Source organism: Oncorhynchus tshawytscha, linkage group LG11 (assembly GCF_018296145.1).
Source record: "Oncorhynchus tshawytscha isolate Ot180627B linkage group LG11, Otsh_v2.0, whole genome shotgun sequence".
Lineage (NCBI taxonomy): Eukaryota > Metazoa > Chordata > Actinopteri > Salmoniformes > Salmonidae > Oncorhynchus > Oncorhynchus tshawytscha.
This window is the reverse complement of record NC_056439.1, coordinates 39,032,290-39,176,468: the sequence shown is the minus strand read 5'-3', so window position 1 is coordinate 39,176,468 and position 144,179 is coordinate 39,032,290. Positions and strand designations below refer to the sequence as shown.

The 144,179-nt window shown below is 42.8% G+C and overlaps 4 protein-coding genes across 5 annotated transcripts; all 4 read right to left on the bottom strand.

Moving 5' to 3' along the window:
- Positions 1–30,462: 30,462 nt before the first annotated feature.
- Positions 30,463–50,910, bottom strand: LOC112234810 (CD109 antigen). 2 transcript variants are annotated; one of them, XM_024403110.2, is made up of 32 exons: positions 50,837–50,910; positions 46,144–46,439; positions 45,722–45,958; positions 45,473–45,598; positions 45,299–45,338; positions 45,052–45,133; positions 44,835–44,943; positions 44,515–44,653; positions 43,504–43,613; positions 43,128–43,376; positions 42,433–42,537; positions 41,786–41,848; positions 41,500–41,682; positions 41,166–41,315; positions 40,573–40,668; positions 40,142–40,211; positions 39,800–39,902; positions 39,542–39,659; positions 39,126–39,239; positions 38,614–38,832; positions 37,756–37,897; positions 36,969–37,145; positions 35,893–35,974; positions 35,562–35,790; positions 34,193–34,364; positions 33,757–33,947; positions 33,435–33,590; positions 33,227–33,292; positions 32,129–32,271; positions 31,773–31,929; positions 31,442–31,544; positions 30,463–31,332 (listed from the first exon to the last, which is right to left on the bottom strand). In XM_024403110.2, exons 2-32 carry the CDS (start codon positions 46,231–46,233, stop codon positions 31,142–31,144), a joined length of 4,212 nt encoding a protein of 1,403 aa, XP_024258878.1. In that variant the 5' UTR covers positions 46,234–46,439; positions 50,837–50,910; the 3' UTR covers positions 30,463–31,141. The 2 variants fall into 2 exon arrangements, with proteins under 2 accessions (XP_024258878.1, XP_042186036.1); XM_042330102.1 differs by lacking the exons at positions 46,144–46,439; positions 50,837–50,910 and having other exon boundaries at positions 45,722–46,114.
- Positions 50,911–50,930: 20 nt separating this feature from the next.
- On the bottom strand, positions 50,931–69,949 carry si:ch211-195o20.7 (cytospin-A). The gene is made up of 9 exons (XM_024403109.2): positions 69,412–69,949; positions 69,141–69,214; positions 60,525–61,087; positions 59,990–60,086; positions 59,725–59,791; positions 59,442–59,614; positions 55,499–55,615; positions 51,686–51,745; positions 50,931–51,571 (listed from the first exon to the last, which is right to left on the bottom strand). The coding sequence occupies exons 1-9, from the start codon at positions 69,707–69,709 to the stop codon at positions 51,482–51,484; spliced, it is 1,539 nt and encodes a 512-aa protein (XP_024258877.1). The 5' UTR covers positions 69,710–69,949; the 3' UTR covers positions 50,931–51,481.
- Positions 69,950–69,960: 11 nt separating this feature from the next.
- On the bottom strand, positions 69,961–73,277 carry LOC112234809 (proteoglycan 4-like). The gene is made up of 3 exons (XM_042330429.1): positions 72,865–73,277; positions 71,536–71,636; positions 69,961–70,625 (listed from the first exon to the last, which is right to left on the bottom strand). Exons 2-3 carry the CDS (start codon positions 71,573–71,575, stop codon positions 69,961–69,963), a joined length of 705 nt encoding a protein of 234 aa, XP_042186363.1. The 5' UTR covers positions 71,576–71,636; positions 72,865–73,277.
- A 23,070-nt stretch (positions 73,278–96,347) lies between these two features.
- On the bottom strand, positions 96,348–118,042 carry LOC112261990 (glutamate-rich protein 1). Its single transcript, XM_024437652.2, has 6 exons — positions 117,677–118,042; positions 117,076–117,216; positions 116,704–116,850; positions 104,860–105,240; positions 103,942–104,136; positions 96,348–96,720 (listed from the first exon to the last, which is right to left on the bottom strand). Exons 1-6 carry the CDS (start codon positions 117,693–117,695, stop codon positions 96,593–96,595), a joined length of 1,011 nt encoding a protein of 336 aa, XP_024293420.1. The 5' UTR covers positions 117,696–118,042; the 3' UTR covers positions 96,348–96,592.
- Between the last annotated feature and the right edge of the window lie 26,137 nt (positions 118,043–144,179).

Genomic DNA, 144,179 nt, shown 5'->3' with positions numbered 1-144,179 from the left:
AATTTTCTAGCATTTAGTAACCAAGTGTTCAGAAAATCTAAATCTATTTTATTTTCTTCAAAGTAGCCACCCTTTGCCTTGATGACAGCTTTGCACACTCTTGGAATTCTTTCAACCAGTTTCATGAGGTAGTTACCTGGAATTATTTTCCAACAGTCTTGAAGGAGTTCCCACATATGTACTTGTTGGCTGCTTTTCCTTCACTCTGCGGTCCAGCTCATTCCAAACCATCTCAATTGGTTTGAGGTTGGATGATTGTGGAGACGCAGCACTCAATCACTCTCCTTGGTCAAATAGCCCGTACACAGTCTGGAGGTGTGTTTTTGGGTCATCGCCCTGTTGGAAAACAAATGATAGTCCCAATAAGCGCAAACCAGATGGGATGGAGTTTCGCTGCTGAATGCTGTGGTAGCCATGCTGGTTAAGTGTACCTTGAATTCTAAATAATTCACCTACTCTGCGTCTCACAAAGACTCATCAGACCAAAGGACAGATTTTCTAAAAAACAGTTATTGCTTTGTCATTATGGGGTGTTGTGTGTAGATTGATGAGTGGAAAAAATATTTAAACCATTTTAGAAAAAGGGTGTAACATAACAAAATGTGGTCTGAATACTTTCTGAATCCACCGTATGTTGTCTAGTAAATTATAGGCAGAATAGACTAAACAATGGGAACTCCATACCACCCATTTTATAAAATCCAATTATAATCTAACTCATATAAATCCCAAGTCCTCAGGCTGTATACTCCAATAATAAATATGAGTTAACAGGCAGATTTACTAGATAGGAGGTTCAACAAACAACAGTAACTTATGCTCTAGGTTATTTACTTACTTATTTGCTACTGCAACATCATTGTTGGTTTGGTCATTACACATTTTCCCAGTGAAGTCTTAGCACTGGCATGCATCAATTACATGTAATTCACTTTATTGAAATTATCTCAGCGTTTGAAATCCACTAAAACACCTAGAGCTTGTCAGCTGCCATCCCAAATGTTCTATTTATTTACCTCATCTGAGCATCATTTCATTTCATTGTAATTTTTACGAGAGAGTTATTCAGAGTTGAACCTCTTAACTGTAATGTCAAAAATGTAGATTTCCGCCTAAATAGACACACCCAAAAGAAACTGCTTTTAAAGTGTTTGGCATTTGTGCACAGTAGATGGGGGAGTCCTAAGTGCAGTCAAGCTAAATGTAAATTAAACTGACATGCTGCTTTACAAATGTTGGGAAGGCACACGTTGGTTAATTCAAAAGTGGCAAATTCATAAAAAATGCTAAATGTGATGCAAAATCCAATGAGCAGTACAGTACATTGATTAGTGAAAATGTATTTGTCTAGAAATGAATGCAACACATGCAGGCACGCACATATTATAGACCTACAGTACAGGAGCGTTAGAAAATATGTTTGAAACTGGGGGGGATCTCATATTATGGCAAATTCCTTTCACATGTTTGAAAATAAGAGTGGATAACACGAATATGGAGTTGAACGCTTACCCAAATCACTGCTCTAATAATGTCACTGCACAAGAGGAGGGAGCTAGATGAAAGGCAACAAGAGAAAAATGTTAGAGAAATGTACATTGAGTACAGAGTGAGTTTATTTTCATAGGAGTATGAAAATAACAGCTGCTGTCTGTCATAATAAGGGGCAGAGGTGTATAGCCCATTATAGTCAGTCACACAGGAGGTGTTCTTCCTAGCACAACATGAACATCATTTTCCATTCAGTGGTCCATGCTGCAGCATATCAAACAACTCATATAGAGAAGGCAGACTGGCTCAGTCATCGTTGGAGCCCTTGTTCAGACAGATTATCTCTGGAGGTCCAGGGTTTAAATGGGGGTTACCAGAAGGTGAAGTGTGTGGTAGTGGAAAAACTAACGGCCTCTCTCTGGGGCGCCAGGCGGAATGTTTTGCAGTGTGGATTCTCTCACCAGACAGACAGAAAGACACACAGACGGGGGTCTGGGAAGTGGGGGCGAAAGAGAGAAGCCTTGAAATAAAATCAGGGGTGATTCCGTGTGAAAGCTGCACTTAGCATCCCTGTATCTCACTGGCTGAGGGGACTGGTGAGACAGCAGAGGAACAGGGACACCTAGTGCCGAGAAACAGAGGCACCTGAGCAGCTCTTCACTGGGCTTTATGGGCCCTGATATCACTAGCACACTAACGTTGATCGAGAAATCGAAACCCATACTGTCCAAGCTGCTCTTGCCAAGATTAAGCTTAACTGCACTTTTAAGACCATTATTTGATGGTGATATTTTACTTGTGCGCCAACAATGATCAGGGAGTGATTCTCTCACTAACTAACATTTGGGTTCTCTCCCACTGTTTCAAACCAGACCTGACTTCCTCTATGGCCTGTCCTTTGGGTCCCTGTCTGTGTGTGTTCAGTTGATAATGGTTACTGTGTTACTTTGTTTTCTTTAGCGACTGGCTACTTCTCACCCCAGGTATCCTCTGTGACCCTTGAACTCTTAGGAGGGTAAAGTACCAAAAATAACAAATAGAAGCCCAGTTTAATAGTACATAAGTCACTGTCGCACCATCCTCTCGTCTCTTGTATTTCGTGTATCTTAATAAAAGGTAACGATGTCAGAGACCACTGGCCAGCTTAGTGTCCTGTCCACACACCTCATTCTGTGGCTCAGTGTTTTCCACTGCAGTCATTTAACTGTGGTGCTGCGCCACAGCAAAATCATTGCCGCCACTCCCCAAAAATATGAAACATTAAATATTTCTGTGGAGGTGCACTTTGAACAGAACAGTCCACATTTACTTTTCCTCTGCAAACAAAATGAGTAAAGAACAGAAAAACCCCATTGACAACCCCATTATAGGATAGTTAATCACCTGTATTTACATAGTCAGCTTGTTGTTGTGTGTTCTATGTGAGAGAAATATTCCTCTCAAAGCACATTTAGGAGTAGGTTAGGAGCTAGGGTTACCATAGGGAGGCAAACCTGTATTCTGACAAGCAGTCAATGCACAACAATTCTTGCAATCATGTGAAAACAGCCGTTTCTATGGCCTTTTTTAAAAAGAGGGGGATCCCAGCTTTCAATTCCTACTTTATTTATTTTTCAAATCCTAAATATGAGCGAACTGCACCATTTTAAACCCAGTTTTTAGCAGCTTCATAACTAAGCACTTTACAGCTATGCAATTAGTCATGAGTGCATAAAGAAGAGTGGGGCTAAATGTAAAACAGTTCAATTGTAGGGTAACTTGGGGTAAAATGCCACCCTACCTCAATCTTTTTTTTTTTGTGACTTTAAAAATTGCAATTGAAAAATATTACATTTTTAGTTGAGCAAGAGTAGTGGCAACCAGGGAAAGAGTAGGGGGGAAATTATTTGACATGAAGTGGTTTCTGTGAGAAGTACAGGCAGGGGGTGTGTTACTCTGGGTAGTGGTTTACCCCAAGTTACCATAGCAGATAGTCCTACATTATATTCACTGTGTTTATGCATGTTTTTTGGGGACATAAAATTCACCATAGGTGCTAACTAGTTAAAATATTATATTTGGGACCTAGCTAATGATTAGCCCAATAGGGTAAATGCAGACAGGCAAACCCCATGCTTCAGCCTATTTATTTATAGCCACTATGCTGCATCAGTTGGGCTACAGGTGATCATGCTTATTGCTAATGGCATACCTGATAATATGGACCATGCATAGGCTATATGTATGGTCAAATTTGTTAAAATAATTGGAAATATTTTTACCATAATGTTATTCGGCTCATTTCCTTGGTGTCCACATCAAAATCCTTCAACAACAAACTAGAATGGTCCAAACACACCAAGACAGTCGTGAAGAGGGCACGACAAAGCCTATTCCCTCTCGGGAAACTAAAAAGATTTGGTATGGGTGCTGAGATCCTCAAAAGGTTCTACAGCTGCAACATCGAGAGCATCCGGTTGCATCACTGCCTGGTACGGCAATTGTTCGGCCTCCGACCGCAAGGCACTTCAGAGGGTAGTGCGTACGGCCCAGTATATCACTGGGGCAAAGCTGCCTGCCATCCAGGACCTCTACACCAGGCGGTGTCAGAGGAAGGCCCTGAAAATTGTCAAAGACTCCAGCCACCCCAGTCATAGACTGTTCTCTCTACTACCGCATGGCAAGCGGTACTGGAGTGCCAAGTCTAGGGCAAAAAGGCTTCTCAACAGTTTTTACCCCCAAGCCATAAGACCCCCAAACCCCTCTTTTACACTGCTGCTACTCTCTGTTTATCTAATATGCATAGTCACTTTAACTATACATTCATGTACATACTACCTCAATTGGCCCGACCAACCAGTGCTCCCGCACATTGGCTAACTGGGCTATCTGCATTGTGTCCCACCACCCGCCAACCCCTCTTTTTACGCTACTACTACTCTCTGTTCATCATATATGCATAGTCACTTTAACCATACGTACATGTACATACTACCTCAATAAGCCTGACTAACAGGTGTATATAGCCTTGCTACTCTTATTTTCACATGTTTTTTTACGGTTGTTTTATTTCTTTACTTACCTACACACAAATAATTATTTTCTCCGTACTATTGGTTAGAGCCTGTAAGTAAGCATTTCACTGTAAGGTCTACACCTGTATTCAGCGCATGTGACAAATAAACTTTGATTTGATTTGTGGAGGTGGAAATATACTTTAGATGGTGTCAGCATCATTTTATTTTCATTCATGTTGGAGTAGAATTTCCTTTTTAAAAAGGCACTAGAATTGAGCTTCTCACTCTTTATACATAACATTTTTGCAGAGGAAACACTGCTGTGGCTAGAATAACACAATTGGTTATTACGACCAATCCGGAATTTTAGCAAATACAAGCCAGCAGCAGATCAATCTCCACTTCGACTTTCTCCCTCCTCTTTGTTGGATAAACTCAACATCTGTGAGCCGCACTCCCAAGTTCCTCCATAAAATGCTTCAAGCAGTTCCTCTGTCTGGCTTGACCAAAAGCCTGTGTAGGTTTATTGACTTCCTGTCTTGAGAGGGAAGAAATGCACAGGATCCAGAACTACCGGCTGCTGCTTACTACTAATCCGTATAGACATTAGTTGACAACTCAACCAAATGTAAATCAAAACTAGACATTGAACTGACGTCTGTGCCCAGCAGGTAGTTATTCTGGTCCTCGCCCTTATGTGTTTTTAGACTGTTTCTAGCTGTTCTCCACATGACACTGATTGTAATAGAATACTCTACTGATGCCAAGGAAATACATTAAGTGTGTGTGGTATGTACACATTAAAATGTGTGTGTATGTGTGAGCACACATTTATGCATGTGTGTGGTCCCGTACTTTGTCAAATCAGTGCATTCATGAACTTATCTGAGAGTTTAAATAATCGGAAAACAGGGCCTCCCAAGTGGCGCAGTGGTCCAAGGCACTGCATCGCAGTGCTAGAGCGTCACTACAGACCCGGATTTGATCCCGGGCTGTATCACAACCGGCCGTGATCGGGAGACCCATAGGGTGGCGCACAATTGGCCTAGCGTTGTCCTGGTTAGGGGAGGGTTTGGCCAGGGAGGCTTTACTTGGCTCATCGTGCTCTAGCAACTCCTTGTGACGGGCCAGGCGCCTGCAGGCTGACCTCGGTCGTCAGTTGAACGGTGTTTCCTCCGACACATTGGTGCGACTGGCTTCCATGTTAAGCAGGCGTGGTAAAGAAGAGCGGTTTGGAGGATGACCTTCACGATTTTGGAGGACGACCTTCACCTCCCGAGCCCGTTGGGGAGTTGCAACAATGAGACAAGATTGAAATTGGGGAGAAAAAGGAAACAACCCAAAAATATATATATACAGTACATAAGAAAGTTTGTGTTTGTAGTTTCCAAACACTTCTTGGACTATAGAACATTTCTCCAACAACCTGAGCCAACTGTAAAAGTATCACATTTCATGACATACAACAGCTATTGACAGTGTTTTCTGTAATCAGCATGAAACTAAATCTACATTCACCTCTGCTTCCCTCCCTGGTATTGTCCAGCAATTTCACAATCACCACCAGAAACAACTGAGATAACATTTGATTAATTGGATGAAGCTTGATGAGCATGACACAGTCAAAACAGACTGCATACAGTATAGCTGCAACACCTATTATCCCGTCTTAGACAGGCTCCTTAGACATGTCTCATTGGCAGCTCTTTAGAGATGCTAACATCTCCTCCCTCCGGTTTCATGCTGTTCAAGGTACACTGATGACATCACAATCAGGAAGTCTGACCTCTGCAAGACAGGAGCTGTGTTTGAATACTCATACTACCCACACTAACCGTAGTATTTGGGACGTGAATTGAGTATGTAGTGTGCTTATTGGTCATAGTATGGATATAGTTAGTATGCCAAAAGTTCTCGGATGTCATACTAAATTCGCCAAAATATGAAGTTTACACAAAGAGGACACTATTTCCGTACTTTAGGTTCCTTAATGCAATTCTTCAGGAAATGGGTGTTTCTTCACATAGTTTTCAGATTTGAAGAAAATTGAGGAAAATATGCAGCCGAAGTCAACGATAGCAGATAGAAATGTATTGCTTTAACTAATTATCAGAAAAGTTAACAAAATGTTGAGCAATTAATTATTTTCCATTAAGTTACCTTACATGTTATGTTGGCTGACAATTTGTTAGCTACGCTGTCCTTACAAACCACATTATTACAGCAGTATGTACCGGTATGTTAGCTAGCTACCTAACGTTAGTCGGCTACTTATACATCAAACTTGCCAGTCTACTAACTATAGGCTATCTAACCTACTAGCCAATGTTTATTGACTTGATTATTCCCGTCATTCTTAGCTTAGCTAAATGGTATAGCTGTTGTGCGTTCTCAGTGGACATTCAGGTTCTTTCGTAAATTTGCTCTGGCTATCTACTCTGATTTCAGAGCACTCTCGTCTGAGTGTACCAGAGCACAGAATAATGAATTTACGACCGCTCAACACCGGTTGAATATGGCCAGTGTCAGTTAACGTCTGCAAAAAAAAGCATAATTAACACAATTAGTCACCAACGCTCTGGATAACATGAAAACCGCCTAACCAGCTCTTCTAGGGCGAGAAAGATGGTCAGAGTGGTCACTCTCATTTGTGTCTGGAAGTAGCTAGCCAATGTTAGCTTGGGTGCTTGACTGCCGTTGTAAGGTCAGAACGCTCAAATCAACCCTACTCCTCGGCCTGAACGTTCTTTGTGCTCTCCGAGAGTGAAACGCTCAGAATTTCTGATAACGCTTTGAATTTACGAGCGCACTCTGGCACTCCAGATTGAATTTAAGAACACATCCGAAGTCGTAAAATGTCTAACTAGTAATTTGTTATGCTAACTAGCTAGCAAGAGGTTGCATAGCAACAGCATCAACTTCCAGTAGACCAGCGAAGAGCTAGTACGCTCAACTGAAAGGATACTGTTCCGTTTACAGTATACTAAAATGAACTAATATTATATACTGATTAAGTATGTAGTATACAGTATGTTAGTATGGGAATTCAAACACAGCTAGTGTGAGTGCAATCAAGGTGTCATGAGCTCTGCACTCAGGGAATCTCAGCAAACGTATTTGCAATTCTAGAGGTACCTTGTCAGGCCTGGGCAGTTCCAGTCCTTGGGGGCCTGATTGGTGTCACACTTTTCCCCCATCCCAAGCAAACACAGATGATTTAAACTAACTAATTTTTGGAGTCAGGTGTGTTAGCTTTGGCAAAAGTGTGACACCAAAAATATTAGAGCAAAACTTCTGCAATTCTACATTTTACCATTGGGCTTAAAGATTATTTTGTGGTTTTGAAGCAAGAAATGTGCAAATACACACATTTTGCATTGATGTGCAGAGAAGATTTAGCGATTTTATAACTAATGTCATGCAATTCTACTCATTTTAACATAAGGTGGGGAGAAATGTTTGCAGTTTTTAATGTAAAATCAATGGAGGCCCCTGGTCGGTAATTTGACCATGATTACTACAAGTTTAGATAGCTGTCCGCTGAACTAACTTACCAATCTAAAACATGGGCTAATTGGGACATGGGCTAATTGAAAAGAGAGAAACTGATGATGCACAACCAAATATCAAAATTACACCGTGTTTATTCTACAATTCTAATAGAGATCCTGACTGAGTTCCCCCCACAATTATCCGCCAGTTGCTCATCCCTGGGTTAAGTAATTGGTCTGGCCAACACCATTTTCAGCAGGTGATTATTTGTACATGTGCTTTCATCAGTAACCGCTCAGGCCAGATTATTAATCTTACACAGCTGTCCTGCTCCAAACCTGACACTTGACAACATGCTACTACTTTTCCCTGATTTCCTGTGTTCAATGCATTTATTCTGGAGCCCTCAAATCTGCCAACAGCTAAATCTACATTCAACTCTCACACCAACATTCAACACACCATAAAACCATTACTAAACAGCAATCAAAACCTGCAAAACGTGATGCTGGAAATGACATCTGGCATTGAAATACAGACTCCTACTGATATTCGCCAATGACCCCCATGAAACGCATCTCCTCCTGGGCCAGGAATATGCTCCCTCATGGACGACCACGGTGTATGACCTGGTGCAGTGTGACTCAACGCCTCAGCAATACGCTCTGAAGATTCTCTCCTAACAGTCAATAAAATGCCGCAGCCGGATGAACAAGCAGGTTACTGGCCAGATGAACAAGCAGGTTACTGCAAGGGGGGGGGAGTACCGAGAAATGTGATGTCAGGGGGATTTTCTGTGAGGAAGTTTGGGGCACTTTTTAACTAGCGGAAAATCAGGAATGGGAGCCACGGTATATTTGCATTGTTGGTTCGGAAAATATTCTGGAAGGCCATTGGTGGATGGAAAAGCCCAGGGCCTCTGTGGTGGAGAGGGAGCAAGAGGCTTGGTGACCACAGAATGTAGGGTTCCTGGTTCTACACCACTGTGTTCTCAATCCCTGGGTTTCCAGCACGTGCTCACAGAAGGAAACACAAACAACCCCATCCTGGTGTGTGTGTATGAGATTTGTTGAGCGCACTCTGCAGGGTTCCAGCCCGCCCCACCACCATACTACTGCACAGACGGGGAAACATTACGATTTCAGAGGGTTGAAAGCTAATACACAGCAAATTTTGTTATATACCGTTTAGACCTACAATATTTCCTTAATGAAATGACTATCAACAGCAAAAAATGTTGAGCATTACGAGGTGGGTTGACATAACGGTTAAAGATTTTTATCAACTCTTAGCAACACACAAGATGTAACATCGACCCTGAAGCCCATTTCACACGGTGAAATATGACAACATAACTACAATAAATTAACACACAGTCATGATACATTCCACAACAAGATTGCTTCGATCACATGGACTGTGATATGTTCCGGGTAGACTCAGATAATAACATTGACGTATACGCTGACTCAGTGAGTGAGTTTATAAGGAAGTGTTGAGGAGGTGTTGTACCCACTGTGACTATTAAAACCTTCCCTAACCAGAAACCGTGGATTGATGGCAGCATTCGCGCAAAGCTGAGAGGCAGCTGGAAATATGACCGAATACAAACAGTGTAGTTATTCACTCCATTAGGCAATCAAACAACCAAAGTGTCAGTATAGAGACAAAGTGGAGTCGCAATTCAACGGCTCAAACACGAGATGTATGTGGCAGGGTCTACAGACAATCAAGGATTACAAAAAGAAAACTGACATCGACGTCTTGCTTCCAGACAAATTTGAGGACAATATAGTGCCACCGACACGCCCGCTACCAAAGACTGTGGGCTCTCCTTCTTGGTGGCTGACTTAAATTCCTATGGCCGGGGGGCAGTATTGAGTAGCTTGGATGAATAAGGTGCCCAGAGTAAACGGCCTGCTCCTCAGTCTCAGTTGCTAATATATGCATATTATTATTAGTATTGGATAGAAAACACTCTGAATGATATCTGTGAGTATAACAGAACTCATGGCAGGCAAAAACCCGAGAATAAATCAAAACAGGAAGTGAGAAATCTGAGGTTGGTAGATTTTCAACACAGTTCCAATTGAAATCCCATTGAGATATGAAGTTGCACTTCCTAGGGCTTCCACTAGATGTCAACCATCTATAGAAATTTGAATGAGGCTTCTACTGTGTTGTGGGACTGAATAAGAGCAGAATGAGCCATGTGTCTGGCAGTCAGACATTTCCACATTCCACATGAAATCCACTTGCGTTCCATTGCTTCTCAAGACACAAAGGAATTCTCCGGTTGGAAGTTGATTGAAGATTTATGATAAGAACATCCTAATGATTGACTCTGTACTTAGTTTGAAATGTTTCTTCGACCTGTAATATAACTTTTTGAAGTTTTTGTCCAAAGTAACGCTCGACCAGAACGAGCGTTTGGATATGTATACCAAACGCACTTACAAAAGGAGGTATTTGGACATAAATAACGGACATTATCGAACAAAACAAACATTTAATGTGGACCTGGGATTTCTGGGAGTGCATTCTGATGAAGATCATCAAAGGTAAGGGAATATTTATGATGTAATTTCTGGTTTCTGTTGACTCCAACATGGCGGCTAATTTGACTATTGTTCTGAGCACAGTCTCAGATTATTGCATGGTTTGCATTTTCCGTAAAGTTTTTTTGAAATCTGATACAGCGGTTGCATTAAGGAGAGGTATATCTATAATTCCATGTGTATAACTTGTATTGTCATCTACATTTATGATGAGTATTTCTGTTGAATCGATGTGGCTATGCAAAATTACTTGATGTTTTTGGAACTAGTGAACGTAATGTGCCAATGTAAACTCAGATTTTGATATAAATATGAACTTTATCAAACAAAACATACATGTATTGTGTAACATGAAGTCCTATAAGTGTCATCTGATGAAGATCATCAAAGGTTAGTGATTAACTTTATCTCTATTTGCACTTTTTGTGACTCTGGCTGGAAAATCTTTGGCGGGAAAAATGGCTGTGTTTTTCTGTGGCTTGGTGATGACCTAACAATCGTTTGTGGTGCTTTTGCTGTAAAGCATATTTGAAATTGGACACTGTGGTGGGATTAACAACAATATTACCTTTAAAATGGTATGAGATACATGTATGTTTGAGGAATTTGAATTATGACATTTCTGTTGTTTTGAATTTGGCACCCTGCACTTTCACTGGCTGTTGTCATATCATCCCATTAACGGGATTTCAGCCCTAAGAAGTTTTTAAAGGTGTTAACCCTCGCAAGGCTGCTGGCCCAGACAGAATCACTAGATGCGTCCTCAGAGCATATGAATATGCATTCAATCAATCCCTATCCCAGTCTGTTGTCCCCACATGCTTCAAAATGGCCACCATTGTTCCTGTTTCCAAGAAAGCTAAGGTAACTGAACTAAATGACTATCGCCCTGTAGCACTCACTTCTGTCATCATGAAGGGCTTTGAGTGACTAGTCAAGGATCATATCACCTCCACCCTACCTGTCACCATAGACCCACTTCAATTTGCTTACCGCCCCAATAGGTCCACAGACGATGCAATCGCCATCACACTGCCCTATCCCATCTGGATAAGAGGAACACCTATGTAAGAATGCTGTTCATTGACTACAGGTCAGGATTCAACACCATAGTACCCTCCAACTCATCACTAAGCTTGAGAACCTGGGTCTCGACCCTGCCCTGTGCAACTGCATCCTGGACTTTGACGGGCCGCTCCCAGGTGGTGAAGGTAGGAAACAACATCTCCACTCTGCTGATCCTCAACACAGGGGCCCCACAATGGTGCGTTCTCAGCCTCCTCCTGTACTCCCTGTGTTCACCCATGACTGTGTTGCCATGCACACCTTCAACTCAATCAAGTTTGCAGACGACACAACAGTGGTAGGCTTGATTACCAACAATGACGAGACAGCCACAGGGAGGGGGTGAGGGCCCTCAGGAGTGTGGTGTCAGGAAAATAACCTCTCACTCAATATCATCAAAACAAAAGAGATGATCGTAGACTTCATGAAACAGCAAAGGGAACACCCCCCTATCCACATCGATGGGACAGCAGTGGATAGGTGGAAAGTTTTTTAAGTTCCTCTGTGTTCATATCGCCGACAAACTGAAATGGTCTACGCGTTGTGAAAAAGGCGCAACAGCGAGGCAGAACATTTTTTGACTTGTCACCGAAAAGCCTCACTAACTTTTACAGGTGCACAATTGAGAGCATCCTGTCGGGCTGTATCACCGCCTGGTACGGAAACTGCACCGCCCACAACCGCAAGGCTCTCCAGAGGGTGGTGTGGTCTGCACAAAGCATCACCGGGGGCAAACTACCTGTCCTCCAGGACACCTACAACACCCTATGTCACAAGAAGGCAAAAAATATAATCAAGGACAATAACCACCCAAACCACTGCCTGGTCACCCTGCTTCCATCTAGAAGGCGAGGTCAGTACAGGTGCAATCAAGCTGGGACAGAGAGATTATGTTTTTCATTCTATCTCAAGGCCATCAGATTGTTAAACAGCCACCACTAGCACAGAGAAGCAGCTGCCTACCTAGCTATTGTCTGTCTGCCAATGGTCTGTGTTGCTTGAATGGGCCATGCCATTGGTCTATCACAACAAATCAGTTTTTTTTTTAAATTCCTCATACCTGCCATGATTATTTTTGTATGCTTGCTAAAAATGACCTAAATACTTTGACAACCTTCTGACATTGGAACAGAAGAAATGTGGAATTGCAGCGTTATGTTGTAATACATATTTTCAATTTTACCATGTGTGACAAACATATAAAAGTTTAAATGTGTGGTTTTGTGTACCACTTATTTTTTACAAAATCACAGACAAAAATACGAATGGCTTTCTAAGTAATGGCATTCAAATTAAGTCCTAACTTCTTTGGCAGTTCACTCTCCTGTGTTTTCTAAAGGCTTGTGTTGCAGTCTGTTGTTTAGATCGTAACAGCAGGAATGATACAATATCGACATGTGTCCAAATTCGGATCTTCACAAACTGACGGGTATTGCAGCGATATGCTTTACGACCAGCTGTGTGACAGGTTTATGACAAGTGAGAATGAGTGAATATGTGTCTGGCTATGCCATCAGACAGCCAAGGACTTCTAATCCTCTCTGGAGAGGAGAGCTACTGGGACTGCTGGCTTTAAATTCGAACACGCAACTTTTGGATTGCTAGACGTTCACCTTATACGCCTACTCATCCATACCGACCAACCACACTACTTTGGTTTTTGTCTTCAGGAACCTTCTGTCTTATGTAACCATACCAAACATAACATATCATACTATTTTGAGTGTCCCTGATTTACATTTACTATGTTATGTCTAGTCTATGAGACCAGGCTGTATACCATCAAAACTACAGCCATAGTTCTCTAAGCATTGAAAATAGCCCATTGTGTCTAACTGGTCCTCCTGAAAAGCAGCCATCCCATGGCAATATAGTTTCATAAGTATATCAAGTTTATGGTTTCCCTTTTCTATTCTGCTACTCCATTGTTGTGAATGTGGGGGTGAACCTGCCTGGTCCTCCAGGTTCTGTTTGGTTTCACAGTCCTTCAATGCTTAACTGGCATAATGACTTGGCCAGAGACATGCTATTCTCTCTCACCTAGGTGTTCTGCAGGCAAAGCTGGTGCTGATGTGAAGATTACTGTAAGAGAAGCCCCTGAGAGCAGTGCATAGCCAACTGCCATACTTTTGTATATATAGTGTATGTGTTAAGAGAATTGGGCCAATAAACTATAGGTCGCTGACCCGGCAAAGGTGGGAAAACTGCTCCCCGGGCGCTGATTATGTCGATTAAAGCAGCCCCCCGCACCTCTCTGATTCAAAGAGGTACGGTTTAATGCAGAAGACACATTTGGATGAATGCATTCAGTTGTGCAACTGACTAGGTATTCCCCTTCTTTTAACCTCTCTGGGATATGTGGGACGGTAGCGTCCCACCTCACCAATAGCCAGTGAAAGTGCAGGGCGCCAAATTCAAAACATCAAAAATCTCATAATTAAAATTTCTCAAGCATACAAGTATTTTAAAGATACAATTCTCGTTAATCCAGCCACAGTGTCTGATTTTAAAAAGGCTTTGCAGCGAAAGCACCAAACAATTATGTTAGGTCACCACCAACTCATAGAAAAACAGCCATTTTTCCAGCCAAAGAGAGGAGTCACAAAAAACACAAATAATGATAAAATGAATCACTAACCTTTGATGATCTTCATCAGATGACACTCATAGGACTTTATGTTACACAATACATGTATGTTTTGTTCGACAAAGTGCATATTTATATCAAAATGCTAATTTTACATTGGCGCGTTACGTTCAGTAGTTCTAAAACATGCAGTGATTTTGCAGAGAGCCACATCAATTTACAGAAATACTTATTATAAATGTTGATGAAAATACAAGTGTTATACATGGAATTAGAGATATACTTCTCCTTAATGCAACCGCTGTGTCAGATTTCAAGAAAATTACGGAAAAAGCAAACCATGCAATAATCTGAGTACAGCGTTCAGACAACAAAGCAGCCAAAAAGATATCCGCCATATTGTGTAGTCAATATTAGTCAGAAATAGCATTATAAATATTCACTAGCCTTTGATGATCTTCATCAGAATTCACTCCCAGGAATCCCAGTTGCACAATAAATGTTTGATTTTGTTCGATAAAGTTAATCATTTATGTCCAAATAGCGCGTGCAGGTCCAGCCGAACGTCTGACGAAAAGTTCAAAAAGTTCCGTTACAGCCCGTAGAAACTTGTCAAACTAAGTATAGAATCAATCTTTAGGATGTTTTTATCATAAATCTTCAATAATGGTTCAACCGGAGAATTCCTTTGTCTGTAGAAAAGCAATGGAACGAGAGGCTCCCGTGAGTCTGTGGCACCCTGCCAGACACCTGGCTCAATCCCCTCTCATTCGCCCCCACTTCACAGTAAAATACTTTTGACATCTAGTGGAAGCCTTAGGAAGTGCAATATGACCCCATTTACACTGTGTAATGGAATGGCAAAGAGTTGAAAAACTACAAACCTCAGATTTCCCACTTCCTGGTTGGATTTTTCTCAGGTTTTCACCTGCCATGAGTTATGTTATACTCACAGACATGATTCAAACTGTTTTAGAAACTTCAGTGTTTTCTATCCAATACTACTAATAATATGCATATATTAGGATCTGGGACAGAGTAGCAGCCACCTTATTTACTCTGGGCACCATATTCATCCAAGCTACTCAATACTGCCCCCCTGTCACCAAGAAGTTTTAATAAACATGTCAAGTTACCATCTATTTTTCCATTCTCTGTTGCTGAGGAGTGTTCTTGATCGTGTTCACCACAAACCATGTTTAACTTTTACTACTTGACGTCTCGAGAAGGATGGTGTCGTCCGTCTCACCCACTGGAAATACACAAAATACCTCCCCTCAGGACAAATCCTCCATGACTGACAGCAGTGCACATCAACCCTGTGGTTAGGGACAGGAGAGGGCCTGAGTCAGGCAGCCTAAAATCACAGGCCCATTCACTACATCCCCAAACAGAGCCTTCTGGTTTGAACGTTGTGCCCGTGAAGAGAAAGGAGGAGAGTGAGGCTGACCATTTAAACAATTACAAGCTGTGCCTTCCATAATTTCCATGACTTAAGTGTAGCTCTTGGCACTCCTGGCCACAGCTCCATGGCGTCTGCTGGAGAGATGCTTGGGCCAGGGGGTGAGGGATGGGTTTAATCCCCCAGGCTCTGAGGTCCGGTCCCGCTGTCATATATTAAAAACTGTCTAGTCAAGATAATGGCCCCCACTCTGCTGCAGAATGACAGGGTCCATGTTAGCTGCTCTATCCATCTTCTTTCTCTCTCTCCCTCCTTCACCCTCTTTCCCTCTCTGTCCCAGGAAGTCTTCAAAGACGACCCGCAGAGCAATGGTATGATCCTGCAGGAGACATCAAAGGGAGGGAGCTGGTCGGCTTCCTGAGATCCACAGAGAGAAGAATGCAGAAAGGTTGAACCAGGAGGAAGCGGTGTCTGCTGGGAGGAGGTTACCTGGGGGGAAAGGTTGAGCTGTGGCCTGGCTAAGTGGAGAGCTGGCCCTGTGAATGATGTCATACCTGGCACTGTGTCCTCACCAGAAGCAGTGTCATTCTGATTGCAGGTCATGGCCCACACTGCATTGTACTAAAGTATTTGTCATGTCAGACGCAGTAAAGAGACAGAGTCTTGCAAGCTCCACTTGATGTCTTGTCCATATGTCTGGGGCATGGAAGACTCTGGCAGTAAAATCTATTTACCTCAGTACTATCACATTTCCACATTTGGCCTCTATTTCCAAATTCATTTTGGCCTTGTCTGGCTTTCTTCAGTTATGATTGCTGTCAAAACCTGTCACTACATCCAATTAATATAAGACTTGATTAAGCATGATTAATAACTATATCAATGAAACTACAGAAATGGAAATTAACATGACTTTCATGTCTAGTCGAGTATCGTTTGTCTTTTCAAGAAATTCATCATTCTCTATTTAATACTTTTATTGTAAAACTTGGATTTAAAGGAATCCATCCATTATTCTCATCATGCATTATAGCCACAGAGTATCCCCCCCAAAAAATGAATGATGAAAACCATAATAAATCTATGTTCCGTGGCATGTATGGCTCAGATGAGGCCTTAATGTCTCACAACCATTGTCAGGTGTCATGAGATGGGCTAACATCGAAATGAATCTAAGGTGTCCTTTTAGCATGGCATACAGAAATTCCAAATGTGAAATGTTTGTAGTATATAATATAGATATATTGTACAGTATTCCTAAGTACTACACCGTCATGGCATTCATTTACATTATCTTAAACGTAGATGTGTGGAGATGGATGTGACGTGGGATCCCAGTGTTGAGGATCCAGCAGATGATTTGTCTCATGTGGAACTCAGAAGTTTGAAGTGAGCCATCAAAAGGAAATTCCATAGAACACATACTTTAGTAGAAGCCTCCAGCTTCATGGTATGTAGTATTCCCTTGAAGGGGATCAGAGGGAGAAGATCACTTTTGGAGAAAAAAAAACATGTCCAACGCTCTGTCAGTGAAGAGTTCAACATGCAGACCAGCCCAGGCCACGTCAGAGAAGGGGATGGAGTGAGCAGTGAGCACAGCGGGGCTCTAATCCTGTCAGAGACCCTCTGGAGATACAAATCACTATCAGGTGTTGGAGAGAACGGGGGATGGCTGGAGCATGGTTGGCCTTCACCCCTCAGACCCTGGAGTAAATCACTATCAGGATGTTATAGGAGATAAAGGGTGGTCATGGTCCTCATATAACATGGACATGTGAATTGGATTGATAGCAGCTGGCTTTGCAGTTAGAGCGTTAAGCCAGTAACTAAAAGGTTGCTGGTTTGAATACCTGAGCCCTTGAGCAAGGCACTCAACCCTAATTTGCTCCAGGGGCACCGTACCTCCATTGCTGAATCTGTAAAACATGTCACTACACCTGTGTGTGTGACAAGAAAACATAAAATAATATGATATTATGGCTGGGCAATGGTTTATGTTTAAGTCATGTTTTATAGCATCTAGAAATAGTCCTGGGTGAAGTGTCTCAATATGCAAGCAGTAGCAGCAACCATTTACATAGTAGAGGCTCGCGTTCAGCTATTTTAGGTAGCATGGTTTAGAGTTCCAGCAGTCCATACAGCGTTCCAGGAGAGGAGGAGGGATATGAAATGAAAATAAGTGACAAACCACACATCTCCCATATCTTTATCAGCACATCTGATTGTTCAGGTGACATGGGATTCTTGACCACGACCTGACCTGGATTGGACTGGGATCATTTCATGGACACTTCTGACAGGGGTGACATCCTGGTTCCAGCTCAGGAAACACTGGCCGTGTCCTAATACCCATACTAGCGTTCTTTATAGTACGTGTAATTTTGAAAATAGTACTCAATCCGTCATCTAATGTGCGATTGCATTGATTCCTGCCAGTCGTTCATTTTCGGTACAGCGCGTCAATTTATCTGATTATTAGCGGTTGTCAGAAAAGGAAAGACAAGTGAATTCTACTAGATCAAACACCAAAATTAGTAAACAGTTTAAGTATGTAGTATGCTAGTATGGGTATTCGGACACAACCACTGTCTCAACAGAGCAGCTCACAGATTACTGCACCTGTACATAGCCCACCTATAATTTAGCCCAAACAACTACCTCTTTCCCTACTGTATTTATTTATTTTGCTCCTTTGCACCCCATTATTTGTATTTCTACTTTGCACATTCTTCCACTGCAAATCTACCATTCCAGTGTTTTACTTGCTATATTGTATTTACTTTGCCACCATGGCCTTTTTTTGCCTTTACCTCCCTTATCTCACCTCATTTGCTCACATCATATATAGACTTGTTTATACTGTATTATTGACTGTATGTTTGTTTTACTCCATGTGTAACTGTGTCGTTGTATGTGTCAAACTGCTTTGCTTTATCTTGGCCAGGTCGCAATTGTAAATGAGAACTTGTTCTCAACTTGCCTACCTGGTTAAATAAAGGTGAAATAAAAAAATTAAAACACCAACGCTCATCTAGGTTTTAATTCGGCCTTTCATCAAGAGATTAACTGTGCATGGATTTAGACCACATTGAACGTGTGCATTACGTTCCTCTGACTGCTGTGTGTTAGAAGGCTCTAGAGGGGAATGGACAGACTCTACTAGGCCGTAATCCATCCACAGACGCCCCATGCAGCTGCTGCCTGTCTGGGGTTGGAGGGCAGTGCAGAGTAGTGGAACAATGTTGCGATCACATGTTTACACACCAATGATTTATCTCATGCCACATACTGAGACATTGACCAATCATAACATACAGAAGTACCAATGTTTGTTCATGTCATATTGACGAAAGTGACCAACTATCTCAATAGCAGATATTGATGGCTAATTTGTCATGTTTCTGTGATTAGTCTTGTTTTTTTCATGTTTATGTGTACAACTGCGCGTGCCCGAGTTCCATTCAAAAACAAGCTCTCATTTTTACCGTCAGCGAAATGAGAAACACATTATCATTCTATATTACATTAACATGAGTCATTTAGCAGATGCTCTTATCCAGAAAAATTTACAGTTAGTGCATTCATCTTAAGATAGCTAGGTGGGAAAGACACAAAGTGCATTCAGAAAGTATTTAGACCCCTTGACTTAATCCACATTATACGTTACACCTTATTCTAAAATAGATACAATTGTTTTTTTCTCCCTCATCAATCTACACACAATCCCCCATAATAACGAAGCAAAAACAGTTTTACCCTTCACTCAGTACTTTGTTGAAGCAACTTTGGCAGTGATTACAGCCTCAAGTCTTCTTGGATATGACGCTACAAGCTTGGCACACCTGTTTTTGGGGAGTTTCCCCCATTCCTCTCTGCAGATCATCTCAAGCTCTGTCAGGTTGGATGGGGAGTGTCGCTGCACATTTTCAGGTCTTTCCGGGGATGTTCAATCGGGTTCAAGTCCAAGCTCTGGCTGGGCCACTCAAAGACATTCAGAGAGTTGTCCCAAAGCCACTCCTGCATTGTCTTGGCTGTGTGCTTCGGGTCATTATCTTGTTGGAAGGTTAACCTTTGCCCCAGTCTGAGGTCCTGAGCACTCTGGAGCAGGTTTTCATCAAGGATCTCTGTACATTGCTCGGTTCTTTCCCTCGATCCTGACTAGCATCAGTCCCTGCCGCTGAAAAACATCCCCACAGCATGATGCTGCCACCACCATGCTTCACCGTAGGGATGGTGCCAGTTTACTCTAGACGTGATGCTTCGCATTCATGCAAAATAGTTCAATCTTGGTTTTATCAGACCAGAGAATCTTGTTTCATGGTCTGAGAGTCTTTAGGTGCCTTTAGTTGAGCTCCAAGCGGTGTGTCATGTGCCTTTTACTGAGGAGTGGCTTCTGGCCACTCTACCATAAAGGCCTTATTGGTTGAGTGCTGCAGAGATGGTTGTCCTCCTGGAAGGTTCTACAATCTCCACAGAGGAACTCTGGAGCTCTGTCAGAGTGACCATCAGGTTCTTGGTCACCTCCCTGACCAAGGCCCTTCTCCCCCAATTGCTGAGTTTGGCCGGGCGGCCAGCTCTAGGAAGAGTCTTGGTGGTTCCAAACTTCTTCCATTTAAGAATGATGGAGGCCACTGTGTTCTTGGGGACCTTCAATGCGGCAGACATTTTTTGGTACCCTTCCGCAGATCTGTGCCACGACACAATGCTGCCTCAGAGCTCTAAGGACAATTCCTTCGACCTCATGGCTTGGTTTTTGCTCTGACATGCACTGTCAACTGTTGGACCTTATATAGAAGGTGTGTGCCTTTCCAAATCATTCCAATCAATTGAATTAAAAAACAGGTGGACTCCATCTCAAGGATGGTCAATTGAATCAGGATGTACCTGAGCACAATTTTGAGTCTCATAGCAAAGGGTCTGAATATTTACATAAATAAGGTATCTGTTTTTAATTTTTAATAACATTTCTAAAAAAACTTTTCACTTTGTCATTATGGGGCCTTGCTGGTTCCACCATTGGGGTGCCAGGACCGAGAAGAGCTTGGACTGGGCTGAGCGGATGCTGCTCTCCCGTAGTGGTGGGAGTGCCAAGAAACCAGAGGTGGCAGAATGGTGTGCTTGGGTTGGGGTGTAGGGTTTGAACATAGCCTGAAGGTAGGGAGGGGCAGTTCCCCTTGCTGTTCTGTAGGTATGCACCATGGTCTTGTAGTGAATGTGAGCGTTGACTGGAAGCCAGCGGAGTGTGGGGAGGAGCGGGGTGACATGGGCAAACTTAGGAAGGTGGGACACCAGGTGGGCTGTATGAATGAGATCGCAACACAGCCTCACATATTGGTCTCCCTATAACAATCTTACATATCCTTCTGTTTAGCTCAGGACTAATGTCTTAGTCATTAATTCATAAATAGTAATAAAATAGAACAGCTAGGATAGATAGCCAAATGGCATAAATATGAAAGTGGAAATGGGACGTCTCGAGGGGAAGTCCTCAAAAAACAACATATCTGAGATGATAGATGGATACTTAGATCCAGAGGTTAGAAACAAAATCATTTTCCAATTGTTTTGTTTTGAACAGAACCACAATTTCTTCCTGTTCCACTGTTCCAACCAGCATACATTTCTGAACCGATTCGAACCAGAAAAAAGTAAAGGTTTATATCGTTCCTTTTTTAACCTGTGAAATTGACAGTTTTTACATTTACCTCATTAAATTACTCTACCAATCAGTGTAGATAGAGCAGGCATCCATGGACTAGGGAATCTGGTTGTTTACATGTTTGATGGATAGATAAGTCTAGGGTGCGAGATGCAACAAATTTTGCGAGGTGGGGAGAGAGCGAGGTAGAGGGGTGGACATAGAGGAGGCTTGAATCTCTGGGCATCATGATATAACGTGCATTATGTGTTTAGGATATTAGTAGTAGGCCTATCATTACTTCACTGAATTACTACTGATGAGCGGCTAATATGGAGGAACTTTGAATGTCCGAGAGTTGGCTTAACGCTGAGACTAGCGCAACGCCCAGGACCAGAGCAAGCTTACAAGCATGTTGCTTTGGTATAGCCCTCAGGTAGCCAGCTTCTGGTCTAAGGAATGGCTGAAAAAGCATAATAAATTTAAAATGTACCCTAGAAACAGCATAGTTGGGAGATCTGGAGAGACCTGGTCAGTCAATCACTAATATATTAATACTCTTAACAAAAGTAATTATATTCAACTCGCAATCGATGGATTCTATTCTATTAGATATGTTTAACATACAATTTTAATCTAACAGTATAGGGCAAAGATATATCGCACGTAGAAATCTGAAGGGGTGGCCAGCAGAGATGGGAGGGATGGCATGAGGGAAACCAAGGCGTTGGAATGTGGTACTGGAATTGAGTGTAGCTGCTGAGTGAGCGGTAAAATGACAGTAAAAAAATTTAACAAAAAATGACACGAAAAAGTCTTGGATGCTTGAGGCGCGGTTTTTGGGGGGTCTTGGATGGCCATTGTCATGTCGTCGGCAAACTTAATGGTGGTGTTGGAATCATGTGCGGCCATGCAGTCATGGTTGAACAGGGAGGGGACTGAGCATGCACCCCTGAGGGGCCTCCGTGTTAAGGGTGAGCCATGACCAGCCTTTCAAAGCATTTCATGACTACAGATGTGAGTGCTATGGGGCGGTAGTCATTTAGACAGGTTACCTTGGCATTCTTGGGCACAGGGACTATGGTGGTTTTCTTGAAACATGTACAGTAGGTATTCCAGACTGGGTCTGAATGACAGAGAGTGCTTTACATAGCCATAAGCGCTTTGAATGGTGTTTTTGTGGGACTGAAGGTCAAATAAAATTACCAGTTCCCATGCTTTTAAAATAATGGTTCTCTTCCGGAAATCTAGTTATCACTTTCGTTCCCGGTTCTGTTACCATTCCTCAAATGTTTGTTATTTTCCGGTTTTGGTTCTGTTCCCTGAACCGGTTCCAACCCCTGCTTAGAACTGGATACTATTTGCTCTTTTAGGCCAAATAAAGTGATGTTAAAAGTTGATACATTCAAAGATTCAAAGGCATCTTCTGTATCAACAATACATTATATTTCCCCCTTGATGAAAAAAGTCAAGTTACACTATACACTATGACCCACACTCTTGGCTTGGCAACCCGGCATTTTATCAGCTCCCTAACACACTTATGGGGAGGTTAGTTAGTATATCCAGAGTGTGAATATCCTCTATAAAACTCTGTCACTCAGACTGGGCTTGGTACTCTTGGATCAGAAGTGGCCCGCAGCCCGGTAGCTGGAAAAAGCACCCTACAGAAGTCTTGAAACTGTGACAGGAAATATTTAAACAACACATTAGCCCGGTCAGTCTCCAAGAATGCCAATGGACCCAGAGGAATATGCGTAGAATGGGGACGCGGCATGAAGGAGGAAGGGCTCCCTCCCTGCTACTGTTCACATACTGTTCACATGTTCACGTGTTTAACCCTGGGAAGTCAGACCCATGTTTCTTCCCCTTCCACCACAGAACTATCAAAGCAGCTGATCACACCAGTCCTAACCCAGACAGGTCAAACACCAATATTTGGAAGGACCCCATCAAGCCTATAGGAGCCTCCACATTTTTCATGGTTTAGGCTTCCTCCCTACTCTATTATACCATGCCAATCACTCAGAGACAATGATGGTGTAACACAGTCTTCACCTGTTTCTGATTAGTCTAGGAAAGGAAATCAGGGGCGACTGAGTCTGTGCCACAAAAACTGAACAGTGTAAAAATGAGTGGAGAACAGTATGAAGACAGAAGTCACGGTGTTTAGAACAGCACACACATAGACAAGTATTTTCCAAATCAAGTTGCATTGTCCTCTAGGATTGGCTCAATATTTCCTTAACTCATGCATCTTGGTTGGACTGTGAGGTTAAAGACAGTACAGTATGAAGATGGGCAGAAATCCATCCCTGATCACGCTTGTAGGCGATGTTATGGTAACATTGGCTATTTAAGATCATGCACATAAACACCTCATCAGGTCTAACAGTCATCTCACGCTGAAAATTTCACACAAATCAAAAGGACTCCTTCAATATAAAGTTATTTTTGATGAAAATGAAAACATGTCAGTTTGTCACTTTCGCAGCGGTTGGAGTAATAACATGTTCAACTACTTAAGATATTGGTTCAAATCTAGGCTGTGCATTTAGATCGAGACAATGAACTACTAAGGATTAATTATTCACTTCTTCCATTGACTTCTTAAACCCCAAACCCCGGCCTGGTCTGCTTGGTCTGTTTAGCAAGCTTTTCCGGAAGTCTCACAATGTTGCACCTCTGGGTTTGAAACTCTGTTGCGAGATACTGTACCGAGTCTAGTGACACTATAGTGTTGCTTTTCCTGGGCAGAAGCAGCAGCCTACTATAGTAAAGTTGAGGCTATGATCCCCCGCTGTGAGTCACTAATTCAAACACATCCAATCAAGTTTAACACAGCCTCGGTTCACCAGGTTTCACAGAGCCATGCCAAAGCATCAGGCCAGATTAATCACACAGAGGCAGCTGATGAGGGGGTGATTCAAAAGGCCCTGCCATGTGTCAGGCAGAATAAATCAATGACAGAGACTTCAGTTCACGACGTCTCAGCCTCTCATGCTTTCCCATTTCACCACACTGAGAACATCTGCATTTTGTTGGTTTAAAAGCCAATGGGACCTATTCAAAATAGTTGACTCGTTCTCTTTCTGCGTGGCCAGGCCTCTGAGTGGAAGGGTCATGACGACTTTCTGACTGGGAGAATAATACTGAATTGTGAAAGAGGACTCTTTGTTTGAGTTTCATGGTCTTTGAATGGCAACCTTGTGATCCAGACATGCACAGACACACACACACACACACCCTCATCATTCCCAGTGCTTCCTGACAACACCCTGTGCTAACAACTTTTTCCAGACTCTTCATGTACGTCTCACCTCTACCTGGAAGCATTATGGTATTGTGGTGAGATTAGGGCGGTTTCATGTGTCTGGAATGACTAAAGCAGATAGCTGATGTTTCTTAGTCCATACAGGCTCTCTCTAATCCCCTGTGGGTCTCTTTGTGTCTGGGTTGGCTCAGCCCCCACCAACAGAGCAGAGCTGTCTGTATGGTGCTGTGGAAGGTCCCTGAGGAGATAGCACAAAGCAGCTCACAGGGTTGTGTAAATACAATCTGGCTAGGATGAAAGCTCAAATGAGTTCCCATGACTCTCCAGGATGACTGGAGTGTGGCCTCCCAAACTCACACATCATTATGGCGGACATCACAGCCATTACAGAGGCCAGTTAAAGCCCATCACTAGGGTTTTTCCTCTGTTCCCCATCCCTCTTCTTGTTGTTGAGAAGACTCGTTGTCTTTCATGTAGTTTACTGTCCTAGCTTACCAACCATGTGATTTTTGTTTGATTTCCCTTTTGTTATTGCCTTCCATTTAATCTCTGATGCCAGAACAAAACATGATGCCTGTTTGTATGAAATACCAGGTATAGAACTCCAGTTTGAACAGGCCTACAACTTCACATGCAAAATCATATGCAGAATGAATTCAAAAATCTAACTCATCCCCATGCAGTCACTGAGGTTTATTTGTAATAAAGTTAAAACTGTCTTTCCTTGCGTCAGATCTCCCTTCAACAGCAGCAGTACATGTTGCTCAAAAGGCTTCCTGTTAGGGAGTGGGGATCATAAGTTAGTGTATTTCCTTAGTTCATTTCATGTTCTTCCCCATGGCAAAGTATTTTAGCAAACCATAATCTCCAAGCACTTGGACATTATTGAATATGAATAAATGTCACCAGTCTCAATGGTCGTGATTTGAACATCATGGTCATGATGTTGTCTAGAAACTTAGAAACCAACATTATGACAGTTAGGGACAGATGTCTGCACCATCAGCCAAATTCAGAGATTCCTTCTGTCAAACATTGCAAGTTTCAACAGCTGATTATTGAAAATAATTGCATTTTCTCTAACCATAAGTCTACAAATCATTCAGTTTCATCCCGAGAATAAATGCAATAACAGTGTTGTATCTGCATTACCAATAAAGTCTTCACAAAACAAAAGCACATAACAGGGTCTTACTACCATCCTGCTCCATGTGAAAATTGGCATCCTACTGCAAGACAATGATGCACCCCCGATACCCAGCTTTTCTTTGGTGCATAAAGGTGTTATAATTTCTCAGTTGTTTTAAAAGACACATAACCACATACTGAGTGGTCTGTCGTCTGTCTAGACTCCTTGCCTTCTTCCAGACAGTTGGAAAACTTGTGGGGAGAGGATCTGCGGAGAACTACTCCCCCAGGCTACATTCTGGTCAAAATAACAAAGCTACATTACCTTAGACACTCTGACCCTGCCAGCAAAGATTCATGGTACCGTTCATCTCTAGCCCTAAGTCCTCCATAATACCATGGTAACACCTCATAGAGACCAATACTTTATCACCTGTGTGACATAACAGATACCATAGACCTGACATCAGGATCAAGGTATGACCATGGCTGGCTAATTGGTTGTCTTTAGCTAACCAAAGTGTTGGTATGTGTCAATGGTCAGTCATGACTAGATCGTCAAAACACTAAGATGGTTACTTGTAAACATGTCTTTAGACAACATACCTTAGATTTGCATCTATATTTTCCAACCAACTGCAATGAAAATCCCCAAAGGAAACTAACTCCCTCTAAGGCTAAGTTTACAATGACACTCCACAACTATGTTTATGATGAGTACTCACACCTACATATGTGAGCACACAGTTATCATAATAATCACAGATATGTATATATGGCAAAACTATGTCCTAGTGTGTGAGGTTGTGTCTGTTTCCTGGGATTACAGCAACCTTTGCAACAGAGCAGGACAATAACAAGCCTGCCATATACTGGCAAACAAAAGGTACTTCAGCCTGTCACACAGAAAGTATTCATACCTCTCAACTAATTCCACATTTTGTTGTGTTACAGCTTGAATTAAAATTGGATTAAATAGCTATTTTTTTATGACCCATCTACCCATAACACACCATAAAGACAAAGTGAAAACATATTTTTAGAAATGTTTGCCAATTTATTGAAATTTCAATTAAGAAATATCTCATTTCCGTAAATATTCACACCCGAGTCAATACATGTTAGAATCACCTTTGGCAGCAATTAAAGCTGTGAGTCCTTCTTGATAAACAAGGAGGTTTTGTTTCAGAACATATTTTCTTATAGATGCAATGTGTATGTTTGACAGACCTTGATATGGTTGCTAGGCTATAACGATAATGATACACTATATATACAGAAAAGTATGTGGAATTAGTGAATTTGGCTATTTCAGCCACACACGTTCCTGACACGTGTATACAATCGAGCATACAGCCATGCAATCTCCATAGACAAATGTTGGCAGTAGAATGGTCTTACTAAAGAGCTCAGTGACTTTCAACGTGGCACCGTCATAGGATGCCACCTTTCCAACCAGGCAGTTTGTCAAATATCTTCCCTATAGAGCTGCCCTGGTCAAGTGTAAGTGCTGTTATTGAGAAGTGGAAACATCTAGGAGCAACAACAACTTAGAAGTGAAGTGGTAGGCCACATAAGCTCACAGAGTGCTAAAGCATATAAAATCGTCTGTCCTTGGTTGCAACACTCACTACCGAGTTCCAAACTGCCTCTGGAAGAAAAGTCCAAGCACAAGAACAGTTCACCGGGAAGTTAATGAAATGGTTTTCCATGGCCGTCCAGCCACACACAAGCGTAAGATCAACATGCGCAATGCCAAGCGTTGGCTGGAGTGGTGTAATGCTCACCACCATTGGACTCTGGAGCAGTGGAAACACGTTCTCTGGAGTGATGAATCACACTTCACCATCTCGCAGTCCAACGGACGAATTTGGGTTTGGCGGATGCCAGGAGAAAACTACCCCGATGTATAGTGTCAACTGTAAATTTTGGTGGATGAGGAATAATGGTCTGGGGCTGTTTTTCATGGTCAGGCTAGGTCCCTTAGTTCCAGTGAAGGGAAATAACACTACAGTATGCAATGACATTCTTCATGATTCTGTGCTTCTGTGCTTCCAACTTTGTGGCAACAGTTTGGGGAAGGCCCTTTCCTGTTTCAGCGTGACAATGCCTCCTTTTAGAAAGTGAGGTCCATACAGAAATGGTTTTACGAGATCGGCGTGGAACATTCTTGACGCACCCATCCCGTTAGCGGGATCATTTTCGCCAACATCCGCTGAATTGCAGAGCTCCAAATTCAAATTACTAAAAATATTTAATTTTCATGAAATCACAAGTGCAATATAGCAAAACACAGCTTAGCCTGTTGTTAATCCACCTGGCGTGTCAGATTTCAAAAAAGCTTTTCGGTGAAAGCATACCAAGCGTTTATGTAACGACATCTCTCTCAGCAGACAAAACATTACAAACCGCTAGCAGGAAAGTAGTTTGGTCACGAAAGTCAGAAAAGCAATAAAATTAATCGCTTACCTTTGATGATCTTTGGATGTTTGCACTCACGAGACTCCCAGTTACACAATAAATGTTCCTTTTGTTCCATAAAGATTATTTTTATATCCAAAATACCTCCATTTGGTTGGCGCGTTTTGTTCAGAAATCCACAGGCTTGAGCGGTCACGACGGGGCAGACGAAAATTCCAAATAGTATCCGTAAAGTTCGTAGAAACATGTCAAACGTTTATTATAATCAATCCTCAGGTTGTTTTTACAATATATAATCAATAATATTTCAACAGGACTGTAGCTTCTTCAATAGGAGAGAGAGAGAAAATGTCTGCTCCACTCTGTTTGCACATGCAAAATGCTGCTGGCACCCAGCCATCCAATGACACGATGTGATCTTTCTCGCTCATTTTTCAAAATGAAAGCCTGAAACTATGTCTAAAGACTGTTCACACCATGTGGAAGCCATAGGAAAAGGAATCTGGTTGATATCCCTTTAAATGGAGGGAATGCATGCAATGGAACAGAGAGCTTTGAGGAAAAACAGCACTTCCTGGTTGGATTTTCCTCAGGTTTTTGCCTGCAATATCAGTTCTGTTATACTCACAGACAATATTTTGACAGTTTTGGAAACTTTAGAGTGTTTTCTATCCTAATCCGACAATTATATGCATATTCTAGATTCTGGGCCTGAGAAATAGGCAGTTTCATTTGGGTACGTTTTTCATCCAAACATCAAAATACTGCCCCCTACACTCAAGGTTTTAACTGGCCTGCACAGAGCCCTGACCTCAACTCCATCGAACAGCTTTGGGAAGAATTGGAATGCCGACTGCGATCCAGGCCTAATCACCGAACATCAGTGTCCGATCTCACTAATACTTGTGGCTGAATGGAAGCAAGTCCTCACAGCAATGTTGCAACATCTAGTGGTTTATTAGATGTGGTAGCAGCAAAGGGGGACCAACTCCATATTAATGCCCGTGATTTTGGAATGAAATGTTCGACGAGCAGGTGTCCACATAATTTTGGTCATGTAGTGTAATTTGGTGTTGCATAAAATAACTACCATTCTTGTGTACACAGCGACCTGGTATGTTAATATTGAGGAATGAGGAATTAGTGTGTGTGTGTATATTTCCTTTAAATGTGCTTAGAATGTGTGTGTGTTCCCATCCCCTCCTCTGCCTTGTTTATATTCCCATGGGCACAGCGTGCCGTCACAGCTGACTGAGCAACATGTGTATTTAAGAGGGTGTCTTTGATTATTATGTGTTCGCATCTCGCCACAACACAGGAGGAGCAAGGCGTGTCTGTGAATCAGTCTTTCCTGTGTACACTAACAACCTCATCCTCTGGTGAGCACACCTGTTTTTAATAGACGCTGTATGATATGGAGCCGTTCTGTGTCACTGCTCTGGGAGTTATAGGTGGTCACACAGCCAACAGGCTACAGAGACTGATGAGTTGCATGACCTGTAGATTTAAATCGTTTTGTATGTTTACAAATGGACAGAAATTGTATGGACAAAGGTATTGTCAGTTAGTCACTCTCAGAGGAAGTCACTGGGAATGATAATAGCTGAGAATTGTCATATTCTAACAGGAAGGTATTGGTGCGAAGACGTAGAACAGGCCCTGGAACAGTCCTGCTGCAGCAGCTGCCCACGCTACGCCCTGTTATGTCTAGTCTGCGGTCTGTCCGTCCGTCTGTCTGTCTGTGAATAGAAACAGCTGAGGAAGCCTAGTTGGCCAGTACACTAATTATCCCCATTCAGCTGGCTGTAGATAAAGCAGGGAAGATTTATAATGATTGTGTAACAGTCATTCTGACAGAGTGGTGCTGTCCAGTATGGTAGAAACAAGGTATTACAGGGCGAAAGCCAGAGAGCAGGAACTTGTCACACCCAAGCTTTGAGCTACATCACAATAAAGATGTGACGAGAGATATCCCAATGACAGATACTAGAGACATTACACATGTGAGATTAGACATCACCTGAAACAGAGTTTCACTTCTAAGTCCTTTCATCATCCTCGTGGTTGACTTTACGGTTGACTGACCCAAGCCATAGAAACCGTGGTTTCTCTCTTAACCTCGTCGCCAGGCTCAAATTGCTGGAGCATATAGAGAGAGCCGGCTGGTGGACGAGATTACATCTCTCCTAAAGTGGCAAGAGTTACACAAACTCACAGAAGAGTCCATTGCACGCAACGGCCAGATGCTGCCAAAAGTGCCATACATCACTGTAAGCTAAAACAGATTGATCCCACAAGATGCATTTGCATGGAGTCAAATTGAGTGCTGCCAGAATAAATCTTAATTCACTATTTTACTGCTTCATCATAACATGTCTGTCTTAATCTTCCAAAGGGTCAGAGACATGTGGAGGGTAAGAACCTAATCGTCTTTATGTCTTCTGTTGCCAATCATCCAGAATCTACGTTACATCATGAGCCATTTAGTCTGCCACGTAACTCATAGGTGTCCTGCAAACTGTATATTCACCTCAATTTATTTTACTTTGTGTACAAATGAATGAGGTTACTAAAAAAAACAGATTTATGATAAATATTAAAAGTACATTCCACATTAAATCCAGCGCATCAAATAGCGAATAAAACAGTCTGATTTGACCAATTTACTGGTTAAGGCTAAAGTAAATAAATATATTCATAGAATAATAATTAGATATTTCTACAGGTAGTTTTTGCCTTCTGACAATGGCTTTTAAAATATGCAGTTTATATTATTGTAATCTCAGTTAACATGGAACTAAAGTTTTGTGTAATTGGGCAGCTGCTGGATTAAGTTCTGGGTCCAGAAGTGATCAAGAAATGCTAGATTCAGGAGCTCCACCCTCTCTCTTTACAAGTTACGGGCCGAATGTCCGCTCCCATTCACAATTCTAAAGAGGCTAACACCTGTCAAATCGTGATTTGTCCAAATAACTAGCGACAAAAAAACCTGAACATCAGAACTACTGCTGCTCGTTATCTCACACATCCCATAGATTCTATGGTGCCAGTTATGTTTACGTAGATCTGTCCAGGAGACATTGATATTGTTATAACAGTAAAGCTGTAATTGCAATCAGTACACATCCCAACCAGTAGATGGCAGTGTTCCTTGTGTGGGCGGTGGAGGAGCTCGAGATTATTATTTCTTGCCTGCAGAGACCGCAGTCTCTCCCACAGAAGGCACAGGAGCCCATGTCCTGCATCACATCGGAGTTGTAGGACCTCACTGCTTTACGCCCTTTAAGATATGGCAGAGGGAAATATTGTATTGATAAATATTGCATTGATAACAAGAGAGACAGTCTACGCATGAGTGATTGTCTGCTGTCATAGTAAAAGGTACTTACTTGGTTCATAGTAGTCGTACACCTGAACCACAGCATCATGCACACGTGACACTTTGAAGTTTCTTATCATTGGGATTCTGATGCACACCTGTGTTGTGGTCAACTGCAAATAAAAGTCATGAATTAGCTACACAATCAATAGATGATTGGCTAAATACAATCTACACAATCAATAGATGATTGGCTGCACACAATCTACACAATCAATAGACGACACAAATGAAACTTCCAACGTACAGCCAATACAATGTGTATTTTCCTAATTCCACCTCTGAAACAGCAATGCTATTGTATCTAAACATGGGATGTACAATATGTAAAGTTAACTTACTGAATCTAAATAGAGGCTAACTTTCCCAGGAGAAGCCTCAACTTTTCTGACCAGGTCACCTGTGGCAACAGCCTGTGGCGCAAGGGTGAAGCCACTCAGCACACCTACATCTACCAGCACCATACCTGTCTGAGCTATCTTCTGGCTCTCCAGCAGCCTAACACAGAACAAATACATGATTAAATAACCAAATACATGATTATATAATGAGCATATTTCTGTCTGCTCACAGACATTTATCAAGACATAAAACTGTCTAGATAAATGTATAATAGTGGCTCAAAACACGAACATGTCTTGATGCCTGCAACAGACAAAGAATGGTTGAAAACATCTCCATAGAGATGGACACTTACCTGGTGCATATGGATAACATGATATGGTCCAGGTCATCCTCATCATCTAACACTTCAACTTCCAGAGAGAAACCTTCATGGTCTGTGTCATCATGGCTCCTCTCAGACAGCACTCTGTCCTCTATGTTGTAGAACACATTCATCTGAATGACAGGAGGTGATAAAAGTCAGTGGGTATCTGAGTTACATTGTAATTACTATAGTTATATATTCTAAGGATAGTACTGTATAACTTGTTGTGAGCAACTACAATACTACAATAAACAAGAGCTTTGGGAGGTGGGGGTCTGCAACAAGATGTTTTGGGGGGGGTATGTGTTCCAGATGGTAATTGCCGTATTAATGTGGTCAATTAACACGTTTTTGTGTTGACTCGTCTCAACACAGGGTTCATGCTGCATTGTGGCGGGCAGATCTATGAGTCACAGCTGTTGCCTTCATTCACACTGGACATGGTTCAAGATTGCATGGAAAGCTAGTGAGGAGACAACCATTGTAATGTATGGCCATTAAATCTGAATTGTAGGAGTCATTGTAGGCCCCCTCCATTGCCTGTAAGAGCATACCAATACATCCCAAACAGGGGTACTAGGACCCCTGGGGTTACTTGGTCTATCCACAGGGGGTACTTGAAAACTCATGAAACCATAGGCCTACTGGGAAAACTCAAAACATACAACACTTCAAATCAAATCAAATTTTATTGGTCACATAGGGGGTCTATAACAAGATGTTTGGGGGGGGGGTCTATAACATACACATGGTTAGCAGATGTTAATGCGAGTGTAGCGAAATGCTTGCAGTAACCGAAAAAGGTTGGGAACCACTGTTCTGACATAGTTATGTCATCACATATCCTATCAACGGCAAGCCCAAATAGAAAATTGTGTTCATAGGAATGACTTTAGGCATCCAGTTTTTTTATTTTACCTTTATTTAACTAGTCAGTTAATAATAACCCCTGCCTTGTTCAGGGGCAGAATGACAGATTTGTACCTTGTCAGCCCGGGGATTCGATCTTACAACCTTTCGGTTACTAGTCCAACGCTCTAACCACTAGGCTACGCTGCCGCCCCAGTGATAAATAAGTAGCAATACCTGAAATAAGGCGAATCCTCTTCCCTCCATAAATACATTGATGAGTAAATCTTGTTCAGCATCTACCTGGAAAAATACAAGATCTCTATTAATACTGTACTGCCTTTAAACTATACATTATGGTGGCTGTTTGCTTGTGTATGCTGTTAGATGATCGTTGAAATATCATATATCTTGAAACAGACAAAGACCACTATGCCCAATTTACCTCTTTGCTCTGATGTACCAGGTAGTTGGTGGAGTTGATGTTGAAATGGGACACTGTAGGTGAGACTGAGGTGGACACTTCGACCCCCAGCTCAATGGCATCTGCCCCACTAAAGGCAGCGTAGACAGACAGGGCTTGTAGGGCTACCACTGTGTCCTAAGAGAGGAAAGGGTCAAAAGCGGTATCATCTTGGAAATCCACCCATCAGGGATAAATCTCTCTTATTGAAAAGGTCACTTTAAGACAGAGGGTCATACAGAAACAGTGGCATGAAGATAGAGACTAGAGAGGGTCTTCTACAGTATGTGAATTTAGGGTCTACCTGTGTGCTCCCGTATGCCCCCAGGTGGTTCCTCTGCTGACTCAGCCACTTCATGAGGGAGATGGCCTCAACCACACTAGCCCGCTTGTACAGCGCCAGCAACACGTAGGCAGCCATCTCTATCTCTGCTGATCGCGGCTGCCATGAGTCAGACACCTCGGCACTGGACGACCGCCAGGTCTGGACCCCATCTGGAGGGGACAGCAACAGACACCAGGTCAAACAGGATCTCGCAGGTAGATGGGTGGATGTCATCGATATTTACACATTATATACATTATCATAAGACCAATGTCGATGGTTGAGACCATACTGTTCCTCAACTGATCACTCAAAAACAATATTGATTGTCAACATTTTGTCATGGGCTGTCACGGGCATCTTCTCTCTGTGGCACAACCTGTAAATAACCATAGCTAATTCAAATGCAAATTACCTCTAATATCAGCTCTCCTCTTGAGCTCATCCAGGGCTGTGCCTGCGGTGAGACTGTTAGCCAGAGACAGGGCGTATGCCGCCAGACACAGGCTGTAGTTACTGGACACCCCGCTAGCCACTTCGCCCTCCAGATAGCTCCTGGTTAGGGACTCGTTGCCGGGGAACATGCTCTACACACAGACAAGAATAAAGGATGGCATGAGACAGGGACACATCAAGAGAGACAAGATGGTGGCCCAAGGCCATCATTAAGTTTGCAGACAACACAACAGTGGTAGGCCTGTTCACCGACAATGATGAGAGAGCCTATAGGGAGGAGGTCAGAGACCTGGCAGTGTGGTGCCAAGAAAACAACCTCTCCCTCAACGTGAGCAAGACAAAGGAGCTGATTGTGGACTATAGGAAAAGGCGGGCCGAACAGGCCCCCATTAACATTGAGAGGACTGAAGTGGAGCGGGTCGAGAGTTTCAAGTTCCTTGGTGTCCATATCACCAACAAACTATCATGGTCCAAAAACACAAAGACAGTTGTGAAGAGGGAACGATAACAACTTTTCCCCCTCAGGAGACTGAAAAGATTTGGCATGGGTCCCCAGTTCCTCAAAAAGTTCTACAGCTGCACCATCGAGAGCATCCTGACCGGTTGCATTACCACCTGGTATGGCAACTGCTCGGCATCTGGCCGGAAGGCACTACAGAGGGTAGTGCGTACGGCCCAGTACATCACTGGGGCCAAGCTTCCTGACATCCAAAGACTCCAAGTCACCCAAGTTATAGACTGTTCTCTCTGATCCTGCATGGCAAGCAGAACCGGAGCGCCAAGTCTAGGACTAAAAGGCTACTTAACAGCTTCTACCCCTAAGCCAAAAGACTGCTGAACAACTCAACTAATCAAATGGCCACCCAGACTATTTACATTGATTACTCCCCCCTTTGTTTTTACAATGCTGCTACTTGCTGTTTATTATCTATGAATAGTCACTTGATAAATAACCCTGTATATTACCTCGTTAGTGTTATGTAATGGTATTGTGTTACTTATTGACTTGAGTATTTTTGCTTTAGTTTATTTAGTAAACATTTTCTTAACTCTATTTCTTGAACTGCATTGTTGGTTAAGGGCTTGTAAGTAAGTATTTCAAGGTAAGGTAAAATTTGTCACATGCACTGAATACCTGTTGTATTCAGTGCATGTGACACATTTTTATTTGAAGGCTGAGACTCCTCAAATGTTTAGATTGTCAACCTTCTTCTGCTTACACTTGATTCTAAATACTTTGGAGAGTATCAAACTCACTCAACTTGCCACCACACACACTGTGCTTTCATCATTTTTTTTGTAAATCTCAAACTCTTGGTTCTCCTTACCACATAGGCCTGGTCCTCCAGCAGTGTCACCAGTACATAGGAGGTGAGAGAGACGGGTCCATCCAGGCCTCCCTGCAGCTCAGTATGAATGACTCTGCCCATCTCGATGAACTCTCCCTGGGATCCCTGCTGCTGGACCAGCCAGCCCATGGCCTTGGTGAGAACACTCTGGTCAATCTGCATGAAGGACCGGGCCTGCAGGAAACACCTCAGGACAAACGCTGTCAGCCTGGACCAGGGAGAGTTGTGTTTGAGAACAGATACACTTTGAAATGAATGCCTTAAGTCTGAACCACAGCTATGATATTCACATGATTATATAATGACTTACCAGGTGCTACCAGAAGTGTCGCTGGCTCCAAAGGCACTGAAGGATCCATCATCTCTCTGGAAAGATAGCTGTCTCTGATATCCTGAACAGGAATGACAGAACATACTACATATGAACATAACTCTTCAGAAGAGACAACATTATACTCAAATCATACAGAGTTATAGAGCATGGATTAAATAATACTGAGGATCATACTGAAATATAGGGCATGGAATAAATCATACTGAACTATAGGGCATGGATTAAATCATTCTGAGTATCATACTGAACTATAGGGCATGGAATAAATCATCTTGAGTATCACACTGAACTATAGGGCATGGAATAAATCATACTGAACTATAGGGCATGGATTAAATCATACTGAGTATCATACTGAAATATAGGGCATGGAATAAATCATCCTGAGTATCATACTGAAATATAGGGCATGGATTAAATCATTCTGAGTATCATACTGAACTATAGGGCATGGAATAAATCATCTTGAGTATCACACTGATCTATAGGGCATGGATTAAATCATATTCAACTATAGGGCATGGATTAAATCATACTGAGTATCATACTGAACTATAGGGCATGGATTAAATCATAACGAGTATTATACTGAACTTTAGGGCATGGATTAAATCATACTGAACTATAGGGCATGGATTAAATCATACTGAGTATCATACTGAACTTTAAGGCATGGATTAAATCATACAGAACTATAGGGCATGGATTAAATCATACTGAGTATCATACTGAATTTTAGGGCATGGATTAAATCATACTGAACTATAGGGCATGGATTAAATCATACTGAACTAAAGGGCATGGATTAAATCATACTGAGTATCATACTGAACTTTAGGGCATGGATTAAATCATACTGAGTATCATACTGAACTTTAGGGCATGGATTAAATCATACTGAACTATAGGGCATGGATTAAATCATACTGAACTAAAGGGCATGGAATAAATCATACTGAGTATCATACTGAACTATAGGGCATGGATTAAATCATACGGAGTATCATACTGAACTTTAGGGCATGGATTCAGCATGTGTGAAAACTCATCACCTTCCATCATGTATGACAAAGCCTTGCTGCGTATCTCCTCGTATGGCTGGATGGATTTTGCCAAGCGCTGCAGGACATAGACGTTGGGAACGAAGTTGATCATGTTCTGCTCTCCACAGCCGAGAGGCATCTTAACCAGCAAGCCCAGCCCTGTGATGGAAAGGCCCAAGATATCACCTGTCACACCACACCCCACAAACAAGAAGGGAAGGGAGGAACCATTTAGACGTTATACAACCTGAACATTGTGGTGGTAATACAGACGGATTGGGTTTGATTTCACCAGAGGACATTTCAGACCAAGCACCCTGAACCGATGTGCGAGCAGAAAGAGAGAGAGAGAGATGGACAGATTAAAGAGAGGGAGGAGAAGAATATGGCAGAGATGAAGAGACAGAAAAGCCCTTGGTGTTTAGAAAAGAGGAATATGCCCTGTACAGTAAACACAAAGCGCAAGAAGATTCTAGGTTAGCATTCTACCATGACAAATACCCAACATCTCTGGACCTGACTGGTGATCATCATAAACAACCCAGCAGCTGCTCCGAGTCGGCTTGCCACAAATATTGTTTTGATAGCCCTCATTTCTTTTTCCATCATCTAACACCCAACATGGTAAATGACAGCTCTTTACTGGACTACCACCTGCCTGCTTCATGCCCTGTGTCTAAACACAAAATGAAACATGGGCGTATGCTGCGGTTGAGTTCACGACATGTAAAAAGTAAACAGAGCTATGTTGGTGATAACAAAAGATGGATTGTATAGAGTAGGACAGGGTACATACCAACCACTGCCACGTGAACCCTCTCGCTGCCTGGCACTACATCTGGAGGGAAGGAGAAGTGGAGCTGTCTGGACAGGTTATGGTTGGTCGGAACCACCTCCAGGAACATGGTCTCTGAGTAGGACTGTTCTTTACCCTCAGGCTAAGAGAACACACAGACAGCGATTATGGGAGGAGTACCAATTGGAAATATACACAGAGTATACCAAACATTAGGAACACCTTCCTAACATTGAGTTGCATCCCCCTTTTGCCCTCAGAACAGCCTCAATTCATTGGAGCATGGACTCTTCAAGGTGTCTAAAGTGTTCCACGGGGATGCTGGTCCATGTTTTCTACAGTTGTGTAAAGTTGGCTGGATGTCCTTTGGGTGATGGACCATTCTAAATACACATGGGAACCAGTTGAGCGTGAAAAACCAAGCAGCATTGCAGTTCTTGCCACAGACTGGTGCGCCTGGCACCTACTACCATACCTCGTTCAAAGGCACTTCAATATTTGGTCTTTTCCATTTACCATCTGAATGGCACACATATATAATCCATGTCTCAATTGTCTCAAGGCTTAAAGATCCTTTTTTAACCTGTCTTCTCCCCTTCATCTACACGGATTAAAGTGGATTTAACAAATGACATCAATAAGAGATCATAGACTGACCAGGTGAATCCGGGTGAAAGCTTTGTCATGGAAAGAGCAGGAGTTAATGTTTTGTATACTCACTATAGTGTTAATTAGTGATTTACTGGGGTGTTCTGAGAGGGGTACTGAAAGGTGTGCATCAAAAGACAGAGATACAGTTCATCATTTTACAGTCACCAAGGATCCATTTTGTAACTCAGTTATTTAGCCCCGTTGTACCTTCACAAGCACTTTACGAACAATCTTTTCTGTGGCCTGTCCAGTCATTGCTTTCACAGACATCAATATCTCTCCAAAAACCAGAGGCCTGATGGGAAAGAGAGCGGTGGCGCCGCCCTGGCTCCCCACCGTCACTCTACGTGCGTTCACCATAGAAACAAGGTCTCGGTCTGCCAGAACAAACTCAAAGCGAGAGCTCTCAGCAACCACCACTATGACCTGTGGAGAACAACAGGAATGGGAAAACAATTGAGGAATGGAAAAACAATTGAGGATGGATCACTTACATCCAGGAAGCTGTTTGATGTGGGAGATACAAAGAGAATGGGAAGAAGGTAATGATTTCTAAGACGTTTTCACAAGTGTTTAACAACTTGTTTTTTTGTTCACTGTTTGAGAGTCACACAAAGTGTTCTTTGAAGAAATCACCCTACATGGTGAGATTGTTAAGACCATAAACATGTGAGGAGAGGTAAAAAAAACTCCTGGCCATTTCAACCAAGACCACTGACCTCAGTGTCCTCTTCTAGATGGTTGAAGAGGTTGACCTCGAGGACAAGCTGCTCCCCTCTGGTGATGCATTCTGGGACATCCAGAGACAGGGAGAAATCCGTGGACACTATCAGCTGTGGGAGACAACCAATACTCAAGATTATCCTCAAAAATCGAATTCTAGAATATCTGAATATTGCACTGACATTAAATGAAACATACCATCTTTATCAACCATGTATTTATGTCACACAGCCATACATGTAACCTATTGATTAGAGAGACCAGCCAGCAACTAGAGGGGTTAAAAGTGGAAGTCAAATTTTGGTTGGACCTTGGGTGCAATTGGCCAATAAAGTAATATTAATCTTAATAAACTACTAGTTAGCTGCCCAAACTAGGTAACGGTGGAGGTAGTGGATAGGTCTTAACATACCTTCTGTGGTTTAAAGGTGAGGCCCAAGCCCAGGTTATCCGACATAACAAACGCCATTGCTCTCCAGGAGGTGATGCTGTCTGGGACAGCCACATGGAAACTAGTTGTTGTTGACTCACTGATACAGACAGGAAGGAATAGAGTATTTCAACATTCCCTGCAAATAACCCTGAACGTTTTCAATAGTGGTGAATGTAGACGGTATCCTCAAGAGTATTCACACCTAAGCCTTGTTAATGTGCTTCTCCTAAAGCTCACCTGATGTTCATGTCCAACCACAGCCAGGTCTTCGAGAAGTCCTGTCCCATGGAAGGCCTCCACTCCGGCTGATCCTCTCTCATGAGAGCCTCCGCCTCATGATCTGATGGATACACAACATAGATCATCCGAACTATCTAGGCCTCCGTCACAGAGCCTGTACCACTGTGAATGTAGATGTAGTATTTTATTTATGTAGTACGCCACAGCTCCACAAGAGGGAACCCTTGATTTCATATTCAATTCAGACACACAAAGATCTCCCAATGTGTGTTTGTTTATGCGTTTTGTTTAAAATGTTCATTTATCCAAACACTATAGAGTGTGTAATTGTTTTCATACCCATTTCAGTCTCCTGATAATCTCCAGTTGTATGTAAACTGGCATCTGTTAATACCACAAGGTTGCAAGCCTAAGATTTGAAAAGCAAAAAGCAAATGTTCATGACAACATTGTACACAAAACACTGCAGGCCTATTAGACCTGTGTGTATAAACAGAAAAGGTTTTGGATACTTTATATGGAATTTCAACTGCATGGTGTTCAACGTGTGAAATGAACACAATAGTAATACAACACATGTAACAAAGCCAAAATGATAACAGGCGCTTCCATCACTGTCAACTACGTGTGTACGGCCCAGAAGTGGGTCAGGTTGCTCATGATGTTACATGACATTAGATAACTGGGTTGATTTACAGTGAGGTGAGGCTTGGGGTAATTCCAGGCTCAGTGTGGTCTATTCAGCGAGACACAATGTGTGGTGTCAATACCGTGAAAACAGAGATCGGGCTGTCGTTCCCTCCAGTTATTCCACTATCGTGAAGGGTTATCTCCTCCTTGAGGTATTCAGTCATTTCCGCCAGCACCTGAGAACAGCACAACACTAGAGTTACCACAACCTCTTAGAAAAAACATCATTCCACAACAATACAACTAGCTACATTACAGCCAGTTGGGTCAGTTCTGGGGGAGACTGAAGTTCACCATGTCTCCATTGATACAGAGCCTGACTGCTGAGCTGATTCGCAAAACTGTTACAGTCACAAGATGAAACACTCATTCAGAGATCCTCACTGAACTTCTGAAGAGAGTTTGCTGCACTGAAAGTAAAGGGGCTGAATAATTTTGCACGCCCAATTTTTCAGTTTTTGATTTGTTAAAAAAGTTTTAAATATCCAATAAATGTCGTTCCACTTCATGATTGTGTCCCACTTGTTGTTGATTCTTCACAAAAAAATACAGTTTTATATCTTTATGTTTGAAGCCTGAAATGTGGCAAAGGGTCGCAAAGTTCAAGGGGGCCGAATACTTTCGCAAGGCACTGTAGATGTACAGTACAGTTGGGTATTGTTGTGTTCCTTACCTTCTCCTCTGTGATGTCACCAGAGTCAGAGTCCTTGTCCCCCATGTCCACCACCATGATTCCGACCAGAGAGCCAGGTTCAATCACAAGGACAGTGAGGGACACCTCTTCACCTGGCATCACCTTCTCATGGCTCCAGCTCAGATATACCTGGAGAAACATGTACACACAGTATAAGCAAGTAAAATATGCCAGACCTAGTCTGTACACTTAACAATGTTAGCATTCCATATGCATTTCATGGCTTCTAACAGAGTTGCTAAAATCACCATTGAGGCTCTGTAGCATCATCAGTAAGGTTCAGACTGATTTATCTAGTGAATAAGTTAGTTACTTCATTTTGTAGGACTCCATGGGGCTTGATGAAGACGTGCATTGAGTCATTGATGATCTCTCCATCTGGTAGGACACAGAACACAGTGATGCAGGCCTCTGGTGACCAGGATACTGCAGGGGACAGAGAGAAGGAGGGAGAGGTTGCTGTCCCAGCAGCCACCACCTGACCCCTGGACGTCACCTGGAAGTTAATGACACAAGAGGTCAAAGCAGAGGTCAACCTAAAGAGCACTGAGGAATCACTATACTTCTCTACAATCTCACCAACCAAGAGAAATACCTACCAGATAGTGAAGCTCAGTGAGTTGGAAAGTGCTCCCTACAGATATAGGAAGAGGTTTTCCAATCTGGAACATAAAATGCAAAAAAGTATTATTTTCATCAACTGTATACCATAGGTCAGGGGGACTCGACTCTTACCCTACGAGGTCCGGAGCCTGCTGGTTTTCTGTTTTACCTGAATTAATTGCACACAGCTAGTGTTCCAGGTCTAAATCAGTCCCTGATTAGAGAGCAACAATAGGAACTGGTTTTGAGGTTGATGGATTCTGTTAAAATGTAACATGTTTCAAGTTAAACTGTAGCCCGGAAGATGAATAGCTAAACAAAGAGAGGAGTATGGACATTCCACAGGGGAAAGGAGGAAACGCACTGAGGTTATAAATGTATAGCTGGGGAGGTGATGCCAACAAGGGAAGAGTATAAGATGTGTTGTGAGCTTTCTAAATGGATGCACTCAGCTGATGACATCCTTGGTATAAAAAACTTGAAACTTCTCTTGAGCTTTTGGTCTCAATTCCTTATTGCAAAGAGGTTGCAATAGCATTTTTCTTTTAACAAGATACAGAGCTGAGTTTGAGGGCCTTAAGTTAAGGCCAGACTCATTTAGAGTTGCAGTCAAGTTTTGGTGATCTGGATGCTGGTATGTCACCTGTGGTGGAGAGCGGAGGCGTTGGATCTGGATGTATGATCCACTGGGAGAGGAGTGGTTAGTATTGTAGAGCTCCAGACTCTCCTCACTGCCCATGAACATGGCCTGCAGAGAACAAACTCCTGTCTTGTAGTGTCACGTCACAGATAAAAGGCGCACACACACAATTTACTCCGTTCTGGTTCCCGAGATTATAGCTCGTGGTGCACATGTTCATACAATCATCATAGAATGGTGACTTGGGATTGTGTTGGATTAGATTCATCTTGACCTACTGCATGGCTCTCCAACCCTGTTCCTGGAGATCTACCCTCCTGTAGGTTTTCAATCCAACCCCAGTTGTAACTAACCTGGTTTAGTTTATCCACAAACTAATTATAATAAATCAGGTGCGCTAGATTAGGGTTGGAGTGAAAACCTACAGGACCGTATCTCTCCAGGAACAGGGTTGCAGAGCCATGACCTATACTACTGAGAGGAAAATCTGTGGTTCCATACTAGGTCAAGTATACCTTCCGATGTGTATTTCTTATATAGTTTTACTGCTTACCCTCACTTGACAACTGAGTCTTGATTAATATCCGTTCAGCTGAATTGCTGAAAGTGAGTTTCGTTGCGTATTGGGATTCCTGTGGTATAGAGAGTAGCTCCTTGAAACGTGTCTATTCACCTGAATGAAAAGCATCTCTATTCACCTGAATGAAAAGCATCTCTACTTGTTTGCGTAACTGGAACTCAATGTGTACAATCCCATCCTCAGGCACTGGTAGAGTCAAGCGTCTATAGCTTTTTATGTCCTCCATCTTGTCTTGTGGTGAATCGGAGTTGGTTTCTCCCTGGTTCTGTCCGATGGGATAAGATGTTCTGTGACCGATGTCAATGAACACAGAGTTAATCCGATCCTCTGGAGTCAGAGTGTCGTTGTCGTACCTGGATATTTTCAGCTGAGGGATACAGGAAGGTGTAGTCTGTGATTCATACATTATTATTAGAACAGTGAACTAGTGGTACCAAAAGTAGAGGTATATAGAGGTATGTATTACTCCAAGCCAATAGATATTTACCACTCACATGTGTTGAAAAGTTTAAAGATGGCTTCAGAACATGTGGGAAATTGTAGAATTCAAGGTGGTATGTATTCTCCATAACGTGCACAACCACAGTCTTATTGGTTTTGAGTCCTTTAGGACAAAAGACAATGAAACATGTAACTACCAAAATAAAGGAAACACCAACATAAAGTTTATTTTAAAACGGCAGGGCGTTGAGCCACCAAGAGCCAGAACAGCTTCAATGCGCCTTGGCATAGATTCTACAAATGCCTGGAACTCTATTGGAGGGATACGACACCATTCTTCCATGAGGAAATCAATCATTTGGTGTTTTGTTGCTGCTGTCGTGGAATACGCTGCTTCAGAATCTCCCTAGAAGTGGTCAATTGGGTTGAGATCTGGTAACAGACGGCTCTGGCATATGGTTTACACTGTTTTCATGCTCATCAAATCATTCAGCGACCACTCGTGCCCTGTGGATGGGGGCATTACCATGGTAGTCAAAATAACGGGCAACTGGGACTTTTATACATAAGCATGATGGGATGTTAATTGCTTAGGAATTGCTCAGGAACACACCTGTGTGGAAGCACCTGCTTTCAATATACTTTGTATCCCTCATTTACTAAAATGTTGACTTTATTTTGGTAGTTACCTGTATCTGTGAACAATCCAGCTATATTAAATTAATTTAAATATGCATCAAACTATTACTTCAAGTTTAGCAATATTCTCAAAACACATGATATACAGATGTAGGATCTTAATTTAAACCAGTTTGCTACAGCAGGAAAATAATCCTGCAGCAATAAGAAATGTGAATTATTATGTGGATTATAATCAATTGACATTTTTGTAGGGGTTGATACATTTTTCATAAGGGAAAATCAAGTCAAATGTAAAAGTGGAAATTAAACTTCAGAAGCCTTTTTAAACCTCAAATACACTACAACGTTTAGAATTTCCTGCATTGTAGGAAAGTTGTCCTGCAACAGGGTGATCAAATTAAGATCATACATCGGTACCTCACCTGTGGACATCTCTGTAACACAAGCTGTAATATAAAGGATTCCATTGGTGTGGTGCTGAGAATTACTCAGATCTGTTGCCCTGTGCTGGCGTACAGGAGGATCATCTTGGCTGATGAGAAACTGGGTCGACCCATGAATCTGAAAGAGATTGTCAGATAGATGATGTGTATGACATTCTGGCACCATTGTCAGGCAGGTACATCTGTAACATATATCCATTTTGGATCAAACAGTTACTGAATCCTGGCTCAAACTGGATTTAGCTAGCATGGTTTGCCGTTACTGGTTTCACTTCATAAACTTAGCATGACAGTCTTACATCTTTAGTTGCATTATGGACAATGGTTGGACGGCCAGAGTTGAACAAAGCAGACACCAGAGTAACTGTGACAGACAGTGTCCCCTTGACTGGCTGTCCATTGGTGTGTCTAGAAAGAAATATAATGTATGTGAACCAATAGAATTTACATATTGAAAGTACATTTTTCTAGCACCCTTAATATCGATTTGCTTGTTTTATTAAAAGGCTGACTCACTGAGCAGTCACAGTCCCTGAGAGGTCGTCTACCATGACAATGTCTGGGGCCGTCTTTACCTGCACATCAAAGTGGGGTGGCTCTAGAACAACAGCCACACAGAGAGGTTGAATAGATAGTCTGATATGTCAACTATCCGAAACATTTCAATGACCCGACCCTCCTCCACCCTTCCATTCCTTTAGCCAACCCTTAACTAGGCTGTTTCCAATCATTAGCTATGGCAACATAGCTAGGATTATCTTACCATAGTAATCCACTATGAACTGCTCCTCTGTGGTCAACTCCTACAGAGAAACAAAAACCAATGTCAATGGGGTGAAACTAGATCAGATCTTCATCACCGATATGAAAAACAGAATGTATTCATGGTGGAATACAGTAGGACGACAATGCAGAATGATAGTATGGTGAATCATACATCCACCATGGTCTCGATGGTCCATATGCCGAGGGGAGTGGTCTGAGACAAGTGGAATTCTTTGGACACAACGCCCAGGTAACTGTTCAGGGACGGCCACCCTTGGATGAGGTTCCCTTTGGGATCCTGGATTACAGGGCAGGTAGCACAAAGGGATAGTCAAACTGTTTAGAACACAACACAGGCTGGAAATTTATTCATCACCCTGGGTTTTGTTTCGAAGTTCTCACACAGAAAATTCAGACCCACCCTTATTGAGACATACACACGGCCCTTGTGTGGCTTGCCGTCTGGTTGGACGGACAGGACTCTCATTTTGACCGTGTCTCCTGGTCTATAGTTGTGTTTATCAGTCTGGATGAAGGTGGAGAAAGTCCTGGGGTTGAAGCGTAGAGTGGTTGTGTTGATGAATACCAATCGTTCTCTTTGGTATCCCCACACATGCAGTTTAAAGGAATACCTCTGATCAACAGAGCTCTCAGGAAACTAAAAGAGAAAAAGTATATTACTTAATTGAGTTGATCTTATATATATAGTCAAAATGAATGCCATACTTGGTCTAACTGGTCAAATGTGTATACTTTTTGTATCATCAATGGATCTTCACACACCCCTGACCAGCCCAGATATTACCTCAATAGACAATAAATACAGATTTAAAAAATACTCACTGGAGGAAGATCTAGAACTCCAGTCACACCTTCGGAAAAAAATCCGCAACAATGTTTAAGTTGCTTAATAACAAATAGTAAGTTTAACATCTTGCCAAGTTATCTTGCAGTAAGCATCATATAAGTCAATGTCACCTCCTGTAAAGGTGCTCTCTGCCTGGACTAGGCTGGTGTTGCCATTGGTCAGCTCTGCTGTGACCCTGACTGGATCGTTAGTGAGGATGGTGACAGCCAGGGAGGTAGGGGTCCCAGGACGCAACACACTGGGAGCTGAGATCAAGTATTTTGCACTCATACTGAGAAAGAGGAGATAGAATTCTGATATTTTTCCACTAATTGGTCTTTTAACTAATCACATCAGATCTTTTTAAGGGGTAATCTGATTGGTCAAAATACCAATTACTGAAAAAAAATATTAGAATTGGTCAGCCTGTGTAAAGCCTACGAGTGTTCAAGCAATCAATAAAATGCCCCCCAATCAATAAAACATGCTTCTTGGCTCCTATGAGTTCTGACTATCAGACATGAGTACTTTTAATAATAAACAGATTACCTGACAGAGAAGACCCAGTCATCTTTAGAAGTTCAATTTAAAGATAAATGGCAAAATATATCAAATAAATCACAGAAATATCTAATTATCATCAGCTCAAATTGAAGGTGAATTACCTGGAGGAGACCTGAGCAGAAGTAGAAACGACAGCCAGTGCCACACAAACTCTCAGGAGCCAAATCCTCTCCATGTTTTCTTTACTGTACCCAACACCAGTCCGTATTGCTCTAACCAACTCCACTGACCCGTTCCGTACCTGTACAAACCACACCCAGTGTGGAGTCCAAGCGGCCACCGCCCTGCCCTTACCCATCCCCACACACAGACAGCCATATCAGGTTCATCCTGTGTCATGCTGTGGGGGGCTGAAGAGGATCATGTGAGGATTGACACTACATCTCGACCCAGAGGGACTATATTCAGTAGCTGAGATGATACCACGCATGAACTAAATCCAGCTTTTTCAATATCACCAACTTGGAACAAAAGCTAGCTTGTAGCAAAACAACTTCCAAGCCAAGAGCTATATGAGTAATATTATTCAGTGTTCTAAGGTTTTCATCATTCATTCAAGTACAGTTGAAGTTGGAAGTTTACATACACCTTAGCCAAAGACATTTAAACTCAGTTTTTCACAATTCCTGACATTTAATCCTAGTAAAATTTCCCTGTCTTAGGATCACCACTTTATTTTAAGAATGTGAAATTTTAGAATACTACTAGAGAATTATTTATTTCAGCTTTTATTTCTTTCATCAAATTCCCAGTGGGTCAGAAGTTTACATACACTCAATTAGTATTTGGTAGCATTGCCTTTAAATTGTTTAACTTGGGTCAAATGTTTTGGGTAGCCTTCCACAAGCTTCCCACAATAAGTTGGGTGAATTTTGGCCTATTCCTCCTGACAGAGCTGGTATAACTAGGTCAGGTTTGTAGGTCAGGTTTGCCTCCTTGCTCGCACACGCTTTTTCAGTTCAACTCACACATTTTCTAAGGATTAAGGTCAGGGCTTGGTGATGGCCTCTCCAATATCTTGACTTTGTTGTCCTTAAGCCATTTTGTCACAACTTTGGAAGTATGCTGGATGTCATTGTCCACTTGGAAGACCCATTTGCAACCAAGCTTTAACTTCCTGACTAATGTCTTGAGATGTTGCTTCAATATATCCACACTTTTCTTTCCTGATGATGCCATCTATTTTGTGAAGAGCTATGCCAGATTAAGTGATATGACATGCTATTCTATAAAACCCTTTCTCCTTACTTAATATTACCTGATTGAGCTAATCATGTAAATGTAATTAACTAGAAAGTCAGGGCACCACAAAATAATATTTATAGAGCTGTATTCTTCCGAATAAACTCTTAAAGACCTAGTAATATTTTACATCAAAAGCAGTCAATATTAATCGTCACCTTATTTCAGTCTCATATGAAAGTTGTAAATTCTCGGTTATCTTCACGAACCCTGGCTAACAAGTTGAATCAGCAATACAAAATTGGGTTTAATTATTTATTTACTAAATACCTAACTAAATCACACAGAATTACATATACACAGAATGAATCATACCTTGATTACAAATGACGTCATAAAGGAAAACGTCCCTAGCGGGCGGAACAGATATGACAGCTGGTTACACAAAAAAAAGGGTCTGGGTTTGAGTGAAAGAGCGGGAAGACTGAGGAACAAAGAGAGAAGCGATGTCTCTATCGTAAATACAGTATCTTATGCATTCTAAATTACCGCCCATTTGGAAAAGGAAAATGCAATAAATATTTACTCTGAGCTGCGGTAGGTTGGTGGTAGATGAAAGGCTGTGTCCTTTGAAGAATGTCTCTGCTGGTAAATTGGATACGTTGTAGTAACGTTGTTGTGTGGTAGACAGCATACTCTGTCTGTTCTGTCCTAGCCCACGTTTGCAGCTGCTGTTGCTAACTCAACGGCTAGGAGGTATCACTTCTGTAGTGAAAAAGAGTTCAAAGGTCTTACAATTTGCAACCAAAGCTCACGCTGAGGTTGGCTTAGTTCTGTAGTTGACATCTGACATCCTCGGAACAGATAGTTATTTGCTCTTTTAATGCAGAGGCTGCAGACCTCACGTACTTGGAACAGGAGGTTACATTTTCGTCAAGGCTTTATATAGTGGAGCAAGAAGGGTGGGTTTGAAAAGTTTTATAACCCATCTCTTCACAGGGGCGGGCCACTGATTGAGCAGAGCCCTAACCTTATGAAAACCCAAATCTCTCATTTGGAAGCTAAAATTACATTTAATCTCTTCACCAATCATTTTATATTCAAACATGTAAATTGAACAACAATTCCATGTGAATCCGATAACTACAATGTGCAGACTTTCCACTGTAGAATTTATGTCATCCTATCATTGATGAGAATGTCTCAGATGACAACCGAACTGACATCATATTCATTAAGTACCACTGCATATGTTCAATTGGTCAGATTACCAGAATATAGTTAAATTCCCCCGACCTTCTGATGTTCCCAGAATCTTTATGTTAACCAAGGGATTTTCAAATGTCACATCAGTAGGGTAGAGAGAGGAAAAAGGTGGGGGAAGAGGTATTTATGGCTGTCATAAACCTACCCCCAGGCCAACGTCATGACAACACCAAAGTATGTTCATCTCTAGGAGACAGAACATGCCTCCTTCCTGAGCAGTATGATGACTGCGTGGTCGCATGGTGTTTATACTTGCGTATTATCGTTTGTACAGATGAACGTGGTACCTTCAGGCGTTTGGAACCATACTTCTGGAGGTCTACAATTGTTTTTGATTTTCCAATGATGTCAAGCAAAGAGGCACTGAGTTTGAAGGTTGGCCTTGAAATACATCCACAGCTACACCTCCAATTGACTCAAATTATGTCAATTAGCCTATCAGAAGCTTCTGAAGCCATGACATCATTTTCGGGAATTTTCCAATCTGTTTAACAGCACAGTCAACTTAGTGTATATACATTTCTGACCCACTGGAATTGTGATACAGTGAATTAAATGTGAAATAATCCATCAGTAGACAATTACTGTCATGCACAAAGTAGATGTCCTAACCGACTTGCCAAAACGATAGTTTGTTAACAAGAAATTTGTGGAGTGGTTGAAAAACGAGTTTTAAAGACTCCAACCTAACATGCTGACCAGACCGGACATGTCACCCGCATTGCAAAATAAATGTAAAAATCCATGTTATTCAATTATTGCACCCACACTGCTCGCGCAGGCCAACGAGCATCTGCGTTGCCAAGGGCTAAAATAGAACTCATTGCGATTTCTGACGCAGATCGCACTGCAAGTCCTGCCTCTCCCATCTCCTCATTGGTTTATAGAAGCAGGTACCCACGTGCCATCTCCTCATTGGTTATACCCATGTGGGTGATTGAAAGACGAACTGTTTTGCCGGTAGTTGTGGTAATACAATGAAAGTTTAGATGCGATCACCATATAAGTTAAACAATGAAAAAGCCAGGAAGGAGGAGAGATGACTAGAAACGATTCGGTTGGCCGTTTTATGTGTGGATTAACTGTCGGAGTAGAGGTCCTTGTGCATTTCAAGTAAAATAACAAAATGTTTATATCCCAGGACAAATTAGCTAGCAACAGCAAGTTAGCTAAATAGGACAAATTAACGTTAGCTAGCAAGTGCAAGCTAACTAGCTAAATTGCCATACATGTTTAATGCTTTTCGACCTGTCCCCAAATTAATGTCATTGGTTCAGAGTTTGTTTTGATATTTTAACCTGCGTGTCGTGATCGCGTTTGGTGTGGGGCAAAATACATTTATGCACGATAGCGCATGCGCGCAGCCGGTTTGGGTTCCGTGTAAGTGTATGTAAACTTCCGACTTCAACTGTATGTAATAAATGGATGTGATCCTTCCATTACCACTTGCGAACAGATTAATACAGGTGACAAGAGGGCAGCAACTGGGTGGGATATTTTCTTAGCCGGTCATTGCGTGTGTGTGTCTGCCTCTGTGTGATTATGGTTCTTCTGTAATAATCTTTGAAAAAACCTTTCAATTATTACATTTGTTTTGATCACAGTACTAATCACTACAATGGCTATAACGTGTCAACTTCGAAGACCCCAGTAGATGGAGACAAAGAGCATACTAACCAAGGCCTCCCGTATGATTTCCCAAGTCATGTCACTGTAATAAAGCACTTCAGTCTCCCTGCTGGACAGCACTGTACAGAACAAACACACATCATTAGCTTTATATTGCCCATTTTATTTATTCTGCATCTTTGGCAACATAGTCAGCGTTCACATTTTAGTTACATATAAGAATCAATGGATTGCTAGACAGGGAGACTGCATCCATACACTCCCTTTCCCCCTTCCTCCCTTAAATTACAATCAAAGTGCTTATTAAAAGTGCATATTTACAGAGTGCTAAAATGGACAGAAAACATGAACATGTTTTAAATGGAAGACTGTGGTACTAAAGGACACAGATCAGCAGATTTAGATGGCACTGCTAAGAAAAAGTTTAGGAGTCAAGCAAAGGTTTGGTATGATAAGATCAGTTACTTTGTGTAACCTTCTGATGGGGTCCCAGTGTAGACATTTACAGCAACCTGCACCTGCACTCTTGACCAGAAGGGGGCTCTGTTGTGCCAACAAAGCCTAACTTTCTCTATATGGCTGTCAATGACCATATCAGCTAGTAGAGGAGTGACTCCCACTCCCCATCCTTCCACCAATAGCAGTGAACTGTACCTCCCGCCAAGGTTTCCCTCAAGCACACAGACCTGGGCGTTACATCTCAAAGTGACGATACATGCACTCCACGTATCCCAGAACTCTTTGCCAGTCTGGTCCTCCGGCCCTCAGCATCTCCTCCATGGTCTGTAAAACACAGATGACTTCAATACTGCAGCGTTCACTGTTGAGTTTTTTCATACAAGCATACAACAAACTTGACAGTCTTTAAATAACACAAGTTCTGATTAACAGACTCACCAGTGATGTTGTGATTCCAACATTCTCTCCCGTCTTAAATGCCAGGCTGAGGTTGTCCCTCTATGGATAAAAGAAGCAGCACCATGTCTGAGAGGCAAATCACTGAGTGAGTGTGCAATGCATGTGTGTGTTACCTAGGACTGTTCCGGGGACCGTACTACCGCCACACCGGCATTCACGAGTCATGACTAGTCAAATTCCATGTGATCGTTTAGTCACAGTAACTAGGCTTCTCCATGAGAGCCCATGAGCTCATGTTGCACCACATTTCTATAAGCTATGCAATTGCGTGAGGAAACAGAGTTGATGGCCTCTATTAAAAATTGTATCCCATCAGCTTTCTATAGGCTAAGCCTACTATATTTATTTCTCAACTTTATTTTAATGCACATTGCTTTGCGTTACAACAGGAGTAGTCTACCTGGCTGGCATGAAAATTAACCACGGGAAAAGCATCCTCCATTCGCTATTTACAGTGGGGCAAAAAAGTATTTAGTCAGCCACCAATTGTGCAAGTTCTCCCACTTAAAAAGATGAGGCCTGTAATTTTCATCATAGGTACACTTCAACTATGAAAGACAAAATTAGAAAAAGAAATCCAGAAAATCACATTGTAGGATTTTTAATGAATTTATTTGCAAATTATGGTGGAAAATAAGTATTTGGTCACCTACAAACAAGCAAGATTTCTGGCTCACACAGACCTGTAACTTCTTTAAGAGGCTCCTCGGTCCTCCACTCGTTACCTGTATTAATGGCACCCGTTTGAACTTGTTATCAGTATAAAAGACACCTGTCCACAACCTCAAACAGTCACACTCCAAACTCCACTATGGCCTAGACCAAAGAGCTGTCAAAGGACACCAGAAACAAAATTGTAGACCTGCACCAGGCTGTGAAGACTGAATCTGCAATAGGTAAGCAGCTTGGTTTGAAGAAATCAACTGTAGGAGCAATTATTAGGAAATGGAAGACATACAAGACCACTGATAATCTCCCTCGATCTGGGGCTCCACGCAAGATCTCACCCCGTGGGGTCAAAATGATCACAAGAACGGTGAGCAAAAATCCCAGAACCACACGGGGGGACCTAGTGAATGATCTGCAGAGAGCTGGGACTACGCCGCCAGGGACTCAAATCCTGCAGTGCCAGAAGTGTACCCCTGCTTAAGCCAGTACATGTCCAGGCCCGTCTGAAGTTTGCTAGAGAGCATTTGGATGATCCAGAAGAAGATTGGGAGAATGTCATATGGTCAGATGAAACCAAAATATAACTTTCTGGTAAAAACTCAACTCGTCGTGTTTGGAGGACAAAGAATGCTGAGTTGCATCCAAAGAACACCATACCGACTGTGAAGCATGGGGGTGGAAACATCATGCTTTGGGGCTGTTTTTCTGCAAAGGGACCAGGACGACTGATCCGTGTAAAGGAAAGAATGAATGGGGCCATGTATCGTGAGATTTTGAGTGAAAACCTCCTTCCATCAGCAAGGGCATTGAAGATGAAACGTGGCTGGGTCTTTCAGCATGACAATGATCCCAAATACACCGCCCGGGCAACGAAGGAGGGGCTTCGTAAGAAGCATTTCAAGGTCCTGGAGTGGCCTAGCCAGTCTCCAGATCTCAACCCCATAGAAAATCTTTGGAGGGAGTTGAAAGTCCGTGTTGCCCAGCAATAGCCCCAAAACATCACTGCTCTAGAGGAGATCTGCATGGAGGAATGGGCCAAAATACCAGCAACAGTGTGTGAAAACCTTGTGAAGACTTACAGAAAACGTTTGACCTCTGTCATTGCCAACAAAGGGTATATAACAAAGTATTGAGATAAACTTTTGTTATTGACCAAATACTTATTTTCCACCATAATTTGCAAATTAATTAATTAAAAATCCTACAATGTGATTTTCTGGATTTTTTTCCCTCTTTTTGTCTGTCATAGTTAAAGTGTACCTATGATGAAAATTACAGGCCTCTCTCATCTTTTTAAGTGGGAGAACTTGCAAAATTGGTGGCTGACTAAATACTTTTTTGCCCCACTGTAAGTGCATAAGGATGCCATGTATTTTTCCCCCTGCTCCTGTTCGACAGGTGCATGATAATGGTCCAGTCTATATGAAAACTCATTTCAAAACTAAAGAAAATATGAAATTGAGAATAGCGTGATGGTGACAATATTATCACTTCTGAATGATGCCCAGCGTGTGCAGACAAGAAACAGCTATTACCCTTTTGACTTTATCAAATCATAGTTGCACGCATCATGTAGCCTAGCTCATAGGCCTATATATTTAGATAAGGTTTGTATCACAACTAAAGTGGCCAAATAACTCCAAACGTGGTCTATAGGCCTAGGACCCCTGGAACACGATCAGAGCACATAGCCTACGGAGCGCACAGCCTACGGAGCGCACAGCCTACGGAGCGCACAGCCTACGGAGCCTAGTGAAATGTGTTCTTATAAGCCCAGTCATTGAGCAATCGCGTGTGAAAGAGTTTTGACTGAACACTATTTAAAAGAGGATCCCAGCTTTCTCATACTGCTATATTTATTGAAATTAAGCACATTAATCCCCTTTACAACAGGGGTAGCCTACCTGGCATACATAGAATGCAAAAGCGGGGGAGTGTGGAACCTACTACCATACCCCATTCAAAGGCACTTAAATGTATTGTCTTGCACATTCACCCTCTGAATGGCACAAATACACAATCCATGCTTTAAATTGTCTCAAGGCTTAAAAATCCTTCTTTAACTGGTCTTCCCTTCATCTACACGGATTGACGTGACAATAAGGGATCAAAGGTTTCACATGGGTTTACCTGGTCAGTCTATGTAATGAAAAGAGAAGGTGTTATTGATGTTTGTATACTCAGTGAATATTAGTAAGCTATACGTAAAGACCATATTAGATTAAGAATAGTCTGATGGAGAGCCTCCCGAGTGGCGCAGCGGTCTAAGGCACTGCATCGGGAGTCCCATGGGGGGCACACAATAGCCCACCGTTGTCGGGGTTAGAGGAGGGTTTGATCCAAATAAAACATTTTAAAATAAAGATGTCTTATGGGTGAGAATATTATCAAGTGCTTGTCAAATTGCGAATGAGAGACTGATAAAGTGTGTGCAGCCTGCGCAAGAAATAGAGCAGAGCTCATGCCTAGCATGCAACTTTTTTCAAATCATCATTAGAGTCGCATCATGCAGTCTCAGAATGTACTAAACATCTAAACATATAGCCTAACATTTGTATCACAACTAAAGTTACATAATTAACTCTAAATTAAGCATATAGAGGACCTGTTACCTTGTAAACGACTCAACACAAAATAGCCGCATGTGCACACATCTGGAAATCGTTTGGGGAAAATATACTTTTTAAAATTTTTATTCCCAGCTATGTTCAATTATATTCTTCATACATATATATAAAATAATGCCACGGAATTCTAAGCAAGTCTGCTATATGAACTAGTGTTGCCCACAGCCATATGACATAGCGAGATCAGAGACTAACATAAGGACAACTCAGAATATGCTATTGTGTTCTTTTGAAATAGACTCCATTTTCTTCATATCATGTTTCTTTAGATCTGTCTAAAATTAATAATGGATTTATTGTGATGGTCTAGGCGACATTAAATGGATGTACATGTTCCAAAAGTCCACATCATTAGCTTGTAGGCTATGCGTGGAAGCCTGGAGATGCTAAACGTGTTTATGTTAATTACCGGTAAATTACCGTGAGACCGGCAGATTTGGATGAAAATCAACATTTGACAAAATGTCATAACTGCCACAGACCTAGTATTACCCACCTTGTTGTCAGGGCTAAGGGTGCAGTAGGGGATGTGTGAAGGGAGGTAGGTGTGGTACACAGCACAGAAGGCCAGACCATCCGCCCAGCTACTGCTGAAGTTAGTGATGTCAATATTCTGTCAATAGAGAAAGTGAGCGGGGGCAGAGAAAGGGTAAAGACACCACCATAATGAGTGCTGAGTGATCTGGACAACATTCTCTTTACATCAGAGTCCCAAAGCATTCTTTCTCCTGACCCTGTTCAACACACACACACTAGGGATGGGTGATGTCAACCTTTGTCATATCGTGATTATGTACCCATAAAACATTGTGATGAGCGATGCTTTCGCCCCTACTAAAATAAAGAAATACAAATCTACTAAAATGACTATTGGGCTGTAGCACGAAATCGAATCAAACTGGACAAATCATGTCGAAAGATAATGTTGTTGAAAGCCTGGGCAGAGGCCAAGTGCAGGCAATGGCAAATATTTTCTATAATTCCTTTCTGGTGGAGGAGCAGAAAAAGGTTGTGTGTGTGTGTGTGTGTGTGTGTGTGTGTGTGTGTGTGTGTGTGTGTGTGTGTGTGTGTGTGTGTGTGTGCGCACGTCTGCGCACATGATGATGCAGTGACTGTGATGAGGAACAGCTGTCTTACAGTAGTGAGCTCTAGGTTACAGGACTATATCAAGTGCTGGATAGAAGCAGTCCACAGTACTGGATAATTCTTGCTTTATTTGCATCATAAAATAGACTTAGGCTATAGACTTTTCTTGTTCTTTTTGAACAACACCTTAAGACTAGAATATTTAGGAAATAAGCTACTGTTCTTAACTTACATTTTTCTTAAAGCTTTTATGATCAGCCTAGTAGGAGGATAGGTTATTGGTCATTTGGTTTACCGTCTCACGGAGGGATTTTCCCAGGCTGCATGAATCATTTCTGTCTTAATAAGCTTAAACTTGTCATTAGTTTTTTGTATAGGCTATTGATATTGTTTGTTCTCTCTCATTATTAGTCCTCTGGTTACTAGTGCTGAGCGATTAACCAAAATGTTTCTTAAACAACTAATTGACTGACGTTGTTTCAATTACTTGAATTCCATTTCATACTTTTTTTTCTTTCTGTGAGCTCAATGGCACATTTTGCTGCAGTTTCTCTACAGATAAATCAGATCATCTGCCCAAACTGTGCGATGGAGTAGGGAGTTGTAGTTTCCAACAGGGTAATGTTCTACACAGTTTAGCGTAGAAAACTTTATAATCAACTACAATGTCAGATCTGTGCAAATCAAGAGGGGACACAGAGAGCAGTTTCTTTGTGAGGTATCTCTACCTGAAAATACATGAACTAAGGGATTGGTATTTGGTATTCAGCAGTCATAAAAGTATGCCTTATTTACTTTGAAGAAGTACAAAATTGTGATTTTGTCAGAAAGCATAGCCGGCAGCTCTATAGATATGAGATGACTTGGAATGGAATTATTATTATTTTTAAATATTTAACTTTATTTAACTAGGCAAGTCTGTAAATAAGAATGTGTTCTTAACTATGACGGCCTACACCGGCCAAACCCGGACGATGCTGGGCCAATTGGGCCGGATAATATCATCAAATAAAACAAATGTAAAATCCACAACAACTAAAATGTTTGATTAAAGTACTGTGAATAAATGAATTAATAAGTAAGTTAATAAGTAATCAGAAGTCATGGGCAGTCACAATATACATTTTTTTAGTCTTTGTTACAGCACTCAACCCACATAATGCATAGTGCATTTAATGTAAAAAAATATATATATTTAACACTCAGCAAAAAAAAAGAAACGTCCCTTTTACAGGCCCGTCTTTAAAGATAATTCATAAAAATCCAAATAACTTCACAGATCTTCATTGTAAAGGGTTTAACCACTGTTTCCCATGCTTTAATGAACCATAAACAATCAATGAACATGCACTTGTGGAACACTCATTAAGATACTAACAGCTTACAGATGGTAGGCAATTAAGGTCACAGTTATGAAAATGTAGGACACTAAAGAGGCCTTTCTACTGACTCTGAAAAACACCAAAAGAAAGATGCCCAGGGTCCCTGCTCATCTGCGTGAATGTGCCTTAGGCATGCTGCAAGAAGGCATGAGGACTGCAGATGTGGCTAGGGGAATAAATTGCAATGACCATACTGTGAGACACCTAAGACAGCGCTACAGGGAGACAGGACAGACAGCTGATCGTCCTCACAGTGGCAGACCACGTGTAACAACACCTGCACAGGATCGGTACATCCGAACATCACACCTGCAGGACAGGTACAGGATGGCAACAACAACTGCCTGAGTTACACCAGGAACTTACAATCCCTCTGTCAGTGCTCAGACTTCAGCAATACGCTGAGAGAGGCTGGACTGAGGGCTTGTAGGCCTGTTGTAAGGCATGTCCTCACCAGACATCACCGGCAACAACGTCGCCTATGGCCACAAACCCACCGTCGCTGGACCAGACAGGACTGGCAAAAAGTGCTCTTCACTGACGAGTCGGTGATGGTCGGAGTCGCGTTTATCGTCAAAGGAATGAGCATTACACCGAGGCCTGTACTCTGGAGCGGGATCGATTTGGAGGTGGAGGGTCCGTCATGGTCTGGGGCGGTGTGTCACAGTATCATCGGACTGAGCTTGTTGTCATTGCAGGCAATCTCAATGCTGTGAGTTACAGGGAAGACATCCTCCTCCCTCATGTGGTACCCTTCCTGCAGGCACATCCTGACAGGACCCTGCAGCATGACAACTCCACCAGCCATACTGCTCGTTCTGTGCATGATTTCCTGCAAGACAGGATTGTCAGTGTTCTGCCATGGCCAGCGAAGAGCCCGGATCTCAATCCCATTGAGCATGTCTGGGACCTGTTGGATCGGAGGGTGAGGGCTAGAGCCATTACCCCCCCAGAAATGTCTGGGAACTTGCAGGTGCCTTGGTGGAAGAGTGGGGTAACATCTCACAGCAAGAACTGGCAAATCTGGTGCAGTCCATGAGGAGGCGATGCACTGCAGTACTTAATGCAGCTGGTGGCCACACCAGATACTGACTGTTACTTTTGATTTTGACCCCACCTTTGTTAAGGGACACATTATTCCATTTCTGTTAGTCACATGTCTGTGGAACTTGTTCAGTTTTAGTCTCAGTTGTTGAATCTAGTTATGTCCATACAAATATTTACACATGTTAAGTTTGCTGAAAATAAATGCAGTTGACAGTGAGAGGACGTTTCTTTTTTTGCTGAGTTTATATACAAAAAAATAATAATAATATTGATACAATTTCAAGAAAAATAAAATCGCTGAAATCCGTAATCGTGATAATTGTCTTATAATCGAACCGAAACCAAACTGACCTCAAAAGGCACTAATCGCTCAGCACTACTGGCTACGTTAAGTTTTTAAACTGTTCAAATAACTTTGAGATGGAACGCTGTTTCATTCTTTGTTTGATCGGGAGAAAGTCATGCATAAAAAGATGAAGCGTAGCCTTCTGTCATATTCATTGCCTATATTCCTTTCTCTCTCCATTCGACAGACTAAGTTGTTTTTTTAAACAGCTTGACATAAGATAGTTAAGGAATGTCTGTTATAAAAAAAAATGTATAGGTTTAGGCTACTATAGCCTGATGCCCATGCATCTGACAGAGAGAGAAACTATATTTTCTGACTGGACATTTTGTGCTGTTTTTGTGGATTTATCCGCTCTGTCTGGCCTTCATTCCTCTCGTGTTCTGTAGCTCCTATAGAACATATGTATAGAAATGAACTATAACAAATAGGAAACGACAAATTACTCAGAATGTCACGTGTGAATCCCTGCGAGACTACGTTTTGGGTCACATCACGATGTCATCACCAATCATCGTCGAAAGACGACGCTATCATAATAAATCGCCCAACCGTAACACACACATACGTTACAGTACCTTGTAGCCCTGAGTGCGGCTCTGACACCAGCGCAGAAGAGAGTTCCTCTTAGAGCCTCCATGGCGACGTAGCAGTAGATTAAAGCCATCCTGAGACCTGGTCTTAGAGGTCGTGTTTGGGGGCAGCTCTGCCAGGGCAGAGTTGTACTGGTTCAATGCCTCCTCCCGTTTCCCTGGAACACACATATGTCAATAGAAAGGGATTTGGCTCATTTCCATTACTAGACATAAGAGCAACATGGAATGGTGAGCGTACTGACACATGGGTGATTGTGGAACACACCTGTGTGAGTGCTGGACCAGCTGTCTTGCCATTCTAGCCCTTTTCTTCCTCTGGTTTGACTTTGGTTCTGAAAGGACACACCATACAGTATATATATATATTCCTACACAATAACATAGCATACATTCCTTTCAAATTCTAGTAGACCAGAAAACACACTTACTAACGCAATGATGCCACCGGTTGGAATAGTAATATCGTTAAATATGTCCAGAGGTATGACACACAGACAAGCAGTTAGACCCCAACTTTTAAGTGGTCTCACCTTGTTTGTAGATCCAGCTATTGTGGCAGTATTGGACAGGGATGTTCCATTCATTACAGCAGGGGAGTCTGAAGATGCGGGTAGTCTGGAAAGGCTTCTGTGAAATCAAGAAATGTGCTTTGCTTTTATTAGATGAACTGAACTCACACAGCCACACTGAACAAGAAGATTTGTTGTTCAACTTATCAGGGGTCAGACATGAGAGCAAAGCCAACTGTTATTGATACACATGATTCTCAGTTCATGTTTAAAAAATATATCAAAACTGAAAATAATGATTATTTTTTAATAATCTAACCGAAAGCGTAGTAGTGGATCACAGTTTTAACATGGTTTTTACAAATCCATGTCCTCAAGTGCCCTGCCTGTTAATCTCTGTTCCATTACAGCAGTCCAAAAATCAGTCTGGATTGCTTTTTGTTAGAATAGCCAGCTATATAAATCATGGACATTAACCTTCATTACAAGCAGGAGGCTGAGCGTAAGTTCATGTATAGTTGAAATCATACAAACAGGAAGTCATCATGGTACTCACCTTGCCCTCTCCTGTGTGACTATCCTCTGTGTCTCCCTCATGCTACACCCTTCCTCTCCACTCCTCTCCTCATTGGTCACGTTCCTCAAGTACCTGTTGGCCACGCCCTTAGTGTCCGTTCGAGCCTCTTTCACACTTATATTCTTATTCCCTTCTTCCTGGCTCCTCTTCTCCATCTTGTCATCTCCTCTTCCTCGGCCAAACCTGCTGATCCCCCTCTCCCTTCCCCGGTGTGTCCCCTCCTGGGTCTCCAGTGTGCTGGTCTCCCCAGTAGCCCTCTCCATGCCCTGGGTCTTGGCTTGAGCCTGGGCCTGTCCTGGTCCCTGGTTCTGGGTGAGGTGGACCAGTCTCTGTCTGCTCTCCCTCAGCTCTCCTCTCAGGCTGACCAGCTGCCCATCAGTCTCTTTCTGTCTCTGCTGGGCAACCTCCAGCTCCCGCTCTGTATCCATCTGAGCCGCTCTGAGCGTGTTCAGCTCCTCCTCGGCCTCGGCCCTCAGTCGGTCGGCCACTGCTACCGCCACCTGCAGGTCAGACTGGAACTGGTTCCACTCCACTCGCTCCGTCTGCAGGAAGGAAGACACTAACAGTTAGCTACTATGAAGAACAATCCAACGGTTGAATCATGTGTGTTAGTGCTGGGCTGGAACAAACATATGTATAGTCTGCAGCTCAAGGCCTGGAGTTAACTAATTTGGTCTTAAAGTTTATATCTATATTCACACCGAGAGTGCAAGTCTTTAATCTTTGATTTCATATGACATAATTTCCATATTAATTTGTCTGCCAGCATCACATTATACACAGCACTGGGCCTCTAGAGACTATGAGCTATTTAGTGATCAAATATCCATTTGGCATTCATAATCTGACTCAAATATTGGACAGAATGAGAGCCAAGCTTTTCCAAGTTTAGAGGAGTGGCACTAGGGAATCAAATGAGCCACATCGGGACCCTGTGCCAAGGGGTTGTGACATGGTGGCGTTGACAGACATGGAAGCTCTGCTTCTAACTCCTAAGCAACTTTGCTACACCGCAATAACATCTGCTAAATGTGTATGTACCAATAAAATTGTATTTGATTTAAATAGCCCTGGCCCCAAGGGTTGTTGATGCACTGAGATTATTGTATATGTTTCCTTAGAAATGTATCAAGTCCAAACAGGGAAAGGAAATCAGAGCATTATTGCTAAATTTCAAAGGAAACAGCAGGTTAGCGGTTTTCATTATGAATCTTGTTCTGGAGGCAGTTCTGCAGAGTGGTCACTAGCTGGCACAACCACAAAGTCATACCATCTGATTTTAAACCTAACTTTACCCACAATGCTAACCCTAACTTTACCCACAATGCTAACCCTAACTTTACCCACAATGCTAACCCTAACTTTACCCACAATGCTAACCCTAACTTTACCCACAATGCTAACCCTAACTTTACCCACAATGCTAACCCTAACTTTACCCACAATGCTAACCCTAACCATAATTTAAGATCAAAAAGCCCATTTATGTTCTCATGAAAATGTACAATACAGACAATGTTGATTTTGCAGCTGGCCAATCTAGCGAGGATCACTTCATTCTGCCTCGAGGACAAGACTCATTCCAATAAACGTCAAATAACATTTTATTGGTCGCGTACACATATTTAGCATATGTTATCGCGGGTGTATTGAAATGCTTATAGTTGGCTAGAAGCTAGGAACATGGTGACTGTGTCTATCGGTGCCATCTTGAATTACCCCCGCATCAAGCTATTTCCTCATGAGAAGGGTGATACCAAGATACCAAAACCAAGTCCTCAAATCAAAACCAGACGGTGTATCTCAATATTGTAAAGTGGGCTCCTCCCCTAACCTCATCTGCAATGATAGAACTGCACCAAGGTAAAGTACCAACAAACATCAACCATGTTTTCTTCACATCTCCTGTGTCCAAATTGAGTTATTGACATACTGTAGCCTTGTTCTCTACCTATATAGTACTCAAAACACCCCCAATTAATTTAGTTAAATAATACAATGTAAAAATAGCTGAAACCATTCCAATGAGGACTTGGACATGCAAAGCCAATTATCTCAGAATCATCTTTTTGCAGATAGAATCTTCTAGTCCCAAGCTCTCATATTGAGAAAAGCTTTTGATAGCAGACATCCCTATAATGATGGAAATAGAGGACTAACAAGCTCCAAAGCAGTCAGGTAACATACAGATGGACTCAGTTTGTGAACATTGCAATGTGACCTGCAGAGTAACGTGGGAGTGTGGAGGAGTTGGGTCGTTTGGTAATTAAATGAAGAATGGATAGAGACGTGGAGGAGGAGGAGAAGAGACAGAGAAACTGGAGCCAACTCATTTCCTCATCTGACCAGCGACTCAAGACCACAGCTGGGGCCAATTATGCAGTCACTGGAGACACACACACACAGAACATATTCTCTTCCACCCACTCTCGATAACACACACCTTCCTTCTTTGTCTTTTCCCTTCGAACACAGCCATAAAGTGAAGTTCACCCCTCTCTCGAACACAAACTTTACAGCATGTAAAACCTCACAAACCCTGAACAACCCATTCCCACATTCTTTGATTCAAATCCACAAACACACAGCCTCACACAGAGTTTAAACTGCCTTGTTATGGCAGCAGAGACAAACTACGTTTTATTAGTACACATGATGCAACTCATAACGCCAGATGGGAGAAAAAGGACAATGTGGGAAACCATTAGTCTAAACCCCCACATTCTTTAGTAGCCTATGTTCTGAATCCTGTCTGTACAGCTAACTAACTGTCAGTGTCCAAATAGGGTATGTCTTAGAAGGGAAACAGGATGGGACACTCCTTAATTCAAAGATAACACTGTTGATTTTCCCTCAGACACACACACACACTCTCTCTCTCTATATATACATCCCTGAGGTACTGACATAGTGACCCACCACAGGCACAGATGCGGACTCTCATACACTGATTCATGAACAGTCTCTCTGGGAGTGTTGAGCTAATTCCAGATGTGTGTTTCTCGGTTGGTGTGTGTGCGTTTGTGTGTGTGAGAGATAGAGAGAGAAAGAACCATCCATCTGTCCCCACGCCTCAGTTTACATCCACACCCAGACTCCCTAACGCATACTTGGGGAAACATCCTCACTCTACCGTGGCTCTGCAGCTTTCCACATTCACTGGGGTGTGTTGAACAACCAGTTCCCATACACTCTGATACTCATTAAGAGACTGGCTCAGTCCCTCTACTTACAAGGCCTGTGGATACACTCCCCCACTCACCTAGAGAAAAGACATACTGCTTATACCTCTCCCATATACACACACGGTATCTACCTTCTCCCCAGCCTCCACCATTTTTTATGCATTGCAAATTTGACACACAACCTTCATTTGGCATGTAAACATGTTCAACCCCAGCCTCTTGAGTTTTTGGAGCCAAAACCAAATAGCTCATTCCAGGAAATCTATAGCACTGTCCACCTGGAAATGATCCCAGAGCAGACCTGAGAGCTATTAAATCCTTGGGATCAGCCCACCCACCAACCAACTAACCACACGGACAGGCACAATGAATGGGGGGAGACAGGGAGGCTAGCATGGGGGGGATAAGAGACAAAAGCAACAGTTGTGAAGTAATTGTTGTAGTTTATGTTCTGAAGGAGGGAGGGTTGGTGAGAGAGGAGCGGTGAACCCTCAGATGTCCAGAGAGAGAGGCACAGGAGAGAGAGAGTGAGGTACATTTACAGTTTAGTCATTTAGTAGACGCTCTTATCCAGAGTGACTTAAAAGGAGAAATTGAGGTTAAGTGCCTTTGCTCGGTTACTGGACCAATGCTCCTAACTGCTAAGCTACCTGCTGCACAGAGAGAGAGAGAGAGAGAGAGAGAGAGAGAGAGAGAGAGAGAGGCACAGAGAGAAAGAGAGAGACAAGCACAGAGAGAGAGAGAGAGGCACAGAGAGAGAAAGAGGCACAGAGAGAGAGAGAGAGAGGCACAGAGAGAGATGTATGACCATATTAGAGAGACATATTTCCCTCAGATTACACAGATCCACAATTAGACAACAAACCCGATTTTGATAAACTCCGTATCTACTGGGTGGAATACCACAGTGTGCCATCACAGCAGCAAGATTTGTGACCTGTTGCCACAAGAAAAGGAAAACCCATACTTATGCTTATTTATTTTCCCTTTTGTACATCGTTACAACACTGTATATATACATAATATGACATTTGTAATGTATTTATTCTTTTGGAACTTCTGGGAGTAATTTTTATTGCTCATTTTTATTGTTTCTTTCACTTTTGTATATTATCTACTTCACTTGCTTTGGCAATGTTAACATATGTTTCCCATGCCAATAAAGCCCTTAAATTTAATTTGAATTGAGAGACAGGGAAGAGAGAGGTAAAGGAGAAAGAGAGAGGTGGAAAGAGAGAGAGAGAGAGAGAGAGAGAGAGAGAGAGAGAGAGAGAGAGCACAGGGAGAGAGAGAGAGAGAGAGAGAGAGAGAGAGATGCACAGGGAGAGAGAGAGGTAGAGAGTAGAGGTCGACCGATTAATCGGCATGGCCGATTAATTAGGGCTGATTTCAAATTTTCATAACAATCAGTCATCGTCATTTTTGGACACCGATTATGGCCGATTACATTGCACTCCATGAGGAGACTGCGTGGCAGGCTGACCACCTGTTACTCGAGCGCAGCAAGGAGAAAAGGTAAGTTGCTCGCTAGCATTAAACTGATCTTAATAAAAACAATCAATCTTCACATAATCACTAGTTAACTACTTAACTACACATAGTTGATGATATTACTAGGTTAACTGTTAATTTATCATCGAATCACAGCCTACTTCGCCAAACGGGTGATGATTTAACAAAGGCACATTTGCATAAAAAGCACAATTGTTGCACGAATGTACCTAACCATAAACAAAATCAATACAGAGAAGTATATTTTTTTAAACCTGCATATTTAGTGTTAGCAGGCAATATTAACTAGGGAAATTGTGTCAATTCTCTTGCGTTCATTGCATGCAGAGTCAGGATATATGCAACAGTTTGGGCCGCCTGGCTCGTTGCGAACTAATTTGTCCGAATTTTACATAATTATGACATAACATTAAAGTTTGTGCAATGTAACAGCAATATTTAGATTTAGGGTTGCCACCCATTTGATAAAATATGGAACGTTTTGTTTCGAAATTACAGTTTCCGGATTTGACCATATTAATGACTTAAGGCTCGTACTTCTGTGTTTATTATATTAGAATTAAGCCTATGATTTGATATAGCAGTCTGAGCGGTGGTAGGCAGCAGCAGGCTCGTAAGCATTCATTCAAACTTTACTGAGTTTGCCAGCAGCTCTTAGCAATGCTTGATCGCAGTGCTGTTTATGACTTCAAACTTATCAACTCCTGAGATTAGGCTGGCAAAACTAAAGTACATTTCTTTCCTGGGAATATTGAACCTCCAGCTTTCATATGTTCTGAGCAAGGAACTGAAACGTTAGCTTTTTTACATGGCACATATTGCACTTTTACTTTCTTCTCCAACACTGTTTTTGCATTATTTAAACCAAATTGAGCATGTTTCATTACATATTTGAGACTAAATAGATTTTATTTCTGTATTATATTAAGTTAAAATAAAAGTGTTCATTGGTCCTTCAGTATTGTTGTAATTGTCATTATATATATATATATAAATAAAAAAATTGTCCAATTAATCGGTATCGGCTATATTTGGTCCTCCACTAATCGGTATCGGCGTTGAAAAATCATAATCGGTTGACCGCTAGTGGAGAGGTAGAGAAAGCGAAGTATAGAGAGAGGAGGTAGAGAGAAGCACAGGGAGAGAGAGCGAGGCCCAGGGAAAGAGAGGAAGAGTGAGGTGGAGACAGAGAGGTAGAGAGAAGCACAGAGAGAGGGAGCGAGGCCCAGGGAAAGAGAGGAAGAGAGAGGTAGAGAGAAGCACAGAGAGAGAGAGAGCGAGGCCCAGGGAAAGAGAGGTGAGAGAAGCACAGAGAGAGGGAGCGAGGCCCAGGGAAAGAGAGGAAGAGAGAGGTAGAGAGAAGCACAGAGAGAGAGAGAGCGAGGCCCAGGGAAAGAGAGGAAGAGAGAGGTAGAGAGAAGCACAGAGAGAGAGAGCGAGGCCCAGGGAAAGAGAGGAAGAGAGAGGTAGAGAGAAGCACAGAGAGAGAGCGAGGCCCAGGGAAAGAGAGGTAGAGAGAAGCACAGAGAGAGAGAGCGAGGCCCAGGGAAAGAGAGGAAGAGAGAGGTAGAGAGAAGCACAGAGAGAGAGAGCGAGGCCCAGGGAAAGAGAGGTAGAGAGAAGCACAGAGAGAGAGAGCGAGGCCCAGGGAAAGAGAGGAAGAGAGAGGTAGAGAGAAGCACAGAGAGAGAGAGCGAGGCCCAGGGAAAGAGAGGTAGAGAGAAGCACAGAGAGAGAGAGCGAGGCCCAGGAAAAGAGAGGAAGAGAGAGGTGGAGAGACAGAGGTAGAGAGAAGCACAGAGAGAGAGTGAGGCCCAGGGAAAGAGAGGAAGAGAGAGGTAGAGAGAAGCACAGAGAGAGAGAGCGAGGCCCAGGGAAAGAGAGGTAGAGAGAAGCACAGAGAGAGAGAGCGAGGCCCAGGGAAAGGGTAAACACTGCAGCCCGACACCCACATCTCAGCCAAGACTCAATGTGTCTGATCTCTCTCCCCATTCTCTCTCTAGCGCACACACACACACCAACAATAGTCAGTCAGTCTCTCCCTCTAACACAGTCTGACTTTTTCCCTAACGCCACCAAACAAAACAAGTTTTGTCTCCGACAGCTGAATGCAGCCCTCCTCCTCCACACATCTCTGTCACTCTCTGAAAGTACATTAAAGCTTTTATCACTTATATTACACAACTGAGTCAACAGTGTTAGAAACACTGAATTTAATATTTAGGGGTAGAGGTTCTCCCTCACTAGAGCCCGTCTCTCTTGGCTTTCCCCAGCTCAGTCTATCTGCCTTGGGTCCCTACAGATATGTTGAAGAGTTCAGGGAAGGAGGAAATTATAGAAAGGGATGGAAGGAACTAGAAAAAGAGAGGATGGAAGGAAAAGAGAGAGGGATGGAGGGAGTAGGGCTTGTATTCCATCTTCCCAATCTGTAGCAGATCAGGGGAAGCTGTGAGCCCCTGGAAAGAATAATAATTATGGTGGGTCAAGGTTTGGAATGGGCTTTTGACAGGAAATTAACAGAAAAAAATGGAATCTGGGAGCCTCTGGATTGTCTGAGCAACGCTCAAAGAATTTAAACTTCCATCTTCCTTACCATGTCTTTCTACACACCATCTAGCCCTATCACAGGTTCCTGTGTTGAAAGTGTGTTGGGCAAGGGGGGGGCAAAATGATATCAGAGCATTTCCTCCTGGGCCTCTCAGGATGGGTCTAGGACAGGATGAGGCCTATTAGCAGGACCACGTCTCCCAGAGGCCCTTGCTCTGATCCATTTATGGGTGGAGATGACAGGGTCTTTTGTTGTTATCTCCTGAACTCAGATGTTACAAGCGGTGAAACCCAGCCCTGACCTCTGCCTCCGGGGGGTGTCATTTCCTGTTTACATTTCTAAACTTATCCACAGCCCCATTCTCGTCGACAGGGCTGCAGCGGAGCAGGTTGAGAGCTTCAAGTTCCTTGGTGTCCACATCACCAACAAACTAACATGGTCCAAGCACACCAAGACAGTTGTGAAGAGGGCACGACAAAACCTATTCCCCCTCAGGAGACTGAAAAGATTTAACATGGGTCCTCAGATCCTCAAAAGGTTCTATAGCTGCACCATCGAGAGCATCCGGACTGGTTGCATCACTGCCTGGTATGGCAACTTATCAGCCACAAGGCACTACAGAGGGTACAAAGAATGGCTCAGTACATCTCTGGGGCCAAGCTTCCTGCCATCCAGGACCTCTATACCAGGCGGTGTCAGAGGAAGGCCCTAAAAATGGTCAAAGACTCCAGCCCCCCTTTTACACCGCTGCTACTCTCTGTTGTTGTCATCTATGCAGTCACTTTAATAACTTGACCTACATGTACATATTACCTCAACTAACCGGTGCCCCCACACATCAACTGTGTACCGGTACCCTCCTGTATATAGTCGCGCTATTGTTATTTTACTGCTGCTCTTTAATTACTTGTTACTTTTATTCCTATCCATATTTTTTTTCAACTGCATTGTTGGTTAAGGGCTCATAAGTAAGCACGTGACTAATAAAATTTGATTAGATTAAAACTGAAGGTAATACACACCTGGGCTTCAGTACTTCGATTAATAGGAATATAGGAATATAATCTGTCATGTTCTACTGTCTAAATGTGTAGCCATGATGAGCCTCACTCCAGATCTGTTTGTGCTTTAGCCAACTGTCCTCTACAGTGTTCCTTTGTTATTATGCCAAATGTGCTGCATGGCATGACAACAATAGTCAGAAGACTTGGCTAAAGCCTAATCAGATCTGGAACTAGACTGAAGCTGAAGGGTTACATTATGTAAAATCAGTTTCCTGATTTGAAAACAGGACATCTTCTGTCCTAAGGTAAGTTTAGTGTATTGGGATGCCTTGTTGGTATTTCTCACCTGCATGGTCTCCCGCAGACTCTGGACCTCAGCGGTCAACTCCTGGCGCTCCACTAGCAGATGCTTCAACACATCTGACAGAGGGAGGGGAGGGAGAAAAAGGAGAAAGAGAGTAAGCGCGAGAGAGGGAGGAGGGCAGAAAAATGCATTTGGTAGTAGTTATTCATATAATTCAGAGGTATGACATCATGCATTTCATAATGGGGATTATTTTAGGCATTGCTATAAAGAGGGAGTGGTAATATTTATGTACATGATGTGCTGCTCTTACCTGCGCTGTTTAGTGTTGCATACTGACTGGGACTGAGACCCAGTGCTGTCCTACACTCCTCCACCAGCCTCTCCGTCTCACCCTGGTTGTCTGCAGACCCATGGTGCTCCAGCGTGGTCAGGCTCAGCCCACTGTCCTTCTCGCTCTGCCCCGAGGGGCTGACCAGGCTAATCGGGCTGGCCGAGGACAGGGAGCTACCCAGGGATGAAGGAGTCTTGGTGGGGCTCATCGATGAGCTCTTCCCCTGGGGTACAGGGATCCTGGGACTAGACCTGGTGGGGCCTCCATTACACCCCATCACAACCCACCCTTCAGGCACTGCTGCTTTACTTCCTGTCCTTCCTTGCAGGGAGATAAACCCAGGACCAATCACAGAGTAGCCTGGGCTGACGGGCAAGAGTCTCTTCCCACTTAGGGCTGGGGCTAGGGCTGTAACTGGTGCTGGGCCTTGGGCTGTGACTGCTGCTGGGCCTTGGGCTGTGACTGCTGCTGGGCCTTGGGCTGTGACTGCTGCTGGGCCTTGGGCTGTGACTGCTGCTGGGCCTGTGACTAGTGCTGGGGATGGGCTGTGACTGCTGTGACTGGGCCTTGGGCTGGCTGTGACTGGGGAATGGGCTGGACTAGTGCTGGGGATAGGGCTGTGACTGCTGCTGGGGATAGGGCAGTGACTGTGCTGGGGATTGGGCTGTGACTGGTACTGGGGAATGGGCTGTGACTGGTACTGGGGAATGGGCTGTGACTGGTACTGGGGATAGGGCTGTGACTGGTACTGGGGATAGGGCTGTGACTGGTACTGGGGATAGGGCTGTGACTGGTACTGGGGATAGGGCTGTGACTGGTACTGGGGATAGGGCTGTGACTGGTACTGGGGATAGGGCTGTGACTGGTGCTGGGGAATGGGCTGTGACTGGTGCTGGGGAATGGGCTGTGACTGGTGCTGGGGAATGGGCTGTGACTGGTGCTGGGGATATGGGCTGTGACTGGTGCTGGGGATAGGGCTGTGACTGGTGCTGGGGATAGGGCTGTGACTGGTGCTGGGGAATGGGCTGTGACTGGTGTTGGGGAATGGGCTGTGACTGGTCCTGGGGATAGGGCTGTGACTGGTACTGGGGCTGCTGGCTGGCCTGGTGTAGAGGGTGTGATCTGAGGGAGAGTAGGCAGGGTGGAGGTCACTGGAGAAGTAGGAGGGGTTTGGAACAAATCCAAGCTGGGCCCTGGATAGAATAAGAGCAACGACGCACGAGTGTGAGGGTGAGTGAGGGACACGTACAGATGGTCAGAGAGACAGGCAGACTGACAAAGAGAGTGTGAGAGATTGAGTACAGTGGTCACTGGTTGGGATGCAGAGCTGCTAGGATGACTAAACCAGACCATTAACCCCGTACAATACCCAGGCTGTCATTCAGGATGAATGGGCAATTGCTCATCAGGAGACACATTCCTCTGCTCTGTGCTGCTGATCTACACCACCACTGACCCCGTCCTCCTCTGTCCTTCGCTTGAACTGACCTTCTCTAGGTTTAATTGATATTACCACTGATAGAGTTCAACTAAACAAGTTATTGAAAGTGATGCATCATCATCAGGTAAATATCAATCCACATCAAATACAGAGTGACGGGCCATAACTCCCCACTTCCACCGCTGCCTTTTATGCACCTATTCCAAGCCATAGTCTGCTAGTGTGAGTGTATCTGCCAGCATTAGGCTTGCCATGATTAAGCCGTTGCCCTTGTGCAGAGCTGGGGAATTCTGCCGATTCATCACAGCTGGGGCAGCAGAGCCTGACGAATCACAAGAGGACGCGAGGAGAATGAGCCCAGCCAAGCCAAGATTCCTACCCTCTGGCTTACACACACACACTTTGTGTTCCCCAATCTCCTGTCTCTTCCCCTCTTCTTGTCTCATTCCTTCTCTCTATTCATGTCAGTCTCTGTCCATCCCCCCTCCCGTCTCCTTTCGGTCTTTCCACCGTCGACTAAAAGCTTAAATATAAATGCGAGTCTCAAGGTATGTTGTCTTTGTTGTCTGTAAGAAAAGTCAATAGACTTGTTCAGCACAGCAAGGGGGGTTGGCAGGTTAATTAAGTGAGGTGTGTGTGTATTGTAGGGGGGCAGAGGGTACCTGTGGGTCCATGGCCGTCCTTGCTGGAGAAGGTACCCATGATGCAGTGAGAAAGTGGGCAACACACCAGTGGCTCTCAGTCAGGACAGAGCAGAGGAGACCTGCACACAACAATCAGTAGGATTAATCTCCAGTATGACACTGCACAATTATGTCATGTTCCACAAGGGAAATTATGCACCAATGAAATCAGTCATCACTTCTCTAATCATACACATAGCACTCAGTGGCATAACACATTTGAGGGGCCCCGCAAGGTCTGGGGGGGAAAATATCAAACTTCCAGCAGTTCTACACATTTGGCCATGGGGCAGAAAGGAACATGAGCAGTTACATAGCTAATAATATGCCATTCTACACATTTTGGCATGAGAGAAAACGTAGCAGTTTATTTTTTGGCAGGGGCTGCAGGGTGTATGGTAAGCCAGTGATAGTGCTTCTCTAATCACTTGATATGATTAGAGAAGTGCTATGGAAAAGGGCTACTTTGTTTCACATGTAAACCAATCACTTGAACTGGACCCTCTAGTCTAGCATATTGAATGCCCAGTAAGACAGAGATCGTGCATCCAGACTAAACATTACACACCCTAGAATCTACGCCATGTTCATTTGAATGTTCATTTGAATTTGGTGTAGTACCTGTGGTGTAAATCAAAGCCAACAACTAAATAAACTACATTTTAGTGAGAGGGATATACCAGGAGACAGAATAGAACCCCACAACTTCTTATCATTAGCACAGAAAACAAACTATATATCCAAGGTAAATTTGCATACATTTTAATTACAGAAGACACTAGACATACGTCTATTTACATTAGTAGTAGTAACAACAATAAAAATCCGTGCTGGTATCCTATGTTAGGTTGTCTAATCGTTTGAGTGCATAACAGTCCAAAAGGAGAGTGCCAATACACGAGGCACTGGCAGTACTCAAACCAAATTTGTAGCCGACTAATGATGGAGATCACTCAAACCTCAATGGCTTTGGGCGTTTGCGTTGTTGTCACATTTTAAATGAACACGAAGGCCTCTAATCAAGATTTTACATTGGATTGATAAACCGAGTTTCATGCATGTAGTCCTAGACTTACAGAACCGCACCTTAACCTAATTAATGTAGCCTAGGAGGGAAACCCAAGTCGTCCAATAAAAATATTTATTCAGAAACATACCTATTTATCCAAGGAATTACAAAAGCAAACATTGTTGTTCTACAAACACAAAACCAGTTTCAAAAGAAGTTGGCATATATGTTCTTTCTTTCCAAACAGTGACGCATGCATCAAACTTTTTACTTTGCGAAAAAAAGTAACTATACACAACCTTAAAGTAGAATAATTTCTTTTTTTAATCGATTTATTTTCCTCCTCGTGGAAATATAGTCCGTGTGTTGTCCTTTCTTCCCTCTGTAGCCTACCGCGCATTAGATCCGTCTTCGTCAATGCGGTGGGGTTGAGCACAACGACAGAGTCGGGACGAAGTAGCCAAGTGCACCAACTCCACTTGTTATCGGTGGAGTAGACATATAAACTCCTGTTTCTCTCATGAAACCACCCAATATGTCATGTGATTATTTTCTAACAGAACTGAATGCATCTTTATCAACTTTATACAGGCCTAACTTTCTCTAACTTTGATCCATTCTTCTCTGATGTCCTTTAAATTCGGGCCTTGACCACTAGGGAGCATAGTTGGGCTGTCCTACGGCATGCAACCTACCAGATGGAATTATAGCCAAAGACAGTACAGTATGAAGATAGCTAGCAAATCTCATGTGCAGACACACGTCATCGGTCGTCACGCTCCGAACTGCGCATGTACAAGATGTCAAATCAAAGGCACTCCTTCAATATAAAGTCCGTTTTTCACTTTCACGAGGCTGGAGTAATTGACATGTTCAACTACTTAAGACGTTGGCTTGAATCGAGGTTGTGCCTTTAGATTTCGAGAAAATTAAGAACGAAGGAAGAATTTTTCACTTCTCTCATTGACTTCTCAAACCCAAAACCCCGTCCTGGTCTGCTTCTCAAAAGCGTTCCCGGAAAACTTGCGATGTTGCGCCTCTGGGTATTGCAACTCTGTGTTATAGCCTTTTGAGTTGTCACCTCTTTTTGATCTAGTGGTATCTTATACATTTTTTCAGGTGTATAATCATATAAATTAAACATATTGGTGAATCCTGTTGTAGGGGTAGGACTGCGCCTGTAAGGTTGGCCCAGCAGTAGGCTTGGAGGCTTGAAAGCATTGGAATGGAGGCAGCGGTAGCCTGGGCCTACATCATTGGTTTATTTCACAAAAACTATGGAAAGTTCCAGGTCTCTATGGGAATTAGGCTATTTACAGTGCCTGACAAAATAAAAATGACAAAATGATACAAACTTGAAAAAAGCAAACTTGGTTTAGACTACGCCAACTTGGCTTAGGCCCTAAAAAGAGTTAGCCTCGTATGAATCATCCTGGTCTCACGAAACAGAACCTAAGCTCGCGAGATCAGGATGGTTTGTACAAAGCTAAAAAGGAGTGCCATGTTAGCTATCATAAAGCGTTTCTCATGGTGGTCTGGGCAAAGATGGTGGATAAATTAAATGGTAAACGACCTGAGTGAACAATCTTAACAAAAATGGTCAAGGTTCCTGTCTGTGTAAGTGGCCGTTCCCTCTCTCGCGTGAACAGATGGTTCTGGTCTACTTATTGTCCCATCCCCACTCTCCCCATCCTCCCCAGCACAACCAGAAAAAAAACAACCCTTTGCAGGGCTGGGGCAATAATCAGACCATATTGGCAGAACAAATAAGGGAGTAGGATGTTTCGCTTTCTATACCATCTCTGGTCTGCCTACCCATGCTGTGAGCAGCTTGAGGAGCTTTTATGTGGTTCGAACCAGTGGAGGCTGCCGAGGGGAGAATGGAACAGAGCAAATGGAATTCTGCTCCGGCCATTACCACGAGCCCATCCTCCCCAATTATGGTGCCACCAACCTCCTGTGGTTTGAAACCCTGGAATGATGGTACCTCTCCAGTCTCTCTGTCCTTGGAATCTCCCAATTCAGGTTTGCAATTTGGACAGATAGAGATTCGGACAGGTGTGTTGAATGGCGACAGAACCATAATTCTGAATTCAGAAGCTACAGTTTCCATTAACTTGTCCAGTGATTTCTTTAGTCAACATTTAGAACGTTTGCATAGAAAATAGATGTAACAATTGCCTGCTAGGATGCGTTTCATGTATCCATTTAACTATCATGCATTGATAATATTGGGAGTTTGCCCCACCAAGATTTACATGCTAAAATTGGCACTGGATTTCACAAACTCATTTGACAGAGTATCAACAGCCATACTTAACGATAACAACACCCACCCGTAGCACGCACTCCAGCAGGTATATCTCATTGGTCATCCCCAAAGCCAACACCTCGTTTGGCCGCCTTTCCTTCCAGTTCTCTGCTGCCAAAGACTGGAACAAATTGCAAAAATCGCTGAAGTTGGAGACATATCTCCCTCACTAACTTTAAACATCAGCTATCTGAGCAGCTTACCGATTGCTGCAGCTTTACATATCCCATCTGTAAATAGCACATCCAATCTACCTACCTCATCCCCATATTGTTTTTATTCACTTTTTTGCACACCAGTATTTCTACTTGCACATCATCATCTGCACATCTATCACTCGTGTTCATTTGCTAAATTGTAATTACTTTGCTACTATGGCCTATTTATTGCCTTACCTCCTCACGCCATTTGCACACACTGTATATACAAGTTTTTTCCATTGTGTTATTGACTGTACGTTTGTTTATTCCACGTGTAACTCTGTGTTGTTTGTGTCGCACTGCTTTGCTTTATCTTGGCCAGGTCGCAGTTGTAAATGAGAACTTGTTCTCAACTGGTCTACCTGGTTAAATAAAGGTGAAATTAAAAATTAAAAAATACTTTGTCGCGCAATATAATGAACAACCAAATATCCATAATATGAAGAACATGAATGAATAAAAACAACCCAACTCTATGAATACACTCCTTGGTTGTAGAACTCACACATTTGGCTTTATATTGTCACACAGTGAATTTGTCCTCCCTAAATATAATGAATGACTCAATTTCTCCCTGGTAAAACTGAGTTGAATCAATTTGGAATTTAGTACAGCATAAAAGAGCATTATTCCAACCTTTGGGTTCATTAAGAGAATGTATGGTATCTAGTTGGATGATGATAGTGTGGTGGTGGGGATACACCCCAAACGGGCTCAGGAGGCGAATTTTGAGTCATGCGTCCTTCGAAACATGACCCGCCAAACCACGCTTCTTAACACCCACCTGGGGTGGCAGGGTAGCCTAGTGGTTAGAGCGTTGGACTAGTAACCGAAAGGTTGCAAGTTTGAATCCCCAAGCTGACATCTGTCGTTCTGCCCCTGAACAGGCAGTTAACCCACTGTTCCTAGGCTGTCATTGAAAATAAGAATTTGTTCTTAACTGACTTGCCTAGTAAAATAAAAAAATAAACCTGTTTAACCCAGAAGCCAGCTGCACCAATGTGTTGGAGGAAACACTGTTCACCTGACTACCGTATGGTGGCAAAATTACAAAAACTTTGTGTACATGCTCTGTATGAGCCGTAAACCTGTACAGTTCCACTGTCTGTTTCTCTTGTAAGAAGAAGCCAGTGTTCTTCCTCTATTTTTTGAGCAACTTGGTCACTCGGCCAAAGAGCCTCTGAGAGTGACCACAGGTTTTGGTTCATCCAGTTCTTTTCGTATCTTTCAAGGGCACAGCTGTGTGGAGATAAGAGAACAGAGACCAGCTTGAGCAGCAGTGACAATTCTATCAGCAGAAAGGAGTAACACAACTGGTGTTTTCACTTGTTTGTGTGCAATGTTCCCACCATGCTCTCACACAACTGCTAAACTGCCACGTAGACAGAGGTTGTATTTTCATATTAAGGCTCTTAACTCTGAGCTGTTGTTGAGTGGATTGTTAACCAGCTCCAGATTTGCAAATCTTATAATAAAAAGTTATTTTGAATGATCTGCAGTCTTTCTTCCTTTTGATTAGAATTTCCACAACCAAGGTCAGCCTGTAGGCGTCCCATCCGCCACAAGGAGTCGCTAGAGTGCAATGAGTCAAGTAAATTCCCCCCGGCGAAACCCTCCCCTAACTCAGAGATGCTGGGCCAATTGTGTGCCGCCCTGAGACTCCCGATCACAGCCTGTTGTGATACAGCCCGGGATCGAACCCGGGTCTGTAGTGACTCCTCTAGCATTGCGGCGAGTTGCCTTAGACCACTGCCCCACTTGGGAGGCCAAAGGCAATATTTCTTAAACTTACAGAAGGTAAACAATATCTCCAAAACTAAATACCTTGGGGGGAAAAAGTATTTAGTCAGCCACCAATTGTGCAAGTTCTCCCACTTAAAAAGATGAGGCCTGTAATTTTCATCATAGGTACACTTCAACTATGACAGACAAAATGAGAAAAAAAATCCAGAAAATCACATTGTAGGATTTTTAATGAATTTATTTGCAAATTGTGGTGGAAAATAAGAATTTGGTCACCTACAAACAAGCAAGATTTCTGGCCATCACAGACCTGTAACTTCTTCTTTAAGAGGCTCCTCTGTCCTCCACTCGTTACCTGTATAAATGGCACCTGTTTGAACTTGTAATCAGTATAAAAAGACACCTGTCCACAACCTCAAACAGTCACACTCCAAACTCCACTATGGCCAAGACCAAAGAGCTGTCAAAGGACACCAGAAACAAAATTGTAGACCTGCACCAGGATGGGAAGACTGAATCTGCAATAGGTAAGCAGCTTGGTTTGAAGAAATCAACTGTGGGAGCAATTATTAGGAAATGGAAGACATACAAGACCACTGATAATCTCCCTCGATCTGCGGCTCCACGCAAGATCTCACCCCATGGGGTCAAAATGATCACAAGAACGGTGAGCAAAAATCCCAGAACCACACGGGGGGACCTAGTGAATGACCTGCAGAGAGCTGGGACCAAAGTAACAAAGCCTACCATCAGTAACACACTACGCCGCCACGGACTCAAATCCTGCAGTGCCAGACGTGTCCCCCTGCTTAAGCCAGTACATGTCCAGGACCGTCTTAAGTTTGCTGAAGAGAGCATTTGGATGATCCAGAAGAAGATTGGGAGAATGTCATATGGTCAGATGAAACCAAAATATAACTTTTTGGTAAAAACTCAACTCGTGTTTGGAGGACAAAGAATGCTGAGTTGCATCCAAAGAACACCATACCTACTGTGAATCATGGGGGTGGAAACATCATGCTTTTGGGCTGTTTTTCTGCAAAGGGACCAGGACGACTGATCCGTGTAAAGGAAAGAATGAATGGGGCCATGTATTGTGAGATTTTGAGTGAAAACCTCCCATCAGCAAGGGCATTGAAGATGAAACGTGGCTGGGTCTTTCAGCATGACAATGATCCCAAACACACCGCCCGGGCAACGAAGGAATGGCTTCGTAAGAAGCATTTCAAGGTCCTGGAGTGGCCTAGCCAGTCTCCAGATCTCAACCCCATAGAAAATCTTTGGAGGGAGTTGAAAGTCCGTGTTGCCCAGCAACAGCCCCAAAACATCACTGCTCTAGAGGAGATCTGCATGGAGGAATGGGCCAAAATACCAGCAACAGTGTGTGAAAACCTTGTGAAGACTTACAGAAAATGTTTGACTTCTGTCATTGCCAACAAAGGGTATATAATAAAGTATTGAGAAACTTTTGTTGTTGACCAAATACTTATTTTCCAACATCATTTGCAAATAAATTCATTAAAAATCCTACAATGTGATTTTCTGGATTTTTTTTCTCATTTTGTCTCTCATAGTTGAAGTGTACCTATGATGAAAAATACAGGCCTCTCTCATCTTTTTAAGTGGGAGAACTTGCACAATTGGTGGCTGACTAAATACTTTTTTGCCCCTCTGTATATATGTTGTTATTAGTTGGCAGGGGTAATTACATCATTGTGTTTTGATGTATTTGATACAAAACATCTACCCCAAAAAATAAAGGGTAAGAACCATTTTCCATCTGTTGATTCAGAACTCAAAGCCTTTACTTATGCCTTAATTTCCCAAAAATATAGACTCAACTTTCATTTGACACCCAATTGTATATTTTCCTATGAATATCACTTCGGTGGTCATGGGTCATTTAATGGAAATGCCCACATGCGGTTTCAGTGACCATTATTAATTATTCTATAAGACTAAACAATAGATAATACATTGTTCAATCCATCTGGAAAAAGTTATTGACTTTGTAATGTACAGGTAGAGACGGAGGAATAGTAAAAGTCAACAATAGTAGCAACTTAAAAGAATCAGACATTTGTAAAACAAATATAGATAAAAGAAAAACATGCCAAAAGTTGAACAAATTTATTTTTCCCAGAAATCCCTTACAAATGTCATACAACATGTATGCAGTAGGTACAGACGACATAATATTCTAGTTTGAAGGAATTAGGGGTTGACCTCACAGGATGCATTCGTTTTGTGTTCCCAAAAAAGTGGTTTCCAAATTGAGCTCAACGGGAACACACCGTGTCATGTTTCTGCGTAAAACCATTAGGTAGTCCATTAACAAGTGTTTGAGTGTCAGTCTCTGTCACGAGTTGAGGGAACTGCCAGTAGCTCTTTGGTGCCAAGCTCAGCCAATTAGCACATCTGCTGAGTGGATTACGGCAATTTGTAGCGACCTAAAATGCAGTGGCAGGGCTAGCACAGCTAATCTGGTCCTGCTAAAAATGTATATTTTGGCAGACACAGGAAACTGGCTCAGCTGCTGTGGAAAAGGATTATGGGATCAGCTTTTGCAGACATCTACTGTACCTGTGGTTCCAGTGGTTGTACAATGGCTGTTTGATTTTGCGTCTCACTGTCTTCTTTGGGGGGGAAATATAGGTGTGGTTCACACTAGCTCTGAGAAATTCATAACGTCCTTTGGTAGCAGTAACAGAAAAATTCTCATTCTGAAAGATGCTGTGCACATTTACCAATCTAGTTAAAGATACCTGATATCATATGAACTCTTTGGAACACAGCCTTTGCTCATGGCACTGCAGGAACCAGTCTCCTGTCTTCACCCCTAATACCAGATTGGGGCGATGTATGCCAGTTCACAGATGTTACACCTGGTTTAATCCCACAGGAGGAAATTGGTTTAGTGATGAGGAGCTTTGTTCTCTCTCGCTCTCCCTCATCATTTTAACCATGGTTCAAATAAGAGCTATAATCTAAGGAGCAGTATTGATACAGTTACATTATTCACATAACATAGCAGTGAGACATCATAAAGAGAGTCTGGATCATTCTATACAACCAGAGGCATCACTAGCATGCTTCAGTATCTGTAGCTGAACAATCGTCCAGCCTTTCCTTGCAATGTACCTCATTACAATATCAATATGTAAGAGAATTGACACCGTCAGAGAGGACGACTACTGTAGCACTCTCGTTTGAAGACACCGTGAAATAAAACCTGTGTCTTTCACTCCAGTCCAGACTGGACCTGACAGTGGATGTCAAGCTCTAGTGATGGATAGGTCCGCCTAGTTCTTATCAGTTGAAATCAATGGAAGTTGTTGGCTGTGGATGAGCTGCCAACACTTATGGATGGCAACCAGCCCGAGGGGTTGCCAACCATCTGTGTACCAGGGGGCCGAGCCAAACACGTGACTTCACAAAAGACACACAGGATGTAGCTAAATCAGACTCCCATAGCTAAATCTTCCTACCCACTGTGGCAACAAGTTGAATTACTCCTCCAATCAGCAATTTTAAATCCATAACCTGCAGCTCCTATACTGCATGTCAATGCAGAATCTCACACAGGTGGGGCTAGTAATTATTGATTATCAGATTATGGATCTCTGGGTTAGGGTTCAACATATGTTAACACTGAAGTGCTAGCACAGTGGAGTAAAGCTCCACCATACCTGGCTAGGTACTGCATACTGAGGGATTAAAACATGCACTCTAGATCTGGTGGTTGTTTAAAGGCACTTTCTGCCCAGCGAATGCTGGAGGTGGGATGTCCTGACAGATGCTGTGGCTTTGAGACAGGTCCATGAAGGAAGGGGCTCTCCCCTTCACCGGGGTGCTCCCAACGTCCATCCAGGTCAGCACGCGGGCAGAGGGCCGGTGGTGCAGTGCCAGCTGCCTGGCGCTGTAGCCACACACCCCGATCCCCAAGGCCCCCAGGAGCATGGCCAGACGGGGCAGGTCCCCAGCTCTCTGGGTCTCACTCGCCATAGCCTGGGTCTGATGGGGAGACAAAGCAACATGACATGGTTAAAGGGGAAAGCAATCTTATTCATGAATAATGGTCTGGGAGATGGCATGGCATTGGCATCCATAGGATAATCATAATAGGCTTTCTAAACGGGCTCAACGCTAACCACAGACTACGGCACTGACCAATGTACTGTGCATTGTGCTATATACTGATAGATAAGGGGATGTAGTGGGCTGCAGTCGCATAAACAGAACATAACTCAAAAAAACAAAACCTCCCAGTCTCTTGCGACAAAATTCCCAATTTCCCCAAAGTACCAAGTCAGCCACATTAAGCCCCCTTCACCCCCACACCCCAATTGAAGAGATTAAAAACCCATCTTGCCACATTTGCCAAATTACCGTCTGTGACAAACAAAGGCTGTTATTTTGCGAGATGGACAATTTCCTCGCAGGCCCCTAGACAATAATAAAGAGCAGAGAAGAGGAAATAATAGATCCCCAGCTATAATAGGGCTGGGACTCAGGCTGTTAAGCAGCCCTTCCTGATGCTCCCTCAGTTATTTGTAATCATAATTCAACAAACCATGTCATGGATTTCTCCCTCACTAGCTAGCAGTAAACACTACTAAATAAGTCCAATAAAGTTGAGCTAAAACAAAAGACTTCCTCAAACTTGCAGCTGAGGAGTAAGACCGAGAATATATATTTATTTTTATGCAAGTAGAAGTGTAAACTGCACTGTGGTCTATCACACATTACAACGCCACTGTGTTCTCGGTCATTCATAGCCTGCAGACACTCAAGTTTGAATAGCAAGGGGAACGGCAATCTTAACAAGCTGGGCACTGGTGTTAGTGAGAAACAGACACACAAACTGCCCAATGTTCTATCAAATTGCAAGGCCGCTGCACTTTCTTACAAGGACCTAAACATAAAACCATTTGAGACAAACTGCCCTACTACAAGGTGCAACAGGTTAGTAATAAATGATAACATTAGGCTCAGTAAAGCAATCTCTGGCCAAAGGGCATTAACTTGGAAGCCATGCAGTACCTGTCCATCCATTCACAACTACAGGCAATACTGCATACATCAATTCACTATCTCAAGTCCCGTGAACTCCCTAGAGACTCCTAAAGCCACAGAATGCCAAGGACCAAGTCTTCTATACTAGAACATCAGCAGATATTGCAGGGCATTTATGCTTGAAAGGTCCTCAATCAAGGCAAGATCAGGCCAAACAAAGCAGAATCCACTGCCTCATGCTAACCAGTGTTGAGGAGATACAGTTTCCAGTGACTCAGCCAGAGGAGAACTAATTTGGACCGGAGCTACTTGAGGTAGCAGACAGTTTAAACACCACTAATCCCCTTAGAGTAAGGAATGACACAGAAAAACATTCAGTACTTTGTGTACTCATAAGATTTGTCTAAAATGACAAGCAAAAAAGGACAAGACTAAACAGTACAATTTTGTACACATCACTGGCCACTCACCTGTAGATACCGTAGGTATCCAGGAGTTAGTCTTGGGAGTCTGAAAAACATCTTGCTGCGGGTCTCCAGGGTTTCAAACTTTTGCTTAGAGACTGATAGTGAAAATACAGCTCAGTTCCTCTCAAACTGTATCCTCGCAGTCTTCTTAGACTCTCTTTCTCTCAAGTGAGAAACCCACTGTAAGAGGGCTCGTCAGAGGACCTGGATGTGGGGACCTGCTGTTGTCAACCTGGTGCGTGTCAGCCTCTGAAGCTCTTATATAACCTCTCCTCTTTACACAACTACAGTACAATATAGAACACAGGTGGCGTGTGAGTGGATTATGGGAGTTGCTGGCACAGAGACAATGACCTAGGAGTAAGACAGGGAGGAGGGGGGATTATACACAAGGTCATCAACAGGGAGACAAGTCAATCACTAGAGAGCCAGAAGAGAAGTCACATTGCTGAGATCAAGTATGTAAACACAGCATACATAGTGGCTGTACAGTAGTAATACATGGTTAGAAGTAACGCTATATGGTCAAGAATACTAACTGGTAGGCTACCTCCAATAAGATGAGCATTAGGACACATCAACACCAGTTGGTTAACTGCTCTCCCCTTCCCAAGGGTAGAGCAAGTATTGTTAGTTGTGAGTTGAACCCGCAACAATAGACTCCTTCAAATCGGCCGAGTTGGGAGATCTGGATGTTTTTCTGATTATGTTGGCAGCAGTGTCTCCTCTCTTTTTGCTGAGTCAGCACCTTCCTTGAGGTTTAATATCCTTTTGTGTCGTTGGGTCCATACTTGCCAGGGGGTGGTCTCCAGCTCAGAAGAATATTAATAATAAGGTTGTTCGGTTGATAACATCATCAGTGGATAGGGAGAGAAGGAACAGTGTCAGAGGAACCAGTAATGACCCTCCACTCAACAGAACCTCTGAACAGTGGCTTGAACATTTCATACTCACTCAACTAGGCAACTGAGCTTTCAGAGCATCCTTTCCCCAAAGTTAGTCCAAGTAGATTGTTACTCACAAAAAAAGGTATTTAATAAGATACGATGCATGTCCACATCACCCCAAAATATGACTGTCATAGTATGCAGGACAGTGTTAAGGCATGTCGTAAAGCAGTATGTAAGGCAGTGCGTGAGTTGAGGCATTCTTGTGAGACGTGCATTTAAAAACAACTTACCTAGAAAGATACTCCTGACTGGACAGTCACATTATATTACATGGTGTCAGAAGTGCGTGACAGGCTAACATTCTACCAAGAAAGTAGACTACGGCGAAGTTTGAAGCGCCGCATAACTTTAACTTTGATAAACTGACGGAATGGAAACATTTTATGGGGTTCAGAACAACGACCAAGTTGGATCAGGAAGATAGCGATGTGCAAGTCCCTCATACATGACATGTGCAGCAAGGCAGAGGACATTTTCAAATCGTTCACCTTTGCATCAGTGAATGAGAAAGCAGACTTTGATATTGTCATGTGGAAATATACTGAACAAAAATAACGCATGTAAAGTGTTGGTCCCATGTTTCATGAGCTGAAATACATTATCCCAGAAATGTTCCTATGCACAAAAAGCTTATTTCTCTCAAATTCTGCTCAAAAATGTGAGCATTTCTCCTTTGCCAAGATAATATACCCACATAGCAGGTGCTGCAAATCAAGAAGCTGATTAAACAGCATGATCATTACACAGGTGCACCTTGTACAGGGGACAAAATGTGCAGTTTTGTCAAACAACATCATTCCACAATTGTCTCAAGTTTTGAGGGAGTGTGCAATTGGTATGCTGACTGCAGGCATGTCTACCAGAGCTGTTGCCAGAGAATTTATGTTAATTTCTCCGCCATAAATTCTCTAAAATGACGTTGCAGGCGGTTTGGCAGTACTTCCAACTGGCCTCACAACCACAGACCACATTTAACCACGCCAGCTCAGGACCTCTACATCAGACTTCTTCACCTACGGGATCGTCTGAGACCAGCCACCCGGACAGCAGATGAAACTAAAGAGTATTTTGGTCTGTAAAAAGCCCTTTTGTGGGGAAAGAAATGTATTCTGATTGAAGAATACAGCTACCTGGGGAAAAGGAAGAGACATTTATCAGAGCACTTTATTCACAGCAGTCACAATGCTCTGAAAGCTCGTAGAGATTAGCATATTCAGGACTGGATAAAGGACGGTCTCACAAACTGCAGTTGATGTCAGATCTCACATTAGCAACTACTATACAAACAGTCCGTCAGTCAGAGGTTAGCATGTGAGTAAGAGATTGCAAAATGGCGCACAAAACACAATGAGAACAGAGATTCAAGGGTCACGGAGCGTGCAGAAGGAAAACGCAGCCAGTGTGGGAAAATGCAACATAAAAAGCAGGAAAGATTAACAGAAAACAGGACATTGGGAAAGAATGTGTAACACAAAATCGGTTAGTGAAGTTACAGAAAATGACCAGGTGTCATATTTCTTGGGATCCGTTAGCAATGCCGATAAGAGTAATGACCAATGGACAGTGCAAATCCTCATTGGGGCAACACCTGGAAATAATGTATTGACAATGGAGCAGAAGCTAGTGTAATGTGTGAAAAGAGATTTGATATACACATTCCAGAGGGAACATTGCAGCCGTCTACCATTACTCTGTGAAGTACCGGGGGCCACGAATTGTTTAGGGCAATTTCAAGCAAGCACCACATACAACGAAAAACACTACTCCTTCCCACTATATGTCTTTCAGGGACAGCGTGAACAACCTACTCAGCCGGTCAACAGCAGCTAAGATGGGCCTGGTGAAACACATCGAAGAGTTCATGAGCGCATTAGGAGAACATGGCTTGCTCAAAACAGAACCAGTGAGAACACAGCCATATGCAGTGCACACAGTGTCCAAAATCCCAATACCACTTATGCAGAAGGTGAAAGAGGAGCTGTGCAGGATGGGCGAAAATGACATTGTGGAGGTGACGCAATCAACAGATTGGTGTGCACCCATGGTGCCCTGCCCTGAAGAAAAATGCTTGCGTGTATATATATATATATATATATATGTGGGTTTGAAAAAGCTTAATTAAGCGGTGAAAAGAGAGTGGTTCATCCTACCCACCTCGGGAAGAGATACTCACAAAGCTGAGCGGAACCAAAGTATTCTCACAATTTGATGTGTCAAGTGGGTTCTAGCAAATACCCCGCCTGCCGTTTGGGATCTCGAGCACTCCCAGGCGAAAATTACGGAGACGGCGCATTTTTTATGGATGACATTTTGGTATATCAAATCCAATTTTAATGTCACATACACGTTATTGCTGGTGTAGCAAAATGCTGGTGTTTCTAGCTCAAACAGTGCAGCAATATCTAACAATTCACAACAATAAGGAATATATACAGTGCCTTGCGAAAGTATTCGGCCCCCTTTTGCCACATTTCAGGCTTCAAACATAAACATATAAAACTGTATTTTTTTGTGAAGAATCAACAACAAGTGGGACACAATCATGAAGTGGAATGACATTTATTGGATATTTCAATTTTTTTTAACAAATCAAAAACTGAAAAATTGGGCGTGCAAAATTATTCAGCCCCTTTACTTTCAGTGCAGCAAACTCTCTCCAGAAGTTCAGTGAGGATCTCTGAATGATCCAATGTTGACCTAAATGACTAATGATGATAAATACAATCCACCTGTGTGCAATCAAGTCTCCATATAAATGCACCTGCACTGTGATAGTCTCAGAGGTCCGTTAAAAGCGCAGAGAGCATCATGAAGAACAAGGAACACACCAGGCAGGTCCGAGATACTGTTGTGAAGAAGTTTAAAGCCGGATTTGGATACAAAAAGATTTCCCAAGCTTTAAACATCCCAAGGAGCACTGTGCAAGCGATAATATTGAAATGGAAGGAGTATCAGACCACTGCAAATCTACCAAGACCTGGCTGTCCCTCTAAACTTTCAGCTCATACAAGGAGAAGACTGATCAGAGATGCAGCCAAGAGGCCCATGATCACTCTGGATGAACTGCAGAGATCTACAGCTGAGGTGGGAGACTCTGTCCATAGGACAACAATCAGTCGTATATTGCACAAATCTGGCCTTTATGGAAGAGTGGAAAAAAGCCATTTCTTAAAGATATCCATAAAAAGTGTTGTTTAAAGTTTGCCACAAGCCACCTGGGAGACACACCAAACATGTGGAAGAAGGTGCTCTGGTCAGATGAAACCAAAATTGAACTTTTTGGCAACAATGCAAAACGTTATGTTTGGCGTAAAAGCAACACAGCTCATCACCCTGAACACATCATCCCCACTGTCAAACATGGTGGTGGCAGCATCATGGTTTGGGCCTGCTTTTCTTTAGCAGGGACAGGGAAGATGGTTAAAATTGATGGGTAGATGGACGGAGCCAAAATACAGGACCTTCTGGAAGAAAACCTGATGGAGTCTGCTAAAGACCTGAGACTGGGACGGAGATTTGTCTTCCAACAAGACAATGATCCAAAACATAAAGCAAAATCTACAATGGAATGGTTCAAAAATAAACATATCCAGGTGTTAGAATGGCCAAGTCAAAGTCCAGACCTGAGTCCAATCGAGAATCTGTGGAAAGAACTGAAAACTGCTGTTCACAAATGCTCTCCATCCAACCTCACTGAGCTCGAGCTGTTTTGCAAGGAGGAATGGGAAAAAATTTCAGTCTCTCGATGTGCAAAACTGATAGAGACATACCCCAAGCGACTTACAGCTGTAATCGCAGCAAAAGGTGGCGCTACAAAGTATTAACTTAAGGGGGCTGAATAATTTTGCACGCCCAATTTTTCAGTTTTTGATTTGTTAAAAAAGTTTGAAATATCCAATAAATGTCGTTCCACTTCATGATTGTGTCCCACTTGTTGTTGATTCTTCACAAAAAAATACAGTTTTATATCTTTATGTTTGAAGCCTGAAATGTGGCAAAAGGTCGCAAAGTTCAAGGGGGCCGAATACTTTCGCAAGGCACTGTAAATAAGGAATATATAAATATTAGGATGAGCAATGTTGGCGCGGCATAGACTAAAATACAGTAGAATAGAATACAGTATATACAGTGGTTTGCGAAAGTTTTCACCCCCTTGGCATTTTTCATATTTTGTTGCCTTGCAACCTGGAATTAAAGTAGATTTTTTGGGGGGGTTTGTATCATTTGATTTACACATGCCTACCACTTTGAAGATGCAAAATAATTTATCTTGTGAAACAAACAAGAAATAAGACAAAAAAAACAGAACTTGACCGTGCAGAACTATTCACACTCCAAAATCAATACTTTGTAGAGCCACCTTTTGCAGCAATTACAGCTGCAAGTCTCTTGGGGGATGTCTATAAGCTTGGCACATCTAGCCACTGTTATCTTTGACCATTCAAGGCGAAACTGCTCCAGCCCCTTCAAGTTGGATGGGTTCTGCTGGTGTACAGCAATCTAAGTCATACCACAGATTCTCAATTGGATTGAGGTCTGGGCTTTGACTAGGCCATTCCAAGACATTTAAAAGTTTCCCCTTAAACCCCTTGAGTGTTGCTTTAGTAGTATGCTTAGGGTCATTGTCCTGCTGGAAGGTGAACCTCCATCCCAGTCTCAAATCTCTGGAAAACTGAAAACAGTTTTCCCCTCAATAATGTCCATGTATTTAGCACCATCCATCATTTCTTAAATTCTGACCAGTTTCCCAGTCCCTGCCGATGAAAAACATCCACCACCATGCTTCACTGTGGGGGATGGTGTTCTCAGGGTGATGAGAGGTGTTGGGTTTGTGCCAGACATGGCGTTTTCCTTGATGGCCAAAAAGCTCCATTTTAGTCACATCTGACCAGAGTACCTTCTTCCATATGTTTGGGGAGTCTCACACATGCCTTTTGGCGAACACCAAATGTGTTTGCACATTTTTTTCTTTAAGCAATTGCTTTTTTCTGGACACTATTCCGTAATCCCCAGCTCTGTGGAGTGTACGGCTTAAAGTGGTCCTATGGACAGATACTCCAATCTCTGCTGTGGAGCTTTTGCAGCTCCTTCAGGGATATCTTTGGTCTCTTTGTTGCCTCTGATTAATGCCCTCCTTGCCTGGTCTGTGAATTTTGGTGGGCGGCCCTCTCTTGGCAGGTTTGTTGTGGTGCCATATTCTTTCCATTTTTTAATAATGGATTTAATGGTGCTCAGTGGGATGTTCAAAGTTTGACATTTTTTTATTACTCAATCCTGATCTGTACTTCTCCACAACTTTGTCCCTGACCTGTTTGGAGAGCTCCTTGGTCTTCATGGTGCCGCTTGCTTGTCAGTTCCCCTTGCTTAGTGGTGTTCCAGACTCTGGGGCCTTTCAGAACAGATGTATATATACACTGAGATCATGTGACAGATCATGTGACAGTTAGATTGCACACAGGTGGACTTTATTAATTATGTGACTTCTGAAGGTAATTGGTTGCACCAGATCTCATTTAGGGGCTTCATAGCAAAGGGGGTGAATACATGTGCACGCACCACTTTTTTGTTTTGTTTTTTGAAATTTTGACTATTTTGTGTATGTTCCATTATTAAAGTGGCCAGTGATTTCAAGTCTGTGTGTTTAGGTCAGCAGCCTCTAAGGTGCAGGGTTGCGTAACCGGGTGGAAGCCACCCAATGATGGCTATTTAACAGTCTGACGGCCTTGAGACTGAAACAGCTTCTGTCTCTCGGTCCCAGCTTTGATGCATCCGTACAGACCTCGCCTTCTGGATGATAGCGGGGTGAACAGGCAGTGGCTCGGGTGGTTGTTGTCCTTCATTTTAGGGCTCCCGAATGCCGCAGCAGACTAAAGCACTGCATGTCAGTGCAAGAGACGAATCCAGGCTGCATCACATCTGGCCATGATTGGGAGTCCCATAGAGCGGCGCACAATTGGCCCTGCGTCGTCCGGGTTTGGCCGGGGTAGGCCGTCATTGGCAGTCCCATAGGGCAGCACACAATTGGCCCTGCGTCGTCCGGGTTTGGCAGGGGTAGGCCGTCATTGTAAATAAGAACTTGTTCTTAAACTGACTTGCGTCGTTAATGATATTTTTGGCCTTCCTGTGACATTAGGTGCTGTAGGTGTCCTGGAGGAGCACGACAAGCAACTAAAGAGTCCTGCAGATGATCAGGGTCAACCGGACTAAAGTTGAAAAGAGGAAAGTGTCCCCTCAGGCAAACACAGCTACAATTAGTGGGATACCTCATCTACCCCTCAGGAGTCAGGCCTGATCCAGAGAAAGTAGAGGCCATCAGGCAGCTTTCCCCACCAGAGAACATGCAGGAGCTGAGGAGAGTTCTTGAGATATACTTCCCTAGGTAGTTAACCATCCCCAACCTTTCCACAGTGGGTCATCCACTGCAAGTCAAAGACAGCATGGACATGGGACCGGTGCCTCAAAGAACTCCTGACGACTTCCCCAGTCCTTAAGTTCTATGACAGCAAAAGAGCCTCCGCAGTCTCAGCAGATGCAAGCAGCTTGGGCTTGGTGGTGTAACACTACAGCTCCATGGAGAGGACTGGAAGCCAGTGGCGGTCTGCTCCAGACGGCTCACCAAGGCAGAAACCAGATACGCACAGATCGAAAAGGAGTGTCTGGCGAGTGTTAGAAGATCAAGAAATACCTGTACGGCCTGGAGGACTTCAAGTTACTGACAGACCACAAGACCTTGGTCCCACTAATGAACAGAAAAAAAACTTGGATAATAATGTGGCTTTACGGTGTCAGAGACTACACATGCGGCTTATGAGGTTCAAAGCCACAGTCAAATCAAATCAAATCAAATTTTATTTGTCACATACACATGGTTAGCAGATGTTAATGCGAGTGTAGCGAAATGCTTGTGCTTCTAGTTCCGACAATGCAGTAATAACGAGCAAGTAATCTAACTAACAATTCCAAAAAAAACTACTGTCATACACAGTGTAAGGGGATAAAGAATATGTACATAAGGATATATGAATGAGTGATGGTACAGAGCAGCATAGGCAAGATACAGTAGATGATATCTTACAGTATATACATATGAGATAAGTATGTAAACCAAGTGGCATAGTTAAAGTGGCTAGTGATACATGTATTACATAAGGATGCAGTCGATGATATAGAGTACAGTATCAACGTATGCATATGAGATGAACAATGTAGGGTAAGTAACATTATATAAGGTAGCATTGTTTAAAGTGGCTAGTGATATATTTACATCATTTCCCATCGATTCCCATGATTAAAGTGGCTGGAGTAGAGTCAGTGTCATTGACAGTGTGTTGGCAGTAGCCACTCAATGTTAGTGGTGGCTGTTTAACAGTCTGATGGCCTTGAGATAGAAGCTGTTTTTCAGTCTCTCGGTCCCAGCTTTGATGCACCTGTACTGACCTCGCCTTCTGAATGGCAGCGGGGTGAACAGGCAGTGGCTCGGGTGGTTGATGTCCTTGATGATCTTTATGGCCTTCCTGTAGCATCGGGTGGTGTAGGTGTCCTGGAGGGCAGGTAGTTTGCCCCCGGTGATGCGTTGTGCAGACCTCACTACCCTCTGGAGAGCCTTACGGTTGAGGGCGGTGCAGTTGCCATACCAGGCGGTGATACAGCCCGCCAGGATGCTCTCAGTGCATCTGTAGAAGTTTGTGAGTGCTTTTGGTGACAAGCCGAATTTCTTCAGCCTCCTGAGGTTGAAGAAATGCCGCCTTCCTCACGATGCTGTCTGTGTGAGTGGACCAATTCAGTTTGTCTGTGATGTGTATGCCAACTTAAAACTTGCTACCCTCTCCACTACTATTCCATCGATGTGGATGGGGGGTGTTCCCTCTGCTGTTTCCTGAAGTCCACAATCATCTCCTTAGTTTTGTTGACGTTGAGTGTGATTATTTTCCTGACACCACACTCCGAACCTCCTCCCTGTAGGCCGTCTCGTCGTTGTTGGTAATCAAGCCTACCACTGTTGTGTCGTCCGCAAACTTGATGATTGAGTTGGAGGCGTGCATGGCCACGCAGTCGTGGGTGAACAGGGAGTACAGGAGTACGCACAAGACAAAACCTTGGTTGTGGCAGACAGTGTGTCAAGGAGTCAGTTGACATGCACACGAACGTGGAGTGTTGCATCACAGCCGTAATCAACGACATACCTGATACAGACAAAAATGAAGAGCATCAGAGTTGCCACTGCAGCAGATAAACTATAGACAGTGATCAAGTACTTCACGTAAGGCTGGCTTGAACATGTGAGTAAAACCCCAGTCACAATCAGTTTCTCCCAGTGAAAAGTGAACTGTCAGAGTACAACAGTATAGTCACATGGAGAAAAGGCATTCTAGTACCAGACAGAGGGCAGACATGTCCGTCATACACGATGGACATCAAGGTCTGACTAAATGTAGAGAGAAGGCCAACGCCTCAGTATGGTGGCCGGGGATCTCAGAGATAAATAAAAAGGCTGTCATGTCAGTCTTGTGAGCTTAGAAAGGCACAACAAAAGGAGACTAATCTCAACACCGCTCCGTCAGGCTATGGAAAATAATTGCTTTGGACCTATGTAAGCATGAAAAAAAATACAAAAATCATAGACTATTACTCAAGGTTCATCGAGATACTACTCATGCATACATATCTCAATTATATAGATCCGAGTTCCAAGAACTGGTGTTGAAGACCTGCTGGTTGCTCTCAAGTGCTACAGGTCAACCCCATGCACAACAGAAGCGAACCCAGCAGAGCTCCTTATGGGTAGAAAAATCAGAACTACACTCCCAACCTTGGAGAGAAACCTGCAACCTAAGTGACCTAACAAAAAACACACATCAGGTTAAAGGATGAAGCAGAAAAGAGGAAACAAGCCTTCTACTACAACTAACATCATGGCGCCAGACTATTACAGTTGCTACTGCTGGGAGAAACCATGCTCACCAAGCCCGATCACCAAAAGGAGTGGATGACACCTGCAGCGGTACCAGGTGAAAGCACCACATCCAGGTCTTACATCATCGAGATGCAGAAAGGAGGAACACTATGATGAAACCGTCACCACCTCCAGCAGTGCCTAACCCAACTAAAGGGTAAGAAAAGGTAGATACATAGTCAGTTTTACAACTGAATGCATTCAACTGAAATGTGTCTTCCGCATTTAACCCAACCCCTTTGAATCAGAGGTGCGGGGGGCTGCCATAATCAACATTCACGTCTTCGGCACCGGGGGAACAGTGAGTTAACTGCCTTGCTCAAGGGCAGAACGACAGATTTTTTACATTGTCAGCTCGGGGATTCAATCCACCAACCTTTCAGTTACTGGCCCAACGCTCTAAGGCACTGCCTCTCCTGAAAGAAGAGAAAACAGTGACTGTTCCACCAACCTCGAGTGACAGCACACTGGTTGCTGGTGTACTGCTGGTCAAGGATTTTTACTGTACCAGGTCTGGTAGGGTTAGCAAACCAGTTGTCAGACAGGACCTGTAAAGAACAACTATAGAAACAAAGAGGCATTGAAATGAGACACTACAGGTCAAGAGACTTCAGGGGAAAGTAGTGATAAAAAAGAAATGTTGCGTTGCTTGGTGCTTTCAAAACCTTTACAGTAACATTGTTACTGTTTAAATCGCTATTCTGAAGTACAGTTGTTTTCATTATGTTTACCATAATTTGTAGGCATTAAAAAGAAAATGTGTAAAAGTTAGAGGGAGATGTCATGGTATGCACGACTGTTACAGAATGTCATACAGCCGTGCGTGAGTTCTCGAGGCATTCTTGTGAGACGGGCATTAAAAACAACTTACCTAAAAAGATACTCCTCTGAATGGACATTTACGTTATATTACAATGACATGTATGAATCTAAGTTGCTTGTAACTCATAATAGTCTTACAAGACTTAAGAGAATTGTTGTGATAGCCTATCCATGTCACATCCTCAAAAAGATGACAAGGCTGAATAAAAGTGTGAATTTTAGCAGCAACACCAGGCAAAGTGCTAATGGTATGCCGCTAAAATTCACTGTTACAGCATGATGAGAATGTAGTGTTTGACCTCATCATCCCCTCTGGCTAATGACTCCAGAATGGGCCTCTTATGAATATGGGCCACAGATGGTGGCACTTGTGTTAATAGTTCACAACTGCTATGGTAGCTAGTTACTGATCCAGCCAGGACTATGCCTGATCTCATAATGCCAATCATTTCTAAATCGGAATCTAGAATGAAATTAATTCTAGATTAGAACACTCAGTGCTAAAGTAAGATGCTGTGATGTCAGTGGATAATCTGTTGGCTCTGGGACAGTAGGTGATTATCAACTGAACTTCACTCACAAACAGAATGTCAGCAACAGGGTGGGCGCATTCCTCTGCCCAGGCATTGCCGACGCATGCCAGATCTTACACAACGCCTGGATAGGTATTTTACGTATCAGCAAACCAAATTATGTAATTGAAATCTGGTGCCCTACGGCACAGAACCATTGGTTGATGCATGCAGGAGAACGCAACCTGTGCATGAATGGAGACTATACACATGTATATTTAGGGTGACTACCAATGTCTAAACTGGTCTTTGTCCCAAGGGCCAGGAATTTTTCCTATGTTCTGAACAGCAACAATAGCCTGTTGCTAGGGCTCAGTTCTCCTGGTCAGGTCTGATGAGCAAGAAAAAACACCTAGCCCTAAACCTATTACATGCTGAAGAATATCTCCCTTCCAAAACTTCGTTCAGACGTCGTACGTGTACCTTGACTTGATTAGTGAAGTAAATTGTCACCAAGTTAGTTTAGTCAAACGGTGTATGTTCCGACCTCATTGAAAATGGATTGTGAAGACATTGTACAGTAATTGGTGAGCTATCAAGTTAGTCCAAATGTCATGTCAACAAGCCAACAATTGGGTCAGATTTGGCATACGTCTCACGTCATTTGGAAGGAGGACGCCGAGTGTGATGCTACTCCTAATTAATCATGCCATCATATGAAACAACTAACAGTAACTCAGTGGCATTATCACACTTACTCATGGAAGGTGGATCATTCTAACAGCCTCTTCATTTAAAATAAGTAATTAGGGTGTAATGTCTTACTGTATATCAATCAGGTGGACAATAAAAATAAAAGCAAAATATATCAAAAACATTTTAATACGCAGACACTAATTGATTTCCATTCATATCCACTCCTAATTAACAGCTTCACATGTGCATTACATTTTTTTTTAATAAATGAAAAGAAAAAAAATGTTTTATATATTTTTAAAGTTCTACGCACTAGGCTGCATTCAAAACAAACCCTGCACCGCATCCATTTACCCATAACATGGCAGAGACTCACGCTTGAGCCTTTTACTTTGTTTTGGTCCACTAGCTTCAAACGGCTGTAAAACATTTCTTGTTATTGAAAATGCATTTCACTGCAATTTAGATGGTACAGTGATTCCCTACACTATTCAGTGCTTGTTTTATCTCAAACTGAAATTGAGAGTATAACTTTTGCGACCAAAAAATGAGTTACTTCTACATTGGCCGCATGATCCAATTTCCACTAGATAACACAGCCAAAGTCAGAACAGCTTTCCTGTTTTGACAGATGCCAGCCCGGCAGGATAAATCAATAGGCCGAATATCACAACCAGTCACAAGGTGGGACAGTAATACTATCATTCCACTATTACTGCAGATATTAGGGACATTTTCCGGAAATTACAATGCAAAAATAAAAAAATCCTACAGGTATGTCATGTCTTTACTATCATTAAATTGAAGACTTAGTTTTTATCCAAGATTCTCTGTAATTAGTATTACGCGATCAAACTGATTAATCATGTAACTGTAATTAACTAGGAAGTCAGGGCACCAAGGAAAATATTCAGATTACAAAAATATAATTTCCTAAAATAACTTTTCAGATACTTTATATCTGATCAAATAGTCTTCTGATTAATGAATGATTTACTTTACCTCACGTTAGTCTCATTCCAAATGTCGTAAATTGTTGGCTATCTGCATGAACCCAGTCTTCACTATGAGTCATCCATACATCAATTGTCTTAAAATCATTTATTTATTACTAACTAAGTAATTCACAGAAATGCATAAACAAAGTCAATATGGTTACAAGAAATGATAAGGGAATGTGCCCTAGTGGGCTAAACCTGCATCGCGGCTTGGTGGACAAAACGGGGAGTCAGCTGAGAAGTCACCACAGAGTTGATCATTATAACAATTGAAATGCTAATCCTTTGCACAGGGGAACATGGGGAACTCATTCGGGAACAATTGCAATCAATATATATATATATATATATATATTGACGCTCAGTGTGTCGTCTTGATCGCTGGTGAAAAGTTTTTTTCTTTTGTAGAATTGTCCATCTCTCTCCCTCTCTTGTGGTTAGAGTGGATTGTTCAGTGACATTCATTCATTCGTTATAGAACGGATGTTTCAGCGGTTGTCGTTCTTGGCATTAAATGATACCGAATTCCTAGCTGCAGACAAGTAATTAATATCAAAGACTTGTTATTTTTCTGTTGGTATCGACAGTGAGAGTTTAACCACGTGGTATGGTTAAAATATTCAGCAATGGTCTACAACCTTTGTACCCTCGTAATGGAGGAAAACATGGTCTGGTGATAATTTCTCAAAGTTGGGTTTTATTTGGAATTGCAGAAAAGGGCTGTCCCAGGATGCCTGACCCTAACTGGGCTCAGGGGAAGTCCTCAGATTTAGTTCAACTCAAAAGGGAATTGGAGTTTCCTTCATTAAACAGTCCAAAATCACATCACACAATTTTACAAACAGTATCATACGCACTCATTCATCCTTATACAACTATTAGATGTAAAACCTCATATCTGAGGCTATTATATAAACAGCGTTATGGCAATGTGGCCACACCGTCTCCCATGAGCTTCCCCAAAATGTAACAAACGGACCAGTTCGTAGCTAGATTCTTCACCCGATCTTTTATACCTTGTCCGGAACATAAAATTTGTTCGGACCTCAAGTTCTGTGAAGTGGAAGAAATTCCTTTGTTCTCTATGAAAATTCACTCTGTCTCTTATACTGTGGCCATGAGGCAGGGTCTTCTCAGGAATTCACGACCTCTCTCTGACCACAGCAGCCTAGTTGAAGGAGGCAGGGAGAGGGGGATGGGCTTGCTGTACCCAAAGAGGGCAACATCATGACAGGTAGCACCTTCAAGAACATTTGTATGCAGTGGTCTTTTCAAACAGTGGTTGTGAGCACACAATGTATGATTCAGATACATTTTCCATCAGTAGTATTGTTTAAAACCTTGAACATCTAGGAAAGTCTAAGCTGTGTTGTTGGTTGTTTCAACTAGGAAGGTTGTGTTGTTGGTTGGCCTGTCTTCCAGTCTCTGCAGGGGCAGGATGTCTGTGATCCAGTACTGAAATAAGGACACAACTGCAGTGGCCTCACCTGGAAAGACGAGACACACGTTACATTAGTTTGTTTGCAATTAGGAACAGTGAGTGGATTAACAGTTATTTAATGAGATCATTACTGCCATTCCAGTGATGAGGACAACTAATTATCCTGGTCTAGGTCTAGTACTGTACCTGTCTGACATTTTTTTTACCTCGGCTTGACCCAGTCAGTAATCCCAACATGTTTCAAGCTGACCACCATTGTCCCTGTTCCCAAGAGCTCCAAGTTAACCTGCCTAAATGACTATCACCCTGTAGCACTCAAATCTGTAATTTTGAAGTGCTGGTCATGACAAGATCCCAGACCCACTCCAATTTGCATACCACCCCAACGGGTCCACAAATGACACAATCTCATTGCATTTCACACTGCCATCTCCCACCTGGACAAGATGAGAAATAACAATGTGAGAATGCTGTTCATTGACTACAGCTCAGCGTTCAACAACATAGTCCCCCATAAGCTCATCACCAAGCACGAGACTGAACATCTCCCTCTGCAACTGGATCCTGGACTTCCTAACAGGACAGCCCGAGGTGGTGAGGGGTAGGCAACAACACCTCCGCCACACTGACCTTCAACACTGGAGCCCCTCAGGGGTGTTTGCTTAGTCCTCTCCTGTAATCCATGTTCACCCAAGACTGCGTGGCCATGCATGACTCCAACACCATCAAGTTAGCTGACGGTGGTAGGCCTGATCACCTACGTTGAGGAGACAGCCTACAGGGTGGAGGTCAGACAGTTGGCAGTGTGGTGACAGGAGAACAACCTCTCCCTAAATGTCAGTAAGACAAAGGAGCTGATCGTAGACTACAGGTGAGAGGGGAGAGCACTTCTCCATTCACATCAGCAGGGGTGTAGTGGAGCAGGTCGAAAGCTTCAAGTTCCTTGGCGTCCACATCCCTAAGGACTTACGACAGCGCCTCTTCCCTCTTAAGGAGGCCGAAAAGATTTGGCACGGGCCCTCAGATCCTCAAATTCTACAGCTGCACCATCAAGAGCATCTTGTCTGACGGCATCACTATTTGGTATGGCAAATGCACCGCCCTCGACCGCAAAGTGCGGTCGAGGGTGGTGCGGACGGCCCTGCACATCACTGGGGCGGAGCTCCCTGCCACCGAGGACATCTATGAGGCAGTGTTAGAGGAAGGCCTGAAAAAAATTGCAGAAGACTTCAGCCAACCAAGACTGTTCATTTTGCTACTGTCTATCAAACAGTACCGGAGCACCGGCTCTCAAACCAACAGGCTCTGAGACGGCTCCTATGCCCAAGCCATAAGACTGCTAAATAGTTATATAAATGGTTACACGGACTATGCACACTCAAGACTATATCCATTGAGTATACGCCGTTAGAAGAGCCTCAATTTGTCGAGGCATGAAATCTACAAGGTGTCTCAAGCATTCCACAGGGATGCTGGCCCATTTTGACTCCACTGTTGTGCCATGCTGGCTGGGTGGTGGACCATTCTTGATACACACAGGAAACTGCTGAGTGTGAAAAACCCAGCAGTGTCGCAATTCTTGACACAAACCGGTGCGCCTGGCACCTACTGCCATACCCGTTTAAAGGAAATTATATAATTTTGTCCTCACCCTTTCAGGCTCTGAATGACACATACACAATCCATGTCTCAAGGCTTAAAAATCCTTCTTTAAACCGGTCTCCTCCCTTTCACCTACACTGATTGAAGTGGATTTAACAAGTGACATCAATAAGGGATCATAGCTTTCACCTGGAGAGTCTGTCATGGACAGAGCAGGTGCTTTTAATGTTTTGTATACTCAGTGTATACACACACAGAAAAGATTAGGCATGGGTCCTCAGATCCTCAAAAAGTTCAACAGCTGCACCATCGAGAGCATCACTTCCTGGGGCCAAGCCTCCTGCCATCCAGGACCTCTATACCAGACGTTGTCAGAGGAGAGCCCAAAAAATGACCAAAGACTCCAGTCACAGACTAGCTGTACCGGAGCGCCGAAGTCTTGGTAGAAAAGGCTTCTTACCGGCTTCTACCCCCAAGCAATAAGACTCCTGCTAATCAAATGGCTAACCGGACTATTTGCATTGCCCCGCCCTTCTACATTGCTGCTACTCTGTTATCTATGTGTAGGTTACTTTCTCTCCCAAAATGTACATATTACCTGGACTAACCTGTGCCCCCGCACATTGGCTCCGTACCAGTACCCCCTGTATGCAGCCCTGCCACTTATTTTATTGTTGCTCCTTAAATTGTTTTCTATTTTTCTTTTAATTCAGTTCATTTTTGTAAATACTTGAACACTTGTTTTTTAAATTAACTGCATTGTTGATTAAGGGCTTGTAAGTAAGCATTTTACGGTAAGGTGCCTGTTGTAGTCGGCGCATGTGACAGACATTTTTTGATTTGACACACACTTTCACACTAAGAATATCCTGCCGCTACTCTGTTCTTTATTCTGATGCCTAGTCACTTTATCCTGCCTTCATGTATACATACCCCTGCACATTGATCTGGTACTGGTACACCCTGTATACATCTCCACAGTGTTCTGGTACTGGTACTCCTGGTATATAGCTCCACATTGATCTGGTACTCCTTGTAAATATCGCCACAGTGATCTGGTACTGGTACGCCCTGGAAATGGTCTGCCTGCCCATGTGAGAGATGCACTCTCAAACTTTAAGTCTTTATTGAAGACTCATCTCTTCATTAGGTCCTATGATTGAGTGTAGTCTGGCCCAGGAGTGTGGAGGTGAACGGAAAGGCACTGGAGCAACAAACAGCCCTTGCTGTGTCTGCCTGGAAGGTTCCCCTCTCTCCACTGGGATTCTCTGCCTCTAACCCTATCACAGTGGCTTAGTCACTGGCTTACTGGTGCCCTTCCATGCCATCACTAGGAGGGGTGCGTCACTTGAGTGGGTTGAGTCACTAACGTGATCTTCCTGTCCGGATTGGCGTGCCCCCCCTGGGTTGTGCCGTGGCGGAGATCTTCGTGGGCTACACTCGGCCTCGTCTCAGGATGGTAAGTTGGTGGTTGAAGATATCCCTCTAGTGGTGTGGGGGCTGTGCTTTGGCTAAGTGGGTGTGGTTATATCCTGCCTGTTCGGCCCTGTCCGTGGTTATCATCGGATCGGGCCACAGTGTCTCCTGACCCCTTCTGTCTCAGCCTCCAGTATTTATGCTGCAGTAGTTTGTGTGTCGGTGGGGCTAGGATCAGTCTGTCCTATCTGGAGTATTTCTCCTGTCTTATCCGGTGTCCTGTGTGAATTTAAGTATATTCTCTCTAATTCTCTCTCTCTCTGAGGACCTGAGCCCTAGGACCATGCCTCAGGACTACCTGGCCTGATGACTACTTGCTGTCCCCAGTCCACCTGGCCGTGCTGCTGCTCCAGTTTCAACTGTACTGCCTGCAGCTATGGAACCCTAACCTGTTCACCAGGTGTGCTACCTGTCCCAGACCTGCTTTTTTCAACTCTCTAAAGACAGCAAGAGCGGTAGAGATACTCTGAATGATCAGCTATGAAAAGCCAACTTACATTTACTCCTGAGGTGCTGACATGTTGCACCCTCGACAACCACTGACTATTATTTGACCCTGCTGGTCATCTATGAACATTTGAACATCTTGGCCATGTTGTCATAATCTCCACCCGGCACAGCCAGAAGAGGACTGGCCACCCCACATAGCCTGGTTCCTCTAGGTTTCTTCCTAGGTTCTGGCCTTTCTAGGGAGTTTTTCCTAGCCACCATGCTTCTACAACTGCATTGCTTGCTGTATGGGGTTTTAGGCTGGGTTTCTATACAGCACTTTGACATCAGCTGATGTAAGGGCTTTATAAATAAATGTGATCTCCACATTGATCTGGTACTCCCCATATATAGCTTAATTCTAGTGTATTTTTCCCTTGTGTTACAATTTGTATAATTATTTTTTAACTCATCGTAAGGAAGCACTTCAAGTCTAAACCTGTTTTATTCTGTGCACGTGACAAAAAGTTTGATTTGATTTCCGTCACCTACAGTACCTCACTGCTAAAAGCTGCCCTTTCCCCCTGGGCTGTGTCTTTTATATAACCGTGCTGTTAAGAGTCCAAATTTAAAAAAAGGGGAAGTGCATGAAAGTCATCAAATAAAACTGGCAACAGGCAAGCAGCAGACGTCATCGCCGACAGAGGTGTTGGGTAGAACAGTGAAATGTAAGCTGTGGGATATGCTTTGGCACTGCCCTGGTGGTCAATTGATTCCTCCTCTCTCTGAGCTGAAGAGAAGCTCCAGGGAACTGTGGAAAAGACTTGACCCTTTCACAGAACAGGCTAAACCAACAGCACAGCAGGCTTACTGGGCTCAAGCATGGCTGGACAGAAACAGCTGGCTTTATTCCACCGGTGGCTAATTCCATTTGGTTTGCTATATAAATATCCTTAAAAACAGTAAAAGTTAATTTACCCCATTGTTTTACATTCTGTTTAATGGACATTTACCTTTAGCAAAAGAAAACAGGTGTGAATAGATTAGTTAACAGACTGGATGGCTATTAGACTACTTTATTTGCTCTTTAAAAAAGGCCCAGTGTGGTCAAAAATGTGATTTATATACATTTCCACAATACAAGGTTGGAATAATACTGGGAAAATTATAAATGTCCTTTTAGTGAATGCGCTGTTTGAGAACACCACCTAAAATTTCAGCCTTTTTTTGTAGGATGGAGTTTTGGCCAGCGTGGGGACATCACCAGGCAGTAAATTAGTTAATAGATCAATAACAAAAGAGTTCCAAACCTCTCTGCCAATAACAGCTAGTTTTCAGATTTCCCCTCCCACTCAGACCACTCCCAGACAGTCCGAGAAAAATTCTTGAGTGAACAACTGCTCTTTGCTAAGAAGTTATTTCTGACACTCAATTCATAACCATCACAGTAAGGTACATAATTGTTACCCAGAAATTATTTGATATTGAGATAAAAACGGCAGCATTGGACCTTTAATGACTAATTACGTTTTGGGGGAATCCACAAAGCTTGTCCACATCTGAGGAGCAGGTGGAGGGACCAGCAGGAATAAGCTGTGTGGTTTTAGTATAGTCTATACTAGGGTTCCCAAACTGGTGGCGTTATTTGACCACCCAAATGGTACATTTTTATTGTTGGACAGATCTAAAAGCACCAGGAAATCAGCTCCAAGTGACTTTCATTTTGGAAATCTGTTCCCAAGTATTCACACACAAACACGTGATCATACACAAAAGTAAGCAAGTTGAAATGATTATGTTCTAGTCAAATACATCTTCTTGCAGTCAATTTGCAGTCTACAAATTATGTTTTGATCCCCCGACCATCAACCCAAGGAAAAAAAAAAAAAAAAAAAAAAAAAAAAAAAAAAAAAATCGCCCTGCGTCTGAATTTAGTTGATTAACCCTGGTCTATATAGAGTCCACTGTGGGAACTGATCACAGGTCTGGACTGGAGTTTGTTTTCCTCTTCAGCGTTGCCTTGGCAGAGAGTTGAGCATCACTATGACCACCTGCTCAGCCGTGCCCTGAATCCCCTGGACAGGACAGTCGTATAATATACTGCAGTAGTATACTCTGCACAAGGGCCAACCAGGTCACCACTGATCTTATCAGTTAGATTTGAACAGGCCCAAAACACACACACACCTGAGACCATGTCATTCACAATTTCCAGACCTGTACATTGTCTGCTCTCCTGGCAGCTCTTGAGTAAAACACCCAGTGGCAGGAGATACTGGGGACTGTCAAACTGGTTTGTGTTTGAATAGGGGAGAGCATGCATGCATGTATAGGTAAGGCATGCTAGTATGGCCAGGCGAGGGCAGGTATGATTAGGCGACTGGTAGTATGGACTAGAGGTCGACCGATTGATTTTTCAACGTCGATACAGATTATTGGAGGACCCCCCCAAAAAAGCCGATACCGATTAAATTGGCAGATTTTTATTTATTTATATAATGGCAATACAACAATACTGAATGAACAATGAACACTTATTTTTAACTTAATATAATACATAAATAAAATCAATTTAGTCTCAAATAAATAATGAAACGCTCAATTTGGTTTTAATAATGCAAAAACAGTGATGGAGAAGTAAAAGTGCAATACATGCCATGTAAAAAAGCTAACGTTTAAGTTCTTTGCTCAGAACATGAGAACATATGGAAGCTGGTGGCCCTCAATATTCCCAGAATTTTTTTGGGGGGGTTGTAGTTATTATAGGAATTATGACGCGTCGACTATTTCTCTTTATACCATTGGTATTTCATATACCCTTGACTATTGGATGTTCTTAAAGGCACTATAGTATTTCCAGCCTAATCTCGGGAGTTGAAAGGCTTGAAGTCATAAACAGAGCTGTGCATCAACCATCGCTAAGAGCTGGGGCAAACGCAGTAAAGTGCTGTTTGAATGAACGCTTACGAGCCTGCTGCTGCCTACCACCGCTCAGTCAGACTGCTCTATCAAATCATAGACTTAAATATAATAAACACACAAATACGAGCCTTTGGTCATTAATATGGTCAAATCTAGAAAATATAATTTCGAAAAGAAAACGCTTATTCTTTCAGTGAAATACGGAACCGTTCGCAACGAGCCAGACAGCCCAAACTGCTGCATATACCCTGACTCTGCTTGCACAGAACGCAAGAGAAGTGACAGTTTCCCTAGTTAATATTGCCCGCAAACATGAATTTGCTGTGTATTGATTTTAAGAAATGCATTGATGTTTATGGTTAGGTATATTTGCGCAACAATTGTGTTTTTCCCCCCGCAAATGCGCTTTTGTTAAATCGTCACCTGTTTGGGGAAGTTGGCGGTGATTCGATGATAAATGAACAGGCACCGCATTGATTATATGCAATGCAGGACAAGCTAGCTAACCTAGTAATATCAACCATGTGTAGTTAACTAGTGTTTGTGAAGATTGATGGTTTTTTTTTTTTTTACAAGATAAGTTTAATGCTAGCTAGCAACTTACCTTGGCTCCTTGCAGCCAAAGTCATTTTATTGCTGAACTCGCGTAACAGGTGGTCAGCCTGCTACGCAGTCTCCTCGTGGATTGCAATGTAATCAGCATCCAAAAAGGCCAATTACCGATTGTTATGAAAACTTGAAGTCAACCCTAATTAAATCAGCCATGTGGTCAACCTCTAGTATGGACAGGTGAGCTCAGACAAGAATAGTTAAGGCAAAACCAGATAAGACTACTCACTAGGAGACATGGTAGAGCTGTTCTGGAGCTCTTGCAGAGCCTTGGCAAGCCTCTCCGTGTCCTGTTGCTGCACCAGGGACTTGAGGCTGTGGAGTTGGGCCAAAACAGGAGGGGGGAATGTTCCATTGGACAGGCTGGTCAGAAGGCCCTCCACTACCCCTGAGGACACATGGAGCCTGCCTGCAGGCAATGAGCCTGGAGAGTGTGAGGAAAGAAGAGATGCTCTTACTCCACCAACCTTTCAAATATACATTACTGAATGGGAATGTGCTAAGCAGGATGTGGGCAAGTCAGTCATATGACAACAGCAAAATGTCTAATACCTTAACAATCGTCAGCTCTATGTTGAGACTGAGGTGCATAATAAGGACAGGAGAATTTCTTCCGAAGGCAAGTCAGGGGGGGGATTATGCCAGACCAGACAACAGAGACTGTACATTAGGAAGTAACCTAAACACCTCAAGAGGAAGTAACCTAAACACCTCAGACCTTAAAATCCCCCATGGTCCTCAAGTTGGGACCATTTTTTGGGTTGTGCTCTACACACTGCTCCTCAAATTATTTATTTTTCTGCCAATATGAAGGGTATAAAATAAACTATGCTTCAGCACATGAAGGAAAAAATAAATAAAAAATCCCTATATAGTGCACTACATTTGGCCAGCTCTTAGGCAGACTGAGCCAGACTAACCCCGTTCCTGGAGACTACTGACCTGTAGGTTTCCAGTTCCCAACCCAATCTATCACACCTGATTGTAATAATTAGCTGGTTGATCATCTGAACCATGTTAGTTACAACTGGGGTTGGAGACAAAAACCTACAGGAGGATAAATCTCCAGGAACAGGGTTGGAGAGCTCTGGCCTAGGCTGTGTGTGACCGTATTTGGGTTGATTAGCAGCCCTGGTATCATACTCACGATCAGACACGTAGATCTCCTGTGTGGTCCTTAGGAAGTCCATCACTTCAGCTGCTCTTCTCTGCCTCATCTCTTCATCCTCCTCCTCCCCATTCCCCTCTCTCTGGTAGGTGAACTCCAGAGCTGCAGCGCGGGGCATCAGACCCAGAGACAGGAGCTTTTCTTTGTGGCGTTTCTTCTTTAGCTTCCTCCTCTTGTTCTTGCTGAGCCGCTCTCCTTTCTCCTCCGTGGGGGTCGGAGCCATGGTTGGATCCCCAGGGTTGGATTCTGTAGCCTGTCCCGTGACTGTCCCTCCTCCTGGAGCTGTTTTACCCTTCCTCTTTCTTCTTCTTCTCAGTCGTTGTCTTTCTCCCTCTCCTTCAGACTCATGAGTGTTCTCATCTGAAGGGAACAAGAAAAAGTGAGAGCTTGTTAACTTCACAAGCTAGTCTAATCTAGCTGCGGTGCTGCGCTATGGTAAGTCAGTCCCTGTGATTCATATTCATAACTAATATCCATTTCATAGCACTTGGAATCAGCCTCCTTCAAACACCATGCCTATCCCATCTTTGACATAAGACTTTATTTGGTAGCAGATAAAGTTTATTCAGCCAGCATATTCAGCACCGCTTGGATTGATGGCTCTCTGGGGCTCAGAGAGCACTGAAGTCAAAAGCTGACTGCATCACCTTCCCCTGTGGGAAAGCTGGGCCCCTGTCCACACACAGAGTGTGGTGGCTGTTCCCCAGGGTAACTGGTGGGTGGAGAGGCTGTCTGGGATTTAACCCAACCACAGTCTATACACTCCAGTACCCCCTACTGCAGAGCATGCATGCACACACACACACCACTCTCTTTCTCTAGACTTTAAGCAGTTTCAAGAGCTTTTTGGTCTTAGAGAGAAACTGCCACCATATGGCCAGCTGTGCAGAGAGCGAGAATCTTTAAAAAAGGTTGTGTTATGTATCAATTTTCAGCTGTGAAAGATAGAAATTGGAAACATCACAAATAAACAACCGGTGATGATTATTCACAGCATTTCCATAAAACGAATCATAATAAGCATGTAGGAAGCGATTTACTGTTGGTGGCAATAAGTGAATGCTGCAACAGATGTGGGGCAAAGCGGACATGGCTTGATAAAAGGTGCATAATGCAGCAAATGTGATTCAGCAAGGTCCAGCTCAATAAATAGTCTCTCAAAGACACAGGATGTCCTGAAGGAGGATGGACATGCGCACACAGTCCATTTTATCATGACTTGGACTGTTCAACAGGTAAACTGCAGTCAAAAGGAATGCGAGTCAGTGTTCCCTCTAGTGGTCAGGTAGTCGGATGGTTAGGGATCAAACCAGAGCCATTTTCTGTTTACCATCAAATGTCGTTAGAGGGATGCACTCGTATCCCGACATCAAAAAGCTCTGTAGCAGGATAGCTAATGCTGGTATCAGGACCTTGACAAATTGAAGAGTGAGTGATAACATGCAAGACTGATGGCTTTAGCCATGTTCAACAACTATTCTTATTCTGGATTGATCTAGACTGTCATTACCAATTGGATACCACAAAATTGGGGAGAAAACGGGGTAAAAAAAAATATATCCTCTGATGACATCTGTGATAACCATCTGATTACTTGGTTTGTTAACTTGCACGTAAACAAAGAGGTTTCTGATGACGGACTACGCACTTAACTTTAATGACACGGCCGGAAAATGGGTCTAGCGCTGTCTCCAACAACAAAATATCTTGGTGGACTGAGTCTTTTTTTAAACGTGTATATTTCCATATAGGACACACCCTATGTGTTTGAATAAAATCCACTATATGCACTGAGCTTGTCTGATGCTTCACAAGCACAGTTTGACTAAATAATTAAGACACAAATGACTCAAGGAGCCCGATGGCCATGCTGTGTTAAAAACGAAATGACAGGGAATGCCTGTGTGACTGGTGAATGTGGTCTTACTCTTCTCCCTGCTGCAGCGAAAAAGGCACCAGAGCACTGCAAGTCTTTTTTCGCACTGTCCGTGCTGAAGCTGCAACATATCAGCTATTTCGTTTCTTACTTGATTCACTGACAAAAGTAGTTATCGAAATCCCTGATTTGTTTAGGAAAAACATTACCTAGTTCCTCAATCCTTGCTCTCTTTACGTGAAACATGTAAGCATCTCATTTTTTTATTTATTTCACCTTTATTTAACCAGGTAGGCTAGTTGAGAACAAGTTCTCATTTACAACTGCGACCTGGCCAAGATAAAGCATAGTGCCCAATAGGGCCTGATCTATAGCCTATCAATCACATCAATAAATTTATTATATCAAACACCGAACTTGACAGCAAAATGGATGCAGAGGTAGTGAAAAATAAACTCTAACCCTGGAGAATGTTTACTGGTTGCTTAGAATGGAAAGTCAGATGTGTGGAAGATATTTGACTTGGAACAAAATGTAAACACAATAAATTATGTACCAGTGTCTCTGTTCTAATTAAATATATACACCCCCCCACACACAATTATTCTCTGCAGATCCTCTCAAGCTCTGTCAGGTTGGATGGGGAGCATTGCTGCACATCTATTTGCAGGTCTCTCCAGAGATGTTTGATAGAGTTCCAAGTCCGGGCTCTGGCTGGGCCGATCAAGGACATTGAGACAAGTCCCGAGGCCACGGCTGCGTTGTCTTGTCACAGTAGTGATGGTGCCAGGTTTCCTCCAGACATAATACTTGGCATTCAGCTCAAAGTCTTCAATCTTGGTTTCATCATGGTCTGAGTCTTTAGGTGCCTTTTGGCAAACTCCAAGTGGGCTATTATATGCCTCTTACTAAAATGTTATTGGTCACATACATGTGTTTAGCAGATGTTATTGCGGGTGTAGTGAAATGCTCTTCTCTAGCTCCAACAGCGCAGTAATATCTAACAAGATGGTAGTCCTTCTGGAAGGTTCTCCCATCTCCACAGAGGAACTCTGGAGCTCTGTCAGAGTGACCATTGGGTTCTTGGTCACTCCCCCTGACCGAGGCCCTTCTCCAATTGCCCAGTTTGGCCGGGCAGCCAGCTCTAGGAAGAGTCCTGGTGGTTCCAAACTTCTTCCATTTAAGAATGGAGGACGACACAGTGTTCTTGGGGATCTTCGATGTTGCATAATTTGTGGTACCCTTCCCCTGATCTGTGCCTTGACACAATCTTGTCTCGGAGCTCTACGGACAATTCCTTCGAGCTCCTGGCTTGGTTTCTGCTCTGACATGTACTGTCAGCTGTGTGACCACAGACAGGTGTCACCTGCCTTTCCAAATCATGTCCAATCAATTGAACTTACCACAGGTGGACTCCAAGTTGTAGAAACATCAAGGATGATCAATGGAAACAGGATATACCTAAGCTCACTTGAGTCTCATAGCAATGGGACTGTTACATTTGTAAATAAATACCTTATGTTTAGTTGTAATAAGTTAGCAAACATTTCTAAAATAACTTTTCGATTTGTGTGTAGATTGATGATTTGTAATTTTATTTAATACATTTTAGAAATTGGCTGTAATGTAACAAAATGTGGATAAAGTCAAGAGGTCCACACACAACCAGCCAAAGGTTTGGACACACCTACTCTTTACATTTTTTATTTTTTTTTATTTTTTTACTATTCTCTCATTTTTTCCCTTTTAATGCGTTTGAGACAATCAGTTGTGGTATATAGAAGATAGCCCTATTTAGCAAAATACCAAGTCCATATTATGGCAAGAACAGCTCAAATAAGCAAAGAGAAACGACAGTTCATCATTACTTTAAGACATGAAGGTCAGTCAATCCGGAAAATGTTAAGAAATTTGAAAGTTTCTTCAAGTGCAGTTGCAAAAACCATCAAGCACTAAGATGAACATTCCTCTCATGAGGACCGCCACAGGAAAGGAAGACCCAGAGTTACCTCTGCAGCAGCAGATCAGATAAATTTGCAGTGCATATAAATGCTTCAGAGTTCAGGTAACAAAAACATCAACAGTTACGAGGAGACTGAATCAGGCCTTCATGGTCAAATTGCTGCAAATAAACCAATAAGCAGAGACTTGCGTTGGCCAAGAAACACAAGCAATTAGAATGGTCGAAATCTGTCCTTGGTGGTCTGATAAGCCCAAATGAGATTTTTGGTTCCAACCTCCATGTCTTTGTGAGACCCAGAGTAGGTAAATGGATGATCTCTGCATGTGTGGTTCCCACCATGAAGCAGGTGTGAAGGGTGCTTTGCTGGTGACACAGTCAGTAATTTAATTAGGATTCAAGGTACACTTAACCAGCATGGCTACCAGAAAATTCTGCAGTGAAACGCCATCACATCTGGTTTGCGCTTAGTGGGACTATCATTTGTTTTTCCAATAGGACAAATGACCCAACACACCTCCAGGCTATGTAAGGGCTATTGACCAAGGAGAGTGATGGAGTGCTGCATCAGATGACCTGACCTCCACAACCACCCGATCATCAACCCAATTGTGGGAACTCCTTCAAGACTGTTGGAAAAGCATTCCTCGTGAAGCTGGTTGAGAGAATGGGAAGAGTATGCAAAGCTGTCAAGGCAAAGGGTGGCTACATTGAAGCATCCAAAATAGGCCGACTTGTTTAACACTTTTTTTGGTTACTGCATGATTCCATGTGTGTTATTTCATAGATTTGATGTCGTCACTATTATTCTACAATGTAGTAAAAATAAACAAAAACCCTTGAATGAGTAGGTGTCCAAACTGTTGACTGCATGCAAACTACCGTTTAAAAGTATGGGGTCACTTCGAAATTCCCTTGTTTTTGAAAGAAATGCACATTTTGTCCATTAAAAATAACATCAAATTGATCAGAAATACAGTGCAGACATTGTTAATGTTGTAAATTACTATTGTAGCCGGACTTAATGGAATATCTACATAGGCCCATTATCAGCAACCATCACTCCTGTGTTCCAATTGCACGTTGTGTTAGCTAATCCAAGTATCATTTTAAAAGGCTAATTGACCATGAGAAAAAGCTTTTGCAATTATGGTAGCACAGCTGAAATTAAAGTATCAATATAACTGGCCTTCTTTAGACTAGTTCAGTATCAACATGTGGGTTCGATTACAGGCGCAAAATGGCTAGAAACAAAGACCTTTCTTCTGAAACTCGTCAGTCTAGTCTTATTCAGAGAAATTAAGGTTATTCCATGCGAGAAATTGACAAGAAACTGAAGATCTACTCCCTTCACAGAACAGCGCAAACTGTCTCTAACCAGATTAGAAAGAGTGGTAGGCCCCGGTGCACAACTAAGCAAGACGACAAGGACATTAGTGTGTCTAGTTTGAGAACCAGACGCCTCACAAGTCCTCAACTGGCAGCTTCATTAAATAGTACCTGCAAAACACCAGTCTCAACATCAACAGGGATGAGGTGATTCCAGGATGCTGGCCTTCTAAGCAGCTCTGTCCAGTGTCTGTTCTTTTGCCCAGCTTAATATTTTCTTTTTATTAGCCAGTCTGATATGGCTTTTTCTTTGCAACTCTGCCTAGAAGGCCAGCATCCCGAAGTCACCTATACAACGCAGCAAAAAAGGAAAAATGTCCTCACTGTCAACTACATTTATTTTCAGCAAACTTAACATGTAAATACTTGTATGAACATAACAAGATTCAACAACTGAGACAAACAGGTCCCAGACGTGCTCAATGGGATTGAGATCCGGGCTCTTCGCTGGCCATGGCAGAACACGGAAATTCCTGTCTGGCAGGAAATCACGCACAGAACGAGCAGTATGGCTGGTGGCATTGTCATGCTGGTGGGTCATGTCAGGATGAGCCTGCAGGAAGGGTACCACATGAGGGAGGAGGATGTCTTCCCTGTAACGGACAGGGTTGAGATTGCCTGCAATGACGATAAACGTGAATCCGACCATCACCCCTGGTGAGACAAAACCACGACTCGTCGGTGAAGAGCACTTTTTGCCAGTCCTGTTTCGTCCAGCGATGGTGGGTTTGTACCCATAGGCGACATTGTTGCAGGTGATGTCTGGTGAAGACCTGCCTTACAACAGGCCTACAAGCCCTCAGTCCAGCCTATTGCGGACAGTCTGAGCACTGATGGAGGGATTGTGCGTTCCTGGGGCAACTCGGGCAGTTGTTGTTGCCATCCTGTACCGGTCCCGCAAGTGTGATTTTCGGATGTACCGATCCTGTGCAGGTGTTGTTACACATGGTCTGCCATTCCGAGGACGATCAACTGTCCGTCCTGTCTCCCTGTAGCGCTGTCTTAGGTGCCTCACAGTACGGACATTGCAATTTATTGCCCTGGCCACATCCGCAGTTCTCATGCCTCCTTGCAGCATGCCTTAGGCAAATTCACACAGATGAGCAGGGACCCTGGGCATCTTTATGGTGTTTTTCAGAGTCAGTAGAAAGGCCTCTTTAGTGTCCTCTAAGTTGTCATAACGGTGACCTTAATTGCCTACAGTCTGTAAGCGGTTAGTGTCTTAATGACCATTCCACAGGTGCATGTTCATTAATTGTTTATGGTTCACTGAACATGGGACACAGTGTTTAAACCATTTACAATGAAGATCTGTGAAGTTATTTGGATTTTTCGAATTATCTTTGAAAGACAGGGTCCTGAAAAAGGGACCTCTTTTTTTGCTGAGTGTATACACACACCCCCGCCCACCCAAGTATACAAAACAATAACACCTGCTCTTTCCATGACTCACACTGACCAGGTGAAAGCTATGATCCCTATTTGATGTCACTTCAATCAGTGTAGAGGACAGGGAGGAGACAGGTTAAAATAGGCAATTAAGACATGGATTGCATATGTGTGCGATTCAGAGGGTAAATGGGCAAGACAAAATATTTTATTTCCTTTGAACGAGGTATCATAGTAGGTACCAGGGTTTCCCGTGTGCATCTAGAATAGTCCACCACCCAAAGGACATCCAGCCAACTTGGCACAACTGTGGGACGCATTGGAGTCAAAATGGGCCATTATCCCAGTTGGAACGTTTTCAACACTTTGTTAAGTCCATGCCCTGACAAATTGAGGCTGTTCTGAGGGCAAAAGGGGTGTAACTCAATATTAGGAAGGTGTTCCTAATGTTTGGTATACTCCGTGTATATAGCCTTTACATATAAAGACTAAAAAAAAGTTACATGCATTCGTGGACTGCGTTTTATTTCTCGTTTAGGCTAATTACTCAAAGCTCACTTTGTTATTCAATTCTAAAACTAAAATGTTTGATTGCATTTCAAAGCATGAATGACTCATATGCTGTGTGATGACATGAACAAATGACAGAACAGCCTCACTGATTGATACAGTGCTTCCAGAAAGGATTCACACCCATCGAGGCTCAAATTTAAAACGGATTACATTTAGATTGTCTCTGGCCTACACACACACACACACACACACACAGTCAAATTGGAATTATGTTCTTCAAATTCATTCAAAATTAAAAGCTGAAATGTCAAATATTCAACCCCTTTGTTATGGCAAGCCTAAATACACTGATTAGAAAATGTTTGCTTAACAAGTCACATAACACTATTGCATACAGAGTTCATATAAGTTATGACTACCTCATCTCTGTGCCCCACACAACTATCTTTGAGGCCCCTCAGTTTAGCAGTGAATTTCAAACACAATTCAACCACAAAGACCAGGGAGGTTTCCAATGCCTCACTAAGAGAGGCACCCATTGGTAGATGGGTAAAAAATTTAAAAAGCAGAAATTAAATATCCCTTTGAGCATGGTGAAGTTACACTATCCAAGTGAAATTAGTATCAATACACCCAGTCACTACAAAGATACAGGCGTCCTCCCTAACTCAATTGTCGGAGGAACGAAATCGCTCAGAGATTTCACTATGAAGCCAATGGTGACTTTTAAAACAGTTACAGAGTTTAATGTCTGTGATAGGAGACAACTGAAGATGGAGCAACAACATTGTACTTACTACACAATACTAACCTAATTGACAGAACGAAAAGGAGGAAGTCTGTACATTAAAAAAATATTCTAAAACATGCATCCTGTTTACAACAAGACAAAGTAATACTGCAAAAAAAGTGGCTAAGCAATTCACTTTTTGTCCTTAAAATAAGTTATATGAGTAGTAAATCCAACACATTAGTACCACACTCCATATTTTCAAGCATAGTGGTAGCGTCGTCATGTTATGGGTATGCTTGTAATCGTTAAGGATTAAGGACTGGGGAGTTCAGGATAAAAAATAAACATAATGGAGCTACGCATCTCCCAGGGTCTGCTTTCCACCAGACACTGAAAGATGAATTCACCTTACAAAAGGACAATAACCTAAAATACAAGGCTAAATCTACAGTGGAGCTGCTTACTAAGAAGACTGAATGTTCCTGAGTGGCATTGTTAGTAGAGGTCAACCGATTATGATTTTTTTCAACGCCGATACCGATTATTGGAGGACCAAAAAAAACGATACATTGGCCGATTTGTTTTTATTTGTTAATAATGACAATTACAACAATACTGAATGAACACTTAATTGAACTTAATATAATACATAAATAAAATCAATTTAGCCTCAAGTAAATAATGAAACATGTTCAATTTGGTTTAAATAATGCAAAAACAAAGTGTTGGAGAAGAAAGTAAAAGTGCAATATGTGCTATGCAAGAAAGCTAACGTTTCAGTTCCTTGCTCAGAACATATGAAAGCTGGTGGTTCCTTTTACATGAGACTTCAATATTCCCAGGTAAGAAGTTTTAGGTTGTAGTTATTATAGGACTATTTCCCTTTATACCATTTGTATTTCATTAATCTTTGACTATTAGATGTTCTTATAGGCACTTTAGTATTGTCAGTGTAACAGTATAGCTTCCGTCCCTCTCCTCGCTCCTCCCTGGGCTCGAACCAGCAACACAACGACAACAGCCACCATCGAAGCAGCATTACCCATGCAGAGCAAGGGAAACAACCACCCCAAGGCTCAGAGCGAGTGACGTTTGAAACGCTACTAGCACGCGCTAACTAGCTAGCCATTTCACTTCGGTTACACCAGCCTCATCTCGGGAGTTGATAGGCTTGAAGTCATAAACAGTGAAATGCTTGACGCACAATGAAGAGCTGCTGGCAAAACACACAAAAGTGCTGTTTGAATGAATGTTTATGCACCTGCTTCTGCCTACCACCGCTCAGTCAGATACTTGTATGCTCAGTCAGATTATATGCAACGCAGGACACGCTAGATAATATCAACCATGTGTAGTTAACTAGTGATTATGATTGATAGTTTTTTATAAGATAAGTTTAATGCTAGCAAGCAACTTATCTTGGCTTACTGCATTCACGTAACAGGCAGCCTCCTTGTGGAGTGCAACGAGAGAGAGGCAGGTCATTATTGTGTTGTACTAGTTAACTGTACGGTTGCAAGGCAGGATCCCCCGAGCTGACAAGGTGAAAATCTGTCTTTCTGCCCCTGAACGATGCAGTTAACCCACCGTTCCTAGGCAGTCATTGAAAATAAGAATGTGTTCTTAACTGACTTGCCTAGTTAAATAAATCCGATTGTTATGAGAACTTGAAATCGGCCCTAATTAAAATTGGCCATTCCGATTAAAATCGGTCAACCTCTAATTGTTAGTTTTGACCTAACGCTACTTGAATTTTTTTCTCGTCTTCTCACGCCGCTGCATTGTTTTCAACACCAATATGCTGGTTAACTTGGCTATTATGCACATAGCAACATGATCTAGGAAAAGGTGACAATTCAACAACAAAATGCTGATTAACTTTGCTATTATGTCCATAGAAACATAGGGAAAGGAGCCATTTCAACGACACACAGATGTTTCAGTACCACGGACAGTGACTGCTATCCAACGCGAGAAAGCATACACACACGTGTCACCCCATTATTTTTTACATAATATAACCATTTACAATTTCAGTATACCACGTCTAGTGATGGACTGTGCCTTCAATGGATTAGTCTACTGAGACAGGCGTGAATAAAACAGGTGTCTTGTGCACCATGGAAAAAATATAAATTTGCGATTCTGTGACTAAAGAAATCTTGGTCGACTAACAGCCTATCGACCAAACAATCAACTAAATGGGGTCAGCCCTACGTGAGTCTATAGTAATGTTGGCAGGAGGGATCAATATTAAGGTCATCCACTGTCTCTGAGTACATCAAAGCCACTGCTAAGATATCAGTCTTGGCTAGTTTGGTCACTTACTTCACACTTTCTAATAAATGCAAGGCCCTGGGAGGGGGTTGAAAGAATTTGAAACAAATTCCTTGTGACATGAACACAGGCCCAAAACTACTCACACAGTAGCTGGAAAAGACAGTGTAATAGAGTTAACTATGCTATCTTCTTAATAGAGGCCATCAATTGGTTCTCTAACGCAATTCGATAGACTACAGAAATGTTGTGCAACATGAGCTTTCATGAAGTGTTTGATTCGATTTGTGATTACATTTGCATTGGTGTCAGAGTGATTAGTGGGACAATAGAGTGCTGAGTACTGGGCAGTTAGCAGGTTTGGTAGGCTACTAATGACCATCAGCAGCATCAGAGCTTGGAGAAGCCTAATTACCATGACTATTACCATGACCCTATTCCACCTGTACTGCTACAAGACTAGGTCTAATGGCTAACTTGTACAACTTCTAAAATAATGTGTTTAGAAAGCCTTTTTTACATCAGCAGATGTCACAAAGTGCATATACATGAACCCAGCTATCTGGTGACCAAGTATGTAAGAGAAAGCACTAATAGGCCTAAATTGCTGACTAGTCCATTATAACAGGAAAATATAGCTGCATTGAGTATACTTCGAAGTCATAAATTCTTGAGTTCCTAGAAAAACATACATTGTCTTCCAATTAATGAGACATTTTCTGCAGGTAAAGTGGAAATACCGGTACAACCTACTCAGTGTACACGAATGAAGGTGTTGCCCAAGGCTAATTTCTCTACTGTCAACTATTAATATAATCCGTTTCTGTCAGGTAGCCTAAACCCATTTACCTCTCTGGCAGGCAGATGCTGACTGAATGAAATGGACTGGGTTAGTAGTGTGGATATCCGGTCAGGACGGCTTAGAGCAGGTTGTTCAGCCAGCTGTTTGATGCCAGGGAAACATTCACCAAAACAAATGGAATGTGCTGCATTACATCTTAATGTTGCAATATGTAACTTTTGGATGATACGAACAAATTCTTATAGAAATGTGAGTTATAGATCTTTCATTCTCATTGAAAGCAAGTCAGAGGTAGATATGTTCTATATGCACTATTTTTATGCTTCCCGTTCATACGTTTAGTTTTTGCATCTTTTACTTTTGTACACCAGCTTCAAACACAATATTTTTGGTTATTTCAAAGATATTTCAGAGGTTTAGATGGTACAATGATTTGCTACACATTGCTTGTCACATAACCTTATGCATATTGCACCTTTAAGTTTACTGATCATATAACACAAAATCATCAGTTCTGTTGTGAATCCATGTCAACAGTTGAGCCTAAAATGGTTTCAATGAGTGCTCACATAAGCCATATACCTTTAGACAATCACCACGTATCTGTAATAGTAACATTTGACCTTGAAAACACACAACATCAGATGTGAATGACAGTGGGTGGTCTGATCCATTTGGCACAGATTGCATTCAGATGCAATCTGTCTTGGATAAAAAATATTTGTTCCCGCTTTAATCTCCCCACAACTGGACTGGAAAAGACAATAAAGGAGAGTGATAGTAACACTGAGCAGGACAGAGGAGAGCCCCTTCTAGTAAATCCCCTGCTTTATGGCACATCTCTGTCACCACAGTGCATAAATGTAAGATTATAGCCCTCTTACCAGCTGGGTCTTGCACAGTATTTATGTATGCTGGCTGAGAGAGCGTGACAGATCCCTCTGCACCCGTCTTGTATTCTGCAGGGGGAGCTACGACTGTGTACATTCGTCTGCCTGGCTGGGTCGAGGATGGTATTATCCCTCCATCTCCTGAGACACAGAGCAAATGAGAAAGAAAGAACATTAGCTATACTGTAAGTGCTTGGCGATTGGTTTGGAGGTGATTGTATTGTAGGCTATATAATTTCCGGACTGTGACACCAACTTATTTGGAAGTAATAAAGTGTGTGATGTCTCACGTCGCTTAGCTCCGGGGACAATATTTCTAATTCAATTGAGCATAACTCAGTTAATGAAATATGTTACTCTACTTACCAGTGATAGTGCACTCCTCTAGGCCTACTTTCTGTTTCACAGAGGACTTGTCGAGAACAAACTCGGGGGGTGAAGAGCTGGGTTCTTTCTCAAGCTTGGGAGGTAAGGGGTACAGCCTCTGAAGAACTTTAGACTGGAATACTGAAACGTAATTGACATTCTTAACTTTAATTTCACATTGCTGCCAATGTCAAGTACAAGCCATCTAGGGTATAAATACACGTTTGGCTAATTACGCAATTTCAATTGAAATGTAATCATAACTAGTAGTTGGTAGATCAAAGTCAAATTCACAGAAAACATAAATACTTTATTAATATCAGAAGCCTACAAAAACGAAACGGAAAACGAGTTGACCTTTCAATCCCGCGTGTATTTGTGATACCTTCGCTGATGTAACGTTATACCTCAGCGAAAGTATCACAAAAACACGCGGGATTGATCGGTCAACTTGGCGTTTGTTAACTCTCAATGAGTTGCGCGACAGTAGCCTGCCTGGCTAGCGAGACAGGTAAACTAGCTATAAGTACAGACTAGTTAAAACTAGCTACATCTGGCGTTTAATGTTTCAGCAACGGAGAAGACGTAAAAAAGTACTTGCCTTCTTTCCTATGTGCCATATCACTATATTTAACTCGAATGTAACATTAGATAAAACACGCTTGTGAAAAATGCTAACGGTAATGTTACCAGCTAGCTAGTTAGCATTGCTAGCTACTGGCACCCTGCTAGTTGATGTTTTGCAGCTTTGTTATGAACTTTTGTAACGACACCCCACCATTTGCAACATTGCGTTGACAAATCATGCTCCGTTACGACTGAAATAATTTCGCTAAATATCATTATGTGCACAGCCGCGACAGAAAACATCCAAACGAGCTGCAGCGCAGACCGCAATTATCCACACATGAGGAAGGAACCAAAGATGATCCATATTGACCAGATACTCAAGTGGCCGCTCTAACAATGTGAAATGTCTTCAACAATGGAAGGCAACGAGAGGAGGCAAGATCAGGTGGGACGATTCTAGCCAATGAGAGGGCAGATACGCGTGCGAACCACAGGCACAACTCCGATATAAAATGTTTTTTTTCTCAGAGTTTCCGGAATGTCAAGTGTCCTACTTATATCAGTACACTCTTAACAACCTAACCATTACGAAACTTGTATGCGATCAAATAAGCCTCACGTAGCAAATAAGCCATTACATTTTTTGATTACCAAATTTGAAACACTCGTTGATCTCCATACAAAATCTGCTTGGTGAGCGAAAAAAAACGAAAAAACGCCACCTGCTGGAGAATACAGATTTTGGGCCCAGTCATACCTCTTGCTTCACTTCTTCCTCTCTGAAGGAACTGCCTGCATGACACCGTGGCTGTCTTGTAGCCTGACCAACAGCTCCCCCTCTGGTCGCATCCAGTAACATCAACTCCATCGACATGCGCAAACTAAGCCAGCTGTGAAGAAGGGTTTGACAGCAGCGCATGGACACCGCGATGTGAATATCAAATAGCTCAGCATCAGGACCAGAGTGAGCCTAGTTTGGAATGCGCGCACCCTCTAAACTTCGCAGGGAACGTCAGTATGTGAACAGGATTTGAGGAGGAGGAATTAACTAGAATGTCAGTTCTGAAGAAGGTAATTGTTTTTTTAATAATAATGCACATGTCATAGTTATAATCTATTAGAAAAGTCTAAGTGTGTTGGGTTAGCAATGTTGGCAGCTCATGGATTTGCGTGTTAAGCATACCCATAGATTAAGTCAGTTGGGAAATGGGTGGGACTCAGCATCTTACCTCGAATTTGCTGTATGACTGATCAGTCTAATTTCACATCCATTATTGAGGAATTTTGATAGATGATTTTGTTAGGAAAGATAATGTATTACTTTTTGAATTATTAGCAATTACTCATTTTCCCCTGAATCATTCCTAGAAATAAACTAATTTGAATGATGTTGCATTGTAGTGCAGGTGTCAATTTGTTCACCAACACCACTGTTCTCCCTGGTTGCTGCTGCATGTGCACAACTTTGTCCTGGATTAGGATAGTGAGAGATGGGAACTTTCCAGGCAGAAAAAAAGCCCTTTTTGTGAGGCATCAAACTCTGAAATGCAGTGCATCACGATCACACACACTCCTGTGAGCAGCCGCCAGACATGCAATGTGCTGCTGCTATCTGTCCGTGTAGACTATACTCAGTGGTAGTGGTGGTGGTGGGCAGTGGTTTTACTCGCTTGCCTTGCAAGCTGTCAAAGGAGAGCTTGGCTCAGCTAGGGAAGGGAGGCAGGTAGGCAGCAGTGTTTGAATAGTCCGTTTCAGTCTCTCAGTGAGAAGCTGAGAAGAAAACCTGGGTAAACATGTTATGTAATGCTTGGGTGTTGAGGACACATTGAGAAAAGCCAAGTATTCAACAACACAATCTGGGACAATAATGATCTACAAGTGCACACTCTGAGGTTTGTTTGTTTGCCACTGATCGCTAGCAGCAAGACTAGATGTTTTCCCATAAGGGGTGTGTGTATACACCCCTAAATTACATAGAATTTGTGAATTAGGTTACATCACTTAGGCTGCGGATGGGTTATTGAAAATGTATACAGTATGATATTTGCTATTGTCAGGTATGATGATGAGTCACTAAGGTGACAGTAGTTAGGATTCACAGTTTGCAGGTGCAAGTATTGACGCCCACAAAAAAGCTGTTTTATTGTGCAAAATTGGGTGATTGAACACAATGGGAAGAAGTGCTGTAAAATTCCTGGTGTACCATTGGTACCATAAAGAGAGTTGTAAGTACCCCACATACCAATGAGCCTGTCTTCATTTTTAGCTGATAGTATCCCACGTGTCTTTCTTCAATGACAGCCAGCTGCGCACCAGTGAGGCAGAAACTAAGTGGCAACATCCTGTGTTTCTCTCTAGATGAACAGGGAGGTCTGCTATAGTCGCAACATGGAAACGTTTCTAACGTGTGGAAATATAGCTGAGAGAGAGAGAGAGAGAGAGAGAGAGAGAGAGAGAGAGAGAGAGAGAGAGAGAGAGAGAGAGAGGGGTTTGACAGATCCCTGTAGTGACAGCCAGGGGGCAAGCTCTGTGTAATGAGATAAAGTGAATGGAAGAGGTGGGTGGACCTGGAGTCAAACAAGCTGGGAGTTATCAAGAGGTTGAGTGTGTGTGGTTGGGTGTGGCTGTGTGTCAAGTCATGAATTGCTTGTGCAAAAAGCTGGCAATCTGCCTGGACACTATTTATCACTCTTCCAATCACCTGCTCTTTGACTTCAAATTAGCAGCTTTTCAATGAAACTGTAATTATTCAGATGAGATGGAGAATTTCAGGTACTTCATTTTTTATTTCTCTGTCCTAGCAGGCAATTGCCTCATTTCAAAGGAAGAGGACCTAATTAAAAGCTACTGTATGAAAAACGGTAACTCCTGGGACCTGTAAAGTAGGTAGCTTGTTGTTTGAGGGAGTATCATTTAAGATTCTTAAGCAGATAGACTCAGTTACCAGACAGTAGTGGGACTCCTGTTTGGGTCTTATAGACAATGGTGTGATTAATAAATGAGAGTTGATGCAGTAGCAATGTGTGTGCAACGATTTCTGGTTAAACCCAAATGTTATAACCCCTCATTATCTCTCTTCCCCCAATTACACACACTCTCTCTCTTTCTCTCTTTCTCTCTCTTTCTCTCTCTCACTCTCTCTCGTTTTCTCGCTCTCGATCTGTCTTTCTCATAATGCTACCAGCATCTCTATTAGTCTGGCTTCAGTAGAGTGCTGCAGACAAATTTGTGAGCCTGGGACTGAGCTGTATGAATTTGGCCATGCATGATAGCTTAATTGTGTGTAAGTGTGTGTGCCGGCACCATTACTGCAGCTAGGTTTAAGTGAGTGACCCTTATTGCAGGCTCCCGGTGTAAGTTTAAGTAACTGTGAGTGTAAGTGCATGGCATGTCGCCCTAGGTCACAGCTGACTCATTACCACGTCCATTAACAGGCTGTCTTATCTGTAATGTTCTTAATACTAATTGCACAGCCATTTATAAAGGCTGTTTGATCAGACCTCTTCATAATGATGAGAGTGTTATTACCCTTCTTGTCACTTAGCCCGTCATCATAAAGCCCCATGACATTGAAAATTATATAAGGACAATCTTCTCTTATTCACATTTGTGTTAGTCATCTCGACTTAAACCTGCAATATGTACGTTTTTGGGTGACCTGACCAAATTCACATAGAAATGTGAGTTATAGATCTGTCATTCTCCTTGAAAGCAAGTCTAAGAAGCGTTAGATATGTTCAATGTGCGCTATTTCTTTGCTTCGGTTCTTACGTTTGTTTTTGCATCTTTTCCTTTCGGTTTTGTACATCAGCTTCAAACAGCTGAAAATGCAATATTTGTTGTTATGTAAAAGATATTTCACAGCGGTTTGGATGGTACGATGATTCTCTACATCAGTGGTTCACAAAGGTTTTATAGTCCCATACCACTTTAAACATTCAACCTCCAGCTACGTACCCCCTCTAGCAACAGGGTCAGCGCACTCTCAAATGTTTCTTTTTTTGCCATCATTGTAAGCCTGCCATACACACTATACGATGCATTTATTAAACAGTTTTTGTCACAACCTAGCTCGTGGAAAGTGACAAATAGCTCATATAGGACCAGGGCACAAATAATAATATAATAATAATGAATAATTTTGCTCTTTGTTTAGCCATCTTACATATAAAACTTGATTTGTTCATCGAAAATTGTGAATAACTCACCACAGGTTAATGAGAAGGGTGTGCTTGAAGGATGAACATAACTCTGCAATGTTGGGTTGTATTGGAGAGAGTCTCAGTCTTAAATAATTTTCCACACGCAGTCTGTGCTTGTATTTAGTTTTCATGCTAGTGAGGACCGAGAATCCACTCTCACATAGGTATGTGGTTGCAAAGGGCATCAGTGTCTTAACAGCGCGATTTGCCAAGGCAGGATACTCTGAGTGCAGCCCAATCCAGAAATCTGGCAGTGGCTTCTGATTAAATTACATTTTCACAGAACCACTTGTTGCAATTTCGATGAGGCTCTCTTGTTCAGATATTGGTAAGTGGACTGGAGGCAGGACATGAAAGGGATAACGAATCCAGTTGTTTGTGTCATCCGTTTCGGGAAAGTACCTGTGTAATTGCGCACCCAGCTCACTCAGGTGCTTCGCTATATTACATTTGACATTGTCATTTGCACACAAAAAATCATACAATGACAGAAAGACCTGTGTGTTGTCCTTGTTAATGCAGACAGAGAAGAGCTCCAACTTCTTAATCATAGACTCAATTTTGTCCCGCACATTGAATGTTGTTGTGGAGAGTCCCTGTAATCCTAGATTCAGATCATTCAGGCGAGAAAAAACATCACACAGATAGGCCAGTCGTGTGTGAAACTCATCATCATGCAAGCTGCCAGACAATGATGGTCAGTGAAGAAAACTTTAAGCTCGTGTAAATACTTTGCCCCTTGATAACCAGCACAGTTCTGAATGTTGTGAAAGCGTTACATGGTTGCTGCCCATATTGTTACATAGTGCAGAAAATACACGAGAGTTCAGGGGCCTCGCTTTAACAAAGTTAACCATTTTAACTGTAGTGTCCAAAACATCTTTCAAGCTGTCAGACATTCCCTTGGCAGTAAGAGCCTCTCGGTGGATGCTGCAGTGTACCCAAGTGGAGTCGGGAGCAACTGCTTGCACGTGTGTTACCACTCCACTATGTCTCTCTGTAATGGCTTTTGTGCCATCAGTACAGATACCAACACATCTTGACCAACGAAGTCCATTTGATGTCACAAAGCTGTCCAGTACTTTAAAAATATCCTCTCCTCTTGTCCTGGTATCCAGTGGTTTGCTGAAGAGGATGTCTTCCTTAATTGACCCCCCATAAATGTAATGGACATATACCAGGAGCTGTATTTGTATTTTGTATTTATTATGGATCCCCATTAGCTGATGCAAAATCAGCAGCGATTCTTCCTGGGGTGCAGGAAAATAAAGGCAGTTTATACAATTTCAAAACATTACAATACATTCACAGATTTCACAACACACTGTGTGCCCTCAGGCCCCTACTCCACCACTACCACATATCTACATGACTAAATCCATGTGTATGTATAGTGTGTATGTTATCGTGTATATATGTGTGTGTGTGTGTGTGTGTGTGTGCGTGTTCACAGTCCCCGCTGTTCCATAAGATGTTTTTTTATCTGTTTTTTAAATCTAATTTTACTGCTTGTGTCAGTTAGTTGATGCAGAATACAGTTCCATGTAGTCATGGCTCTATGTAGTACTATGTGCCTCCCATAGTCTGTTCTGGACTTGGGGACTGTGAAGAGACCTCTTGTGGCATGTCTTGTGGGGTATGCATGGGTGTCTGAGCTGTGTGCCAGAAGTTTAGACAGACAGCTCGGTGCATTCAACATGTCAATACCTCTCATAAATAAAAGTAGTGATGAAGTCAATCTCCTCCACTTTCACCCAGGAGAGATTGACAAGCATGTTATTAACATTAGCTCTCTGTGTACATCTAAGGACCAGCCATGCTGCCCTGTTCTGAGCCAATTGCAATTTTCCTAAGTCCTTTTTTGTGGCACCTGACCACACGACTGAAGAGTAGTCAAGGTGTGACAAAACTAGGGCATGTAGGACCTGCTTTGTTGACAGTGTTGTTAAGAACATCGCTTTATTATAGACAGACTTCTCCCCATCTTAGCTACTACTGCATCAATATGTTTTGACCATGACAGTTTACAATCTAGTGTTACTCCAAGCAATTTAGTCATCTCAATTTGCTCAATTTCCACATTATTTATTACAAGGTTTAGTTGAGGTTTAGGGTTTGATGAGTGTTTTGTTCCAAATACAATGCTTTTAGTTTTAGAAATATTTAGGGTTAACTTATTCCTTGCTGCCCACTCTGAAACTAACTGCAGCTCTTTGTTGAGTGTTGCAGTCAATACAGTCGCTGTAGTAGCTGACATCTATAGTGTTGAGTCATTCACATACATAAAAACTCTGGCTTTACTTAAAGTCAGTGGCATGTTGTTAGTAAAAATTGAAAAAAGCAAGGGGCCTAAACAGCTACCCAGGAGAATTCCTGATTCTGTTAGATGTGATCTGTTAGACAAGTAACTCTTTATCCACATTATAGCAGGGGGTGTAAAGCCAAAACACATACGTTTTCCAGCAGTAGACTATGATCAATAATGTCAAAAGCTGCACTGAAGTCTAAAAAGACAGCCCCCACAATCCTTTTATCATCAATTTATCTCAGCCAATCATCAGTCATTTGTGTAAGTGCTGTGCTTGTTGAGTGTCCTTACCTATAAGCATGCTGAAATTCTGTTGTCAATTTGTTTACTGTTTAATAGCATTGTATCTGGTCAAACACTATTTTTTTCCAGAAGTTTACTAAGGGTTGGTAAACGGCTGATTGGTCTTCTATTTGAGCCAGTAAATGGGCTTTACTATTCTTGGGTAGCGGAATGACTTTATCTTCCCTCCAGGCCTGAAGGCACACACTCTCTAGTAGGTTTAAATTGAAGATGTGGCAAACAGTAGTGGCAATATCGTCTGCTATTATCCTCCGTAATTTTCCATCTATATTGTCAGACCCTGGTGGCTTGTCATTGTTGATAGACAACAATCTTTTTTTCACCTCTTCCACACTGACTTTACGGATTCAAAGTACAATTCTTGTCTTTCATAATTTGGTCCGATATACTTGGATGTGTAGTGTCAGCGTTTGTTGCTGGCATGTCATCCCTAAATTTGCTTATCTTGCCAATGAAAAAGGCATTAAGGCCCGCCACATCTATTGACTCATCCAGCTGTAATGCATAGAATTTACTGGCTTGTATGCGAAGCAGTAATTGTTTCAAAACATCTCATGCCATGTCACTGATGTGTTGTAAAACAGTGTTGTTTGATGAAGACATTGTCTGTATAGTTTTTTTGGCCTTTTCCCCCAGCATTGTCCCAGCCATATCCATGGCAGCAGGAAGAATTAAGTCCTCCACAATAGTATGGGGTTTGCCTGTCCGAGTCACTCGGTAGCTCACCATATAAGATGCTTCTAATCCCCTTCTTATTAACGGTATCTATTGCTTTTATACATGACTTACTGCTCGAAAGTCATCTTAATTCTCACTCAAAAAACTCAGGTGACTTATAGTTCAAATTGGCATGTTTTGTTTCTAAATGTCTGTGCAAGTGTGAAGGTTTCATCGAGTTGATAGATAGTCCTTTTACACAAATAACACACTGTGGCTGAGGAAAGGCATTACTCCCAGTATAAGTGAACCCCAAATCAATGTAGTTCTCATCATATTTGCGCCTCTTCGATGGTCCAACGTCCCTGTCTATTGTTCGGTGCTTTCCCAGGTAAGGGGGCAGTAGCTCTTCAGCTGTATCAGATTCACAATTGTCATGTCCATGCTAGCTGGGCTAACTACAAATGTAGAATTACTGATGCTAGCATTGGATGTGCTCGTGGAAGCAGAACAACTTTGTAATACTGCTGGTAGTAGCAGTACTACCAGTAGAGCTGGTATGTGTCCCTATGGAAGCAGAACAACATGTCGTCGACAGGTGCAGGTGTAGTACTGCTGGTAGTAGCAGTACTACCAGTAGAGCTGGTATGTGTCTCTATGGAAGCAGAACAACTTGTCGTCGACAGGTGCAGGTGTAGTACTGCTGGTAGTAGCAGTACTACCAGTAGAGCTGGTATGTGTCCCTATGGAAGCAGAACAACTTGTCGTCGACAGGTGCAGGTGTAGTACTGCTGGTAGTAGCAGTACTACCAGTAGAGCTGGTATGTGTCTCTATGGAAGCAGAACAACATGTCGTCGACAGGTGCAGGTGTAGTACTGCTGGTAGTAGCAGTACTACCAGTAGAGCTGGTATGTGTCTCTATGGAAGCAGAACAACTTGTCGTCGACAGGTGCAGGTGTAGTACTGCTGGTAGTAGCAGTACTACCAGTAGAGCTGGTATGTGTCCCTATGGACGAGGGCCTTACTTTTTTAACCATTTATACATTTTCGAGCAAACGGAATGAGCAGCAGCTACCTTTGGCTACATATGGACCTTTAGTGGAATTGCCGCAAGAGAGTAACGGTTAATGTGATTGGATGTTAATTATTTGACTAGGCTACCAGTATTTGTGTGGTTATTTCGCTGAACACTAGATGGTTTAATTTTATTTTTGGCAGTGCAACGAGGCTACTCAGGCAAGAAAAAAAACACACCCAAATGTATAGCCCCGTTGGAAAATTTAAATGGACTGTTTGAAAATGTGAATCACATTTATATTTGGTGTACCTCAGCATTGCGTGTACCCCAGTTTGGGAATTCCTGCTTTACACTGTACAGTATATTGCTTGTTTTGTCACGTAAACTGAAATTAGGCGAACTATTCCAATTTTAGTAAGCAGGAAATTGTGGAGCCATTTCTGCATAGTGCATCTTTAATACTTTAGGTAGAGATAGAGGTCAGCGAAGGTCATTGTTTCTGTAACAAATTTGATTTGTGTCTTATTGGTAACAATGCAATGTTAACACTTGGTCTATAGATTTGATGCCACTGCAACACTCAAACAAAAGCTTGACTGCACTTCAGAATGATTGTTCTCTCTTTTACTAGTCTGGTTATAGGTGTAATACCATTATCATTGGCTACAAGCCCAGTTCCTTTACAGCCAAGTCAATACATTTTAGTGTAAAAACACAGCCAGTACTGAAATGATTTAACTCGGTATAAACTTTTTACAAAATTGTTTTTTATCAGCAACAGACTTAATGGGTCCAGTATGAGTTAAATTGGATTAAGATACTGTAAAAACACAGACCTCTGCCTCTGGCTGCTTTAGTCAACAAGCAGCTATTGTTTACATCTGATCATGCTGTTCAGTTGGACTTAATTGGCAATTGTTCTCCCTGTGGTATCACTTCTGCTGCTCATGTTCCCTCTAATTTCCACAGTTGAAGAACTAAACTGTACAGTACAGTAAAGTTCTTCAGCTACAGACCTAGTAGTCTCTCTTGCCTTTGTTTGTTGATGCAGAAGGTTAATGTGACAGTGCAGTTTACTTTAACAAACTGTGTTTCTCTGCATGGCTCTGCTCTGCTTCGAAAGGGAGAGATTAACAATCAGACAGATGTGAGTAAAACACTTAAACTCTACTGTGGGAACTTAATGGAGGTGTAATGATACTAGAGGCTGAGATGTACCAATATCAGGTTACTAGGAACTAAACCGAACTTGAAAGATTAGAACATCTATATAGTGGCCTTTGATCGCTTTGAAGTCTAATGCATGCCATTGGTATGGGATTTGAAACCAGAATGTATTTTTTAGAAAATGTACTGCTGTACCTTATTTGTCATATTGTGTACGATAATGACTCAGAGGAGATAGACCAGTCTCATTTATCACCACTAGAACTAAGGACTAATAACACATTTACAAACTCAGTATTTCTACAGTTTTGTGAGAAGAGAGGCTACCATAGGGAATCCTGCCTAGGCCATGATTTAATCCTCTCCACTACCAAGCCTAAAGCCCTAGCCCAGACTTCATCTCATTTAACCAGCATTCATAAAGACTCTCTCTCTCTCTCGCTCTCTCTCTCTCTCTCTCTCTCTCGCTCTCTCTCGGTTTTTCGTAGGTATTTCGGTTTGAACCTTTAGGGACGATACAAACATGGCATAGGTGTTGTAAAATGTACTATCTTAATTTATGAGTATACACGTTCTATCCTCAAACTGTAAGCATCTACACATGAAGTGGAGATATTCTACAGGTGTAGGATCTTAATTTGATCACCCTGTTGCAGGATAACTTTCCTCTAATGCTTGCAGGAGAAATGTCCTCTAATGCAGGACATTTTAAGACTTGTAGTGTATTTAAGGTGTAGCCCTATCCTGCAGTCAAATGACTTAGTGGCCTCATGGGTGGAATCTTATTAATATTTTTTTAATAATTTCGTAATTAATAAACAAACAAAAATAAACACAGCAAATCTGGTGTTTCTATGTCAAATGGTTTTGTTATTTTTCAGTCTTCTGTGATATATAGTACCAGTCAAAGCTTGGACAGACCTACTCATTAAAGGGTTTTTCTTTATTTTTTAAACTTTTTTCTACATTGTAGAATAATAATGAAGATATCAAAACTATAAAGTAACACATATGGAATCATGTAGTAACCAAAAAAGTGTTAAACAAATCAAAATATATTTTAGATTTGATATTCTTCAAAGTAGCCACCCGTTACCTTGATGACAACTTTGCACACTCTTAGTATTCTCTCAACCAGCTTCACCTGGAATTATTTTCCAACAGTCTTGAAGGAGTTCCCACATTTGCTGAGCACTTGTTGGCTGCTTTTCCTTCACTTTACGGTCCAACTCATCCCAAGCCAACTGGGTTGAGGTCGGGGGATTATGGAGGCCAGGTCATCTGATGTAGCACTCCATCACTCTCCTTCTTGGTCAAATAGCCCTTACATGTCCTGGAGGTGTGTTAGGTCATTGTCCTGTTGAAAACAAAATGATCGTTCCACTAAGCTCAAACCAGATGGGATGGCGTATCTCTGCAGAATGCTGTGGTAGCCATGCTGGTAAGTGTGCCTTGAATTCTAAATAAATCACAGAGAGTGTCACCAGCAAAGCACCCCACACACCATCACACCTCCTCTTCCATGCTTCATGGTGGGAACCACATATGCAGAGATAATCTGTTCACCTACTCTACGTCTCACAAAGATAACGACGGTTGGAACCAAAAATCTCACATTTGGACTCATCAGACCAAAGGACATTGCTCATGTTTCTTGGCGCAAGCAAGTATTTTCTTCTTATTGGTGTCCTTTAGCAGTGGTTTCTTTGCAGCAGTTCGACCATGAAGGCCTGATTCACGCAGTCGCTCCTTTGAACAGTTGATGTTGTGGTGTTTCTGTTACTTGAACACTTTGAATCATTTATTGGGCTGCAATCTGAGGCTGGTAACTCTAATTAACTTATCCTCTGCAGCAGAGGTAACTGGGTCTTCCTTTCCTGTGGCAGTCCTCATGAGAGCCAGTTTCATCATAGCGCTTGACATTTTTTGTGACTGCACTTGAAGAAACTTTCAAAATTCTGAAAAGGTTCCGTATTGACTGACCTTCATGTCTTAAAGTAATGATGGACTGTCATTTCTCTTTGCTTATTTGAGCTGTTCTTGCCATAATATGGATTTGGTCTTTTGCAAAATAGGGCTATCTTCTGTATACCACCCCTACCTTGTCACAACACAAAGGATTGGCTCAAACATTAAGAAGGAATTCCACAATTTAACTTTTAAGAAGGCACACCTGTTAATTGTAATGCATTCCAGGTGACTCATGAAGCTGGTTGAGAGAATGCCGAGCATGTGCAAAGCTGTCATCCATGCAAAGGGTGTGTTGGTGTTCGTTTCCTTGTTCCTTGTCAACCATTGACTCATTGGTGAAATTATCATTATGACAATATCTTTAATTCAATAATTCTAAAACCTTTATTAATGCAATTGCAGACAGAAGTTGACAACAGGAACATGTTGACAACATGCGTGTTTCCGAGTAAGTTCTGCAAAATATAAAAGGTTCCAAGTTATTTTATTAAACCCGAAGTCCAGCCCTTGTGATGTCACTGCATACGTCATTACCTTCTACTCATCAGACCAAGCCCATGCATACACAGCTATATAAACTTGCAAGATAGACACAATAGTTCCAGTGTTTTCTAAGGCCTAGGCAATAAATGTCCACTCCCCAAGTTGATTTATTGTCTGACTAGTCTCTTATCTCCTACACTCCCCTGCAGAGTTCTGTCTCAGTCACACATTTCTCAGACCGTTTCTTTTTAAGAAGCAGAGAGACTAGAAAATAACTGTGGAACAATACTAAACCTCTATAATGAATATATATATATATTGTTAATCTGTAGTCTAGGACCCTATAAATGTAAGGAGGGCAGGGTCTTATAACCGCTCCCCTTCTATTAATACAACATAAGCATAATCAATTATTATAATACATCAAACATTTGGTACAGGCTCTATCATGACCCCTAGGTGAACCCCTGACAGGTGTCTACTTTGAAGAATCTCAAATATAACATATATAACACTTTTTTGGTTACTACATGATTCCATATGTGTTATTTAATAGTTTCATGTCTTCACTTTAATTATACAATGCAGAAAATAGTAAAAATAAAGAAAAACCCTTGAATGAGTTTGTGTGTCCAAACTTTTGACTGGTACTGTAAATGTCACTCTGGCTGAGAACATGATGTTTGTTTTCAACAAAAGAAGAAGATGTTAAATCCGCTTCGTGTTCTGTTTCCTTGCCACCATACTACGATCGAGAATCAGGATACTGGTATTGTCCCAGACCTAATAGGATGTACTCATACTTCTCGGAAACCTGCAAAGTGCACAATACATTATCTTTTCTCTCATCGTTCTTTTCTCTCTCTTCTGAGAAAAGGCTCCTGCTGTGATGCGTTGGCTTTGCCAGGAAACACAGGACACAGGTTTGTTGTGTGTTCTCCTTGGTTGCAGTGACCTCACAGTTAAGTTAATGTGTGACCTCACAGTTCATTTAATGTGTCTCTCCACACATGGCAGATGAGGGTAGAGAAACAGACAGGCAGCATCCAGAAGGAGAATAATGAGACCTACTCTGATTCCTTTCTATTTAATCTGCAGCCCCGAAGATGAGTAGCCCTTTACACTTGTACCCATATACAGGTTGAAAATTGAAGATTTGTGCAATAATAAGCTCCTAAATTGGAACGTAGTGGCTGTACAGTTGCATGCTATAAATGCCGTCAGAGTTCTGGCTCTGCGCTTCACAGCGCTGTATGAGTTTTGATTGACAGCCGTCCTGAACTTCAGCAACAGGCGCAACAAGAAGTTGCCCCCTTCCCTCCCGCTAATTGGGCAACTTTTGTAATTTGTAGTTGTCTGAGTGAGGGAAATCCTGTAACTTAAGAGGACACTATGTATTTTGAAAGATGAGACATTGAGGATGATAATAAATACCGCTTTGATGTCATACAAGTTAGCCAAATACCCATAGTCCAAATGTGCACATCTAATTTACAAATCATAAAACCCATGTGTCAACATTTGTGATCACTATGTTTGATGTATAGTTATAAGATGACATCAATACCTTGGGTTGTTCTGAACAGAATGAGCCTATGTTGAGCCTATGGAAATTAGCCGCCGACACACACCTGAATGCACTCAATGTGTTTCTCTGAATTGCATTATGAGCCTAACACTGTAAGATTATATTTTATAATGTAGCTAGTCATGTTGGCAATAAAACAAGCTTTCAAATCTTGCCCACCTGACCCAAATTGTTGTCTTATGTTGTACCTCCCCCATATTTCCATGAATAATCTTATCATGTTACTGAAAGTATTTTCAGATTTTGTTATCAACAAATGTGGCAAAGTACTGTAAATGCACATGAAATCAACCGTGTGATGTCTTGTGTCTGGTGAACTGTTGTGTACTCACCTTTGGTCTAATCATTTTCCCATTATCTCCAAACTGTTCCTTTGCTATCATGGTTATGTATATGCTTTTCATATTTCTTCTAAAATAAACGTTTCAATTTAGCCCTATCCATATAGGCCATTTCCCACGAGTGTAAAGGGTTAAGCCAAAACTATAACATAGAATAATATTGCCAGTAGCACCAAGGATTTGTAAGCACTGATATAGCTTTGCTTAATGGCACCTTTTAATAGCACACTGGCACAGTGGATTTAGACAGTTCATTCACAAGATCTGTCCTTAGTCCTAGAGGGTAATATAGTAAACTCTCTTTTGCAATATTGCCTAACATGTTTCTATGAAATGAAGCTTAAAGACAGACAGATGCTGAACATGTTTCTATGAAATGAAGCTTAAAGACAGACAGATGCTGAACATTTTTCTATGAAATGAAGCTTAAAGACAGACAGATGCTGAACATGTTTCTATGAAATGAAGCTTAAAGACAGACAGATGCTGAACATGTTTATGTGAAATGAAGCTGACAGACAGATGCTGAACATGTTTATATGGGGCGGCAGTGTAGCCTAGTGGTTAGAGCATTGGGCTAGTAACCGGAAGGTTGCAAGTTCAAATCCCCAAGTTGACAAGGTACAAATCTGTCGTTCTGCCCCTGAACAGGCAGTTAACCCACTGTTCCTAGGCCGTCATTGAAAATAAGAATTTCTTCTTAACTGACTTGCCTGGTTAAATAAAGGTCAAATTGGAAAAATGAAATGAAGCTTAAAGACAGACAGATGCTGAACATGTTTCTATGAAATGAAGCTTAAAGACAGACAGATGCTGAACATGTTTATGTGAAATGAAGCTTAAAGACAAACAAGTGGCTAACATGTTTATATGAAGCTGAAAGACAGAAATGAGACGATATGCCTTCAAGCCCTATGATCCCTTTAAAGCAGAAATGAGAGGGTGAGAGTACTCCTCTTTCTGGGTGTGAAACATTGATGAGCATCCTAACAGTTTGTCTCTCCCCCTCCTAAAGCAATGTCTGTCAGCCAGCACTATGCAGCCATCCCTATCACCATGCAGCCATCCTCATCACCATGCAGCCATCCCAATCACCATGCAGCCATCCCCAACCCCATGCAGCCATTCCCATCACCATGCAGCCATCCCATCACCATGCAGCCATCCCAATCACCATGCAGCCATTCCCATCACCATGCAGCCATTCCCATACCCATGCAGCCATTCTCATCACCATGCAGCCATTCCCACCCCCATGCAGCTATCCTCATCACTATGCAGCCATCCCCAACCCCATGCAGCCATCCTCGTCACCATGCAGCCATCCTCATCACTATGCAGCCATCACCACCCCCATGCAGCCATCCTCATCACTATGCAGCCATCACCATGCAGCCATCCCCACCCCCATACAGCCATATCTACCCCATGCAGCCATCCTCACCATCATGCATTCATCCCCATCACAATGCATCCATCCCATCACCATCCCATCACCATGCAGCTATCACCATCCCTATCACCATGCAGCCATCCCTATCATCATCTCCATCCCTGTAACCATGCAGCCATCCCCATTCCCATCACCATGCAGCCATCCCCATCACCATCCCTATCACCATGCAGCTGTCCCCATTCCCATCACCATGCAGCCATCCCCATCCCTATCACCATGCAGCTGTCCCCATTCCCATCAGCCATCCCCATCATCATCTCCATCCCCATCACCATGCAGCCACCCCCATCATCAGCCCCATCCCCATGCAGCCATCCCCATTCCCATCACCATGCAGCCATCACCATCCCTATCACCATGCAGCTGTCCCCATTCCCATCACCATGCAGCCACCCCCATCATCATCCCCATCCCTATAACCATGCAGCCATCCCCATTCCCATCACCATGCAGCTGTCCCCATTCCCATCACCATGCAGCCATCACCATCCCTATCACCATGCAGCTGTCCCCATTCCCATCACCATGCAGCCACCCCCATCATCATCCCCATCCCTATAACCATGCAGCCATCCCCATTCCCATCACCATGCAGCCATCACCATCCCTATCACCATGCAGCTGTCCCCATTCCCATCACCATGCAGCCACCCCCATCATCATCCCCATCCCTATAACCATGCAGCCATCCCCATTCCCATCACCATGCAGCCATCACCATCCCTATCACCATGCAGCTGTCCCCATTCCCATCACCATGCAGCCATCCCCATCAGCATCACTATGTAGCCATCCCCATTCCCATCACCATGCAGCCATCACCATGCAGCCATCCCCCAGCACCATCTAGTCATCCCAATTGCTTAGCTCACTATGCTGAGTTTGATCCACACAGACCAAACTGTTTATCATTCACTTTTGTGGAGTCTCTCATTTGGCTTCAATGCTACTCTCTTGCTTCTTATCCACTTAACCACGGCACGGCTTAGGTCATCTTTTAAAGGCCTGGCTGAGCCTGGTGGAGCAGCAGCCAATGACAGCTGCTAATTAAGAGGACGATTTGGGGTGCTTATAAAGCAGAGGTTAAACATAAACTGACATTAGGGGAATTATTCGAATTTTAGCAGCCAGGAAATGGCGGAGCGATTTCTGCATTTTTCACCTTTAATACAGTGGTGAGACAAAGGAAAGTACATGTTATAGCACTTCTGGTAGGCTCGCGTACAGTGGTGAGACAAAGGAAAGTACATGTTATAGCACTTCTGGTAGGCTCGCATACAGTGGTGAGACAAAGGAAAGTACATGTTATAGCACTTCTGGTAGGCTTACAGTGGTGAGACAAAGGAAAGTACATGTTATAGCACTTCTGGTAGGCTCGCATACAGTGGTGAGACAAAGGAAAGTACATGTTATAGCACTTCTGGTAGGCTCGCATACAGTGGTGAGACAAAGGAAAGTACATGTTATAGCACTTCTGGTAGGCTTCTGGTAGGCGCGTACAGTGGTGAGACAAAGGAAAGTACATGTTATAGCACTTCTGGTAGGCTCGCGTACAGTGGTGAGACAAAGGAAAGTACATGTTATAGCACTTCTGGTAGGCTCGCGTACAGTGGTGAGACAAAGGAAAGTACATGTTATAGCACTTCTGGTAGGCTCGCGTACAGTGGTGAGACAAAGGAAAGTACATGTTATAGCACTTCTGGTAGGCTCGCGTACAGTGGTGAGACAAAGGAAAGTACATGTTATAGCACTTCTGGTAGGCTCGCGTACAGTGGTGAGACAAAGGAAAGTACATGTTATAGCACTTCTGGTAGGCTCGCGTACAGTGGTGAGACAAAGGAAAGTACATGTTATAGCACTTCTGGTAGGCTCGCATACAGTGGTGAGACAAAGGAAAGTACATGTTATAGCACTTCTGGTAGGCTCGCGTACAGTGGTGAGACAAAGGAAAGTACATGTTATAGCACTTCTGGTAGGCTCGCGTACAGTGGTGAGACAAAGGAAAGTACATGTTATAGCACTTCTGGTAGGCTCGCGTACAGTGGTGAGACAAAGGAAAGTACATGTTATAGCACTTCTGGTAGGCTCGCATACAGTGGTGAGACAAAGGAAAGTACATGTTATAGCACTTCTGGTAGGCTCGCATACAGTGGTGAGACAAACAAAGGAAAGTACATGTTATAGCACTTCTGGTAGGCTCGCATACAGTGGACAAAGGAAAGTGTTAGGTAGGCTCGCATACAGTGGTGAGACAAAGGAAAGTACATGTTATAGCACTTCTGGTAGGCTCGCGTACAGTGGTGAGACAAAGGAAAGTACATGTTATAGCACTTCTGGTAGGCTTGCATACAGTGGTGAGACAAAGGAAAGTACATGTTATAGCACTTCTGGTAGGCTCGCGTACAGTGGTGAGACAAAGGAAAGTACATGTTATAGCACTTCTGGTAGGCTCGCGTACAGTGGTGAGACAAAGGAAAGTACATGTTATAGCACTTCTGGTAGGCTCGCATACAGTGGTGAGACAAAGGAAAGTACATGTTATAGCACTTCTGGTAGGCTCGCATACAGTGGTGAGACAAAGGAAAGTACATGTTATAGCACTTCTGGTAGGCTCGCATACAGTGGTGAGACAAAGGAAAGTACATGTTATAGCACTTCTGGTAGGCTCGCGTACAGTGGTGAGACAAAGGAAAGTACATGTTATAGCACTTCTGGTAGGCTCGCGTACAGTGGTGAGACAAAGGAAAGTACATGTTATAGCACTTCTGGTAGGCTCGCGTACAGTGGTGAGACAAAGGAAAGTACATGTTATAGCACTTCTGGTAGGCTCGCGTACAGTGGTGAGACAAAGGAAAGTACATGTTATAGCACTTCTGGTAGGCTCGCGTACAGTGGTGAGACAAAGGAAAGTACATGTTATAGCACTTCTGGTAGGCTCGCGTACAGTGGTGAGACAAAGGAAAGTACATGTTATAGCACTTCTGGTAGGCTCGCGTACAGTGGTGAGACAAAGGAAAGTACATGTTATAGCACTTCTGGTAGGCTCGCGTACAGTGGTGAGACAAAGGAAAGTACATGTTATAGCACTTCTGGTAGGCTCGCGTACAGTGGTGAGACAAAGGAAAGTACATGTTATAGCACTTCTGGTAGGCTCGCGTACAGTGGTGAGACAAAGGAAAGTACATGTTATAGCACTTCTGGTAGGCTCGCGTACAGTGGTGAGACAAAGGAAAGTACATGTTATAGCACTTCTGGTAGGCTCGCGTACAGTGGTGAGACAAAGGAAAGTACATGTTATAGCACTTCTGGTAGGCTCGCATACAGTGGTGAGACAAAGGAAAGTACATGTTATAGCACTTCTGGTAGGCTCGCATACAGTGGTGAGACAAAGGAAAGTACATGTTATAGCACTTCTGGTAGGCTCGCGTACAGTGGTGAGACAAAGGAAAGTACATGTTATAGCACTTCTGGTAGGCTCGCGTACAGTGGTGAGACAAAGGAAAGTACATGTTATAGCACTTCTGGTAGGCTCGCGTACAGTGGTGAGACAAAGGAAAGTACATGTTATAGCACTTCTGGTAGGCTCGCGTACAGTGGTGAGACAAAGGAAAGTACATGTTATAGCACTTCTGGTAGGCTCGCGTACAGTGGTGAGACAAAGGAAAGTACATGTTATAGCACTTCTGGTAGGCTCGCGTACAGTGGTGAGACAAAGGAAAGTACATGTTATAGCACTTCTGGTAGGCTCGCATACAGTGGTGAGACAAAGGAAAGTACATGTTATAGCACTTCTGGTAGGCTCGCATACAGTGGCTCATTAGTAACCCCCAACAGAGAGGCCCCATGATTTAACTCATATTTATATTGCTTGTAAGGCATTTCAAAAGACTGATTGAGGACCTTTTTTTCTGAGGAATGTGTTTGTTTTCTGTGATTCGGTTTTTTTGTGTATATTGATGTGAATATATATATATATATATTTTTTTACCTTTATTTAACTAGGCAAGTCAGTTAAGAACAAATTCTTATTTTCAATGACGTCTATTGATGTCTATGATGTCTATGACATCTATTGATGTGTATATTGATTTGAATGTTGTATGTTGTATGTTAATGTATATTAGTGTGTATTGATGTGTATACAGGGCTCATCTGTAGAAAAGACCTTTGCTTGGTCTCAGCACAACTCCCTGTCAAAATAAAGGTTAAATAAAATAAATATTCCTCCTAGACTCCTATCATGGTCAGATAGGACCTTGATATATTTCAGTTTTAATTAAGAGAGGCCTATCCAATACCCAGTATTAGGACCTGAAATAACTCTGGAAGATTGACGTGTTGGAAGTTACGGAAGAGCAAATAAAGGGAATATTAATGCTTCCCTTCCCACTGGTCTTCCCATGGATAAATGAGAGAATACAGAGCGCTCGTTATTGTAATATATTATGAAAGTCATTTGGATGACATTGAACCTGTAAATCAGTAGTCATGAAAAGGTTTGCTGTGACACCTGCTCTACCCTAGTCTCTCGTGGACAGGCGGCATAAGAACAGCCCTTATCCGTGGTATATTGGCCATATACCACACCCCCTATTGCTTAATTATATCATAGAAGTAATGTACGTGCTTGTTCTATTTTTTTGTGCCATAACTTCCTGGCAAACTGTTGATGCAGAAAATGCTTCTAAATCAGGCTTCTTCAATCTTGTAGGGAACGCGTCAGATTAAATGATCAGATAGGCTTCCATTCCTTCATTGAACAGTATTTCTGTGCTACTACTGGTTCCCATGGGCTAGATACTTGTTATCCTATCACATTCTCCTCTCCACACCACTAAATACACCTCTGCCAATGTTTAGATAAAACTCTCTTAGAATGAAATAGTCCACCCACACACACATCTGTATCTGGACCACAATTTCATGGTTTACTGCTTGAATCAAATGCTGCATAACAAATCTATTTAGATAAACATGAGGACGAATGCGGTGAGAAATTGTTGCCTATTGCTGTAGATGTAGGTCTTTAAGTGTGGCTGAATGCTCTCCCAGGACTCATTGCCATTCATTCTGTTGTGTGACACACCTGTTTAATTTTTGTCCCTCTCTGTCTCCCTCCACAGGTGCTGCCGAGCATCCTGCAGAAGCATTGCTGTATCTTACCTGACACAAACACAGGTAAGAGCAGGTGCCCCACAACACATCATTCAGAGCAGAGGCAGATAGGGGAGTAGGACAGGGGGAGATCTATTGCCAGCCAGCCAGCATGGGATGAGGTGAGGATGAGGGGGTTCGTATCTGTCCGCCTGGTCCCTGTAATGTCCCAGGGAAAGACCTGCTGTTTCTGTCTCCTCTCGGCCGGGAGTGTAAATACACTGAGTGTACAAAACATTAAGAACAATGTTCTTTCCTTGACATAGACTGACCAGGTGAATGCAGGTGAAAGCTATGATCCCTTATTGATGTCACTTGTTAAATCCACATCAGTCCATGTAGATGAAGGGGAGGAGACAGGTCAAGAAGGATTTTTAAGCCTTGAGACAATTGAGACATGGATTGTGTGTGTTCCAATCGGTGAATGGGCAACAAGACAACATATTTAAGTGCCTTTGAACAAGGTATGGTAGTAGGTGCCAGGCGCACCGGTTTGAGTGTGTCAAGAACTGCAACGCTGCTGGGTTTTTCACGAGCAACAGTTTCCCGCGTGTATCAAAAATGGTCCAGCACCCAAAGGGCATTCAGGCAACTTTACACAAGTGTGGAAAGCATTGGATTCAACATGGTCCAGCATCCCTGTGGAACACTTTAGACACCCTGTAGAGTCTATGATCCTACAAATTGAGTCTGGCCTGAGGGCAAAAGGGGGTGCAACTCAATAATAGGAAGGTGTTCTTAATGTTTTGTTCACTCAGTGTAAATGCTGATGGGTGTCGTCAGTGCTACTGCAGAAGCCGTCTGCTCATTTGAAACTGCAACAAGTATTTGCTTATGTTGTTCAGTTTGTGGTTAGGATGGGTGGTGATTTATAAAAGCAAATGATTCAATGTTACGGCTACACTGAATGTTAACTGCTATATTACTGCCAGCCTCCTGCATGAAGGTCCTTGCCTTGACCAGTTTCAGGGCTGCTGTAACGTTGCTCTGCACATGACGGGCTTCTTCACATCATTGTTGCAGGTGTGAAGAGGTGGCTGATGAAATTGAAGAGCAGGGAGATATACTCAGGTACCTGGCCGGGGCTTTTCTCTAGTTTACTTTTACAGAGCTGCCCACTTTTTCTCTCTATGCTCTTGCTGTAGGGTAGGGCCCCATTATTACCTTGCATGAGGGTTCCACATACAATTCATTTCACAAAGCAATGCCGCAGTAGTGTTTTTTGCCCACAGCCATGTGTCGTGCTTACCTACCTGTTGCATCCTATTGGGGGTCATGGACACGACTGGATCATTGAGAAAACAGGATTAAGATGGATTAGTATGCTCACTAGATACAGAATCATTCTGTCCCAAGATATTTTATTTTGCTCATAAATAAACAATTATGAGTTATTGAATGCTTTTGTGCCATATGTCTACTAGCAGCATAGGCATATCCTTAAACAGTACCTGAAGGTTATTGCATTTAGTGATTTCTGATAGCCAATGTTTTCTGAAAGTTGACATTAGTATCTTGATATTGATAAGGGCGTATTATAATGTTTTTGTTGTTCTGGCTGTTAGTAATGACGAGCACCCTGTCATTACCCAGTGCCAGTCCTTGAGGTCCTGCCAACCCTCTACCAGTCCAGCCCAGCCACCTCCCCTCACTGCTGAGAACCACCATATCTCCAGAGCTGTGGTTCGCTACTATGACATTATTCCTGTCATCTAGGGTTAGAGTTAGCCGCAGGTTCTCTGTCATCCACTCTATGGTCAGGATGGTCTGGACACCTTCCTCACAGTGGTCAGTCACACATATCTGGCCCTCCAAAAGGGCTTCTGGCTGGAGGGTGAATAGTCTTTCCCCATCTCAGGTGTGGATGAAGATGCACCTGCATTCAGGATGCGCCAGGACCACCATGCACCCCAGACTGGATGCAGCCACAACCACAGGTGACGTTAGACACGCCCCAGAGGTCTGACCCCTTGTCTAGGAACGCAAAGGTGCCAGTCTGCTTCCCCAGAGAGTCCAGCCATCTTTACTGACTGATACCTGAGAAGGAGCCAGTCTGCTTCCCCAGAGAGTTCAGCCAGCTTTACCGACTGATACCTGAGAAGGAGCCAGACTGCTTCCCTAGAGAGTTCAGCCAGCTTTATTGACTGATACCTGAGAAGGAGCCAGTCTGCTTCCCCAGAGAGTTCAGCCAGCTTTACTGACTGATACCTGAGAAGGAGCCAGTCTGCTTCCCCAGAGAGGTCAGCCAGCTTTACTGACTGATACCTGAGAAGGAGCCAGTCTGCTTCCCCAGAGAGTTCAGCCAGCTTTACTGACTGATACCTGAGAAGGAGCCAGTCTGCTTTCCCAGAGAGTTCAGCCCGCTTTACTGACTGATACCTGAGAAGGAGCCAGTCTGCTTCCCCAGAGAGTTCAGCCAGCTTTACTGACTGATACCTGAGAAGGAGCCAGTCTGCTTCCCCAGAGAGTTCAGCCAGCTTTACTGACTGATACCTGAGAAGGAGCCAGTCTGCTTCCCCAGAGAGTCAGCCAGCTTTACTGACTGATACCTGAGAAGGAGCCAGTCTGCTTTCCCAGAGAGTTCAGCCAGCTTTACTGACTGATACCTGAGAAGGAGCCAGTCTGCTTCCCCAGAGAGTTCAGCCAGCTTTACTGACTGATACCTGAGAAGGAGCCAGTCTGCTTCCCCAGAGAGTTCAGCCAGCTTTACTGACTGATACCTGAGAAGGAGCCAGTCTGCTTCCCCAGAGAGGTCAGCCAGTTTTACTGACTGATACCTGAGAAGGAGCCAGTCTGCTTCCCCAGAGAGTTCAGCCAGCTTTACTGACTGATACCTGAGAAGGAGCCAGTCTGCTTCCCCAGAGAGTTCAGCCAGCTTTACTGACTGATACCTGAGAAGGAGCCAGTCTGCTTCCCCAGAGAGTTCAGCCAGCTTTACTGACTGATACCTGAGAAGGGGAGTTCATAGAAGTTTTGCTCTTTCCTACACTCAGTTCTATACTGTCACCTCCAACTTCCAGAACCGCAGAGTCAGTGTTAGGGTTCTGTGGAGGAGCTGAGATTCTACAGCAACAATCTCTGTTGTTGTTGTTGTCTTCGTGGGACCAGCATGTTCAGTTCCAGATCATTGGTAATGAGAGGAGACTGAGTGTGCCTCTGTGGGAGAGTGAAGTTGGCTAGTGGGTTGGCAGTGTCCCCACAGGAGGTGAGGCTCCTGTAGTGCCGTCAGTGTTCCTCTCTGGGACAGCAGCTTTGTGTCACATGTGTTGTTCAGCAGGTGCTTCAGAGACTGGGACAGGGCCTGCAGTTGGTGCCTCTCATCCAGTGAGTCTCATATGATCTGGTCCAGGAGCGTTTGCTTCTGCTGGCATTGTTCTAAAGCAGAGTGTATCCTGCCTCTGTAGTGGGCTGCGGCTGACTCTGCATCCTCCACAGTGTGTGTGTGTGTGGGGGGTGTGTGTAAGAGGGGGTATGTAGCGGGTGTGGGGGTGTGAGGGGGTGGGGTGAGGGGTGTAAGAGGGGGTGAGGGGGCATGTAGGGGTGTGAGGGAGGGTGTGATGGGGTGTAAGAGAGTGTGAGGGGATGTGTGGGGGATGAGGGTGATGTGGGGGGTGAGGGGTGTGGGGGGTGAGGAGGTGTGAGGGGGTGTGAGAGCACCAAGGGAACAGCAACCCTGAGGAGAGATAAAAAATAGTGTAGAGCTAAAGTGGTTAAAAGTTAAAGTCTGATTGAATATCTGTATCTGTCCTTAGTGAAACAAATGAGTATCTCTATTCTATTGTATTCTATTGACAGCTGTGAGTGCATATTTTAATCTTCATGCAGCAATCTCTAGGGAAATAGATGCCATCTCATACTGGTATTTGTTGAAGCAGGTGACAATGTGGAACAATGAATGTGGAGGAATGTGTCTTGGGTGTCCTGGGTGCTGTTCAGAGAGGAGTAGTTATGACCGAGTGGACATTTATCCAAACAATCCCTTATGAATGTGGATGTCTTCCCTCTCCCTGGGACTAAAGCACACAGTGGCTGACTAGGAGAGAAGAGTTAGCTTGAAGTCCACCTGGCTCAGCTCTTACGATTCACAGTGTGTGTGTGATTGTGTTTGTGTGTGTGTGGGCGCGCACATGTTGATTATTCCCTTTCCAAGCACAAACCTGTGGCACGATGTGCAGAAGATCTTCAGTTTCTAATCTGCATGTTTCTCACATTAGACGCCCACTTCTGACTCTTCTTGTCCTCTTGTCACCAAACCGATGATGGAGAAATGATCTGCTAGTTTAGCCACACCAGAATGCAGTACCTTGGTCTCCTGTCTGCATGAGGGGCATGGCAGCGCCCCCTCCTGGTGTGACTGTCTATATCGCCCAGGCAGCTAAGACAGAAGGTGTTACCTCAGTACAGCAGCTTGGGCTGACGCCGAGCCTCATCGTAGCACAAAGTAGAATTTCAATGTAGTGTATTCACTCTCACCCACAGAGATAGGGGTTGTGAATACCCACAGTACTGACTACTGACCAAATCACTGACGCCTCACATCAGACACAGCCATATGTGAGGTCACAGCCAGAGATCAAACTCTCTCTCTCTCTCTGGGTGCCAGCTGCCAGTCTTTATATAGAGCACAAGATAGCGCTAGCACGGCAACCTGTCTATTTGTTTGGCCGGTGTGATTGTAGAGGGACTGGAAGTTCTTATCAGAGTAGGTAAGACTATTACGCTCCCACAAATCCTGGGAAGATATGACCGCAGGAGATGATACACAGTTTGCTGAAACTAATAGCTGCTGTGTGTGTTAGTGCTGTTACTAATGCCACAAAAACACACCCAGGCCTGTCTCAAGTGGGTATTGTTATCAGAAATCTTGTCACTTATGGGGTGACAGAGGCAGTCTGAAGATCAAGGATGACTTACTTTGATGTCAAACTCATGGTAAAATGACATTTCACACCCTCAGCAATTTTTTTTAACAAAAAAAAAATGTTAATTTCACCTTTATTTATATAAGGAGTGATGCCGGACAGGAGAAGCAGGTACAGGGAGTCAAACATTTAATAGGGAACAGACATAGAACAAGACAGGAACAGCGTCAGAACACGGGTAACACGGACATATGACAATCAATCCAGAAGCAGGGAACAGAGCTGGGGAACAGACAGACATAGGGAAGGTAAGTCCACGTGAGTCCAATGATCGCTGATGCACGTGACGGAGGGAAGGCAGGTGTGCGTACTGATGGTGGCTTGAGAGAGTAATGCTGGGGAGTCTGGCGCTCGGAGGAAGAGCGGGAGCAGGCGTGACAATTTAACCAGGTAGGCCAGTTGAGAACAAGTTCTCATTTACAACTGCAACCTGGTCCAAGATAAAGCAAAGCAGTGTGACATAAACAGCAACACAGAGTTACACATGAACAAACGTACAGTCAATAACACAATAGATAAATCTATGTACAGTGTGTGCAAATGTAGAAGATTAGGGAGGTAAGGCAATAAATAGGCCCTAGAGGCGAAATAATGACAATTTAGCATCTAGCTTCTGATGGGTATAAAAATAGCAGATCCGTACCACATTGGGTGAGGCGTGTTGCAGGAAAGTATATTCAGTTCGTAGATAGAAAGTGAGATTAAAATATATACGAAATTTATAAGAAAAAAAACAAGGAATGTGACTATGTACACAGGACAAAACGGGACAAGACAAACACACGTCCGCCGGCTACGCCATCTTGGAATGCGATGATTTGTTGTTAAATCAATATGTGACTGTGTTCGGTCTCGCTTGACTATTTAAAGAAGAGTTGAATGTCACCAGTACCTCTTGTGAATATTCCAAGGGTCATTATTTCTCCAATTGAAATCTATGACAGTTCTTTTGTGTCTTACGTT

What these genes read in the sequence shown, in the direction of transcription:
- LOC112234810 (XM_024403110.2), bottom strand. Translation starts at nt 46,233, where the DNA reads ATGTTAAACTTACTATTTGTTATTAAGCAACTTAAACATTGTTGCGGA. An exon ending in ATGGAGTCCTACAAAATGAA is followed by an intron (nt 41,316 to 41,499) that starts GTAACTAACTTA and finishes ATGTTTCTCCAG; the next exon opens with GTATATCTGAGCTGGAGCCA. An exon ending in ATCTAGAAGAGGACACTGAG is followed by an intron (nt 38,833 to 39,125) that starts GTCAGTGGTCTT and finishes TGTTCTCCACAG; the next exon opens with GTCATAGTGGTGGTTGCTGA.
- si:ch211-195o20.7 (XM_024403109.2), bottom strand. Translation starts at nt 69,709, where the DNA reads ATGGGGTGTAATGGAGGCCCCACCAGGTCTAGTCCCAGGATCCCTGTA. An exon ending in GTCTGCGGGAGACCATGCAG is followed by an intron (nt 61,088 to 69,140) that starts GTGAGAAATACC and finishes TCCTTCCTGCAG; the next exon opens with ACGGAGCGAGTGGAGTGGAA. An exon ending in TTGGAATCACAACATCACTG is followed by an intron (nt 51,572 to 51,685) that starts GTGAGTCTGTTA and finishes TGTGTTTTACAG; the next exon opens with ACCATGGAGGAGATGCTGAG.
- LOC112234809 (XM_042330429.1), bottom strand. Translation starts at nt 71,575, where the DNA reads ATGGGTACCTTCTCCAGCAAGGACGGCCATGGACCCACAG. An exon ending in GGACGGCCATGGACCCACAG is followed by an intron (nt 70,626 to 71,535) that starts GTACCCTCTGCC and finishes TATTCTATCCAG; the next exon opens with GGCCCAGCTTGGATTTGTTC.
- LOC112261990 (XM_024437652.2), bottom strand. An exon ending in AGAGGAGTGCACTATCACTG is followed by an intron (nt 116,851 to 117,075) that starts GTAAGTAGAGTA and finishes TCTGTGTCTCAG; the next exon opens with GAGATGGAGGGATAATACCA. An exon ending in TACTGTGCAAGACCCAGCTG is followed by an intron (nt 105,241 to 116,703) that starts GTAAGAGGGCTA and finishes TGTTCCCTTCAG; the next exon opens with ATGAGAACACTCATGAGTCT.